The sequence below is a fragment of the Haemaphysalis longicornis genome, unplaced genomic scaffold (genome assembly GCF_048455015.1).
Source record: "Haemaphysalis longicornis isolate Haplotype H1 unplaced genomic scaffold, Haemaphysalis longicornis Haplotype H1 scaffold_7, whole genome shotgun sequence".
In the NCBI taxonomy this organism is placed as follows: Eukaryota; Metazoa; Arthropoda; class Arachnida; order Ixodida; family Ixodidae; genus Haemaphysalis; species Haemaphysalis longicornis.
In genome coordinates, this window is record NW_027526422.1 from 135,760,790 (window position 1) to 135,904,968 (window position 144,179).

Here is a 144,179-nt window from a genome sequence, read left to right on the forward strand (position 1 = left end):
AAATGCTCTTTCTATATTTAGGCAAAATGTAGCGGAAGTAAACTGGGATTTTATTGTGGAGGGAAATAATCCTGAAATAGCGTACGACAAGTTAATAAATGTTCTGAAGACAATCTACAAAGCAAGTTTTCCATTCAAAGTTTTGAAGAAGAACCACCGAACTCGGAAGCCATGGATCACACAAGAACTGCTTACTAAGATTAGCTTGAAAAACACTTTGTATCACAAGTTTATCAAGACTAAAGATGTGAATGACTTGCGTATCTTTAAGAATACCCGTAATCACCTGAACAAGGAACTTAAAAAAGCTAGAGCAGATTATTATGCAAATCAGTTTGTTGCGTGCCAGGGTCGCACTGATTTAACGTGGAAAAAGCTAAACAATCTTCTAGGAAAGCAAAGTTGTGAAAAAGAACTTTCCGCACTCGTACTGAACGGGGAAGCCATATCCGGACAGGAACTTGCCAATGAGTTTAATCGCCACTTTGTAAGCGTTTTTAGTGAAGCCAAACTTTTCAATGACCTCCGAAACATTACTTCGATTGAAGATACTCTATTTCTTAGCCCTGTTGATGAAGCCGAGGTGATGGGCACATTCAAAACGCTAAACAACACGACATCTTGTGACATTGATTGATTCCAAGTCAAACCAATTAACTTTATTTTTGACATAATTTCGCTGTACATAACACACATTCTCAACAAATGTATCACTAATGCAGTGTTTCCTCGTGGTATGCAACTTGCGCGTGTATCAGTAATTTATAAAAAGGGTGACAGAAATCATTTGGGAAATTACAGGCCAATATCTATACTACCAATATTTTCAAAGTTGTTTGAAAAAGTTATTCATAAGCGCTTCGTGAACTTTGAATCTAAGCATTCCCTAATTAGCGATTCGCAGTTTGGTTTCAGAAAACACTGTTCGACAGAGCTTGCGTTACTGGAACAAAAAGAACACATTCTAAAGAAGCTTGACAAAAACAAAATTGTTATTGGCATCTATGTCGACTTTACGAAGGCTTTTGACCACATAAACCATGAATTGTTGCTACGCAAGTTAGATCGCTGCAGATTTCGTGGACATGCTCTGAATTTGTAAAATCTTATTTTGAATTCCGTAGGCATGCAGTTATTGTAAACGGATTGTTATCCGATACGCGGCCTGTTCAGTGTGGCGTCCCACAAGGCAGTATTTCGGGCCCGTTTCTTTTTAACATGTTTATCAATGATATTGTGCATGCTATACCCTTCGCAAAAATAGTATGTTACGCAGACGACACGAGCATATTTCTAGCTGGAGAGAATATAGGTGAATTGACAGAACAAGCAAATGACGCACTAGACAAACGTGATAACTGGACACGAAAGAACTCATTACAGAAAAATAGTTCAAAAACGAAAGTCGTTATCTTTAGAGGAAAAAACAAGAAAATCACATTAACAAGAGATATATTTTTTCAGCGTACTCCCCTTGAAATAGTGCCATCGATTAAAACATTAGGCGTTATGATAAACCAAAAACTGTCCTGGGACGACCATGTAACCTATCTTGGTAGCAAACTGTCTCAGGTAATAGGCATTGTTTACAGAAACCGCGAGATGCTGCCGCTGAACGTGATGATCCTAATCTACCAGTCTTTATTTTATTCTCACCTAAACAACTCTCACTTAGTTTGGGGCACTACGACACAAGAAAACTTACACAAATCGCATGTCCTGCAAAAGAGCTTCTTATGCGCAATGGAAAACCTTCCTCGGTGGTACACAACAACCGAACTTTTTGCCAAGCACAAAATTGTGCCTGTAACTAAATTATATGACTATCGTCTTTGTCATTCCTGCAAGCGTGAAATTAAATATAGTACATTTCTACTTCGTAAGATTGCTTTGCTAGAGCCGCGAAAACATATAAGCAGAACAAGAAATACAGATATATATAACGTTCAAACATACCGAACCAGTTATGGCACGCAAACCCTGGAAAACAAGCTTCCGCGACTGCTCAATAGCTTCGCATCTAAAAACACAGCCCTTGAGAGATTCACAAATAGAGAGTTTTCATTTTTTCTTTCATAATCTATGTTATCTCTTTGTTTACTTCCTTTGTGTACTTCCTTTGAATATGTGTACTTTGAAAAAGTGTACTTTCCAAAAGTGTAGTTCCTTTACTGCCTTCTGTTCTTTTTTTTTAAATACAAACCATTGCAGCTTTTTATTCCTAACTTTTTGTTCCACTATGCATCTTCTTTTTTCATGTTTTTTTCTTTTCTTTTTCTTTTACTTTTCCGTAGTAGCTTGTAACAAGGCTTACAAATGTTATCCCAGTGTTCCTTTGTATTGGTGTTATGTACATTTGGTTGTATTTTTTTTCTCATCTTGATCCTTACTGTTCGCCAAGTTAGGGGTCAGAAGCTTCAGTCAAGCTGTTTTTTGGAGCGTTTACTGGAGCTTTCTTTTGAGCTTTTGCAGCTTTTACTGCGGGCCCCTGTCATCATGTAATGATGATGAAATAAACGTATTATTATTATTATTATTATTATTATTATTATTATTATTATTATTAGTATTGTGCCAAGATGGCGCCCAGCACAGATGTCTGCGTGCTGTGCTCCGCTGTTTTTTACGGCAGACAGGAGAATTTTCGATGCACATCGTGCAAAAAACGTGCGCACTCCAAATGTATTCAGCTGCCCGACATGGAGCTGCAAGCTGTGAAGACTGGTGAGAGGCCCTTCCAGTGTAATCTGTGCCTGTGTTCGGCGTCGGAGGTGGTGAGTAGGCCTAGTGACGATTCCGTACACGAGAGCCTGCCGGCCACGCAGCCACCCGATCCTCAGAACAGCGCTCTTCGACCAGGCGACCTTGGAGGGGACGCGACCGACATCCGCGAAATGCTGCTCCACGCTCTCGAGGGCCTTTCATTCCTGACGGACGAGGTGGCAAAGCTACGAGAGGCCAACGACCGCCTGAGCAGGGAGAACGCGCGTGCTTTCGCCCAGCAGTCAGGGATAATTGCTTCTCTGCGGGCGGAGGTTCGCAGCCTTCGAGGGGAGCGGCTCCCGCGGTTACCGCGGGCCGGTCCCTTGCCTCCCGAGCGGCCTGCCCCCCCTTCGACACCTGAGCTCAACGTGACGATGGCGACCCCTTCCCCGCAGCGAGTGGACCTTTCATCCTTTGCCACTGTTGCGGCGAAGATAAACGCAGCGTCCACGCTTTCAGCGAACGAGCAGCTGACCCCAGCCCCTTCCGAGGCTTGCCTTTTGTTAAATGATGCATCCGATCCGGCAAGCCACCTTCCAACGACTCGGCCCAGTCAAACAAACGCAGAGGGAGTGCAGTGTGTGTGGGTGCTTCAGATGCGTGTAGCATCTCCGTCGTTCGTCCATCTAAGCGTCCGAGACACATCTTCGTGTCTAAACTGTCACCGTCCACCACATCAGCCCAACTGACGGAGCATCTTTCGACGGTACATGTCATACCTCTGGCTTGTCAGCGGCTCAAGACTAAGTACAGTTCATATTCTTCCTTCTGCGTTACGGTCGATGAGGACTCCTTCGAGCGTTTGAGCGATCCTTTGTTCTGGCCGAAGGGCTGCCTTTTCAAACCTTTCCGCGGAAAGCTGCATGCCGAAATGTTCTGTTCCACTGATGTCCCACACGATGAAAAAAACTAACAATAGGGTGGACATTTACTATCAAAATGCGCGCGGCCTTCGCACTAAAGCGTCCGAATTTTTTGCTAATGTACTTTCCTCAAATTTTCCAATTGTTGTAATTTCTGAATCCTGGCTCTGTAGCGACATTAGCTCAAATGATTATTTCCCTCCAAATTACCAAGTTTTCCGCAAAGATAGGAATTTTACTGGGGCTAAACAAAAGGGAGGGGGCGTATTAGTTGCGGTCGATTGTGGTCTTCAGTGTAAGAGGCGACAAGACCTTGAGGGCGACAATGAGTGTGTCTGGCTGGACATCCGTCTGACTGGGGGCGAGAGGCTCTTAATAGGGGCGTTTTATATTCCCCCCGATGTTCCTATTTCTTCGTTCAATGAGCTACTTACTTCTGTAGAAGAAGTTTGCGCTTCACACCAAAATCACCAGTTTATCATTCTGGGGGATTTCAATGCACCTGGTGTACAATGGGACAGTCTAACTAACCATCATTACAATTATTACGTACAGCAAAAATCTCGCATTGTTTTAGACTTCCTAGATTTCACATCCATGACACAACTGAATAACATCAAAAACTGCTCCGAAAATATCTTAGACCTCTGCTTCTCAAACATTCAGAACGCGCGAGTATCAATGGTGGATATCTCTCTTGTCAAACCCGACAAGCTTCATCCTCCATTTTCAGTTTCGGCTCCCGTTTCGATTCGGCATTGTGGTACCTCACTAAAGTATAATGAACTCTCTCCCTTCTGTTATGCACGTGGGGATTACATTGGCTTGTATAGCTTTTTTTCTTCGTTTGATTGGTCGGAAATTCAAGAACTCCCTGATTGCAATGCACAGGTCGAACGGTTCACCGAAATTGTCAAAAGCGGTATGGACCAATTTATTCCCAAGTATAAACCAAACCACTCCAAGCACCCACATTGGTTTTCGAAAGAACTTCGTACGACTCTTAAATTAAAAGACCGCTGCCACAGAAAGTATAAGAAAACCGGGAGTGACGAATGGAAACAGAACTTCTGCTCTTACCGTAAATTATGTAAAAACCTTTATGAGCGGGACCAGCGCTCCTATCTCGATTCTGTAGAGAGTAGTGCGAATTCTCAGCCTGAAACATTTTGGAGATACATCCGGTCCCGTAAGAACAACTCACATGATCTTATCAATCTTGTAGATTCCTCTGGGGAAGAAGTTCATAATGTCGCCAACCACTTTGCTCAGCACTTCAGTGCCACATGCGGCCAGCGTGACGTCTCTGAAATGAACATATTGTTAAATCGCGTGCAGGGCTCTAGCTTAGTGCTTTTGGACGAGCAGTTGGTTTTGGAGAGCCTAAAGCGCATGAAACCGTCATTGTCGTGCGGAGCTGACGGAATACCTCCAGCTATTCTCAAAACATACGGCAGCATTTTTGTACCTGTTTTGACGGTGATATTTAACCAGTGTCTAAAAACAAACGTGTTTCCTCTCGCGTGGAAAATTTCTCGAGTGCGTCCTATTTTCAAGTCAGGCTCGAAATCGGATGGAACAAACTACAGAGCAATTTCTCTCCTTTGTGCTTGTTCCAAGCTGTTTGAGACAGCGCTGTACAAATTACTGTCAAGTTCTGTAGAGAATCTTCTTGTAAGTAAACAGCACGGCTTTATATCAGGAAGGTCGACAACGACTAATCTCTCCTGCTTCATGGAGCAGGCCTCGGCAGCCATTTCTGAGAGGGGCCAGCTCGACGTTGTCTACTGTGATCTGAGCAAAGCATTTGACGTTGTTTGCCACACGCTGTTACTTAAAAAGCTTTTACAGGTAGGAATTGATACACCACTCGTGGCATTGTTGGGTAGTTATCTAGATAACCGGTTCAGTTTCGTTAGCGTTAACGGGCAGACGTCTGCTCTGTACAGATCAACAAGCGGTGTGCCTCAAGGCTCCGTGTTGGGGCCTCTCTTGTTCTCCATTTTTGTTAATGATGTGTCAGCCGCAATTAAGATGTCTTCTTTCCTTCTTTACGCTGACGACATTAAAATATTCAGACGGATTGAGTCCATTAATGACTGCATTGCCCTGGAGCAAGATATATCCTCATTTTCCAAGTGGTGCTCAGACAATAGATTAAATCTTAACTCTACAAAAACAAAGGTCATGTCTTATAGCAGGAAAACGAACCGCACTTTATTTTGCTACAGTATTAACGGCGGTTACTTGTCTAGAGTTGAAGAGATCAGAGACCTCGGCGTGCTTTTCGACAGTGCCTTAACTTTCTCACCTCATGTCACTCAACTTACTAGGCGGGCGCTACGCTCTCTTGGGGCTGTTTGCAGGTTTTCTCGAGAATTCCGGTTTCCTTCTTCATTCCTAAAACTATTCAGAACGCTTTGTATTCCGCAACTAGAATATGCTTCTGTCGTTTGGAATGGAACCTGTAGTTCCAACTGTCAACGTATAGAGCGTGTACAAACCAAATTTGCATCAATATTTAGGCATCGTTTTCCTTCGGAGCCTATCCCTATAACGGTTTCTCTAAGTTCCCGGCGGACCCACTCAGACCTTCTTTTCATGTACAAATTGCTTCATGGTATTATTTTATGCCCGGAACTACTTGAATCAATCAGTTTTCGCGTTCCACAAAAAGCTACAAGGCTCGCCCACCCTTTTAAAGCAGCTGGAGCTCTCAGCACACGTTCTCCTCTTCAAAGGATGCAGCATCTGCATAATGTTCACTCCGAGAAGCTCGATATCTTTCAGCGTCCTCTTCGGGAGTTTTTGGCCGGGTTGTCAGCTCTGACACACTAGGTTCATCTTGGCAGTGCTCTTTTTCTTCACTTATCGTCCTGACGTGTGCATTGACTTCACCGAGCTTGTTCTTGTTCCTGTTATTCGTGTATTGTGCTGATACTGCGACTGTAATTATCGTAGAATTTTTCTTTTTCTGCCACTTTTATCATTAAAAGTTGCCATATTCACTTCATGCGTCCATTTGAAACTGAAAATGTACGCTTCCCGAATCTTGTAAAAACTTTCTTCTTTTCACTCACCCTTCCGTATAGTTACGCTTATTGTAAGATGTCTTCTTGCAATTGACCAGACATTACAGTTTCTATTGATTGTGTAATGTTGCCTAAAATTACACTATGGTATTTTTATTCTTCTTTGAAGTTGTATCTTCTTCATATTTTTTGCTCGCTCACTGTTCTTTTGCCAGCTGTTGATGCATTTCATTGCTGTCTTATACCTTTTCTGTGCGCCAGCATGACTTGATTGTGTAAACTCGGTTGGATTGCACTATTTTATTACTAATCTTCTTTGCCGTTTTTTGTAAGTCTTTCTGTCTTTTTTTCTCATTTTTTTTTTTGCTCACTGAGTGTTTATTAGCAAATTGTTGATGTACTACAGTGCTGCATTTTACCCTCTGAGTGCTCCAGCACGAAGGCCTCCGCTGTTCCTGGGCACTATAATAAACATTGATTGATTGATTGATTGATTGATTAGGCAGTCGGCGGCGAAAGTTTTGCCAGATACTGACGCCTTCTACTCCAACAGATTATTCCCGCTGGCTTCGCTGTCCGATCGAGCTCCTGCTTATCACGCTGACCGGGTGACCTGCTGACGCCTGCAACACTTCGGGGCTTCTTCGCTGGCGATTTTTCGTGACTGCTCTTCGGCGGACCATACCTTTCTGCTCCGTTTGGCGGCACTTCGGCGCAGCGGTTGGAAACCTGGACCATGTGACCGGCGTTAAAAGGGGGCGGATTTCTTCGGTGCCTCGCAGTCGGCGGCGAAAGTTTTGCCAGATACTGACGCCTTCTACTCCAACAGATTATTCCCGCTGGCTTCGCTGTCCGATCGAGCTCCTGCTTATCACGCTGACCGGGTGACCTGCTGACGCCTGCAACACTTCGGGGCTTCTTCGCTGGCGATTTTTCGTGACTGCTCTTCGGCGGACCATACCTTTCTGCTCCGTTTGGCGGCACTTCGGCGCAGCGGCACTGGTCGGCGACTTTGGCTAGTTTCGGTTTCCGAAATTGTGGCGATCCTAGCGGCACGGTGCTGCGGCGTGGCCCTTCCCTTTCCCTCGGCGTTTCTTTCTTTCCACGCCGTCAACGCTTCCTTGCCTCCTCACGCATGCGCAACAGCTCACCGGCGTCAATATTTTTTTTTCTTTCTCTCGGCGCGCACGGCGGGCCAGTTTGGTGCGTGCGTGAGCGAGCCGGCGTGCGAAGGGTTGCGCGGGTTGCCTAAACGCCTCCATGGGCTGAAAGTTTCGCTGCATTATAACATACATTCGAATGTATTCTAAATATAAGGTAGCGGAGGAAGGAGCGTTACCACTCCGGCGCAGCTCTGTGGTGCAGCAACACAGGGCGGTAAAGTTCGGCCAAGTTTCTCGCCTTCTCCAAAGACGACAGGTAAGCAAATTAGCTTTGTACAAGTTATAGTGAATTCCTTAAAAGCCGACCGATCGCACTCTTCTGTTTTCAAATTAATTCGCGCATGTAACGCAAAGTTAATGAGACATGTCACTCGTCTTGGAGTGGAAAGTAATGTGCAAATATATCCCAGCTGTGCAAGTACGCAAAGTTTTGGTAGAAGTAAACGCGTCTTTGTCACGCACACTCTTGCTTGCTAGATCAATTTGTGGTGGCATTGCCGTCTTTTGATTGCCTTAGTAACTGCTGGAATGTCGATTCAGTATACTTATCAAGGTATTTTTTTGTTGTTTCGTGCAGCAGGTATGAATGTAGGTTTGGGCTCCAAGTCGAGGACGGTTTGTGACTTCATTGGACGTTTCGTCCGGTGACTCTCCTCAATCCATCCAATGTCATCACGACGCACCGGCTCACAAAGAAGGCAAGCTCAACTGTACGCGCTTCTTGCCTTTCACGGCGTACCTACTACCACAGCGATTGGTGGCGTGGAGGTGCTGTGCCCTAAGCATTTTTTTCCTCCGCCGTCTTGCTCCAAAACGTATATTTGCGGCGAAACTACTGCCAAGCGTTGCTTCAGTGCTCCGAAAAATCTGACGTAACACCGCGGTGTTCAATGCAAGTCGATTTTCACATAAAGCAGTGGAAGGCCGAACCGAAATACATGCGTTGTCTGCAGCCGCCATTGCAAGCGTTTCGCTAATTAAAAATAAATAAATAAAACCAAGTAGCATTGCCGGATTTGCTGTTCAATCTAAACTGCGCGCCCGCGCCTTGTCATCTTATCGCGAGTGGGTTTGGTGTTTCATCGTTCTGAAGTTAGAATGGTCATGCCGTATCGGACAGGATGAGATAAGAGGCGCTGCTCAGACACGAGCTAGAGGGTAGCTTGTAACAACCTGGCCGATATCTGCGGCTTACAATATAGAAAAGCTTTTATTTCTGGGTGTCTTCTCCCCCCGCCTTCCCTCCCACCCGCGGTAAGCAGACTGTTCATTCACGCGCCATTAAAAGAAAAGATGGGTGCGTTCGATTTGCGTTCTGTGTTCTACGACGTGCACATGGTTGCGCATTGTTTTTGTGCGTAGATATAATCCAGCAATGAGTGTCTACAGTGCGGTCATTGTGTTGCAACAGTTTTTTATGGCTGCATTTTGTTGGTGTGAACATGATTTCTCCAAAGTGTATGCAGGTGAATGGGCTGTTCAACGATTTCTTTCAGGGTTTGCGTTTGTCTCACCCGAAAGGCAGGGCTTGAAGCATACCTGCGCGTGCTTTCGTTTAATATACAGGCTCCCAATTATTGTGTCTCTGAACTGAAACGAATTTTTTTAATGTCTAAGGAACATTCCTGTCTCGAGGTGAGCCCAAGAAATAAGTATACACTGAGTGGAACTTTCAAGTTCTTTTCTTCTCCCGCCGAGGTGTGCGCGAAAAAAAAAAATCTGTGTAGGGACTAGAACTTTCGGAGTTCTTCTTCGTAATCAAGTATTGTGTAGCTAAATGTGTATTCATGGCTGTAACTTTTGCGCAACTTTAGACGGAGACAGATACAAAAAGGGACACGAAGACCTGTATCTGTCTCCGTCTAAAGTTGCGCAAAAGTTACAGCCATGAATTCAGAATACTAACTAGCCCGCCTAACCGTGTTATTGTAAATGTGTATGTAGCACGTTTTTTTCCCTATTGTACAATATTGTTTGCCTAAATTTGCATATGACATATTTTTGCTTAGTGTTATAGTGTGTACAAAAAATGTATGTGAAATATACGATTGTAGTACATGTGTTTTCATGACTTCGAATCAAAGACGTCCTTATATAAATGTTTAATAAACGCAAAGCAAAAAGAAAGTTTGTGTAACGCTCCAATTAATATCGCCACAAAGACAACAATTCACACCAGAAAACATACTATCACCTACATGTTTTCTTTGTTCAATTATTAAACACGTTACTTCACACATAACAAACGACGGGCAGCGGCCATTTGGAGACATCGCCGCCGCTCGTCCAACTTTCGCGTCTAGTGCCATTGCCGAGCGGCCCATGAGGCAGCGACCGGCGGCAGGCGCGAAAGTTGGGCCAGCGTCGGTTTCAGGGGCCGGCGCGCGGCAGCCCGGCCTGGCTGCAGCGGGAAAAATGACGTCAGCAGCGTCCGCGACGTCACCAACCTCCTTTCTCCCCTCGCCACTCGTTGCCATGACGATAAGTGCAACGTTTTTCAGACGCCACGTACTACTAGGGGAGGATTTGGCGCTGTTGTTGCGAATTACGCGGGACCACGGTGGATGCTAAAGAGGCCGCCCCGTGGCAGCGGTTGGAAACCTGGACCATGTGACCGGCGTTAAAAGGGGGCGGATTTCTTCGGTGCCTCGCAGTCGGCGGCGAAAGTTTTGCCAGATACTGACGCCTTCTACTCCAACAGGTACTCACTGTTCTTTGTTAACTTGGCATCTTTCTGCTTGATGTTTGCCGCTGACTGCACTGGTATTGCATAACTGTGAAGTTGTCTTTCACAATGACAGAACCTGCCAGTTGTATTGTGTGTCAAGTGCCGGTGCCGGGTGATGGCAGATTTATGAAGTGTTCCGAATGTGGCCACTGTTATCATATCGGTCAAACCTGCTCCGGCATTGCTGCTAACACTTTTACAACCATGGGACAAGCAAAAAGGAATGCGTGGGTGTGCAAGACTTGCCGCACCAGTAAGAAGCGTCAGGGGGCGGCCTCTCAGTCTGACATTTCTCAGGTTGACGAGTGTCCTGTCCCTGAGGCTGACTTGCTTACCGAACTTCGCGAGATTAGAAAGAGTCTGCAGTCCCTACCAGCGCTGCATGACAAAGTAGATTCTCTGCTCTCTCTCAAAGCGGAACTCGCAGGGTTGTCTGGGCACGTTCAGGAATTGCAGGAGTCGGTGGATTTCACGTCGAAGCAGTATGATACTGTACTAGGTCAAGCAAAAGCTAACCAGCTGAAAATTTCGAAAGGCGAAGAAGAACTGAATGGTTTGAAAAAGACTGTGTTCGAGCAAGCCATTCACATTCAGCGACTGCAAGAAGAGGTCAATGACAGCGAACAGTATAACCGTAGAGCAAACCTTGAGATTCATGGACTGCCGCTTGAACCAGATGAAGATTTGCGAGAAAAAATTTCAGAACTAGCAGTCGCACTAAAGCTACAAAGCTTCTCCACCACTGACGTGGTGGCAGTTCACAGACTTTCTGCTAAGCGTGAAACGACTCCAGTAGTTCTGGTGCAGTTCGCGTCAGTTTCGATCAAGGAGACTTGGTTTGCCTCACGTGGTAAACTGCGACCGTTGCACCAGTCGGGGGCGTTGCCAAAACTGTTCTTTAACGAAAATTTGACTAAGTTCAACCGCGATCTCTACTGGCGCACTAGAATGGCAACAAAAGACAAAGGCTATCTTTTTTCTTGGACGAAAGCAGGCAAAATCTACGCGAAAAAAAATGAAGACTCTCCCCTCATCCGAGTAAGCAAACTGTCCGACATTACTAAGATACAATAAATTGCATGGCTCCTGTTTCGCAAGAGTTTGCGAATTTCAGCTCTTTTAGAGATGACTTGGGTAACAGCAATTTCGGACGGGATCTTACCATCGTGAACATTAATATCCGTAGTCTGCGCAAATATTGGGATGAATTCAAATGTATCGCTGAAGCTGCCACTGGATACGTCGATGTGTTCGTTATCACAGAAATAAACATTCCGGAGTCTTCAATTCATTTGTTCACCTTGCCGAATTACCAATCTTGCGTTGTAACACGACCAAACCGCCGTGGCGGGGGTATTGCTATTTTTGTCCGCGACCATTTTGAGGTATCGTACATTGATGCTACTTTCACGCACGCGGAATCCGTTACTATTAAAGTGGCATATGGTGTTGTTTCTTTGGTACTTTTCGCAATTTACCGTCCTCCTTCATACAGCGTCGCAAGGTTTTTGCTTGAATTAGAAGAAAATTTTAAGAGTTTCGGCACAGCGGATCAGTTATGTTTGGTCGGTGACCTAAACATAAATATACTGCGTACTGGCCAGCATATTGTTGCTGATTATCTATCGTTGCTGTCTTCCCACGGTCTTGAGAGCACTATTAATGTTCCCACACGTGAAGAAGTGGTTTGCAATAAGCTAGTAGCATTATGCTTGGACCATATCTTTATCAGGGCCGAAAGTTTTTCTCTTGCCTCCTACGTCATCACTAAGAAGTTGGCTGACCATTATTTTGTGGCGTGCCGCATTTCAGCGAACCAGAGTTTAACTATGGGGCGTAAACAGGAAGGTATTGATGATTCTAAAATTCGTTTTTCTTTTGTCAACAAAAAACAGTTTGATGGTCTGGTGTCTGGTTTCGATTGGTCAACCTTAATGTTGAACGGCTCCCCTGGTACCGCATACGAACGTTTATGTCAGAAGTTGAAGGAATTTGAGCACTCCAGCACGGTTTTTGTGTCGAAAAAACGCCGTAAGGATTGCTGTTGGATAGATTCTGAGATAATTCAGGCTATCTCGTACAGAGATTGGTTGTGGAAGCGTGTGAAACGTTCACCCGAAGACCATGCCTTACGTTTACACCATAAAACTGCGCGAAACAGAGTCGTCGCCCTTTTACGGGCAGCCAAGCGCCGATATTTTTTCAATCAATTCAATCAACACTCAAAGAATCCCAGAAAGACGTGGTCTCTTGTGAACAGTTTACGCGGCAAGGAACGTAGTAACTATTCAGTTTTTCAATCCTTCCGTGAAGATCCCGTAGAGGTCGCAGATGCGTTCAATCGTGCTTTTAGAAACGTTCCTCAATGTTCCGCTCTTGTGGACGGGCCATGCACGCTTAAGGAATCTTTGCCTTCGTCAGCATTTTTGCCGCGGTTATCAAAGTCTGACCTGAAATCTATCGTCTTCAGCTTTCGTTCGAATAAACCTGCCGGTTGCGACGGAATGTCGATTGATACGCTTCGTAGGAATTTTGAGGCTCTATCGGGGGTTGTCCTTTTCATACTAAACGGATTTATCGATGGTTCAGACATTCCTTCACCTTTAAAAACCGCCATTGTCCGGCCTCTTTACAAAGCCGGGCCCAAAAATAATGTTAATTCATATAGGCCCATATCCATACTGCCAATCCTTTCCCAAATATTAGAAAAATTCTTATTGATGACGATGTCTTCCTTCCTTGAAAAATTTTCGGTCATTTCGCCTAGGCAGTTTGGTTTTGTAGCTGGTCGAGGAACCATGACACTGCTGGAAGAATTTGCAGACGAATTATACTCCGCCTTTGACTCTAATCTTTTTGCATGTGTTTTATTTTTAGATGTAGCTAAAGCGTTCGACTCTGTTTGCCACAAAATATTGTTACAAAAACTACAACTATTAGGTTTCCGGGGGCCATTTTATGATCTTTTGAATCAATATCTTAGTGGTCGGTATCAGGTCGTAACTACAGATAACAACCTAGAATTTAGCAGTCCTCTTCCTTTACTAACTGGTGTGCCACAGGGATCAATTTTATCTCCTCTGCTTTTCAATATCTACATGAATGATTTTCCGTCCGTAATTTATAAATGCAAGGTGTTCCAGTACGCCGATGACACCGTACTACTTGCTAAACATCTTAATTATGGAACAGCGATAAGATTTCTACAAAGTGACATAAGTAATGCTGTAGGTTGGTTTTCACAAAACAGAATTACTATAAATGCCAATAAAACTAAATTGATCTGCTTCCGGAACCCTTTAAAAACTACTTTGAGTAATATTCCTGTGTACTTGCATTGTCATACTCACCCTTGCAATTGTAACCCTGTTGAATACGTTGAATATGTAAAATACCTGGGAATTCTTTTTGACTGTGCATTATCATGGCAACATCATTTAGCGTTTGTTTGTGACAAACTTCGTAAAGTGGCTTGTGTGCTGTTTAATATGAAAACTTTTGTACCCATGCATATAAAAAAAAGTGTAGCTCATGCACTCGCATACAGTGTGTTAAGGTATGGGATCACTGTTTTCGCTAGCTGTTCCTTACGGTGGAAAACGCGAGTTGATGCTATACTAAAAAACATACTAAAATCTATAGCCTACGGTTGTCCCATGTATAACTCTACCGACATTTTCAAACATTTGTGTTTGCCCTCATTTGATGCTGTCTTTATTAGGACGGTCGTTACTAATCATTTTTGGGTTTCTGATTTTAAGGTAGAACATAAGTCTGTTCGAGTTGTACGAAATCACCCTCGTTTTGTTGTCCCTCGTTCTCGTACTCGATACGGTATGGCACAAAGATGTGTATATGTCCCAAAAATGTTTAATGAATTGCCAGATTATATTTTTGATGCATCCTCTAAAATGAAACTTAAGAAAGCGTTGAATGGGTATGCTGTATAATCTACTTAAAACTTTTGATGTCAATATTGAACCTATCAAGTGTTTTTCGTGTATACATGCTTATGTGTATCTGATGCGTTCCTTCTGAGTTTTCGGCGACTACATGTACCACTTTGCTTTTCATTTGTTTCGCTTCGTCGACTTGCCGGGCCCAGTCCCTCAAGCCAAATCGGCTTTGACGGGCCCGCTACTCTGTATTGTCACAACCAAGGGCAATAAAGTATTATTATTATTATTATTATTATTAATATTATTATTATTATTATTATTATTAAGTACTGCGCCGTGCATTTTTGTTTAGCTTTCTACCGCGCTCACGCAATGCTCTACGGAGCATGTGAGGTACTGCGAAATAAATAAAAAAATAAAAATAAAACATCAGCATCAAAATTACGCAGAAATAAGACTTGTGCATGTGGCATTGAAACGAGAGCACCAGACACCATCTTCCCTGCATGTATGCTTGTCCCGACTGTAAATCAGTGGCATTTCGATTTTTAACAACCCCGAATGTGTTTGAAGCGACCGCGTAGGGAGGTCGACTTTGTGCTGCGAATCGGGGCGGGACCGGTTCGCCGATCTGGTTTAATTTTCCACATTTGGCACATGGCTGGATGCATCTTTGTGGTTTCTGAAAAACCAACTTTTTGGCTTTATGAAAACCGCACCGCTTCAGGCACGTACAATCATGCCCGACATCCGATTCAGGGGTACGTGATGGCGTTGTAATAGTTCCTTCCCTGTGCAGTCTAATTTGCATAAAACGTGCCGAGACATTGACAAAGAAAGAAATGTGAGTGCAGCCTGTAACAGGTTATTTCAGTCGTCGTCCTCCTTTGCACCTGCACAGCTGTTTCGAAATAGCCTATGCATTACGAGAACAATGAGAAGGTGGAATGAAAACCAGTTACCTGCTTCTGTCATCTTGCACATTTTGGCATATTTACATTTGTAAACAGTAACTTGTACTATAATGGACAAATCAGACTAAAAAATATTAACGTTCGTTGAAAAACATACGGTTTTAGCAATACCAAGGTCGCCGTGCATCGTCACGACGTCCTTGGTCGCTGGCAGCTTTGCACGTAACATCGCGCGATACCTACTTGCCATTCAGACCGCAATGCTAAAGCGATTCTTTCTTTCATTTACATGCACTCACGCCTTTCAATTTCTTGTTTCTTTTTTTCTCCAAGGGCTCAGACAATACTTGGCGAAGCTACGAGTGGTTTGCTATAAAAGCTGTCTAGAACTGCAGAGAAAGCAGCAGTTGGACGATTAGCAGCTGAAAGAAACCATGGTAAGTACAGGCTGCTATAGGCTTTACGAAAGAACCAGTCTATAGCGAAGCTGTGTTATAGCTGTGTTACAACTACTGGCTACATCTATAAAAACGATTTCTAATGAATTTAAAACCGGATTCTACGTCGCAGTGCTAATAGAGCTTCATCAGTTCGGTTGAACAATGTATTGCTTCGGATCATCTTACTTCCGCGAATAGAGAGAATGGAGGACCGACCACGCTCACAAGTGAAGTGTGCTGGCTGTAGAAGTGCTCTGAAGGCAGACGAAAACACGTTTTTTAAGAAACGCTGGCCGAGTAATGATATGGTTGTTTTTTTAATACGCATATTGTAGCCTTAGAGTGCAAGGAAGGCGCCGACCTACCAAACCTTGCCTAGGCCTTGAAAAAGTGCTAACCTACTTACCGGAAGAATGTGTCCAGAAAAGAGAGCATGAACTGACCGTAAGCTGTCACTAGAAAGTTACGAAGCTGGTTGTCGATATCTAAATCACTGAAGTTTAATTTTGAAAGATACAACTCCAGCGCCGACTACTTACTGTGCAGATTCGTGCCTGCGTTGTCCTCGCTCTGGCCACCAGCGCCTTTGCTGGTTACACCGGTTTCGCCGGCTACGGTGGCCACGGCCTCGCCGGCTACAGCCTTGGCGGCTATGGAGTCGGGGGCTACGGCCTCGGCTATGGTGGCTACGGCCTGTCCCACTACGGCCTCGCCCACGGTGTCGGCTACTCTGGCCTCGGCCTGGGCTACAGCTACGCCCCCGCCGCCAGCTACGCCATCGCTGCCCCAGCTGTTGCCAAGACCGTGTCCACCTACCACGCCCCAGCTGTGGCCACCGTCGCTCACGCTGCCCCAGTTGCCACTTATGCCGCTGCTCCAGTGGCCACTTATGCCGCTGCCCCGGCTGTGACCCGCGTCGCCACCTACCAAGCCGCTCCAGCCGTCAGCGTTGTCCGATCTGCTGTCCCAGCTGTGGCCACCGTCGCTCACGCTGCCCCAGTCGCCACTTACGCCGCTGCCCCAGCTGTGACCCGTGTCGCCACCTACCAAGCCGCTCCAACCGTGAGCGTTGTCCGCTCTGCCGCTCCAGCCGTGACCACTGTCGCCCACGCCGCCCCAGTCGCTAGCTACGGTGTCGGCTACGGCCTTGGTAGCTACGGCGGTTACGGCAGCTATGGCCTGTCCCACTACGGTCTTGCCCACGGCGTCGGTTACTCTGGTCTTGGCCTCGGCTACAGCTATGCCCCAGCCGCCAGCTACGCCGTCGCTGCCCCAGCTGTTACCAAGACCGTGTCCACCTACCACGCTGCTCCAGCCGTGGCCACCGTCGCTCACGCTGCCCCAGTCGCCACCTACGCTGCTGCCCCAGCCATCGCCACCACCGCCGTCCACCACGCTCCAGCTGTTGCCACCGTCGCCCATGCTGCCCCAGTTGTTGCTTCCTACGGTGTTGCCCATGCCGCCCCAGCTGTCTCCTATGGCGTTTCCCACGCTGCCCCAGTCTACGGCTACGGTGTCAGCGGTCTCGGATACGGTGTCGGCCACTACGGCTTCGGTCACGGCCTCGGCTCCTACGGCCTGAACTATGGCTACGGCCTTGGCTCTCCCTTCGACTACACCACCCTTCTCCGCAAGAAGAAGTGTGAGTACTTAAGGAGGATTTTGTTGATCTCGTCGGAATTACTTGTATGCTTAGAGGTTTTATCAGCATAGATGCTCTTTTCAGGTGCATTAAGTATGTTTTGTAAACCATATTAAAAATAGTTACACGACTTCGGACCGACAAAACTTTCGAGGCTGTCATTTCGAATACAGCAGGTGGCAGGGAGTTTTTGTTATACAATATTGAGTCAAGGCATAATTACGTACGCTTGTTGAAGCATACGCGTACAGGAACAATTAGACTACTGTCCAGCTTTCGGTTGCGGGGCATTGAAGATAGCTGTAGCCTGTGGCCTATATAGCATGAGGAGATCTCACAATTTTGTGAACCGTAGGATGTTATTCGTGAATACCTGTTTGACCCAAACTTTTTCGCGGCCTAACAGATGATTGAACAATCTGCACTCATAAGCCCCCTGCCGATACGTTACCAATGCCCGACGTTTTCGCACAGATGAAATTACAGATGAGATATAACGGTAATACAGTTTATATACCCAGCACTAATCCTTATTTCTCATGGTTTTCTTTTTCAGAAACACCTCTTTGAAGAGTATCTACAGCAAATTGTTGAATATAGTCCCAAATTCTGGAGCGTCATGCTTCGTCACACTGCCATCACGAAGGCTCAATAGAGGTCGTGTAATAAAGGAGGAGAATTGTGATCGCACTGTTGTCTCCCTTGTGGTCTTTTTTTGCGACCGTTGTTTTGTTGCCATGTAAAGAACCGTTTTTATTTTGTTCACAAGGAAGCTCTTTCATGCTTGGGCAGTTACATCGCTATTGTTTGTGCTTCTTTGGAAGTTGTTTTTCATGACAGGCTTTCCTCAGAACAAGAAAGTTATGTCGGAAATTAGTTTTAAAGCAAAGCATTTTACCTCTACCCCCAAGGGTTCTTTCGCGACCGTTGGTGTCACCAGAAAACTCCAGCGAACAAATAAAAGAATTTACTGGCACCGCCGGGAATCGAACCTGGAAATGATAGACTAACAAAGCGAGAGCCCGTTGTCTTATCGATTTAGCTATGAACCCACGCGAAGACGGGGAAGACAGGTGGTGTACTCACCAAGCAGATCTAAGGGTTTACCCCATGCGTTCTCGCAGAACGCCACGTGAAAGCGTCAAGCGACCACTCACGCTCGTTTAGCGGCCCTGTGCACACCTTTCTCATGTGCCAAGAGTTACAAAATTAAACGAAGCTCACACCAATTCATGGCATCTCACTTCTAGTACACCAATGTGCTAACGCCTGTGGCCTCCAGTGTTCACGTAAAAATCACAGATCCTTGTCGTCCGCCCTCACGCCAAATCAAGGAATACATTCAAATACCCCTTGATGGCCAGGCCATCACTCCAAGCCCCAGCATCAAGATACTGGGCCTACATCTCGAGGCTAACACCAAGAGTGACGTCTCCTTGCATCGCCTCAAAAACAGTAATAATCAAATCATACACATGATCAGGCGAGTTGCCACCAAGAAGCGAGGCCTAAAGGAATCCGGTACCTTTCGATTAATTGAAGCTTTTGTCCTCTCGAGAATCACTTACGTCAACCCCCTGTCTTCTTCTCGACACGGAAGACATAGAGATGCTTTATATAATGATTAGAAAGGCGGGCGAGTAGGCCATTGGTCTTCTCATGATTGCGTCCACACAGAGGCTGCTTAGCACGGGGCTCCACAACACGGTGGAGGAGCTGATAGAAGGCCATCTTTCTAACCAGAAGGTCCGACTCAGAACTGCGGTGGGTAACCGCATGCTTCACCAGATTGGCTGGGCAGCCCAGAATGTCACTCCGGTTGAAGTACTCCCCGACTCTTGGCGACTAAAACTAAAGATGCTCCCTTTGCTTAGAAATATGAACCCCTCACATGACGAGGGTCACCGAAACGCACGGGCTCAAGCGCTAAACACCCCCCCTCCCCTGCTGGGGATCATGCAGTTATCTACACAGACGCCTCCAAACATCGAGGGCAGCAATACGCCATCAGCGTGGCTACCTCCAGAACCAACCTTCTTGCGTGTACCTCGCTTAGGACCCAAGAAATGATGGAAGCAGAAGAGGCAGCCATCACCTTGGCTCTCACTCAACCAGGGGTTCGGAGGGTCGTCACCGATTTCCAGCAAGCCTACTGGAATTACCAGTCGGGTTGGGTGTCCTAACCTGCACTGCGCGTGCTAAAAAACCACTCCCCAAACGGTTCCATTCAGCTCCTCTGGACACCCCCTCACGCTTCAATGGAGGGCAACAAATATACCCACCCAACAAGCCTGCGCTTTTACCTCCCGTGCTATGGAGCTGCACGAGGACAGTCACCCGCTTGTCACGTTCAGGGAGATAACCCAGCATTTTCGCCTCCTGAGACAGACCGTACCTTCGCCTTACCCTGACCTTTCAAGAGAACAACGAACTACCCTACGGCTCATAAAATCGGGGCTCCTTCCTAAAGCCTACGCGTCTTCACTTAATGCATCCAAATCGCTACGACGCTGAATGTAAATTTTGCCCAGAAGTAGGAACACTCCGCCCCGTAATCGGGGTGCGCGACTTTAGCCCTGAGCACCCTCCTCTCTTTCCGTCAACTACCCAACAAGAGCAATGGAAGATGCTGCTGTCCAGGCCCTCTCTACCTACCCAGCTTCAGCGGGTGGACAGAACAGAGGCCACGCGGACTGCATATGGGCCCCGCAGAAGAAGGAATCACTCACCAGGGATGCACTCTGGGCCGTTCAGAAATCTGAACAGAAGTATTTCTTCCTCCTCCTCCTCCTTCTGTGCCGCAAATCTCGTCGCCTCCGTCCGCGGCGCAGAGACGGAGAAGTCAGATCGTCTAACACCGGGTTGGACCTTACTTTAATTTTATAAAAAAAGTTTCCACTCTTGGCCCTTGTGGTTTCCCGCCCATGCGTGGAATGAGGTATCGGAACTCGCCACCAACCACAACGAGACGGCGAACGCAGTCGCGCGAGGATTAGCTGGCCGCGCGGCAGCAGTTGAATCGTCTGCAGAGTGGTGGACCGAGACGAAAGACAGGTACGATACCTTTCAGGGTATCACCAAATATTATAGGAATTGTAGGAGGGTGCTGGCACCGCCTAACCCCGACCTAAGCAGGGAGGATGCATCCACGTTCAGACAGCTGCAGACGAATTCACTGATGACCCCGGTCGTCATGAAGCACATACAGCCAGAACTCTATACGGACGACACGTGCGTGTTATGTAACAATGCTAGGGCCTCGACCGCCCACTTACTCTGGGACTGTGAAGTGCGACCTAACGAGGCGGCAACCAGGACAGACCTACAACCGTGGATCCAAGAAGCAGTGCGCAGTTGTGACAAGGACACCCAACTATCAGCCGTCCAGCAGGTCCTGGCGGCCCTCGAAAAGCAGCACCGGAGCGAAAGCTGCGGGGCGACGCCCTCCCTTATGGGGCAGCGGCGTCCAACCCCGTAGGGAGTAACGACGATGTGGTCCGAGTAGGGGTGACGTCGGGATCGACGAGTGGCTACGTCCGGGCGCAGTGTACACTCTGTGTCTGTTGCAGGCACTCAACAAAGTCTTTCTTCCTTCCTTCCTTCCTTGTGCTACACCAATACAACCCATCCAAACACCGTTCATGCATCATGCATTGATTTAACCTTACTAAGAATACCTCTTTGAAGTAATAAATGGTGTGGTTAAGTGCATTTCAATTCTGTCTGGTTTTACTATTTGTAGAGCGATGTGAGGGAATTTAAATGACGTCGCATGGGTAATCGTTATGGGTGCCGTTTACAGCTTTGCTTTCCAACCACATTCACAGGGAGGATTGGCGCGATTTTGTTTTGTTTTCGGGCGCACATTAGGCTCAATTAACGCGTATCTATCCACGCATTCGCAGGGTGGGACAACCTTCTAGCCAAACATTTTAATTGCGCAAGAGTTTGCACGCTCCAATATACATATACATGAGTCTTTTATAAGCAGACGGTCAGCGTGATTGAAAAGTGTCTCGTTGGACTTTTTACGCGGTGTTTTGCAAAGTTTTTAAAGAAGGTGCAAACTTATTCTCTGAGGGAAAAGTTTTCCAGGCAATATAGCTAAGATAGACTCAAGCCAGCACCTCCATATGTTGAACGGCAAATCCGCTGTGCTGAGAGTAAGACCATCTCCTCTTAGCACTGACTGCACTTTTGCATTGGATGCCTAAGGAAAGTCTCAGACCCGAATTAGGGGCGGAGGGCTCTCCAGAACTTCTCCTCTTCCTTACAAAGTACAAAGTACCCGTAACCAACTCTGGCTGCATGCATAAGCTTTTTTTTTCGGGTATTAAGGCGAGAACCTCACCTGCCCCATTTTCCAAAAGAACGCTATTGTTTTTGTTGTGTGTTAAAGTACATGGCTCCTGCTGTAAAGGGTAAATGTCGAAAAAACACAGGTGCGATCTTCTTGGATCTGTAACAGGGTGCGATGTTTCATTCTGGGTATTTTACAAATACCACCCATCCTGCGCGGCACAAAGCTGGAAATCAAGATAGTGATAGGCTGCACACTGCCTAACGCAATCTAAAACATACTGAACCACTGTTATCTACAGAAACATGGGCACAGATATTGATTTATATTTTGAAAAATCCCCAGGTATTAATTTCCATTTCAACGAGGAGGACGCGGGGGAGAGGGCGCACCTGTGGCCGACGGTTGAATGAGTCAAGGATATAAGGCGCGTGCGTAACCTTCCATTCTGTGTCGGCTTTGTGGCGCAGTCAATAAAGAAAAAAAAAAGCTTTGTGGCGCAGTCTGTAGAGCACCATGTACCTTGCGTTCCGCCCGCAGAGACGTGGGATCGAAACCTGGCGCCGGTAAGTATTTTTTTATATAGTGTAGGGGGAGCGATGCGGACTACGGACGCCAACGAGGGTGACATTGTGAGTTACTGAAATGCTCTGCATTTAAAAACGCTGGCATTTTTCTCAGCCGCTTCCCTTTCATTTTTTCGTGACGTAGCATTGCGTCACAAAATAGGAGCGGGGCCCGGGTGCGGTCTAAGCGCTTTCCCGCTGGCCGCGGTAGCTTTTACGTCTGCAAGCCACGGCCGACGCCGACAACGTGTGTCTGCCCGAGCGGGCTGGCTTGGAGTGTTATTACTTCCCTGCGCCGGGACGAGAAATGCTTTTCACTGGTCCAGCGGCCGGTGTGCCAGTTTACACCGTACACACGACCGCGAGGATCACGCCTACCGCGAGCGAAGTCTCGGCAAACGTCGTTTCAAGTATCGTGCAAGCGCGACTGCCTGGTTCTGCGTCGCTCAAGCGGGAGCCTTCATATCACCTCGCCTGCAGCGATCACGTCCATCTCACATTCTGTTACCTCCCGCGACGTGCCAACCTTCCGTGTAATACATACGTGCTTTTTGCAGCGGTATCGAGTACTCGTCGTGGCCGAGGCTCCGATAGGCCGAATTCTTTGCATTTGTGCCCTAACGTTCCATGGTCGAAAAGTTTCGAACCGGGTGCAGGCCAGCTTTATACCATCCTATAGCACCATGCGGGCGCGGAGAACGTATTGCAAGCCAAGTCGGGTCACTTAAGAATTAATAACGACTCTGACCGAGTAGCATTACAGACAGACGTAAATAAAATTTTTTAATGGTGTGACAGGTGGCTTATGTCCCTGAACATCTCAAAATGCAAGCATATTTGCTTCACGCGCAAGCGTCAACCAATCGGTACACAGTACTGCTTGAACGGCTCCCAATTATCAGAAACAAGCGAAGCAAAATACCTGGGTGTCACGTTTTCCGCCGATCTGACATGGAATCGTCACGTTCAAAGCATCACTTTAAAAGCACGACGAGTACTAAATTTCATTAAACGGAACTTTAAGCACGTCAAGAGAACACTTTACCTAAGCAACGTTCGCCCGATTCTGGAATACGCATCCGTTGTGTGGGACCCGCACACACAAATTCTTGTCAATAGCTTAGAAACGATACAGAAACGTGCAGCCCGATTCATAACCGGCATTTACTCATTTCCAAGCAGTGTCACAGAAATAAAACGGCAGATATGTTTGGAAGATCTTTCACTGCGCCGTGTTGTTTCCCGCCTCTCTTTCCTTCGAGATGCCGTCTTCAATCGCACACCACTAAACAAAGAGACTTATCTACAATCACCAACATACATATCCGGGCGCCGCGACCACTTACGTAAGATAAAAGAAATGTGCGCGCGCACAACCACATACCGAAACTCCTTTTTTCCCCGTACGATACGCGAATGGAACCAGCTGCCTCCTGAACTAATCGAAGTTGCTTCTGATGTGACGTTCCCCACTGTCCTTGAAGAATATATTTATGGATAAAAACGTACTCACCATTTGAAACTTTCTTTGATATTTACGCTTTGCAATGTTAGCCAGCGTGCTGTGTAAATGAATGTATCTTGTTACCTGGCCGATACTTGTTTTTAGTGCTGTCTCATGTGCTCCCTCAGAATGTACCACATGTGTGATTAGTATTGTACTCACGGTCTGCAGTGTGTGGCTTACTAACGCAAACCTTGTATGTTTTCTTACAATTGTTTTTTTTTTCTTTCTTCAACCTCTCAAAGAGTGCGCAATGTACTATTTTATGTCGATTATTGGTACCCCCTACTATAATGCCCAACGGACGAAGTAGGTATGAAATAAATAAATAAATAAATAAATAAATAAATAAATAAATAAATATGCAGTGCCTCTTGTTTCTCTTGCCGCTTCCTATTGGAGATATTGCTTGAAGAAGCTCGGGCGTTCACCGTGGTGTTTATTCACTTGGCTAACTGCCCACCATTGCTTATCCAAAACGAAACTGAAAGCAATTATTGCCGACTCTGAAGCATGAGGGAAACAGCCTGTCTCGGAATGTAGATGAGCTTTAGTCTGTATTTTTAAAACGATCACCTCACAGAAATTTTTAATTTACATGTATTTCACGTGCTCAACCACGTCAGAACTGTTCATTTGAGTAATATATTTAGAGATGCTTCTGCAATAAGGTCTCGCCATTCACAACGTTTGTGACGTCACAAACTGTAGTACCCAACATTGTATTATGCGTCGTCGCATGTTTTTCCGTTTCTGGGGTTTTCTGTTTATATTTAGACCCTCCGCGGTGGCTCAGTGGCTAAGGCGTTGCGCTGCTGAGCACGAGGTCGCGGGTTCGCTTCCCGGCCGCGGAGGCCGCTTTTCTGATGGAGGCGAAAAGCAAAAACGCCCGTGTGTACGAGATTTCGGCGCACGATAAAGATCCCCAGGTGGTCAAAACTAATCCGGAGCCCTCCACTACGGCGCGCCTCATCGCTTGCGTTGCGTCGGCGCGTTAAACCCTACAATCAATCAATCAAAATCAGTTTATATTTAGATTCTCGGCACCGTAGTCTACCGATACAGGCAAACTTGTTTCCGCTCCGTAGTGTTTCTTTAATAGGAATCGCCGTAAGCATAATTAAATGTCCAGATGAGTTTTTTTTTTGCATATAATAATCGGTGGCGCGACTAAAATAACTTTTTAAACAGCGCCGACAACGGGAAAAAGCAAGGGAACCGCGGAAAACAGGCGCACACGAGCAATGTATTATGCTGTATTGCGAAACTAATGAAGGGAAATATATATATTCGTGCCACAATAAAGCGTGCTCAATTGTTCATCAGCCCCTGTGTTCTGTGGCGGCCGTGCTCTGTCCCGTTGCAGGCGCTCCTTTTCACAGAAGTACCATGCACCAGATGGTACTTAGCCCAACCCTTGTAAAGTTATTTTTGTTATTCGCATTTTTGCCCTGGACATCCCAATTTTGCAAAAATGCGCTATAGAAAGCAAGCGCGGAAGGCACGTTGTGAAAGTGGCGAATAGGGAAAAGGAATACCAGTCACAGACAGTAAAAATTTCACCTTGCGGAGAAAATCCGACTCTAAATATTCCAGGAGGAGGAAAATGAGGTTCACCAGAAGAAATGCTCAGTAGTAGAAGACATACTTAGGACAGGTACTCATACGCTTGCCGCAACGCCTCCCCCCCCCCCACACACGCGTGACGAAAGCCTTGTCAATCAACGTTTTGAGTGGAACCGACTGGTAAGGGTACCGCACAACTCTTTTTTTGTAGAAACCTGCATGTTAGTTTTGAAGATCAGATTATTATGAAATAAAAAGTGCGAACATTTGCGAACTTCTAATCAGCTGTAACCGCGAAAGCACAAATACCTAGCTGAACTCCTGAGACGCCTTCTTTTGCCTCGCGTTTTTGAAGGGTATTGCTGTCTTCCCGCTCGCGATGCTCTGCTTTGCGATCTGCCTTACGCTTTTTAATGGCTTCTGTCTCCTACGTGTCCCGCCGATACCCGTTCATGCCGGCTTGCAACGGTCGATTTAACGACAATGATTGATCTCGCTGACGTTCCTCTCCCTTTATCCGCTGTATATTTATAGGCACGAGAACGTTTTACCACTGCCGAGATTAAGCAGACGCTTCGGAACACCTCCGATGCTGCCGCGTTTTTTTTTTATGTACGCCGTATGCATGTTCTTGCCCTCAATGGGCCGTTCCAAGCCTCAATGCTGATTCTTTTCCCGTTTCTTTTCTAACGGCTGTTGAAAGGAGTGGCGGTCGTTGTACGTGCATAAAAACGAGAGAACTATACAGAAAACTAAGCAGGCCAGCTCTCACGACGGACGTTCGCGTAATTCTGAAGGGACCGGCCTGCCCAGCCGGCTGCACCACAAATATCAGCACTAGTTTGTTAGTGTGCAGCGTTCCCTCTGCGGGATGCGTAACCAGTCTAGATTGAGCCAGACGTAACTCCAAAATTCACAGAGTAGCCCTGCTTTAGCGACAACAGAGGCTGCAAGGTGTCTGTTAAATCCTGTTTGTTAATATTCCAATGCACACGTCAAACAGAAGACCGTTGGTTTTGCTCAGCAATCGAATGGCAATTGCAGGCATGCCTGGTGATCAATCGCTAGTTATATCCAATTGCGGGCAGTGCGAGACTCTGCGGTCCCTTGGGCATTACCAAAATGCGCAAAGCAGCGTGGTGCCCACCGTGCCCACCTACGGTCACGTTACCTCCACTCCGGCCTCCACCCCCAGCGGCTATGCAGCCTCTCTGGTTATCCACTCTCGTATAGGATGAACAGGCATTGAAGCGTTGTGGAAGTGTAACTGGAACCCCATTTTAAATCAACGCCTTCTCAGAATTATTCTCTATGCTGTTTCGTACGTAAGTGTTCTTGCAACTTTTATCCCTAGAACACGCAGCGACTGCAACCTCTCTTCCCCCTTACAAAAATGGATTTTGAGTTTCAATTCAGTTCCAGTTGAGTTTTTATTGAGTCAACAGAAACCTAATTCAAACTGAGTTGGCTATTGAGATGTGTTAGTAGAAACTCAAAAGGATTTGTATTGAGAAAACGCAATACAAAAGCAATTGGCACCAGTCTATTGAAACTCTTTGGAGAACCAATTGACACAACTCATCAGGCTGAAACATACACTTTGAAGGACTATTTTTTTCAGCGCTGCCCACTGTGTCTGCTGAATTAAGACTACTAGGTTACATTTATGTTTTTTTTATTATACATTGACATTTCTATTGAGTGCAGTCAACAAAAAGTCAACAAGGTTTCAATGGACAAAACTCAACAGAATATCAAATGACTTCGTTTAATTGAAACTCAATAGAGTTTCTACAGACAAAAATCAAGTAAAATTGAGAGTCGAGCTAGTTGGTGCTACGTTGTTGAAATATATATCAGTGTCCTTTTTTGTCCATGTTTTATCGTTCGAGCTTAATTTTCAAAGCTGATAAAACTCCTTAGGTCAGTAGCATTTACCAGCAGCATCTTCGCCCAAATAATAATTATACCTGCTAAGTGGGGAAATCAATTATATTGGACAATTTTTGACTGCATTTCCTCAAATACTGCCGCAACATGCTTTGCACAAAACAATGTAAGAAATAAACATTGACAAAACTCTAGTGACTCATCTCTTCTGGCACGTGACTCCCGCGGAATCGTTTCCTTGCTATAGCAGCGGATTTTCTTCTTTATACCTTAGCACCAGGGCCGTAGCCAGAGGGGGGGGTTTGGGCGTTCGAAACCCTCCCGAAACCTTTTCCAGGCAGCGCGTGAGCAATACTTACTGTTGCTTTTGGCATAACTACCCCCTTCCCAAAACCCCATCCGAAAAAAAATTTCTGGCTACGGCCCTGCTTAGCACGCATTGACATAATGAGTGAGCAATCTCCACTACTGCTGCTAAGCTTCCGCTTTAGCGGCAGTGGACATATTCGAAGTCAGTCTTCCGGGACAGTTGGAGGGGAATCATGAAGCATGCATATCTCGGCCGGGAAAAAACTGAAAGGCGGGAAGGGGGGGGGGGGGGGGAGGCTACACATCTCGGGTCCCAGTTCTGGGGACAAAAAAAAAGTCGTCACTCCCCCTACCTCTTTTCACACATACAATGCTCTGATACCTTGTCTTCCGGGAAGGGAGGCGGGGAGGAGGTACATTTAAAACGCGATTCAATCTGCTACATCTACAAAAGGCATATGTGACATCGCATCCTAGTGCGATGATTCAATGTTTTTCTGTGGAGGCACGATACTAACAGCGCTGTTTTGCAGAAATGAATACTTATCTCACAAACCCAAACGCACAAGAATATTCCAGTGACGAAATTGTGCCTATAAATACTCAGAAAAAAAACAGCAAAACTTTGATGTAAATCCCGAAACGTCGAAAAAAGAACAATTAAATTTTTGTACACAGCGAACTTTTAAAACAAGCGTTCAAATCAAGCGAACGCAGGCTTCGCCTCATCGTCGTTCATTACTCATTACTCCAGTTATCACTTCATTACTCCAGTTATCACTCGCGCACCCCGCCGTGGTCTGAGCCCAAGGACGCGAGTTCTATTCCCCGTCATACATAACTTTCCTTGAGGATACTGGGAACTGTCTATGATAACAACAGTAGAACAGCAATGTGGAATGCAGAGAATCCCACAAGGAGCAAACGCGCATCTACGCTCTATTAAAACAGGTGAAAACAGTTCTTTCACTGCAAAAGAACTCCGTACGCCAGTCCAAGGCGCCGCCGCTCACACGAACTGAACGAACGAACAAACGAAGAAAAAAAAATGAAGAAAGACAAACTGAAGCGCTGATTAACCACTCATCTTTACTGCACAGGGTCACAAAAAGAAAGAACGAGCCTGACACTGCTTCACGCCACTACAAAAAAAAAAAAGGAGAAACCGAACAAATTAGTGGGCTGGCGTGTCGCTTGTTACACTCCGAACCGCTCTCTCGCTAACGATGTCAACACGTCCGCGGACTACGTTTCTCAAACACAAGCGCCTCGCAAATATCCTGCGCCCGCAAGCAGATCAAGAACTTTGAAGCTGCTTTCAAAGATTGGACTTTCCAGAATTCTTCCGTCCTCTCTCCTGCTGCAGTTCGCCGAAGCGGGCGCCCGGACACAAAAGACGTGCCATCCACCTCCACACCCGGCGATAACCAGTTCTTTTGGTTCCTGTGGCACCCTCCTACGCTAAGCTAAAGTGACCGCGCTGTCACGAATGTCTAGTACGCGGCGTTGCCACTGCCGCCAGTGGCGCTGACAGCCAACATTGCGAGTTCGAGCTGTCGAGGTGTGCGGACGTACAGAGCGCGGCGGAGGCATCGACGACGAAAACGGATAAGTGTTTCAAATTTATTATTCCTTTTTTAGAGTGACCATGTTTTAGAGAGAGATGTAGGTTAGACTAGTTGAAAGGGGCGGTAGTTAGCGTAGGGAAGTGACCGAACCAGAGGTGTCGCGCGGTTGTTCCACGTGGCGGTTTGTAAGCGTTGGTAATTCGTGAAAGAAGAATTGATGCTGTAGGAGAGAATCGCACGTTGCGGCTTACTTTTAGATTGGAAGGGCGCGCGCGAGAACGCGGCACTGAAGTAAGCCAGAGTTGGGCACGCCTTGGACGGACAGTACCATGCCTCAGAGGAAGAAGCCGGGTGTGATGTGCACGGGATGCGAGCACGAATACCCGCTCGAGGAGACGAGATTCGAGTCGGTCGAGGACGCGGAAGGACAGGACTTCATGTGCAGAGTGTGTGTGCTAGCGTCGCGCCTCGACCGGCTCGAGGAAGAAAAGGAGCAGCTCAGAGTTCAGGTAGGCGAGCTACAGGAGGAGTTGAAGGATGAAAAAGAGCAGAAGAAGGCACTCGAAGCGAGGTTGGCGCAAATGGAGGTCAAAATGGCGACGAAGGGTGACATCCAAACAAAGGATGAAGCAGGTCACCATGCAGATGCGTCGGCAGTGCTTGATCCCGAGAAGGGAAAGGAGGAGAACAAAGACGCCACGCCGGAAGACGATCCCGGACTGGCGCTGACTCAGCCGGTGCCGGAGCAGGTGGCCGCGCCGGGGGGCAGCCAGGAAAAGGAAGAAAGGCGCATGGTGATAGTGGCGGGGGACTCCAACATGCGGTACTCAGAAATGGAGATTAGAGGCCGGGTGAGAGAGGACGAGAGAGTGCAGGTTGGCGTGTTCCCGGGGCAGACGGTCAGGGTAGTGTTAGAAAAAGCAAAGGATAAAATGTGGGAAAATATGCAGGGGCAGAACCTAGTGATTATCGCAGGAGGAACCAATGACGTTCTGCAGGGAAGGGGTGCGGGAGTGCGCAAGCAGCTAGAAAAGGGGGTGAAGGAACTTCGGGAGCTGTGCCCACATGTGCAGGTCGTCGTGAGCACAGTACCAGAGATAATTGGGAGAGGGGTACATGTGGAAAGGGAAGTTGTGGCGGTAAACCGAGACATACGGGAGCTGGGCAAGGAGCTGAGTTTCGCTGCCGTAGACATCAACAGGGATGTCCGATGGATGGGCCGGCAAAGGGCGTTCCAGCGTGACGGAGTGCATTTCAGCGGGCAGGTGGGAGCAGCCATCGGAAGACGACACGCGGCGCGAACTGTGGCTTTTTTAGGGGGCCCACAGGCCTTTGCGAAGATGGCGTAGACAAATGCAAGGAGCAAAGGGAGATAGCGGGGCCGGTGCAGATCGGTGCAGACAAACGAAAGGGACGACGACGGCGTGTAAAGAAGAGAGGGGGAAAACTGAATATCGCGTACATAAACATGCAGGGTGGCAGGAAAAGAGAGAAGTGGATGGAGATTACTAAGCAGCTAGAAGAGGAAGATATCCAGGTATACGCTGTGACCGAGACGCACCTGAGGGACTTGGAGGAACCTCCGGTAATCGAAGAGTATGTATGGGAAGGTTGTAACAGGACGGCTGGATTGAGAAAAGGCGGAGGAGTAGGTATGCTGGTACGGCAGGAGACTAATTGGAAGAGAGTGAAAGAAGACTGTAAAGAACATGTGTGGATGAAAGGGATAGTGGAGGGTAGAGAGATGGCTTTAGGGGTGTCTTACCTGTGGACGGGTAAGGATAGCAAAGAACAAAACGAAAAACTGGTGGCGTGTCTGAAAAAGGACATCGAAGATTTGAAGCGTTCTGGGGAGGTACTATTGGTAGGGGACATGAACGCCCACATTGAAGATCTAGACGGGTACACCGACTTCAACGGAAATCTAATGCTAGATATGTGTGAGTACCAGAAGCTGATCATAGTAAATAGGGAACAAAAATGCGAGGGTCACATAACGTGGGAGTGTGGTAGGAGACAGTCGAGTATTGACTACTGCCTTATTTCAGAGGGACTTTATGAATGGTTGGATGGCATGACCATAGATGAGGAAGGGGGCCACAGTCTGGGCAGTGACCACAAGCGCATAAACCTGAGTTTTGGGAAACTGGGGGGCGAAAAAACGGGTCGACCGGAGCAGCGCACAAAGTTAAACAGCAAACAAATTGCGGATATAGCCAAAAGCATTGAGGCTGACATAGAAAGAAATCCTGGAGAAGAGTGGGAATATGACAGGCTCATCAAGACTATGCAGGAAAAAATAGTCAAGGCAGAGGGGTCCAACCGATGGAGAGGAAAAAAAACACCCAAAAGCTGGTGGAACAAAGAAATAAAGGCGGCGATAGAGAGGCGTAAACAGGCGTCTAGAGAGCACAGGCAGGCCAAGAGGATGGGGAGACATCAGGAGGAGGTGGACCTAAAATGGGAGCAGTATAAGCAAATGAAACAGGAAGTGCAGCAATTAGTGCAGGCGAAAATAAAGGGGGACAGCGAGCGATGGGTAACGCAAATACGAGGAAGGGGTAGAGACGCGCCGAGAAGGTTTTGGAACCATGTGCAGGCATTAGGGAAACGTACGAGTCCCAAGGCGGTACTATAGAAAACGAGCAGGGACAGATGCTCAAGGGAGAGGAAGCATTAGCATACCTGCACAAAATCATCACGGAGAAGTTCGGTAAGGTGGATGAAGAGGCCCCGCAGCGACACAGAGATGTCGCGGCGGGTAGGCCGAAAGGTCTGGAGATAGATGGGGACAAGCTGAAATGGAAAAGAGCAGAGGAAAAGGTCCCCAAGAATACCGCGGCAGGCACGGATGGGATACCGATGGAGTTGATTAACCAGTTAGGACCAAAGAGCAAGGAAAAGCTACTGCAAGCCATCAGAACAAGGATAGAAGAAAAGGCAATACCAGCCGCGTGGCAAATGAGCAGGATGAACTTAGTGTACAAGGGCAAAGGAGTCAGGACAAACCCAAGCTCGTATAGGCCAGTAACCGTCACGTCAGTGCTGTACAGGTTAGCAATGCAGGCAGTGAAGTTCGAACTAGAGCAGTGGGTGGAAGAAAATAGGATATTAGGGGAGCTTCAAAATGGGTTTCGAAAGGACAGAAGACTAGACGACAACTTATTCGTGGTAAGCCAATGCATAGAGGTGGCGAAAATGCAAAACCGACCTTTGTGGTTAGCCTTTCTGGACATTAAAGCGGCTTATGATAATGTAGACAGGGAGCGGCTTTGGAGTATCCTGGAGGACGAGGGAGTTGGGGCAGAATTCATTAGCTTACTCAGGGAGCTATACCGGGAGAACCAAGTGCAAATAGTGTGGGAGGGGGTAACATACAATAGGCCTGTATACACCTACAAGGGTCTGAAACAAGGATGTCCTCTCTCTCCGCTGCTGTTCATGATCTACATGACGGGGTTAGAAAGGAAGCTAGAAGTCAGCACGATGGGGTTCGACTTATCCTACATGAAAAACGGGCAGGTGGTGGAACAACGGGTTCCGGGACTAATGTATGCAGACGACATACTGTTGATGGAGGACAACCGGATAAGTATGCAGGGCTTGATGGATATATGCGGTGAAGAAGCGACGCACCTAGGGCTATCCTTTAGCAGAGAAAAATCGGGGATCATGGTCTTTAATGACGGCGAGGAGCACAAAACAGTATCAGTGCAGCAAGTAGAAATACCATTGGTGAAAGAGTATAAATATTTAGGAGTATGGCTGAACAACAGCGAAGATTACACGCAGGCGCATGAGGATCACCTTAAGACGAAAGGAAGACGGAACGCGGCTATAATGAAGCATAGAGCCCTCTGGGGATACAGCAAATACGAGGTGGTAAGGGGAGTCTGGAAAGGGGTCATGGTACCAGGATTAACTTTCGCTAATTCGGTTCTGTGCATGAAGTCAGAGACCCAAGCGGGCCTGGAAGTAAATCAGAGGGCGGTAGGCAGATTGGCCCTAGGAGCCCACAGTAAAACTACAAATGAAGCGGTACAAGGGGATATGGGCTGGTCGTCTTTCGAGGCGAGGGAGGCGCAGAGCAAGATAAAGTTTGAGGAGCGACTTCGTGACATGGAGGACGAAAGATGGGCCGCGAGGGTGTTTAAGTACCTGTATTTGAGGAGCGTGGACACGCGGTGGAGACGGAGGACCAGACAGCTGACCAAGCGGTACGGAAAGTCGGTAGGGGAAAGCGGGGTTTACACAACAGTTAAAAAGCAGGTAAAGGCAGCAGAGACGACGAAGTGGGCAGAGAGAATGGAAGCGAAAAAAACCCTGGAGACTTATAGGACAGAGAAACGGGAAATTAAGAAGGAGGGATTCTATGGCAATACGAGAGGCAGTGCGTTGCTCTTCGAGGCACGGGCAGGGTGCCTGAGAACCCGGGCATACACGGGTAGCTACAGGCAGCAGGATGAAACGTGTGCATGCTGCGGCAGTGGTCGAGAAACTATAGAACATATTGTCAGGAGCTGCACAGAGATACGGCCACCGTGGGGTGAGGGGGAAACGACGCTGGCGGAGGCTTTGGGATTTGGGGCGAGGGGGAACCTCAACTTCAAGGCCATAGAGGTGGCGAAGAGGCGACTGGAGTGGTGGTGGAGGAAAAGCAGGGAAGGGATGGGTACGCAGGTTGAGTAATCATGCGGACGAGAATTTAGAACAGCGAGGGGAGAAAAAAAGGGGGTGGGGGCGAGGAGTTTAAAACAGAAAGGAGGGAGAAATGGGAGGGAGGAAGCAAATCTATAGGTTAACCTGGGAGTAGGGCATGTAAACGTAATAAAACAGGCAAGTCGATTGCTGACAACCGACGCCCCGATTCAAAGGGAAAGCCACTAATCATCATCATCATCATCAGCGACCTCGGCGGTGTTCGGTTATCTGCAATATAATATTATTACTGCTGCTAGAGGGGGTGGTAATATTTCTATAAAAACTTATTGTAAATATTAACATAGGACTCACAAGCTGCCGTAGGTTTTTTTGATATCTCGTGACAATGTTTTCACGCTCAGTTTTCACAAGAATGCGTAGCTGTGGCATAGCCATCGCAAACCGACTTCAAACCAAGCCAATGTCGCTTGGTCGCAATCCCGGATGTGCGGGGTCCGGCGTGGTGCGTTCGTGCGGTCGTTCTCGCTGTTCTGTGCAAATTTATAGCTTTCCTCGTGTTGTTGGCGATTTATGTGCCGTGTGCGAATCTTTTCAACCAGCATCGAAGGTCAGACATTGCAGTGCAGCTGGCGATACATCGAATTTATTGAAGGAAAAGCCATCGTATGCGCTCTTCTACCGCCGGTGAACATCCTTTGTGTGTCGTGTTGTGTTTGTGCGCTGTGATCGTACGGTGAAGAAGCTTGCGAAGTGAGGTGTTACCATCCCTGTTAGCCACGCTTTGGAATCCGTCAATTTCACCACGCTGGGAGCCCCGCTGGGAGCGACGTTGTTATAAGGTAAGTTCATTCTTTCCGAGCGCTCCTGTACATTTCATCATGACTAGCGTTGTGCAGACCTACCTCAATGGCTATACTCACAACTTGGTTATTTGTCGCTATATAAACAGTGTTTTTATGCATGCCGTCTCGAGATCAACCTAAAGGGTACGATTTCACTTCAGCTTTTCAAAAATACTGTACCTAAGTGTAACAAATTGAAGGGGGTATTGTACCACCACACATTTTGACATCAATCGGTAGGTTTACTGTCTTCCGCGCTGCTGTATTGCTTTCGCATGTAGTATATTTGTATGTATCTTAAGCTAAAGGTCTAACAAAACCTTTGAAGGCAAGTGACGAATGAATAAAATTCTAGACGCAGTGCTGCTACACAACGGAGCAGCAGCCCTGTATTGCCTGATATGAAGTGTCCTAAAAAAAGAAAGAACACCATGATTAAGGTAAATAAAATGTTTGACGAACGAAGTTAACGAAAATGAAAAAAAATGAAGGAGGTCGAATCGAACAAGTGCCTGTCGGATCAATAACAGACGCACGAATACTGCGCTATGCAAACACACCTGACAGCGCTAGGCTGAGAGGCAGATCTACCAGTCACAAACAGTATAGTGTGTGCAAACAGTTAGGAGACATGGCGGTAAAATATACTTACAAGCTAAAGTGCTGGCTGCTGGCAATATATTTGCTTCCTAATTTGAACGATTGTTTGGAGAAAGAGCGTTCCCTGAGTGCAGAGCAGTGACTCAGGTGACAAACGTGGCCTAAAACGTACTTCATTCCAAAATTCATTTATTGCTTTTGGGAAATAGAGACTGTGTATCCGCAGAAGCTAGGGTTTGAACCCAAAGCATCTTTACACAAGTCTGATGCATTACCTTGACACCCTAAAGGCAAGCAGACACTTTGGTTTTAAAACCAATGAAGAAAAAAATGTGCTGCGTAAGGAGTAGTTGGAAACAGACTGCACACTGTTATATATTAGTCTTTTACCACAAAGTGCCAATTCTCTCCACGTATCTTTCTGGGAATTTCTCATTTGCAAATTTTTGTCTCAGGTGCTAGGCAGTTTGCGCTAGAACAGGTACAGGCGTCAAACTTTCAAACTGATGAATACCGGTTTTGACTAAGCACTTGCTCGACTTGCTAGCATAAATTGAAATTTGCCATTGCTTATAATCACAACCATCTGATTGCCTTTCTCGGAGCAGTTTTGAATAAGTTGGGCTGAATGTGGTGTGAGTAATAGCAACATCACTGAATAACATTTTGGCTGAACGTGGCGTCAGACGTGCCACTGACTGATGCTACACCGGCATTGCGCGAGGGCTTAGTCGATCTGTTATGACAAATGTTCTGCCTCTAGGAATTACCCAAATGATTGGTCGGCACGGTATCACTGTACTGTTTGAGTGCTGCTGCTGTATAGAAAATCTCGCCAAGCAAAGGGAAAAAAAAGCTTTTATATTTTTTCTCATTTACAGCAACTGTGCTGTTTTTTCCTCTCACCAAACAAAACTGTTTCGTGTTCTCGTTGTGTGTAAACTGGCATCACGACCTTGTTATACTGGGACACTCCTCTGGCATTGTTACGATTAAGGCAAAAATGTGGATATACCCATATCTCATATGATCCCTTCAAGCTGCTGCTTAGTGCTACTTGTTTGTTATACGTACTGCAAGGCACACACCATACTTCAGCGTTACAAGAGTGTGAAAGACTGCGAAATTCAACTTATATTTTTTTCTGTCACGTTCTTTCTGGCAAGTTTTTTTTTTCTTTCACTGTTCATGTAATTTTTTTCCACTAGTCGGTAAGCACAAAGTATTATGCGCTCATTCATTCATAAAGCCATTTGCAATTATTGCCTGCTGTAGTAACTTTAGTTTACAGTACCATCTGACACTAGTTTTTTTTTAATCAAGGCTACAATTTTGTAAACCAGCTCATGCAAGTTGACAGTTATCTAATTTTCTTTTGACACATCCAGCATTGAAATTTCAAAAAACAAAATCCACAGGTTGACAGGTATGCTTTTGGACAGGTTTGGTAGTGGCTCACCCAGTCTTGATAGTCCTAAGCGGATTTCTTTTGGGCCTCAAAGATGTGGAAGACACGATAACTAGCCCATGCGGGTGATTTTGTGGCTCCCTGCGGACATAGTCATTCCTCTAGATTTCAGGTGCTTTAATGCGGAAGGCATTCAAGTAAAGGCGTTCCACTCCCTACCCATTGTAGAATTAATTGATGTGGTTAGCTTGCCTTGATGCACTAAAACCTGAAACAAGCTTATACATTTGTTGAACTGCTGTCTCCTTGCCTTGCTTTCCGAAAATACAAACCATCTAACATATAAAATAGCAAGCTACTTAGACCAGCATGCTTAATAAGAAGGGACGGAATCATTTCGTACTATACAGGTGGAAACAAACAAGTCTGTTTCTTATTGTATTTTGCAGGCTACACAGTCAAGTAGCCAAGTGGACCCTGCAAGGCTCCAGTCCTCCCGTGCTGCTTTCGTGAGCAATAAAGCAAGCGTTGCCATGAAACACCTCACTATTTCACCTGCTCAATGCACACCTTGATTTTTTGCATTATTGAAGCAGACTCACTATATATTTAGTACAGTCAACTGAACTTTACGAGGCAATTGGTGAAATAACTTGATAAAAGACTAAAATGAAATCAAACGTGCTGTCTTGAATATGCTCAATAGGTTTTCATTTAACATTTCTCAACAGGAACTCAACAGGAGAATCAATAGATAGTCAACACAGACTCAACTGGAACTCTACCGACTTTTCTCAATAAACTTTCAATTGATACATCACAACAGGAACTCAACAGGAAAAGTGTATTGAGAGTCAACTGAAAGTGAATTGGAAATCAACAGACATGTTGGCTATAGTCAATAGACTTTCAATTGAAACAGAGCGTCAGCTTCAATTGAAACACGGCGACCAATTTTCAACGAGAACTCAATACAAAATTTCTATTCAAAGTCAATTGACTCTCAACACATTGTACTGAGTAGAGTCAATTGACTTTCGATTCAATCTCAATAACCATTTTTGTAAGGGCCGTCGCCATCGGCCCCGTGACTTACACAAAATACAGCAAAATCGAGACAACCTTCCAGCCTGAATCCCTTTCATCTATTGTTCGCACCTTTTTAAATACGATAATCTTTGTTGGCTACTGAAACGCCGGAATTTTGGTCTGTCTGCCTGTCTATGTCTGTCTGTCGGTCTGTCTGTCTGTGACTCGATTCAGCCACCCGGTCAAAGTGAAACTTACATTGCGCAATAGCGTTATATACTCACTTCCAAATCTACCCGTCTAATACCGGTGTCATTGTTCATACTTGCCAGCATTGTTGAACAATAATAAAACATTGCGTAAATATAAGGCAGAAAATCAATGCATAAGTGATAATTACAGTGCTCCTTCATTAAAAAATTCATGAATGATTGGTTTTTGCGACAACAAATGAACTCCTACATCAACGGGACAAGACCGCCTCCTGCTGTTTTCGTTTTTTTTTTCTATAGTTGTATTCTTGGGTTTTCGAAAATTTCGTTGAACCAATTAGCATGTCTATTTTCGCAATTATAACAATTGCTAGAATAATTCTCCTAATTTAACACGTTTGCGCACATGTATTATACGGCCCTAGTTGCAAGGGTACTCGGTGAAAAATGCTACGAATTAAAATGTTTTGCTTTGCTACGATCGGATTACACCGCTGTATATTCCTCCTAATACGCATAATGATGCATCACAAACTGATCACGTTTATTTTTTTTCTTTCGTAATCATAAATATACAAATAAAATGCGTTCATCTGACGCTTCCTGGTGTATCTTTGCACATGTTTGTTTATGCGCGAGTATCATGGGCTTTTTCGGGCACTAACATTGAACTACTCCCCATGCAACGTCATGTTGTGCACTAGTAGTGTTATCATTATTTCCGTTGGGATTTTCCAGCCAGTTGGTGTTGTTATAGCCTATGTCACTCTCATGAAGAGGTTACGGCGTTTTAAATCTGGGTACTCAAGAAAGTATTATAATGAGGTGTTCATCGTCAGTATAGATCGCAGTCGTTTTGAACTGATCTGGACATTTTCCGCGTGCACTAAACCTTGTTTTTACCTTTGAAGTGCGTAAAAGACCTCCAAGTTGGTAGTACTTAAACGAAAGCTGGCAACAAAATATTTGAAGCGAATACTAGGAGAGTGTTCCCACAGTTCTGTGGATACAGATATCGAACAAGTTACAATGTAGTGCGCTCATACATCTTCGCAAAAAAATACTACCTATGCCGCATTCCAAACGGTAACCACTGAAATGTCTTGTGCATGCTGTGCGATCACATTTATTTGACAATCTAACCTACTCACTTTAAATTGTGGTAAACTGGTTACCTCATCGCGTAAAACTGGTTCAATTACGGCTAAAAATATGCGCCGGGTGGACAGCAACACAGATTATACGTATTTGGTTTGGAATTAAGATCAAACAGTCTTAGTTATAATTTTCATGTGAAGGCGTTGTATGTGCCCTTGGAGTGCACTGGAAGCCCCTCAATGTACGCGTGTAAAACAAGGATGAATCGTGCGTGTAAAATGAGGACGTGCGTGTAAAATGAGGATGAATCCTGCGCGTTCATTAAAATTAATAATCTGACAATCCACTCAGGTACAGGCGGGGACTTAATATTGCGGACCGGGCGAGCGCGTGGCAAAAGTCACCGATGCGCACTCTGGAGGCCGGGCGCATGCGCGTCCTTTTTTACTCGCAGCCACGCTGATTTTCTCGCTTCCTGCAGCGGTGCTGCGATGGTCCCTGAAGCACTGCAGAGCGACGCCTTTCTAGCATTCCCTACAACCCGATGGAACATTTGCGGCCTAATGTGACAATTGCGCCAGATTTGGCGCAAGTGCTTCACGCGTCCTGATAAGTAGTTATGCGGGATATTTTTTTTAATTAATTTTTTGCGCTTTATCGTTTCTACAAGATGAGATCAGCGGCTTGCAAACGGCGTCGCGGATCGAAGCATGCACGAAGAACGACACGGTGAGGCGCAATCGGCAACGAAATGCCAGCCAGACGAACCGCGAAACTTTATTAGCTTCAAAAATAAAAACAACATCCATCAACAAGCAGAAGATCGAAGCTAGTGGCTTGCGAAGTGGCCGTTTGCAGCAATTGCTTGCTGTACGCGTCGTGACATTTATAGGGAGAGAGGTGTAACAAGTGCAGTGCGTGCCTTCAAAGCCACCCATCGTCTTGTATTGGTTCCAACAGGTCGTCAACAGTTGTAGCGCCCAGGCACCGCCTAGAAAGCGCCTGTTTCATGAAACCTTAGATATTTTCTATTGGGTTTTAGTCCGCTCCGCATGGAGGCCAATGGAGCTGGCGCACGACGTGCTGTTCCAAGAGCGCGCACACTTTTCGCGATGGGTGCACGAGGCTTCGATCATGCTGCAAAATATAACACCTGTCGTTGCATGGGCCGTCTAATACCGAGGGCAGGAAAGTGCCCATAATAATGTCAAACTATTGCGAGTCCGTGAAGCTCCCATCTTCTCGCACAAGTGGGCGGAGTCCAGCCTTCATGATGGCGCCCCACACGCTCACAGCACAGCGCCCGCTCCAAAGGATAGTCTGTGTAGCCCGGAAGATACCTGTTTCCAAGAAAAAAAAGGGCACAGTAAAGAAGGAAAATTCAGTGCCCTCCCACTGTGGAGGGGAACAACCAGCGATGCTCTAGATTTATTGGCGTAGTATATTTAAAGTGAGAGCAGACAGGCATTCCTTAATATTAATTTTACCTTAAATTAAGCCGTAGTAAAAAGTAGCTACAATTCCGCGCAATTTTCTCGGTAAAATTTGCCACAACTTCCATGCAATTTTTTCGCGATACGCAGGTTATATGGAGAGCTACAGAGCATTTCTCAGAAAGTTGGCTTTGCTGCACGAGTGACTTTGGTCGCCGCGACTTTGTTCTACACAGCTTGTCGACGTAGGCAGCTTTGTTCAGAAACTCGCCTGTAAATTCTCCACTGTAAAAATAAACAAGTTTATCGTCAACAATTTCGTACAATAAATAAGAATTTTTATGCAGGTAACTGTTTTAGGTCGAACGTTGAAACTATACGCCAGTGAACGATCAAATTTTTCAATATCGCGGGAAGGAGCCCTTCGGGCTCTAAGCCTGGACTGTGAGAAATGTTTACCGTAAAGTATAGGTCTTTAATGAAGTAGGGACTATGACAGAACATCGATATGTCAACTAAACAGGGGCCACTCATTGTTTCACACGATGATAACTACCAGATGGCGCCAAATGATGCAGGACTAGCATGTAATACTCAATCAATCAATCAATCAATCAATCAAGAGCTTTATTATCACAAGACAGGAAAAAGGTTTACAGACTATTTGGACCGATAGCCAGGAGGCTAGTTTCCGATCCAATACAAAAATACACATACAAATGAGTCGCAGGTATCCACCAAGTTTCGAAGATAAAGAAAATGAACAAATAGGCAAAGAATAAATGAAACACAAAACAGTATAAACATCCACCATAATCACAATCGCATCATTAAACTACATTCTGTTTATCCAACTAAAACATCTTGCAAGACAATTTGAAGTTCCTCGCAGTTTTCACCTGAATAGGTACATCGTTCCACACTTTGGCACCGTAGAATTCAATAAGCCTTTCGCCATAAACGTTATGACACATTGGCAAGTTGAAGTTGGCGTTGGATGCTTGCCTAGTGCTCCGAACAGGGATAGAAAAACGTGCTAAGGGTACAGGAAAATTATGGTTTATAATGGTGTTTACTAAAAGAGATATTTTGTATTCCCGAATAGTTGAAAAAGAAAGTACACGAAATTCCTTAAAAATTGTATTGACAGGACGGTTGAATGCAGAAAATGATATTATTCTTAGTGCTCGTCGTTGTAATCGATATAACGGCGTAAAGTATGTTTCATAGGTAAGCCCCACGCTTCCGTACAATAAATAATGTGGCACTGAAATAAAGTGAAGTATAAAGATCGTAACATACTACATGGGAAGAAAGACCGCGCTTTGGTTAACGTGAAACAACTAAACGCAAGTTTTTTACACACCTTTTGTATTTGTTCTTTCCAATGTAGGTGTGAATCAAAGACAACACCCAGATATTTGAAGGAAGTTACATTCTCAATTGGTTTGTCGTTTATATACACACTAAAAGTACTATTATCAATTACTTTTCTCCTCGAGTGAAAGATGACACATTTAGTTTTGTCGGTGTTTATGGTTAACTTACTTTTCAAAAACCATGAGTAGATACTGTCCATTTCAGCTAGTATGGTATCTTGCATTTCAGATAGAGAATCACCGCAAAATATAATTGCGGTGTCATCCGCATACATTAGTATTTTGGAGTTCTGTATTGCGAGTGGTAGATCATTTACATACAAGGAAAATAAAATAGGACCTAAAACTGATACTTGCGGAACACCACATGTTAAGTCACTGTATGAAGAATGGTGATTATCGATTACCACTTTCTGTTTTCTAGATGAAAGATAGCTCGCAAAGAATTTAAGGGAGTTGCCAATTATACCATATTTTTCCAGTTTATTTATTAGAATTGAATGATTAACCGAGTCAAAAGCTTTCTTAATGTCCAAAAACACTCCTATTGCCAACTGATTTTTGTGAAGAGCGCTGTTTATAACTTGAGCAAGTGTTACAACGGCCGAGGAAGTAGTCCTGTTGGGAACAAACCCATGCTGCTGCGGGCAAATTACGTGATTTTCCTGGAGATATTTTTTAAGCTGTATAGATATTAATTTCTCGAAAATGGTATTAATTACGCTTAACACAGATATTGGTCTGTAACTATTTGGATTGTTCGGATCTCCAGTCTTATAAAGTGGAACAACTCGTGCAATTTTAAGTACATTTGGATAAGAACCGGAGTTAATTGCATGATTAATTATATGATGAAGGGGAACCGACAGAATGTCAATGTTTTGTTTCACTACTTTCGCTTGTATTGCGTCATAACCGACAGCTTTATTCTCCGATAGCTGGTTTACGATATTTATTATATCTCCCTGCGTTACTGTATTAATATTGAAAACATTATTGGTCATTGGAAAATCTTCAGCTTCGTCTGCGATAGGTCCGTTGCTATCAATTTTACCTATGTTGGTGAAATAGGTATTGAAATAATTACAGACATCAGTAGAGGGGTTGTCGGGTGCAACAGTATCTTTCCGGCTCGTTCCGATAACATCATTTACAATTCTCCAGACCTTCCTATTATCACCCCCTTGACGAGCGATAAGATCTGTGTAATATTGTTTTTTTGACTTCCTCATCATTGCGACTTACTTATTCCGGTAATACTTAAATTGACTATGGTAGTAGTCATTTGTTTTATTATTCTTCCATCTTCGGTAATATGAATCCTTTTTTTTGAGCACGTCAAGTATAGCAGTACTCAACCAAGGACAAATTGCTTGTTGGTAATTATGTCGGGAACACTGACGCGTTGATTGTTCAATTGCCCTTGTAATGGTTTGCACAAAGGTTTAACATTCTATATGTACGTCCTCATCATACATGTCTTCAAAAGAGACAGAATTCAGTAACGTTCTTACGAGATCATAATCTACTCGAGTTTTCTGTTTCACGGGAACATCAGACACGGAATTCTGGTATTTTTGGGGCAAAAACACAAACGTTGGGCAATGGTCAGCGATAGCAACATCCCATACACCAGCAGATACATTCATATCAATGTTGCATAGTATGTGATCAATTAAAGTGGCCGAGTTATTGGTTATTCGTGTAGGTTCTGCGATAACATTTTGGACGTGAAATGAAGGTAGCAAATATGTATAATCGGGGCAATCATCCTTTGACAAATCAATATTAAAATCACCACAAATAATTAAAGAATCATTCGATGTTGTAGTAGATAACAAAATACTTTCCATGGCCGAAATGAAATCGCTTTTGCTTGAGTTTGGAGGACGGCAGATAACACCGACAGTGATACCGCCTTTGATGCGAACAAAAAGGGATTCAATTGCATCTTTAGTAAACGTGCATTCGTTGAGATAGTAGCTATCTACATTCCGTCTTAGAAACAGCGCTACGCCCCCTCCACGTGCCGAACATTTTCTAGGTTGGGAATGCATATAGTAACCGGGAATTTCTGCTGTCTCGCCCTCTCTAAGCCAAGTTTCCGTAACCGCGATTATATCGAAGCTGAACGTAAATTTAGACACATAAGCAATTAAAGTGTCCAAATTCTTTCGTATGCTACGTACGTTACAGTGCAAAACGGTCAGATAACCATGCTCAAGTCGCATATGTTCAATTTGAGCTGTGGTGTAAGCCATATTCCGACTTTCACTTCGTATCAGTTGAATGGTTCTTATACCACTTGAGCAAGATCATCCATGAATGAAATGTGAACGGCCCTGGAGTTATCCGTTCTGCGCATCAGGATTTTTCAATGTGCCACCCACGTGAACTTCCAATTTTTATCGCGTTTCGCCTTCAGAGCACACCCTAGAAGAACCTTTTTTGCAGGACAGAGATGCTCATTTATATATATTGGTTCTGTTCCAGGGAGACCCAAGTTGGATGTGTTCAACCGTAATTTTTTTGCTTCCTTTAGTATTTTGTCCCTTGCTGCACGTGATGTAAATTTGACAATGATGTTGGATTTAGTTTTATCTTTGGTAGGCACACGATGAACAACATCAATATCCGATTCTTTGACCGGAACCTTGAGACAGGCGGAGATGGCTGTAGTTGTGGCCAGAAGATCCTCATTCTGAACTTCCGGTATTCCCTTTATCTCCAGGTTTTCCCGGCGGCTGTATTGCTGCAGATCAATGAGCTCCTTCTTCGTTTCGTTCAGCTCTTTCATGAGGCGGCTGGTTTCTATCCTCACCGCCTGCTGTTCTGCCCTAGCATCAGCAAGTTCTTTCCTGACGTCTGTAATTTCGGTTTTGAATTCCTCAAACATCTTGTTGATGAAATCCATGCCTTTTTTCACAGCGCCAAGTTCAGTTTCAAAAACCTTAGTAAGATCTGCTTTTAATTCGCCCTGACTTTTTTGAAACTTCTCAGCCATGTCCGCGAGTGCCTTACAAAGCTCTTTAATCGTGGAGGGTTGTCTGTCGCCCATTTCTAGCACACACTTGGAGCAGTCCAGTAGCCAATGTATAACTTAATGGCTGCGATAGCCTTTGCACGTACCTGCGAAAAAAATGCAGTGGTTTTAGTAGCGATTCCGCCCAGCGGCTGCCTGGACTGCTCCGATGTGATGGCCCTTCCTGGTCAGCAAGCCCTTATGTAGCCGTTCATGCCGTGACGTCCGTGTCTCTCTGGCTGCGCAGGCGCTGTCGTCGCTCGGATGCCGATTTCTCTGCTGCCGGCACGTTTGCGATGCTACGATGAAGGGGCCATGACTGTTCAAAGGCTGTGCCGCTGAAGATTCCGGCTGCGAAAAAAATGCAGTGGTTTTAGTAGCGATTCCGCCCAGCGGCTGCCTGGACTGCTCCGATGTGATCATGTGACTCCAGTCGGCTCCCCTTTTTACTATTATTTGGAATGGCTTTAGATCCACCAGTCTGAGGCGCACTGAACGCTAAATGTTATTTGGACCGTTCGAGGAATAAACAGGTAATATTCAGGAAACTGTGCTAAGAATGTCCCTTTACTTGATTGCTTCGCATCAAAATTATTGATTGATTCGGGACAAACAATTACTTTGGAGGGTTGTACACAAGGAACGTTCAGAGTTGTAAAGTTGTCAAAAAGAGAGGTAGTGTGGTATCATTATGGGTAAATTACGGCATTCTTGTAGGCAAAGCGCAATGCAGACACACAGGACGAGACAAGAGATGGGATGAGGACGAGCGCTCGTCCTCGTCCCATCTCTTGTCTCGTCCTGTGTGTCTGCCTAGCGCTGTGCCTACAAGAATGCATCACCAACAGTCCAAACTTTACACTCTCGTCAAATGCCGGCAGTCTTTAATAACAGCAGTTTACAATAATCATGGTACCAATGAATTACGCCATTCGACGACAAATGGTTTGACGACAAATGGAATACGACGTTCGAGGTGCTGTAATGATGACAAATGGTGTACGTACGAGTATTGAGGCACAGTTCGAGGCGAAATGTTGATTCATTGAAATGGCATCAGCACCACACCGATCTGGGATGGCGACAATCAAGAAGATGAAGTTGGGTTTTCAGTAACACCAAAGGGTTATTCATATCTTGGTGAAAGACCTACCCACCGCGGAGTCCCCGCCAGTTCTTTTTAAGCAATGAAGCTCAATAGAAGTGCAGATATGGCCCCAGGAAAGATGCAGGTGCAATGAGAATAATTGTTAGCGCAAATATGATGTTTTTATCCGTCAGTATAATAATAGTAATTTCATCAGCTCAAAGAGCCATGGTATTTTTAACAGCGGAGCAGTTCTAGCTTTGTCCTTGACTTTCGTCTCTGCTGGTATGGTGTCACGCTCTTTGTGGAAATGGTTTCTCCGCCCCGGCAAAACCGGTTCCAAGTGTAAAAAAAAAACAAAGAACAAACAGTTCGTAACGCGTCCAATGTTTCATACAAGAGGGCCTATATTGTGCCTAGAAATGTCTTCACAGAAATGCATTTATCTACATAGGTGACACCGACTTTAGGAAAAAAAAAGGTGTAAGCTTGGTCTACGTAACCTTGGTCTTCGTAAGCTTGGGTCTTCGCAACCTTGCCTGTTGCGAAGTAAATCATGGCAATCTACGTAGCAAGAAAACAGCGCTAACTGTTCTGTTACCGGAAGTATTGTGAAAGAAAATATGACAAATAACCGCTAAGACGACTGTACTATTACGATGAGTTTCATTTACTCGTCATAATGAGTTCTCAGTGAAGTTGTAAACGTTACAGAATTACTGTCTGCTGACAGCACATGGCCATCTACGCAGGGAGTGTAGTTCAAAACAGAGGATGTAAGTGTTGTTTTACCAAAACTATCCGGAAAAAATAATACGACAATTAGCCCCTAAGATGAATGTCGCATAAAGCGAAATAAAGACGCCGAAGCTAGATGAAATCTTCGTAATGACTACTGACAGTTCCGCTTTTTCGCCACATTTTACCCCGGCTGGAACTGGGTTTACTCATGTAACTTCACGCATCTCCTTGTACCCAAAATAACACGTAACGAAGATGGAACAATTACACCGATTATAGGTGGTGTTATAAGTGGCGTAAGCGTTATTGCTACAACTGGAGAAAAACAATTATTAACCAAAGTGCGTACTGCCTTGTAGCGATTAAATTAGGCCTTCATACCTGCACTTCACAGGCCGCCAGACATGTCGCTGCTCATCCCAGCGGGAGCTGGAGGTTGATCCATCGGTATAGATGACGTCGCCCCAGTGTTGCACCGAGCACTGTACAGCAGCACGGGCGAAGGGAAATCTGGCCCCACTGTCTTGGGGAGCCGTGCTTCACCGAAGGTTCTGTCAAGTAACAGGCACGCACGTTCCACTTGTCATTGGCATGGCTCACGAACAGGCAGTAAAGTTTCCTCTGGCTGCGAAAAAGCAACAATATTACTGCAGGAGTTTGTTTGAATTTGTTTTGTTGCTATAAAATCAAAGCTCCAGAAAGATTTATTTGTCAGTAATTATTTAGAAGCTTCATGCAAGATGATCAAGAAAACGCTGTTATCAGTTTTTGTTGATTTTGGCTTCGAGACAAAAAATAAGCCATGTGGCTAACCAAGCCACGTGGCCGAGGAACGTCGCTAGCTGCAAAAGCGCCGCCTATGCAGCCCGCGATTGCTGTGCCAGATTCCCTCTAGTGTATATTAGTATGAAACTCTATGAAAATCAGCGTGGCTGCGACTAAAAAAGGACGCGCGTGCGCGGCGCGCCTGTCTTGACAACAGGTGCCAGGCCTCTAGAGTTTGTATCGGTGGCTTCTGCCACGCGCTCGCGTGTTCCGGAATATTAGGTACCCGCCTACACGTTCCTCACGCGCTCTGGAGGATTGTACAGGTGGATACAAAATACAACGGACCAATATAGCGGCGCGCGAAACTATCGGCGCGACACCATCAAACCAAGAGCCTGTTGTTGAGAGACGCGCATTCGGGTCCTTCGCTAGTCATTGCACATGAATTTTCTAGATCTTTGCTGCAGCGAAATAATAATCCACCAACTAGCGCCCGAAGCGCCTCATGCGGCCGGACGAGCAAGCGGCGCAATTTCCGGCAGCGGGCGCCATGCGCCGCGGCAGTAGTACCATGTGGCTCCTTATATGTTCGTCAGGCGCCCCTTTAATGCGTTTATAAGTATTATTTGCCGTTTACTCCAGAGCGCCAACCCTGTACCTACACAAAAATGCACATTTTGCGCGAGCGAATAACATTACCAGGTCAATGAAAATTTTTAAATACAGAAAATGACAGGTAATAAGAACTACTGGAAGCAACAAAAATGACCTCACAAAGTTAAAAATGTCCCTCTTAGCCCCGACATCACAACACAGCACAAAAATAAAATGCCCTCAAAAAACAAAAAAAAAACCAGGAATAACAAAAATGATAAAAATACATTAACCAGCAACACCTGCGTGTGCAGGAGAATGCGTGCCTGACGAAATTACTGCGTTCAATCGTTGAAATGGTATAAATGCACATACGTCGTCGAAGGAAACATAGACTGAACACGAATAAAAGCGACTCAAGAATGCTTGGCATTAGCCGCCTGCTCGGCCTGTACCGACAGGAAACTGTCCAGTTACACACGAAGCTTTGTTGCCAAATTGCTGCAGTGCTAGTAATACCGTGCTCCTGGGGCACACATTATCTCAGAGCTGAACGCGATTCATGACTAGAGACCTGGATTTAGGCACATGCCTACTTTGTTCTTTGCTTTCCCAGCGCACATCTTTGATATACGAGCATTAATTATAGGTTAACAAACGCTTTAATGTTGTTTTATAGTCCCTATAAATGCATATTTCGGCATTTTGTTCTTAAGCTTGTATATGCCTTTTTTTTCAAAATGGCCACCTATATGAACACTATTTAACCTTATGTTTCAATTTACAGTGCAATTTGAGATCGCCATTTATGTCACCTGGCAACAGTGACTGTTCTAAACTCTATGATGTGCAACCTGGTCCCGTAGTTCATCCAACACTCGGAAATGAAGAACGGAAAGCAATCAGAGGAAAGAAAATTAAAAGAATGTGACGTGCATGCTGGTTTTGTTTTGTTTGTTATGTACTTTTTATGGCTCATGAAAGTAGAAGTTGCCCTTCTCCATTTCACAGAAACCATCGTCACACGCTTGGGGATGATGGATACTAGCCCATTATTAACTGGTACTTTTCGGACATCAAGGCTGCGACAAATGGCTTTCCTGGTTAAGAGAGTTCTGCACTCAGAGAGGCTCAAGCTGTCCTCTCTGTGGATAGCCTCCTAGGAGACCTAGAATTCTTGCGCTCCAACTCCACGTTTCTCGTAAACACTGCAAACAAACTTAAAGGTTGACAAGAAACTCTAAATATGCGCAAAGCCTCCACGCACAGCAAAGAAGAACCGTCAATTCTGAAAGATAAAAAAAAACAGAAAAGGGGCATGCGCGCGCGAGCACTCTAGGAACCCTGTGTCGGATAAGTCGTCGAATGTTCCTATGTACAACTGTGCTCCAATAACCCACGTTGAGCGTTCCTTCATAGCTTACTAGCTCACACTCAGTAACAACAGGCGCAAATTTGAATCAAAAAATCTGGATATGGTGGTAGTTTTCTATTCTTTGACCAATTTTCAGTGATTCCTACACTTTAACAAATTTTTTTAAGTACTTAGAGTCTTATGCTTGTTTCTAGAAGCGTACGCAAATCCAACTCTATTTTAACATAATGGTAGAAGAATCAAATCCTCCTTTGTTAGCTATTAATGTCTGTATTGATGAGCCGAGTACGAAACATCACTGCGAGCAGTATTTCCTCGGGCCTTTAAATCCACACTGCCGACGGGATTTAGAACAAGGTGTTACACCAAAAATCTGTTTCGCTGCTACGCACCTTTTAAAAAAATTTGTTAAAATGTGGTGAAGTGTATTCAACAGTGTTCGAACGTGCCTGTAAAATTTGATTAATATTATTGTGCAGGAGGAAATGGCCAGAGTTGCACGTAAAAGGCCTCAGGTAACACGGTTAGTTTCGTTGCTCTAGCATTTATTATTTATGTTTATTTTTGTTGTGTCGTAATTAATTGCTTTATGCAAACAAAGTATCGCTTTTTTATTCAGTATTCTCAGATTAGAACTAATATTTTTTATGCCTGTTTCACTACATGCGACACTCGAGCACGAAATAGTGGTCGTCGAATACAAACGTGAGTGGTGGGCTCATTGAGTACGGCCAATTCACCGTCATTAGTCTGGTAGTTTTATGGGACAGTTGAACGGTTATGACCAACTGTTGGTTCTATTGTGCCATTAATAACCAATAGCACTTCTTGTTTTTCCGTTCGTAGATACAGGTTCGCACGTCCTCGTTTGTAATTATTTGATTTGTGTAAAGCTTAATGGTGACTATATTTAGGCGACTTCAGGACTACTACGTTGTTTTGCCTCCCTGTTTAGGTGACTAAAACGTGCATTATTAATGCTTAAAAACCAGGCCTTTAGCAATGACACCGTACAAACTGTACGCATTACACGGCTTCGGCCCATGCTGCAGGCTCCTGGCTGCTGCATATAATTGTGCCACTCTTTCGGCGCGCGACACGTCACCGGGTCTCTCATTCTAAACAAGGCGCTGTCGCTGAAATTGAAAAAAAACTGGCATGCAGTGACTGACTAGCAAAGGACGCGCATGCGCAAAAACCACTCTCGATAGCAGGGGCTGGGCCGGAATATGTCGCGCCAATACTTTTCCTGGACCGCTAGCGTAGGCCGATTTATTTTGCGGCCACCTTTGTACCAACAAATTTGTACACGGAATAGATGATAAAGGTGTATGGTTTAATTGTACAGCTCTGCTACGAACTGGTCGCTCAGAGAATATGTTTCAGTATTGTAAGCGTCAAAATTCGGCGCATCCGCACTTCCAAAAACGGAGGAACAAACGCAAGACTGAATGCCGGAGAAAAGAACTAAATTATTATAAACAAGACACAGAAAGCACTGGCCGACAACAAAATTTATTCCTTCGAATCGCCAACAAGGTGGATGGTTGCAAATGGCTTTCCCTTTACAAAGTCAAACGGTAAGCGCGAAATAATAACCGCAGTATTGCTTTGTACAACCAACAGGACGACAATGTCCTGTTACTGATATATGTGGCGCGTATTCGGTGGCCAATGTTGGGTTCAGCATGTCGGAGCCTGACGTGTGGGAGGGAGCCTTGGTGCAACAAGACGTAAGACCTTTATTGCGATCCATTTCGAATTAAAAAAAAAAACGTATAAACTCTACTTGAGATTCTGCCAGTGATTGTCACGGCAACAAAGCCCAGCTTTTGAGTATTTTGACTACCGAGGACATTTTACTGCAGATGGCCGAAACCGACAACGTCGGACACGGGGAAAGGCGCCAAATAATGGGTCACGAAAAAGAAAAAAACAATTAAAAACAAGGTCTTCGGGCACTTGACTTTTAAAGTATTCTTTCTGTAACCGCGCTGTAGCACGTTTATTATGTGAAATTTTATCACCAAGTAGACAAAGCGACTTCATTCAAAATGGGCGTTCCCAACGGTGATTGCGTTTTCACTGAGAAAAATGAACCCCCACAAGATTACTTCATTCAAAGAGGCACGCCACCATTGGCGGGGGCATTTATTGCTGCGTATAAATAAAGAGCACGCAGTAAAACAGGTTGCTCCTAAATGCGTTCTGACGAAACGGCCAGGCGAATGGAGTTTACAACTGAATGGATTTGCTTTTTATATAAAAGTTGATTGGTCGTCAGCCACGGAGTACTTTTCCAGTTTTGTCAACGCTTACAAAAGTTCACCTAAAAGCTTGAACTTTAGGCAGAACAAAGAGAATACGTACGTACGCACCGAGGTGCCGTGCCATAATTACCCAAATATTGAATGCGAAATATATACACAAACAGCCCGTATTCCGAAGTACAAGCTAGAACTACACATGAAAGGCAAGACAGAGAGAAGAAATTGATTTTAAGCCTGCAAATGGCGCTGACTACAGCTCGGAGTCTATGAATGTTAAAAGCCTGAGAACGAGAGGAGGAGAATGGGAGGAAATAACGTATCCATGCCTTGCACCTATGGAAGACGCACACGCTCAAGCAGCACAAGCAGACAGTAGCCGGCTGGTACGGCTTGTTACCAATTATTTAAACCAACCCGGGAACATCTCCGGCGGGTACCGGACGCCGCCTCCGCGAATCGTGCTACGTTTACAATATTCCTTCCCTTTCATTGATATATCTGAATTTAGGCGACTTACGCGTAAGAAGGGATTAAGCATAGAGCGTAGAAGGAGACAAAGACAAAAAATGCACGAGTAACTGATATCAGGGATACGTGCGCTCTACTTCAGAGCCGTATACTAGAACCAGTTTTGTAGGCGCGGGGATGTACCGTTACCCACCGGACGTGAGGTTGTCGCGGCTGTTTCCTCTGTATGTTCTCATGCTAGAATAGATGCTCATCAGTTCGGATAGCACGTCCCGCGGACTTGCGACACCACTAATATGCGTCAAAGTGTCGAGGTCGTAGGGGACATCCGCTTCTTTCTAGGCAGGCTGAAGATTTCCTCCAGACATTCTTTGCTGCAGTTTTTATGCAGCTTAAGTGTGCGGCGCAACCAGCACCGTTAACGGCAATTACAAATTTTGAAATTTTGAACCTACGTGCTGCCTCTCTCCGCTCTCTCTCGTAAGTTCTTTTCATTGGCTCAGACACCACCACAGCCCTGCCACATACGACCAGTCTTGTATAAAAAGGGACCCGCACCATAGCGAAGTCAGCAGTTGGACTATCAGCAGCTGAAGAAACCATGGTAAGCAGCTTCTTGCAGCCTTCCCGAAGAGTTCAGATTTTACTAACCGTTCCATAAAGTCTGCGCAAAATGCCGCCCATAAACAGCAATTATTAGTACGAACACTGTTAAGAGTAGGGTCGACATTTCCTGAGATTATAATTTGTACAAGTGCTAACCGGTTATTTCTTTGCAGACACTGTCTCGTGCCTTACTCATAATATGAAAACAATGGGACTAGAACTTTCCCTGCCGCTATAAAATAACAGCAGGAATGAAGACAGCTGTTCTAGAACAGAAAAGTAAGAAAGCAACAAATGAAATTATACGTAACATTATCGCGCTAGTCGCAAACCGATCCTGTCCTCATTGATCTACGAGTACAATGTTTCATTTTTTAAGCTATGCTGGGCTGGGTTAATTTTAAGAATATGGGAAACTGAACATAAACACGCGCAGTTTGACTACTCTGGCTTGCAAATCGGAAGCGCACACTCGTAAACTACAGAATAGCGAGTCCCACGATAATACCATTTCTCGCCGATTTCAGATCCGTGCCTGCATCGTACTCGCTTTGGCCACCAGCGCCTTCGCTGGCTACACCGGATTTGGTGGTTACGGCGTCGGCTACGGCCTTGGCTCCACTGGGCTCGGCTACGGCCTTGGCTCCACTGGCCTCGGCTACGGCCTGTCCCACTATGGCCTTGCCAATGGCGTCGGATACTCTGGTCTGGGCCTCGGCTACAGCTATGCCCCAGCTACTAGCTACGCTGTTGCTGCCCCAGCTGTCACTAAGACCGTGTCCACCTACCAGGCTGCTCCAGCCGTGACGACCGTCCACCACGCCCCAGCCGTGGCCACCGTCGCTCACGCTGCCCCAGTCACCACCTATGCTGCTGCCCCAGTCGCCGCCTATGCCGCTGCCCCAGCCGTGACCCGGGTCACCAGCTACCAGTCTGCCCCAGTCGCTGCCGCTGTTGCTGCCCCAGTCGCCACCTACGCTGCCGCTCCAGCCGTGACCCGTGTCACCAGCTACCAGTCTGCCCCAGTGGCTACCGCTGTTGCCGCCCCAGTCGCCACCTACGCTTCCGCTCCCGCCGTGACCCGTGTCACCAGCTACCAGGCTGCCCCAGTGGCTACCGCTGTTGCTGCCCCAGTCACCACCTACTCTGCCGCCCCCGCTGTGACCCGTGTCACCAGCTACCAGTCTGCTCCAGTCGCTACCGCTGTTGCTGCCCCAGTCGCTACCTACGCCGCCGCCCCAGCCGTGACCCGCGTTACCACCTACCAGTCTGCTCCAGTCGCTACCGCTGTGTCTGCCCCAGTTGCCACTGCTGTGTCTGCCCCAGTCGCCACTTACGCCGCCGCTCCAGCCGTGACCCGCGTCACCACCTACCAGTCTGCTCCAGTCGCTACCGCTGTCGCCGCCCCAGTCGCCACCGTCCACGCTGCCCCAGCTGTGGAAACCACCACCGTCCACCACGCCCCAGCTGTGGCCACCGTTGCCCAGGCTACTCCAGTCATTGCCTCCTACGGTGTTGCCCACGCTGCTCCAGTCGTTGCTTCCTACGACATCGCCCACGCTGCCCCAGCCTACGGCTACGGTGTCAGCACCCTCGGCTACGGTGCTGGCCACTACGGTTTCGGTCACGGTCTCGGAGCGTACGGCCTGAACTACGGCTACGGTCTTGGCTCTCCCTTCGACTACACCACCCTCCTCCGCAAGAAGAAGTGTAAGTACTGGTGACACTGCTGTTCTAGATTGCAGTTAAGTAGAGCTAAAGGAAACAAATACGAGGTAGCTGACACTGTCGGTAGACTTGCCCAGTTATATTTGCCAACGCGGTTTTCTGATAGACGGGGTGCTAGAAAGAAACACGGTATCGCCACAAACAATTGCTTACTGGTAGCAAAAAGATTATTTAGGTCTTCGAAAAGAGATCAAGAGGTACCTTGGGTGTTAGAAAATCCGTAACCTCAATCATTCGATAAAAATACACTGCGCGTTTAATATTTGTCATATCTCTGTTGAATACACCATTCAACTCGTCATGATACATTAACTAAAATGTTACGTTTCCTAAACGCGGCTATGGGATTATTTGAATTCTTGTCGAGAGGGAGAGGTATAATTTGCTAAATTCATTTTTAAGAAATAGAGGTACCTTTATTCATAGCAGGGCAAGCCTCTCTTTCGTCTGCACAACCTCCTGGTTTTCTTACTCGGACCTGTATTATAGAAGCACTTGAATTAAAGAACTTGTCAGTGGAAAACTATTTAGCCAGCATACCCTAATTCACTAAATTTGCACTAAGAAAAATTGCCGTCTTCAGGATTGTGTCATGCATATTCATTGTACGCACTATGCTCAGAAATGTTTTCGGCCACTGCAAAAACAGCACTGGCCCCCTAACATTATTTCCTGCAATAATCGTGCTCATGGAATATACTTCAAACATAAGGTAATGATGATGAGTCAGCCCCAAGTTCACCATCTAGTGGCACATCTTCACACTAAGTCGAAGTACCGTAATACTCATATGACTAAATGCTAATTCATTACCCACAGGGAAAAGCAACTATGTCATCTGTTCTAAAGGCGTGTGCACACATAATATAAATCGCACAAGGCTGATGATTAAAAGATCTTTTTTCTTTTTCAGAAATTCCTTGCCCTGGAAGTGGAGCTGCAATCAGCACCTATTAGGAATTTTAACAAATTTAGGCTGCCTGTCTTTCTTTTTTTTATCACCACTGCTACATGAACATTATGATGCAATAAAACAAATAATTTTGATTTCAATTTTGGCGTTTGTTTGCAAATTCTGTCTGCTGCTCATATTCTGCCCTACATGCCAAAATACATCGTTCTGTTGTGATGTTTTAAAGGCAGAAGCATAAAAGGTTTGACATTCAATTTGTATTTCAAATGGACCAAAATATGTCGAAATGCTTTGAGTGGATCTCACAGAAGAGAAAAATTATTTCTGTAGACTTTGAGGGTGCCGTCTGGATGTTTCGCGCAATAGCAACAGAAAGTATAGGGATGTCTCTTGAGTTTGATTGCACTCATGGTGGCCACAGATAAAGGAAACATTACTCAGTGATACCTTTGTGGCGTTGCAGTAGTCACTTTGGCTTCGTAATACTACGTGAACAGCCGTCACGCGTTTGCACCGTTGACCGAAAAACGCATCCTCTCCACATCAGCGAAACAAACAGTTTGGCGTGATACTCTGGGTGAAAAGATTTCCCCCAACTTTATGGCATGATTCTTCCATCCGGACCAGCACAAAGTCCCATGCCTTCGTATTTTCATATAAATCTGCTTGTTTCACTCTAGGAGAAAGTCTCCGTAGCCATTATTTCTTTGACGCCAGGAAGCCAACCAGAATGTGGCACTATGCAAAGCTTGGTAGCCTTGAAACTGGCAGCTGCAGTGAATTCAACCCATAAACAGAATTTATAGTCTTGCGCGTTCGGCGAGGCCATCCAGTCCACAAGAATAACTCAACCGCACAATACCCAAAAGAGCTAAACACAGTGGCGTAAATCATAACATAACTCACAGAGAATATATTTTTACCTATTTCACCATCATGAGAGAAAGCTGAGTTGACCCTGTAATGTTTAGACCTTCGCTTGACGCCATTTCGGCCACAGAATACAGGCCAATTAAAAAACCTGTTAGGACACTCTCACAGAATCATCCCGAGCAGGAAGATTATAATTTGTCAAAGTACGTCTTATCTGTTTCTGAGGTCTTATTGGACAGAGAATTGACAACAGGATTTACCATATCAAAAGGACTCTATACACCACACAGCAATGCGAGGCACATCTGCATTTATTAGGTGTTGCTTTTAACAGAAAAAACAGGCATGTTAATTCGTTCAGATTGAAAGTAATGCGAAGTGCTTCTGGTACGAGTGAGGAAGAATGCTCCTTCTCTTTCTACGTCGCCAATGCTGCTATTCCCGTCAAGGAAACGAGTACTAGCAATTTATTCAGGAGCTCGACAGGAAGCATCCACCCACCCTAAATGGCCATTGTGATGAGGTACACGACAGAGTGGTGAAAGCTTTAGAGATCATTTAGCAGAGCGGAGACAATCACCCTCTGGGGGTATGTGCCCTCAAAGTGTCGCCTCAAAGTGAACCAGGAAAATAGCGGGGGCGATAATGTGACGTCGGAGGAAGAGGACGAGGACATCGTGGCTGGTGACAATGCAGGGGTGTTCGTAGCAGCAATATTTCCTAGGGCTACCCGCAAGGTGCGGTAGCCGTCATCTAACGAGGCCGTCGTTAAGGACGCCCGTAGTCCGAGCCGGGCTGGAGTGCCAGCCATTGGTCGACCGCGCCTTAAATCGCCGGCTTCGACTGGGCAGCCTTGGCGTCGTCGACCGTGCATTATATCGCCGGCTTCGACTGTGTGATGTCGTGTTCCCTCTGTGCCGATCTACCGAGAGCCGCCGAGTACCGAAACTAGCCAATGCCTCAGCCGTGAGTGGGCCCTACGAAGTGCGACGCTTAATCTGTAACGGCCAGGTTTCTAGACTGCGAACTGTTAATCTTTCGTCGCCGTAGCCCGAACTTTGTATCTTTAGGAGAGAGTTTTGTATCTCGTTCTGCTCGTCCCTGCAATTTCGTACTTCTTAACTCGTCCGGATAAATGTTCGTGCCCGTCATCATAAAGATCTCAAGCGCCTGTCTCGTTTGTGCGACGCAAATTCCGAGGTCTTAACCACCAATACCATCACAACTGGCTTCCGCAACAGGACCTCTTCTCTACCATCTCGAAGAGGGGAAAGGCTAGATTTCGGGATAAACGGAGGCGATTCGAGGCATGGACATTAAGAGGCTCATGACAGTCCGAAGACGAACATGACTGTCTACTAATATCTTGTAGACTGTGACTTTAACGAGCGAAAGAGACTCGCAAGTTTGACCTTATCGATATAGGAATTGAAGAATTGGAAAGCCTTGTTTCTGAAGGAATGAAAGCAGGACTGAAGAGAATAGAAATGCGGAGGTGGTTGGATAATGAGCGTGCGAAGTTCAAAGCAGAGCGGGAGGCAGAGTATGAAGCTGAAAAGGAAGCACAGGAAAAGGAGAACAGAATGCTAAGGCAGCAGTTAGCAGCTCTCGAGAAGTTCAGAAGGGGAAGAGCAGTTGAACTAGCTTTAGTTACGGACGCAACGGTTTATATTAAGGTGGAGGAAACTTCCGCCGCAAGAAGTCCAGCTCACTTCCCTACAGCAGATATGCCGGTGCATGCATCTCGTGGAGGCTTCATGAATCGTCTTGAATAAGATGTTAAATTACTTAATAATGACGAAGGCCAATCTCGTTCGGAGGAACAAACCTTGATACCTCAGTCGAGCAGAACATCAACTCAAACCGTTGAAGGTAACCTTCAGCAAAGCAGCTTGCAGCTCATTGACGGCCTATTACCGCCAAAGATCAAGGTGAGTGAAGCCGGAGCTACGGGCACCTATATCACCCAAAAGAGCGATACATCGCTTTCCACTGTTCCCAACAAATATGGAGCTTCGACGATTGGGTTCTCCGATCTGCAATTCAAGCACCCACGGAGAAAGCCCGGACCTTCGGTAAAGGCGGGCAAAAAGCGGCAAGGTGAGCGCAAGTTCGAGAAGATGCATTTTTTTATTATAGGGATGGCGAACCGGAAGGCCCTTCAGACGAACAGGAGCTACAGACGTCTGAGGAGGAAGATTTCTTTAACGTGCTTGTTCAAGCGGAGGCGGCTGCAGTTTAAACCAAGTAATAAGACGCTGCGCAAGATTCGCTCCGCGTGGCTACAGTCACAGGAGTGGCCAAGACAGGTCAGCTTCCCAACTGGACAACCGACCTTTTTTATGCACCAGACGAGTCCTTCCTACTCCCGTATCCATATGGCGAGAACGGGTCTGAAAGACTCCAAGAACTGGTCTGGACTACAGCGACTTCTTGATGCCCAGAAGGGTGCCAGAGGACACTGCATGAGCAAGAGGACTGACTGGGTTTCGATGAGACCACACCGTCTCAAGCTTCACGGCCAGCCCTGTTGGAAATACAGGGAAAAAAAGATTAGCTTCATCACTGGATCCTTTTGCCGCTGTTTAGACTAAACGCGACGTGTTATTTCATTTTTGGGCTAACGGAAATGAGGACTCGGTTGTTGAACTGTGCTTTTAGGACATTGCCTTCTGGGCCATATTCAGAAAGAGTTTGTGACAGTTCGTTTTGCGCGTGCCCATGGATTTTCCTCATCGTGTGTGTTTTTTTATGAAAGTGTGTTGTGTATCCCCAACAACTTTCTTAAGTGGGGAGGAGCATTGTGATGAGGTACAGGACAGAATGGTGAAAGCTTTAGAGATCATTTAGCAGAGCGGAGACAATCACCCTCTGGGGCTATGTGCCGTCAAAGTTTCGCCTCAAAGTGAACCAGAAAATAGCGGGGGCGATAATGTGACGTCGGAAAAGGAAGATGAGGAAGAGGAGATCGTGGGTGCCGACGAAGCAGGGGGGGGGGGTGTTCGAAAGAGCGATGATTCGGAGAGCTATCCGCAAGGTGCGGTAGCTGTCGTCTACCGAGGCCGTCGTTAAGGACGCCCGGAGACCGAGCCAGGCTGCAGTGCCAGCAGTTCGTCGACCGCGCATTATATCGCGGGCTTCGACTGAGCAGCATTGTGTACCTCGTGACCACATCCAAGAAGTCGCCGACAACAGGGAAATATCAGCACCGACTGCATCGACAGTGCCAACGCACGTGAGACATTTGATTCCTTACCGGTTCCTGTTGGAAGTGAACTTAAGCGTGGTAGTTTTCTTCCCCATTAGAACTCTGTGTGTTCAGGATTGACTTAAGTGTCGCAGTATGGTAGTGACTGTACCTTCATATCGTCAGCTAGTTTCACCCAGATACATGTTCGTCTTCGTCTTTTTCGCCGGTCTCAAGCGCCTGTCTCGTTTGTGCGACGCGAATCCCGAGGTCTTAGCCACCAATACCATCACCGCCATTATCTAAACATGCTATGGTCAAACCCGGCTATAACGAACCCGGATAGAGCGAATTATGCTATATATCAAACAAAAAAATTTCAGTTACGGAAATACATGGGAAACATATTCCTTATAACGAAGTTCACATCCGATATATCGAACTCTGCGCGTCCAAAATGGCCGCCGAAATGCACGGTCTCGGAGCGGTGATTGAGATGCGGATTGGCCGCGACCACAAAGCAAGAGTTGCTACTGAGACATTGCACCTTGCACGGACGACGTGACGCCAGGCACATTCCGTAACTGTTTCCGACGCGCGGGACTGACGACGGAACCCGCTCAGTCAGCGAGTCCGGACCAATACAGCAGCATCGGTGAACTGCGGGAATAGCTCCCCCATGTTCCCGATGATGTCTCGAGTGAAAGCCGTCCGACGCTTATAATGAAGCGCTTTCGGGAGTCGATGTGCTCCGCCAATGCTTCTTAGATTTTGGAGGACGCGGACTCGAACTGGTGTAACAATGTTTCGTGTAGAGAATTCTATGCTAGTTGAAGCCGCCAAAACGAAAGGGAAAACAAAAATCACAGCTTTTTTCTTTGCAAAGTAGGCAGTTCAGGCGGAAAGTAGCTTTATTACTTGCAATAAATGGATTATTTTGGGTATGGTACTGGCTACTTTAATGCGTTTGTTTCTGCATGCGGGGATGGTGGAGTTGGGGAGGGCGACAAGAGGGGGGGGAGCTCCCGCGGATTGCGAACTTGTAACAATAAGTTCGTTATAGGCGGGTTCGGCTATATCGAATTATTGGATATATCGAACTAATCCCGGTACATATTGCAACTCGCTATAAACGGGTTTGACTGTAGTTTTGTGTGCACGGTGGTATCGAATTGGTTGGTTGCCACGGTGTATATTTACGAAGAGAGCGGCAACACGCGCAACGGATATAGGTGCACCGTGTGAGCTGTAATCGAAGTTTATCGCTAAGGCACAATGGCGAAAAAAAAATCTGGAGTGTGTTGGCCCGATTTCGCAGATTTGTCTCAGAACATAGAGCCCCCGATATATCCAATGACAGCCACCTGGTTGCACCCATTGCCTACGCCACCTCATCAGCGCAGCCGTTTGAGGGAGTGGTAGCTTGCGGAAATGTCTGTTTTTAAAATACAAATGAAGACCCCCCCTCCCTCAGTGTTTATTAAAACATCCAATCGAAGTTATTGCCGCCGCTCAAGCCGACAGCGGGAACGGTGTCTTTTTCTTTATATTTTGTTGTGGTGTGTATGGCGCTGAGCGCCGCAGGGGGAGGGGGGGGGGGTAGACTCCTCCTGTTCTTGCCGCCTCTTACAAGGGCATTTTAAACGTGGTTTTACTGCTTTAAAAAATCTTATCCCTGGTAAATTTATTCCAAATCGCTTCAATGCGCGTTGCTGCCGTCATATTCCGTCTCTAATATGCCCAAAATTTTTTTGGGCTGAACATTGTTGTAATAAGTAAATCATAAAACAGATTTATACACTGAAAAGTGTCGAATATATGTGCCTTGTGTTCACGCTCTTTCTTACAGAAGAAATGTTCCTGCGAGGGTAGTTGAAACAGGTATTTCGAGAACAGTACGATACTCGAAAGGGTACCGCATAAAATTGGCGCTGGAAACCTGTCCAGAATCAACAACATATAGCGTCCGGTATCAAAAAAAAATTCTCGTCTTGCTCTAAAATGCGTCCCCATAGAACATAGCCATACCTAACATCATGGTCGTCCTAAATTCCATAAATTGTCCCATCACTTGTCATACGTGTCATCCCAAATAATGTTGGGAGGTTATATCGGGTGAATCGAAATTACCTGTTTGATGACTTTGTGATTCAACGAATAATTTTCTGTGATAATGACAGTAAAACTTTGCAAGCTGATCTTACGCGATCAGTGTATGGCTAATGATACAACGCCACTCTAAAAGAAACCATATGTCCTTCACTGATCGCGCCTGCAGAATTCATCTCCCCTACGTGCTTTATAACGTTGCCATTGACGTCGTTACTACTGAGAGAGTCGAGGACTCGTGAAGGAGAGCGGTTTATTCCGAGAGCCGAGGACCCAGGAACACCCCGTCAGGAAGCGGTGATGGTGATGCTAGAAGCCGAGATGATGAAGATGAAGCGATGACGATAGGGTATCCTATCGGAGCACGGCGATTGTCCCAGCACAGTAGATTGTCCCAGGACTGTAGATACTGCTGGTGCTCACACTACTAATAAATATCTGGGAATTTATTAGAACCTGCCCTGCAATGGCATTATTACATAAAACACCCCTTGACCTCTGCTAGTCGGTCTTGCATTTTTTTATGGGTAACCCTAAACATGCTCATCATAACATTCGCAATATTGCATTTACTACCCTAAGACGTTCTAAAATAAATATGCATCAGCCATTTCGGATCCCCATCAAGCATGCATCATAAATTATACTATATCGCAGTGCAAACCCGTGCAGGTGGCTTCATATATTCAGACTACTCACGTCATTCTGTCGCCAGAGGCCTGAAACATCGCACCTAACTACCTGATCTATCTCATCGCCGCCAACTCTGCCGCCTATCACTGTTCCAAAAACTTTATCGCCATGTTTCACTTCACGATGATTTTTCTGATCATTTGCCGTCATTTATCCACACGCCATGACCATCCCTACAAAGTTAAATGCATAAGTTGTCACTTATCTACTCTTCCCCGTCTTTCATTCCATGTACAATAGTCGAATGCAATATTGTACTGTCATACATCACCTCTCAAAAAGTCAACACCAAATTTCACCAAATCGAACCTGCTGACATTTATTACTTTGCTCTAATTTTTTCTGTTCAAAATGAGCTCTAATTTTTTCCCCTGTGTTTTCTATTTCTTGTTGTGCGGATAGAATTTAAACCATTTTTTATACTCTTGTCTTGTTCTGACAGTTTCTAACAACTGAATTTTGATTTGCCATACTTTTGAACCGTATACCGTGTGTACTGATTTCCTTTCTGGTTTGAACATTTATGTTTTCTTTTATTTCTTTCCCCGTATTCTTTATTGCGCGAATGCAATACGTGTGCGCTTTGCATATTTAACCCCCCCTTTGTAATACCGTTTCACGGGGTCTTTTAGGGGTCGTGTGCATGAATGAATAAATAAATAAAAGATATTTGTAGAAGGCTCAAACCGAATGCCCCGGTGACCGTGAAACCCAGCATCCAAGATGGTGCGTGGGATGTCTTAGGTGTTGTAGCAAAGAGAGAGCGTGGTAATCCGTGACTGTAAAAAGGTCCGGCCGAAAACGTAAGCACGGAATGTCGTCACAACCCATCCTAATGCAAGACACTCACGCTCTGTGATAGAATATTTGAGCTCAGCGAGAGAGTAGGCGGCTGGCGTACGCCATCAGGCGGTCGTCGCCATTCTGGCAGTGAACTAAGACCGCACCTTTTCCCGGACCGCTGGCGTCAGTACAAAGTTCGGTTTGGGGCGGAAACGTCGAAGTGAGCTGGTATAGACGTTGTATAGAACTTGTCAAAGAGCGCAGAGAAGACCTGAGCTTCTAGAGACTCCCAAGAAAATGAAACGTCCATCTTGAGAACAATTAGGAGCCAGGCGAAGGGCGCGAAGTTTTGTACGAAGCCGCGAAAGTGGGGTCAGAGTTATATGATGCTTTTGATATCTTTTAGAGATTGCTGGAGTAAAAACTATTCGGCTGTGTGTATTTTAGCTGGATCGCGTTGAACATCCTGACAATCCTCACCATTACCTATAATGTCAAGTTTACGTTGTCCGCATTTGCGCTTGGAGCAATTTTACTCAAGTTTTCCGAGGCGAAGTTCAGAAAGAATAGTAGGCAGACGTTGCAGGTGAGATTTAAAGGTAGAGTAGAAATAGTATCGTCGTCTAGGGAACGCAGGCATGTCGACCACTAAGGTAATGGAGGAGGGTTTCTATCAATCTTTCAGATGTGGCAGGTGCATTGTAGATTCCCAAGGGCATTACGTTAAACGGGTATAGTCCATCAGGTAAAATAAAGGCTGTTTCTTTGAGGTCCAGTTCATCAACTGCAATTTTTCAATATCCGGGACGCAGGGAGATGGAAGAAAAGTATTTTGCAGCGAGCAGAGAATCCGGGGCACCGTCAATGGGAAACACAGGGTACACGTCTTTTTTGTTATCTTATTCACTTGACCGTAAAAATAAGCGCATGATGTCAACGTGTTGCCTTTCTTCTTTACTAGTACCACTGAAGACGACTTTGGTCCAGAAGAGCGCTCGATGATGTCGTTACCCAGCATCTGCCAACATGTCACGGGGAAAAAGCCAAACTTTACGATATATTTACACTATTTACGATTGAAAATATAGGTTAGCAGGAGTTGTGCACGCTGCCAAGAGCGTTCTTAGTCTTCCTATCGAGTGTATTTCCATAGAACATAGCCATAGATGTCATCTTGCTTGTCTTATTAAATTCGTTAAATTGGCCCATCGCAACAAACTTCGCATCCACACAACACGTACAATAGGCGGCCAGAATTCCAGATTAGTATTTAGCACGCACCTGGTTACCCACCCGCAGGAAACAGTTTTGCAACATTAAGAATGTGTCCGATTATCTGAAAGGAACCACGAATACAAAATACAACGCGGTGCGGTTTGAAACAAACTAAAATTTCGTGACTCTGTCTACTGCATTCAAGCCCCTTAGTCATTTTAATGCAAAAGAAAGTAGCATAATGCTCGAGCTTATTTAAAAATATAGCGTGGCTAAGTTGATCTAACGCCTTCAAGAAATCTACGAGAAATAATGTTACCAGGACATTCTCAATTGCCTGCAAAATAATTTCTTTTTGGGATCGAAGCACAGATTATATTGACAGACGTTCTTAAATTTGAACTGTGAAGTAGTTATTATTTGGTGCTTAGTTGTTGTTTGGTGGCTCGTGATTCGCGCCTCTACTGTTCAATTAAAAAACTTCTTGAGTGCGGTGTGGAGCAGTGCGGTGTAGACGTAGGCAGGAGTTAATAGGACACGCGCAGGTCGGGCGTAAGAGTTTTGAATTAGGACGTGTATTTACAGGGCATTACGTCAATATTGGAACACTGAGCTATCCACAGCGCGGTTCGCGCTTAAACTTTACACGGAGGACGCATTTCGTGCTCTTTTTTGTTAGACAACGGGAGCAACGATGGTACTTACCTGTTTATTCTGAAAATAAATGAAAACAATTTTGCCCATACGAAAATGGCGGCCAATTTGTATGTACCACCTAGTGCAAGCCGATCTTGGAACGAAGGTGCCACCTGGGGTATGGAGAGCGAAACGAACGATGGGGATTAGCGATCCTTTCAAGGATGAAAGGAGCCAAATAGGGTAACACACGATCCAAAAATGTAAAAGCAGGTTTTCTGATCGTCCGCTACGCCATTTATCTCCTTCCGTTGTAGGAAGGAGCCAAATGAAATAGAAGACGATCAGAAAACATGAAAGCAGGTGAGGAAACAAATCCAACGTTTACTGGCAACGATGAACCGTTGGGATATCTTATGATTAGTATCCGCTGTTATGCAATAATTTGTGATAATCGTAAAATAGGGACAAAATAGACTTGCTGATCGTCGTGTTACTTCATTTAGTTCCTTCTTACGGTGGATAGCCGTCGTCCGTTTCCCGCTGCATACCCGAGGTGGCGCCGTCATTTCAAAATCAGCCTGCACTAGCTCGCACGCCCAAATCGGCTGTCGTTTTCTCATAGGCGAAAATAGTTTTTATTTATGTTCAGGCAAAAGAAGTACTTACCGTCATTTTTCCCGGTGTCACAGAGAATAGACCTTAAAATTCGACCTTTGTTGGAAGTGTGAGCGCGAACAGAGCGGCGGTTCGCTTAGGAAAAAATTTAGTGTTCCAATTATCGTCGTAAACCCTGCAGAATGTTCCGTAAATTGTAGGTGAAATTATGGGTTGCCACATGTGATGCCCCTTGTGAATGCATCTTGCACCATGCGGAAATGTCTTCATCTTTAGGACCGCTTGATTGTGGGCAGATTATTCGGATCAAGTGCGTCAACCATATGACAACGAGGATGAGTTACGGGAAAATGTGGGTAACTGAATGAACAGATACCTAAGTGCTTAAAACAGAAAAGCAACGTGGTAATCAAAATTAATCTTTTTATTGCAGGGCCATTTGTTCGCAGCCGTGACAGTAGTGCACACAAAACTAATTCGCTTATTTTCGTTGAAGTTGTTGTTGACTTGCAGAATAGTTATCCGGTGGATGGAGCAAACATTTCTGAAAAACATAAAATGAATAATATATTAGTATTATGTGCAGTTAGAGTTATATCTCACAATCTTGCAAGAAACATTCTTGTAGCTTACGCGTGCGGGGCCATGAGAATTTCATGCGATTGAGTACACCAAGGCAACCTTATTAATTTTCCCCCACCCGGACTATCTTTTTGAGATTTGAAATCTTTGTTCAATTTTTTTTAATAATGAATGCTTCCCAAATAGTGCTAAACTTCGTGCTAAAAGTAATGCCAGGCATCTTTCAAAACAAAATAAAGAAGTTTTGTCCTTCTAATAGTACAAACATTAATGCGAAATACGGGGTTAACTTCGTCAAAAATGCAGAACCATCATACGAAAAAAATAACCGGTGTATGGCCCTTATATGGACAATGACATGTATAACGAAAATTCCCTCAAGGATCGGTTGTATGCTCCACAAATTGTTCAGGAAAGCTCCAGTGTACAAATTTAGGTATAGTGTTTGAAGAAAATTGCGCGTATTTCTATCAGGGAAATCGAACTCTGGGTCTCCGGGATCGGACACAATTACTAAAAATAATTGCTGCCAAAGCTTAATTACTATTTGGCGTTTTTAACTTGTTTAACTCCTATTATTAGAAAAGTGTGTTACAGATATCCACTGAAGCCTCAATAAGAAATGCCAGCATGCTTATGTCAGCAATGCCAGCACGAAGTAGCACCTGGGTAAGCAGCAAAGGGCCGTCTGGCTAAATCTGCTTTATGATTATAAATTCTAGCGTGGATAAGTATCTCATGGCGTGGAATGGAGATAGTTGGTTTTTTAATCGAAACTTTGCTGGCGGTAACTGGACCACGGACAGAGGACTAAGGATTGTACTAACGAGTTGAGCGCATCACTCGTTCGTGCAATTCTTAGTCCTCCGTCCTTCGTTAAGCATTGCGCCAGCAAGGTTTTATGTATCTCATCCTTGCAAGAATAGAAGAAAAAGATGATAAAGAAAAATTGCGATGATGATTAGGCTCGAAAAATTGGCATTCGTTACATCAATATTTTCAGCTGCCGTGGTATGCTTTTCGTAATGCACAGAAACGCTCGTAAGAATTGTGAACTCTGGTGAGGAAAAATTGTGTGCCGCGTAATAGGCATCTTCGAAAATAAATTATATCGAGAATTTCAGGGGCTGAATTTCAACGTCGTGCTCAAAAGTAATTCTAACTATAAATGAAGCAGTCGTAAATATAAAACCCGATATCAAGGCTCCCTAGAAGTAATAACAGTCCAGTGTTGTGCGACTCTAACGTTTGCCTTGTTCTATCGTGTAATCACTTTTTCTGATACTTCAACCCAAAGGTACCATGGGAACATGTGGAAAGAACTTACACTTCCTCTTGCGCAGGAGGGTGGCGTAGTCGAAGGGAGAGCCAAGGCCGTAGCCGTAGTTCAGGCCGTAAGCACCGAGACCGTGGCCGAAACCATAGTGGCCAACACCATATCCGAGGGTGTTGACACCGTAGCCGTAAGCTGGGGCAGCGTATGCGAAGTTGTATGAGGCAACGAGTGGAGCAGAGTTGGCGACACCATAGGAGGCAACGAGTGGGGCAGCCTGGGCAACGGTGGCCACAGCAGGGGCGTGCTGGAGAGTGGTGGTGGCGACGGCTGGGGCAGCGACCGCGGCAGTGAGAGGGGAAGCATGGGCGACTGTGGCCACAGCTGGGGCGTGGTGAACCGTGGTGGTCGCGACGGCAGGTGCAGCGACCGAAGCAGTGACCGGGGCAGCGTGGGCGACGGTGGCCACACCTGTGCTGTGGTGGACGGTAGTAGTGGTGACGGCAGGGGCAGCGACCGCGGTAGCGACTGGGGTTGCCGGGGCGACTGCGGCCACAGCTGGGGCATGGTGGATGGTGGTAGTGGCAACCGCTGGGGCACCGTGAACCGTTGCGACAGCAGGGCCAGCAGCGTAAGATGCAACTGGTGCAGCGTGGTAGCTGGTGACACCGGTCACCGCTGGTGCAGCGGCATATGTGGCAACGGGAGCAGCGGCGTACGTGGTAAGAGGGGCAGCCTGAGCGACGGTGGCCACGGCTGGAGCAGCCTGGTACGTGGACACGGTCTTGGTGACAGCTGGGGCAGCGACAGCGTAACTAGCGGCTGGGGCATAGCCATAACCGAGGCCGAGACCAGAGTATGCGACGCCGTGGCCTAGTCCGTAGTTGGATAGGCCATAGCCACCGTAGCTGAGGCCGCCGTAGCCAAGGTCATAGCCGAGGCCGTAGCCAGCCACACCGATGGAGGTTGCGAAGGCGCTACTGGCCAGTGCAAGGATAATGCAGGAACGAATCTGAAATTTGAGAGGAAACAGTGTGGTTTTATGTGGTTTATTTCAGCAGTTTATCTTGTTTATTTGTATTCTGATGTATAGCGAAAGTACTGGGTCTATTCCTGCTTACGCATTATTGGTTCTGTTCCTGGAGCGAAGAAGAATTATAAGAAGGGTAGATAATATGTTGACTGCGAAAACAATAGAGATCTGTTACGCGCAGCCTGGCAGTAAATTAAAACATTTTCTGCATTTGTGGGATATTTTAGAGAGAAAGGCAATTTGTTATCCATGATTGCGGCTATTCTATTTTTTCGCGTTCTTAAATACCAAATCTCAAGCCTGCATTGTAACGTTGATATTAATGTCAGCAGTAATATGTTTCAGCGATTTCTTGGTTTCGTCGTTTTCATCTTACAAATCGTAAGCCGTACACAAGGCGCCAAAATAAATTATGAACCCCTTCACTTTCCAGCTCTTAATGCCAACGAAAATTACCTCTCCTGCGCAAAAACTCATAATACGCCACTAACCTGTCATGGTCACCACGGCATGCAGAATGTATACACCAATACTAAAATCCAAGTTTTCTTGAAGGCTATAAGAGAGCTGCTTACCATGGTGTTCTCAGCTGCTGATGGTCCAACTGCTGACTTCGTTGCCCCTTAGCTCTCTTTTATACAAACCTGCTCGTTTACTGCTGTGTACTGGTGGTTGAGGCAACCAAAGAAACCCCAAAACAGAGGGAGAAAGAGCAGCAAATCTTTGAAATTTAAAACTTAGTAAGAAATGTAGATAAAACGATGCCTCTGCAAGCACTGGCCGCTGCCGCAGAAATGACAGCAGAAGTTCAGCATGAAGAAATTTTATAGCTGACCAAGACACTAAGAATGTATGTCCACCGCGACTACATGTTGATGTGGGCTCTCGCATATTTTCCAACCGAGCGGTATTTCCAAACACGTCTGTTTAGAACTGGTTGAACAGTAGACTAGGCTTGCAGGCGAATGAGCGCAAAACAGCACGTCCTTTCACCAGCAGTTTGTAAGCGCTCGTAACGAACTGGTTTAAGCGCAGAATTCTACAAAAACGAGCAAAGATTTATATGGATTCAGGTACTCTTGCCTTCTTGTCTGCACTTTTTACGTCTATTCCTGACGAAACATTTGCCATAGACTCCGGTATGAGGACATCTTAAGGAAAGGATACTGATATTGGAAACGCATCACGATTCCTTAAGGCGCATGAAATTGGGCTCGTTAGGTGTGCTCGCAAGTGTCGAAGTTTTATTAACTCGCAACAGTGGTAGGCCAGACTTCAGCTCCCGACGACGTGGCACGCCCTGAATGGTGCAAGCCGGGATACTTCTTTATGCACTCTATTTGTCTCTTCGCCCGCTTTTAAAGGGATCCTGGAACACAATCAATAAGCGCTTTCCCTCTTTCCTCCAGGTCTGGAATCAATGCGAAAGCTATAGTTATCGCCAGCATGCAACGGCGCTGCGTGATTTGCTCGTCGCACCAGATATGCCTTCCATTCCGGTTTTGTTTTTGTGACTTTTTGTTTAAGTTTCTATCGAAAACCGTTCATTGCTGCAAATGAAGGAAGACCGGCCAACAGCTCTTTACATGGCCTTAGTGACGTAATTAGGGCCGTCGAACAATGTCAAGAGCGGGAAAGAGAAAAAAATATTTTGCGCGAGTTTGCAAGTTATCTGATCGGCTAGAGCAGTAACTTTTGGCTGTTTCACTTTGCCACCCCCTAATCTAAGTACTGGGTGTATTGGGTGACAATGATCTGGAAGCGTTTACGATTTCAGAAAAAGTTGAGAAAAGTGTTACAGGGTCCCTATAAAATGCTTGGTCTCATGGCAACCGGTTTCATAGGTTTTACGCTTTAGTAGGTACCATGCAGCCTCAATGGCGGGCTTTGTCCCCTCCTCATTGCGTTCACGCCCGCCACAGCGGTGACTGGCGCAACCAGCTACAAGGCTACGTGAGCTGTTCTAGCCGTTGTTGCTCCAGGCACCTCAAACAACACTGTCCAGGCATGGCTCGTGTAGCCACCTAACAAGATTGCCTGGTCACTACTGCTGTCGCCTAACTCAAATGCAGACGGTAAATCGTTATTTTACCCCTTCCAAGTGCACATAGACTTGTGTCCTAATCCTAGTTTCTTGCGCAGTTACCTACGTTGGGCCCCTTAGTTAATGCATGAACCTCTCTTGAAGGTGGAAGCGCTCGCACAAGAGACAAAAGGTAGAAAGCAGAGACGACACGGCACTATCCCGGCTTTCTACCTTTTCTACGCTTTTGTACCTTTTGTTCCTGTTGTGCGAGCGCTTCCACCTTCAAGATGAACAGCTGCCAACTAGCCCAATTGTCCGTTCTACCATAGTACGGATCTATCTTCTCTGCAGGCTGAGAGACCTGCATGTGACAATTATGAATTTTATTTTTTTTGGCCCATTTGACATCACTATCGCCTTTTCTATTAGACAGTGCCCCTCTTAATTACAAAATTTAACTCTGGTCATTCGCATGTACCACGCGGGTTTGACAACACCCCCAGTGCCTTGCCCTTCCAAGTCAACTAGACCGATGTCTCTTGCACCACTACCAAAAGAGCCGCCACCATCACCTATCCCCTGCCCTGTCTGTCAGCACCTGCGACGCTCGACTACGGCATAGACTCCACACCCAAACATACATCGACCCTCGCACCCATCATTCCATACATCCAACTACATTTACTTACGGCTTCTCAACGTGCCGTACTCCCAGTATGCCCTAACATCTCGTGCAGGCGTGCCCCTACCTACCGGATCTCCTGGCTTCGGGAGTGCGGGCTGACCAGGTGCTGGTTCGAGAATCGGGAAGGTCTCATCTCACCTTGTAGAGCCGCAGCGCTTGCCCACGGCTAAGAACATTCTACCTACTATTTCCTGCGACAAAGTGTATATCGAACCCTGCCGGTGAAGCCGCTTACTCGTCGCCGCTTCGGCGTTGCTTTTCGCCACAACCGACCCCTTTTTCACAACTGTTTATTGAAGCGTCTTGCATGTTTTAGCACCCGCACATAAGTGGTTGGCGAATTTTCCGAGGACTTGCGGGGAGTGGAGGGAAAAGGGGGGGGCGTGCACGTGAAGCGATATGTTTAATTCTCTCACTGATAAAATGTCCGTTGTGCTGGCGGCAGGGTTCCACGTGGACGGAAAACAGGCGAATGTGAACTTTATGTTGCCTCCACTGGTCGAGCGGGTTCGGTTGTGTGTTACACCGACCATGAGATGCTTACTACGCGAGACCTAAACAGGCAGCCCCATGTTTGTTCGCTAGAATTAAGTTCGACTACTTCCAAGTTTCGGTAAGCTAAATGGCTAGGACGTATGCTCAAAACCAAACTACAGACTAACGTGGTATGTTTCGTTCCCTCCGTCGACTGCATCCAGCTTGGCAGGTCATGCATCTTCCCAGAAGGGAAGGGCACTAATTTTGTTACTTCATATTTGTAGCCTCAAAAAAATTTCTAGAACAAAAAAAAAGCAAAAGGAAGTTCATCTCTGTGAAGGTGATATAACGGGATATGCAGATGATAGCAGCGAAAGTCAAAATAAAGGAGATGGAGCTGTCTTAACGACGGAAACAGCAATCTGAGGTGACCGGGGGTATTAGAAACGCCGGCGTTTGGAACAATCAAGAAGGCGGTTGGAATGAAGACAGATGAGATGTATAAACTCAAGGATCTTCAGGTTCTAGATTACAGAAATATGTTTGCAGTTGCCAGCCGATAATCACAGCGATAACACGAACGAAAACGTACCAAGAAACACCATAGAAAAATATGTGGGGGACTGGCACATTGCGAATTATTACTATATACCAAGCCCTTGCTGCAATTAGCCAATGAGGCTATTGTTTAAGGTAACTAACAAGTGCGGTTTCTCAGTTTCCAACTCTTTTTTTTTCTGGGGAAAAATGATTTGATTTTTGATTTGATTGTAGGGTTGAACGCGCCGATGCAACGCAGGTGATTAGGCGCGCCGTAGTGGAGGGCTCCGGATTAATTTTGAACTCCTGGGGATCTTTAAAGGAGCCATGAAGATGAAACACAAGTTTGGTTCATTCGAAATATTATCTCGTTAGAATCATACTGACACCACTTTTAACGTAAACTTCGAATAAATAAGCTACATAATTAGGAAAAACGGGAACGGTCATGCGACCCACCAGCTCATTTCCCGCAACAGAACCTATAATGTCACATGAGCTAAGCTCTGCGATTGGCGGAGGCTGGCAGAAGCAGACGCAAATTAGGTAGAGCTTACAAACTAGACGAACGAGCGATTTGCGCTTAAATTTAGGGCACATTCTTTACAAAGCAATAAGAATGATGGGACAAACAGTGGAAGTTACGAAAGCACATGTAAACATAGAAGTACTGATCCGTTCTGCTGTTCGTACTGCGCACAGCATGCTTGGTTTAGCTGCACAGCACTAGGGGGCTTGGGGTTGTCTCAGACGACACTGGCCGATTGACGCAAGCAACGGTGTCTTACGTGACCCCATTTGTCGAGCGAGCACTGTTTCAGGGAACGAATATTTTCTCCCAGAACAAAAACAAGCCAGGTTTAAATGCGGGCAAAAACAAAGCAAACGCTTGCCACGGTATGGTGGCGCCATCTAGGTTACGGAACGTAAAGAAACGCGGGAACAAACCAACACCGCTGTACAGGGTGGAGACAACCTTTGAACGGTCCCGTGCCGCCGCAATTGGGCCAACGGGCTCAACGCGTTATTCTTTTCGTTTCCCACGAGACCTAGCAACGCGAAACAGACAATATGATTCAAACTTCTTCAGTAAACCGCGTTGCGGCGATAATTTTAGCGCGGTTTTGACACAATGACTTGCTTCGGCGGCGAGCGAGCCACCGAAATGGGCGGCGCCAGCGTATACGTGTCTCTACCCTGTACGGCGGATGCGTGAATGAAGGTACTCTAGGCTGCAGAGCGGTCGGTTCCTGTGATGTCATTTGGGACCACGAAAACGCTCGATTGAGCGGGAAAATCAAAATGTTAACCTAAATTGTTTAATTTCTCAGTGAATAAAGCACCGTTTGTATCCGGACAAGCGCTGGGGGCACTATAAAACACGAAATCTTTCAAATAAAACCAACTTGCATTTTCTCTTCATGGCTCCTTTAACGTGCGCCGAAATATCGTACGCACGAGGGTTTTTGCTTTACGCCTCCATCAGAAAAGCGGCCGGCGGGCCCGGGAATGGGACCTGCGAGAGTGGAAAAAAAGTTGTACCACTTGTTGATTATATGTTCAGGTACAGTCTACTTACATTATTTCAAACTTCAAGGAACCTCGAGAGTATCTTCGAACAAATAGAAGTTCTCATATATATTACTTTAGGCAAGGAGACAGCACACCTTATGATTGAAAGGGATGTAAAGCACATTTTTGAGCTTCTTAAATCATTTAAGAACTACATGAATCAAACGTATTGCAGGGTACAAGCCCCCAGCTTGTTTATTAGCCATCTACTGCTGATCAGTCCTTTGAAAACTTGAAAGCATGTGCCTCTGTAACAAGACTCCTCCTCCACCTCATCATCATCATCATCATCATCATCACCAGCCTATCCACGTCCACGGCAGTGCAAAGGCCTCTCCCATTAATTTGCAATTGTCTCGGTCCTCTGCTATCTGCGACCTAAATTCCCCGCAAACTTCTTGATGTCCTTTGCCCATCCAAATTTCTGCCGCGACCTGCCACGCTCGCCGCCTCTAGGGATCCACTCTGTTACCATTAATGACCAACGGTTACCTTGCCTTCGCTTTGCATTCGCTCCCCCACACCAATTTCTTAATTTCTACTAATATGTCCTTAACACGCCTTTGTTTCTTGACCCACTCAGCCCTCTTCTTGTCACCTAACGTTACACCTATCATCTTCCGTTCTATTGCTCTCTGAGTCGTCCTCAATTTAAGTTGAATCCTCTTAGTGAGCCTCCAAGTTTCTGCCCGGTAGGTGAGTATTGGTAAGATGCAGCTGTCATGTACATTCTTTTTCAAAGACAATGGTAGGCTGCCATTCATTATGTGAGAATGCCTGCCGAATGCACTCCACCCCCTTCTTTTCATTCTAATCATCTCTGCCTCACGGTGGGGATACGGTGTCACAACTTGGCCTAAGTAGGAATATTCGTTTATATATAACTTCCACTGTCTCGCCCCCTATATAAAATCACTGTGCCTTCCCGTGTTTATTTATCATTACTTGATTGGTCATTGTCAACGAATCGAGTCACGTCAGACATGAGTGTTTCGAAAATGACCGAACCCAGAATGCGGTCTTCTCTCCATACTGAGAGTATGCAAGAATGTTGTTCTAGAGTAAGCATTTCTTTGATTCGTAACGTTTGTTTACCACCAAAGTATGTCTTTTTAGTAAGTCTAGTTGTGGTTTCATTTACATTTTATGACTATTATAGTGATATATGGAACATTTTTGTGTGGTGGTAGTAAAGCAGCAGATATTTTCCGTTGTAGATGAGTGAAAAGTATGAATCAACATAATGACCGCGTTCCAAATATGTGGCCTTCAAATACAGTGAATAAATAAAAGCAGGTAAAAAATTTTGAATTTTATTTGAATAAACAGGAAGTACCAATTATAAGTTTCTACTGTACTGCACCTTGAAAACGTTGCCTATTAATATTGCTTCTTTTACAGTAACAACTTCCTTCTAGCTTCTAAGAACTTTCTACGAACTCCTCCTGCAGTACAAGTGTCCACAACATAGGTGCTTAAACAGCCTGTCCCCACGTTTTAACGAGCAGCGCATCGATGTTTGCAAGGCATGTTTCCAGTTCTGTGAAACGAATAGAGATCAGTGCCAGTACTGCATTGACATACATGTGTTGCAAGGTATTAGTGAGAGCAATAGGTAAGGGAGCTCGGTACCTCTAAAACCACTGACACAAATTTTTTGCATTTTCCTTTTTTTGTTGTTGTTGAGATAAGTAGCTAACGACGTATTTATCTCGTGCAAAAACATCATTTGCTTCAGGCCGCGACGGTTGTTTAATTAAAGGCATGTTTAATTCCGCCAGTCGCAGTTTAGGTTTCAGCGGGTGCCGCGAAAGGCTGGATTTGGTATAAACAAAGCTGCCGTCGTGACTGTCGGACGGATATCACAGAACAGAGCTGCGTGGCACCGTCGATTCCGTCTCGGCGGCACTTTCTGCTAATGCCCATACGTACTGATCTCGTCAACCGCTTAATTAAAAAGCGACCGTGTGCGTGATACAGGCTCAGGGAGTGCAAATTGCGGCAGCGGCTAGAGAACGACGCGTGACGCTCGAGACAGTGGATGGGGAGACGCGCGCAAGGAGCAGCCCGACGGTCTGCCTACAGGTCCACCTACAGATGTGTTAGGCTGCGGCGGATATTCGATTGCCGCTCTCGTAAGCGGTGCCGAATACGATGTTTCATTCGATTCGCCATCGCATCATCAACTTTTTGCCCGTATGTGCTGCCTTGTTTGGGACTTGAGTCTCACTTCGTGCAGCGGTAACAAGCTTATCGCTCGAGCTACCTGCGCCGGCCTGCGCCTGCCTGCGCCTGCCTGCGCCTGAAGGCGCTGGATGAAGCGCTGGAGTAGTTCCTGAAGGCGCTGGATTGGCTCGTATCCACTCAGACTTGGTGTGAGCTGCGAGGATATATGGAGTAGATCCCGACGGGTTGTGATATGCAACAACATTGTTTCAATTACGGAAGGCGAACAAGACAGGAGGGGAAACTGCGCTGCCCAGCGCGGCCAGATAACGCCACAAGCGCTTGGCCAAGGTTGAGCCAGTGGCATCTGTCGCGAGAAAAGAAAATGCGGGGACGCCGCGTTCGACATTTCACTGCGGAGCGCAGGAATGAATTGTGGGAGCTGTCGGTTCATCCATTAGGTTCCGCTACCCTCCCCTTTGCCGTCGCGGCTCCGAAGCTTTGAAATCCGCCTTTCATTGTGACAATATCTGGTCGCTCGCCCACTATTGCCCCATTTACCCCCTTATATATATATATTCTTCGATAAATTGATCATCGCGCGTTGTCTGGTGGCGCACGCGCTGACATTTGGTTGGTGCGATTAATTTTCAGTTCTGGCTATACCAAATGCATGGATGCAAAAGGGGCGCTCCAAATTTTCGTGGAGGGAAATGTATGCAAAAGAGGTACATCCGCACGAAGTGCCTTTAAACCCCCGGCCTCGTGATGACGTACCAATGCACTTGTTAAAAAAATAAGCGCTTGCTGTTTCTGTTGCTGCGGCCAGAAAAGGGAAGAGTAGATAATATTGTTCAATTAGGCGCCTTGATTTTGTGTCTAGCGTTCCGTCCACACGGAACAATAATAAGCGCGAAAGCTCCGTCCAGGCGACGACCGGCTTTAAGGGTTGAACACATCAACAGAAAAGGACGCGTTATCTTAGGCGTCTTCGCCCAGAGAACCCATTTGCTGCCCTATCCAACGGCCATGCAATCTGCTAGATATTTGCCGCGCCGCATCGGATACCAGATCGCTCGGACGGACATGTGTCTACAGCTTTATAGACAGCGACCTGCCCATCGCAGCCGGTGATAATGTGAACCAGCGCGCCAAAGAATTACTGTGTAGGGACAGCACTCTCCGTCAGATTGGGCAAAGTTTAATCCCCAAACTCACCAGCTTCGCTTTCCTCGCGGTGGGGCCTGCGACTGCTCGCACAATTGATTGGTTGTAGGGTTTAACGCGCGGACGCAAAGTAACGACATGAGGCGCGCCGTGGTGGAGAGTCCGGATTATTTTGACCACCTGGGGATCTCTAACGTGCGCGGAAATCTCGTACACACGGGTGTTTTTGCTTTTGGCCTCCATCAGAAAAACGGCCACCGCGGCGGGGAATAGAACCCGCGTCCTCGTGATCAGCCAGCTCGCGTAAAATTAGCGTTCATACCAATGTATGGTGGTTGTAACAATCACTACCTAACAACCGACCAGAAACGAGAATCCAATTTTGAGTGTGGAATCGTTCGTTAGCTATGGAAGCGCCAACGTACACAAGCAAACCCCACTGCTACCATATCCACCTACTCGACGGGCGTTCCTTATTATTTTCGAGCATTTCGATTATTTAAACATGCAGAAATTTTGTCGATTTTCGCTTTACATCGAGGAGCTTTCTTTCGAACGTGAAGCCCGTCTAATCCAGTGCAAACGTTCACAGGGAAGGCTCTAATTTGTATGAACACCCCCACAAGGCCATTATGTGCGTGGAAGCACCGTGAGTCTTGCAGAAACAAAACGTTTTCCTAAAGAAGGGAGTACGAATCGACACAAATTTTTCAGCGGCTGCGGCGTTTTTCCCTTAAATGGCGCGCTACGTTTGTAGGAGCACCGTGGAGGTGGCTTACAAGCTCAACAAATGGCCAACTTGGGAATTGCAGCCGTCTCAGGTCAATGCCTGTGGTGAGAACCACAGTGATCTTCGGGATATCTTTTTGAGCCACTGCCCTCGTACCGAAGCGGTCGGAACCTGCTGAAAACAAATCGACTTTACCTAGCACCAGCCAGGCTAGCCCAGCTGTACGCAACAAAAACCATCGTGTACAATGTATTCACTGAAAGTGCGATGCAAACATTTTGCAGGATATTTGAGCATCTTCTTTCGCAAAAGCATTTGCTTTTTTGGCTATGTGTGTCGCCGCAACTCCTGCCTCAGTCGACTATAACTCAACAAAACTATTGCTAACGCAGCCCTCACACCCCACATCATGAGAAAATGGATTCACCCGGCAAAATCTCCACCTCCTTACTGCCCCTACTGTCAAACGTTAGTGTTCGCCACCCTCAACCACTTAATCTGGCACTGCGCCGCATTTTCTTTGTACCGCCCAATACTCGTCAACGCTTTGCCACGTGATTCCTCTCAAGACGAGCACCCCTTCGAAGACGCTAATTTTCTCTCAGCCCTCGGGGTGTTCGGCCTAGAGAGTGGTCTCTCGAGACTAGTGTAAACCGGTGCCTACCCCGGTCGTAAAAGTTGACTTGACTGCACTCAGATGATCCCAGTAACCCTAGCCTGGCTCTGCTGACGGCAGTGATCTCTTCTAAATCGTTCAAGGACCCACCATTTGTGCTACTCGGCTACTCCGCTCTGCCTCTTACCCCTCCTCCCTTATTATGGCCGTATGGCCTTCCCTTCTAAATAAAAGATTACAACAACAACAACAACTGACGCACGTAATTTTTATTTTTTTTATATTCGTGCTATGCGTTGTAAACCAATGAGAATTGATAGCACCCAGTGTTTTTCTCCTGTTTTTTTTCTTCTGTTGACTAACTATATGAAACAGCGCACGTAGAGAGCTTGTTTCCGTTCATTTTTTTCTGTTGAATTTTATGCTGAAACACGCTGAACATTTTTTAGCGTTTCATTTCTTCGTATGTACACGTGCTATCCAACGCCTGGAACGCCATAGAACGCGTTACCAAGGGGTTGGGAACTTTGGACAGTTGTGTGCCGGCGACATCTGGGTGCTTCACGTTCAGTGGACGCCGGCCAGGTGCACGCTTTCGCCAGCCTAGCTAAGTTACGATTATGCTTTAAAAAAACCTTTACTTGAGCACACCGTCGAGACCACATAAGGTTAGCACTTCCCCGCAGGGGAATCAGCTATGACTGCACACAAAGAATGAAGCGAAATACAAAAAATTCTGCGGAAATTCAGAGACGTATCTACTAATACATAGCATGGTTATGCCGCTCGTCTTGAGTGAGTTTTTTACTGCCAAAGTTTTTGGTTTGTTTACATCCTTTCCGACCAAATATATTTATTTACGCTGTTATAAATATAATTATTGGAACATTCCCTAAATCTGTTTTATTTTGGAAATGCCATGTCTTATACGTTTTGCCTTTTTCCGTAATTTATTAATAGTTTTTTTGTTTTTTGTAGTTTTTCAGGATTTCGTCCGACTAATTATATCCATTTACGTTATTATACCTATTACATTTGGAACTTTCCCGAAATCTGCAATATTGTGGCAATCAGGGCGTTACACGGTTCGCCAGTTTCGGTAATTATTGTATATTTTTCTCATTTTACTATTTTTTTTTTCAAATTTTGTTCGACTAATTATATCCACTTATGCTATTACAAAGACTGTAAGTGAAACTTTTGCGAAATCTGCATTATTGGGGAAATGCCATTATGTGTAGGTTTTACAATTTTCTGTTTTTTGTAATAGTTTTAATATTTTTGAGTTTTACAAAATTTAATTCGACCAATTGTCTCCATTTACGTTAGTAGAACGATTACCTTAGAAACTTTCGCGAAATATCCATTATTGCCGAAATGAAGGGCGTTAGACGGTTCGATACTTTCGGTAATGATCTTATACATTTCTTATTTCTTATTTTTTACAATTTCGTCCCACCAATTATCTGTTATTATAAGGATTACAAAAGGAACTTTCCCGAAATCTGCATTATTGTGGAAATGCGGACATTGCAGGGCTGGCCAGTTTCCGTAATTATTTTATATTTTTCCTAATTTTTTTAGTTTTTCAAATTTCGCTTCACCAATTACTTCTATGTACGCTATTATAATGATTACAGATGTAACTATTGCTAAATCTGCATTATTGTGGAAATGCTGGGTGTTACATCTTTTGCCATTTTCCCTAAGTTTTGTATTTTTATATTTTTCACCTTTTCAAAATTTTGTGCTGCCAGTTATTGCCATTTACGCCATTATAGCGATTAAGGGTGGAACTTCCGCGATATTAGCATTTTTGTGGCAATTTAGGGCGTTACATAGTCCTGGCTGTGGGGTACTCGGCAAAGAAGGCTGCGCATTAACTACGAGGATGGCCAGCCGAGCAAACGGGTATAATACTGAGAAGTGGGAATTAAATGCAGCGCCCGCCGGTGAGTGGCTCCGGAAAACAGTAAAAAAAATCCCAGCAATAACAAAATCCGCACGTGGAATGGGCGTGCATAGGCAGTTCGTTATCTATAAAATGCCGGTCGCGATCCAGACGGAATCCAAATGAGAGCTGAGGTGTGTAGAGTTCCGTCCAGACGAAAAGGACAACCAGCTTATGAAACGGCAATCTGCAGTCCTGTGATTTGATGTAGAGGTCACGACTCGGCCTTACGGACGTTACAGTAGCGTGTTCAAACTTGCTTTTTTCGTGGCTGTGGCTTTCTATTTCTGTTTGTAATGCCTGCACTTCCGTACTGCTTCACATTTCATGTGGTGAGAGCTGTCGGTCTTGATTTTTACCCAACTGGCCACTCCCACCACCACTCAGTAAGCCAAGGCGGACGTAGCCATCGCCAGTACTACGTACGATAATCCCTAATTACTAATAGGGATTAATAAATACCAGTGATTCTTCCTAGTGAGTGAGCTCTTTGGCCGGTTGGGTATGTGCCAATAAGGACTGCTCTCGCTGCGAATTGTGAAGCAGGCGTAATCAAGGTTGTGTCTTGGAGTTCCGTTTGGGGGAGTTGGAGTTAGTCCGACCATCTGTAATTATAGTAGTAGTGATTAATAAGGAACAATGACTGTGGCTAGTCAGAGAGCGGAAGCGGTTCGGCCGGTTGGGTAAAAATCAAGAAAGACTGCTCTGAACGCGAGTTACATTTTCTCTGGACGAAACATTAGTAACAGGTGCCGTTACTCCGGCGCGCCTGAAGCTGCTTAATTGCGGGGCTGCAGGCGCTGCGAAGCAGCACCAGCGGGTTTCAGCGGCGGCGACAGCACAGACAATCGGTGGCAGTAGATTTCAGCGCAAAAAGGGCGCTGAAAACGCTGACGTTTCTGATAGGGGTGTCATAACCTTAGCTCAAATTCTAACTCGTCCACAAATTGTTCGTTGGCAGTATCCAGACTATTCGAAATTTTCAAACACTTTGCACACATCGCTAAAACTACTCAGGTAAAAAAGTGTATATTTGGGCGTGTTTGTAAAGCTGATGACGCAAAATTTATTAAGCAGGTTTAATGAGGAACTGTTACTAAAGCGAATTGTTCCTTGAAATATATAGCAATGCAGGAAAAGCCTGGTACTCATAAGGGACAATAATAAAAACAGGGTGATTCGTAGCTTTGGTGTTTTTTTTTTACGAATAACCCTGAGGTGCTTCATAAAGATACATGTCGGTACTATGTATGTTATAAACTAGTGGTGCCAAACTTCTGAAAATGTGCTCCTGGTGTATCTGCAAGCATATGTGCATGTATTGCACGACGTTTGTTTATAATCATTAGCCAAGTTGTCACCTAAGCATCTTTGGCTTAAGGATGTGTTATCACAACTTTCGCGTACTATCGAAGTAAGGAATGAAGTGCATCTCATCTGCCTGATATAATGAAATGTGGTTTCACTAAAGCTTAAATTCATGCCCGCAATTTAGTAAGAGAACTATCTTGCATGTTTCATGCTCGTTTCACACACGGCACAAAGTTGATGGGAACATTATATTTAGTCATGCCTCTTCATAAGCCGTAAGGCTTATGAGTGACAGCTTAAGTGACGAGTATCGAACATACGGATGCATATGTATTGAGAGAACATTTTCAAGCTTTGTGGCACCGTAATGTGAAGAATTATAAAAGTAACTTCTATTTGAGTAGCCTTATTGTAATGTTTGCATAGCAGTAATATTGGCCGGCTATTTATTCAAGGGACGTATACAAAACGCACCCCTGGCTTTTGGAGTTCAGAATGCGCGATGTAGAGCGCGATCGCACATATCGTCTTACGCATTGCTCGTTGGCGGCGCCGGAAAGGCGTCACCGGGGGCTCGCTACGGAGGCGTCTGCGAAATCGGGCGCGGCACTTCACATAACACCTCCTAGGTGTGTGGCCTAGGGCGGTGGTCCATGTCACCTGTATAAAGGTATACATGGTCAAAGTAACCTATAACTAAGTAGCTATTACGTGTTTACGCATATAAAATACTGGTCTATGGGTTACTTTTGTACCCTGTAAATTATAGGTTACAAAAGTTCGAAAATGTGCACCTCTACCAGGGTTAAAAGGCACATAAAGAGTGGAAACATGTTGCCCTTAATCGATGGATTACGGGGACGAGAACCTATATACACCATTCTGCCAACTAGAAGTTGATTATTAAGGCAGAATACGCCAAAGACGTGAAAACAGGGCAAGAGGCCCGCACACTTTTATAACGCCACAAACATTGTGAACATGAACATGGAGAAACACGTATAAATGTGTTCCTTAAATAAGCAGTTCGTAAATGGTAGAGCAAATAAAATAATTGTATATAAAAACTTCCCAAGAGTTGATCTGATTTAAATAAAACCCAGACTTCAGCTCTCATACTTTGGAAGAGAGGCTGTTTTCCTCACGTTTCAGAGTCGGCCATCAGGCTTTCAGTTTCGCTTTGAAGAAAATTGGTGCGCAATTAGAGAATTCAATAAATTACGACGGTGAGTGCCCGAGCAACTTCTCTTCACTAGAAGAGGCAGACGGAACAAGATGCACTGCCGGTGGATTTCGACCCGCCTGACATTCCAATCTCTCAATCTCCGCACCCGGAGCAGGAGAAGGAGGAGAAACACTTTATTTAAAATTTTGTTATCGGTCAAGCTCGCGCAGTTCGGGCATAATCGCCCCTGATATGAACTTACTGCGAGTGATTAGCTTACCGACCCGCCCTTGCGCTTTACCGTTCGCCTCGAGCCTGCGAGACGCCGCGGTTGATATTTGAAACGGCGCTTGTTGCTTCAAAAGAGGCTTCGCTAGCAAACGGCACGATAGGGTCTTGGAAGCCTGAGCAGGTGGGTGCACCGGCCGGTCGACCATCCAAAAGCGTTTCTCATTCCAGCGGTGAAAAAATGGTGAAGTCCAAGCCAGCCTCCTTGGCCAGAGAAATGTTGCGTAGTCGGTCATGGCTTGGAGACGCTAAAAGCTACCGATGAAAGCGTTTACGCTTTAGACCACACCGGTGCTTCGCTCCTATTTTGTGACGCAATGGCAACGTCACAAAAAAAAACGAAGTGGAAGCGGCTGAGAGAAACGCCAGCTTGTTTACTCAGAAAATAACGCATCGTTGCTCGTCTAACAAAAGCCGAGAGAGCTTCGAAACGTATGATCTTCCAGTTACAACGAGTTTTCATTCAGCCTTTATTGCCTCTTTAACGAACTTAGACTGTAGGGAGCGTTTTGGACCTTCAGTGGCATGTGCGCGGCTGTGTCGCGTTCATTTCCTTTATTTTATTGGCGAAGCCCCTCAGGGGCTGGGGCTGTTTGCGTCTCCTGTCGTCGTCGTCGTGTTCGTAATCGTTTTATGATGTAGTCACGGTACTAAAACACCGGGACACTCGTTTAGCCTCACGCTCGAGAGCTTCTTGCTTGAAAGACAAGAGACCTTTGCAGCAGATCTGTTTACCTCTACCTCCCAACGGTTTCATCTCCCTTGGATAAAACGCAAGGGCGCCAAGAATACATTTATACTTGCATGTTTCGCCCCTCCCAAGGTTTCACGTTAAGTTAAGGGAAACGGCCCGGATTTTTTTTTTGGTGTTGTAATGCATAGGGCTCAAGGGCAGAAGTTTTCGTCATTAATCTGCGGGCACAGCGTGTCTGAAGGGAAATAAAAAAGAACACATCGTTCCGACAGGGGTGACGTCGGTAAGGTTGTTTACAATGTCGCTACGCACGGGCCTCTGGCGCTTCGGCCGATGTGGCGATGTCGATTTGGTTGGGACTCATGCACGGTTTGCGTTTCTCGGCTTCTTTGGCACGGCTCGCATATTTTTCTAACAAACTGGGTGCGAAAAATACTCCTCGGCGGACATCTGACACCAGAACACTCCTTGCAGAACATCGACTCGAAAAACCCAAAAGGCACATGTAAGACAAAAAAAAGGTATTTTTAGGCGCTAAGAAGCTCACACCGGACCATATATTCAAAATAGGCACTAAAAAGCTCATATCGCCAAAATACGCCATTGTAGGCACAATAAACTATTGCTTCACATGCTTTCCTCCCCTTAGTTCATGCTTATATATTAAATACGATTGATACGGACTCAAGTGTAAAATAAGTATTTTGCTTAGAGTTCCGGTCTGTAATTGCAATTATTGCATAGCTTCGTCTTATATGGACACCTCGGTAATGTGGCTTTATTCTTTAGAAAAAGCATTGTGAGCATCACTAGTCAGTACATCCGTCTTCGATGCTGACCGCCTATAGCGGGTCATACCCGAAAGGATGTTCGCCGCAAAGAGGTCAAAACCTCATACGGATCTGATATTTTTCAGGAAGGTGGATGCAGGGGAAAAAATGTTGGCTTTAAAAACTGGGAAAATTGGGTACCGTAGGAATCGAACCAAGGCTTCAGGAGTACCGTGCTTGCACTCCACCTCGATGCTGTGGCGGCTTGGTGTAGTTGGCTCTAAAAGCTTGCGTGGCACATGCACCCTTGGACACGTGATGACCCAGCCAATGGGGACGACGCGCCCGTGGCGGCCTGCGAGGATACCAACTCTTCGCCAGTCGCAGTCAAGGTGAATTATAATTGTGTATTACTTGTGGGAATTGTGACTCCAGCCTGTCCGAAAAAGCATCGCGCAGTCTCTTGGGATGGACGATTGATTGATGATTGATTGTTGTGTTTAAAATTTTGCACCTGTGCTATGAGGCGCTGTAGTGGAGAGCTCCGGATTAATTTTGCCCATTCGGGGATCTTTCAACGTTCGGAAATCTCGTGTCACGTACGTTTTTGCTTTTCGCATCCGTCAGAAAAGCCTCCGCCGCGGCCGTGAATCGAACCCGCGTCCTTCTGCTATGCACCACAACGTCTTAGACATTGAGCCCCCGAGGCGGGCTGGATTAATTACGACCACCTTAGGATCTACACGGCCAGCCAAAATCTTGAGATGCAAGGGCTTGTTCATCACGTGTACGGACAAATTATGTAGCAGAGCAACGCTATCGACAAGGTAAATATTACAAGGTCCTGCGCAATCGGCTGAGAACGCAAGAAGAACTGTCAAAAAAGGAAGTAAGTCAAACAAAAAAAAACGACGGAAACAGAATACAGCAGCATTTATTGATCTATTCAGAGAACAAGTTAGCACCCTGCAAAGTCCGCTGCTCAGAGGCTTTTCCTGGTACGACGTCTGTGCCACACTTCCTCATCTTTGTAAGGTTCACGTGACACACCCCTGTTACTGTAAGCGGGGAGGGGGGGGGGTTGTGTTTCATCACCTTAATGTGAGAGGATGAATGAACTTATAGAGAAGGTGGATGACCGCCTTTGCCTGTAGATATGTCCATCATTATTACAGGGTAAAAGAAGCACGAACTTTGCTATACGCTTGCATAGAGCGTGGACATTCAGAGGCGTGGGTACTGGCCCTTAAGGCCGTTAAGAGCCGTCCCGCTGTACCAGCGGGACGACTCTTAAACCTCCTCTAGGCTATAGACTTTAACACATATCATTGATTGATTGGTTGTGGGGTTTAAACGCGCCGACCCTTCACATTTAGCACGTATCAGCCAACAAGGTATCATTGAAACTCTGGAAAGTAACCGGCCGTTATTCCATTAGTAAACAAAACAAATACTACGAAGGAAAAATTGGTTGGAATCAACAAATCGCGCGCCCTGAATAAGCACTCACAGGCGTTGGGCCCGAACTTAAGATTTCGTAGAAAAAGTGATGCGCCCTCACAATTCTTCTCCTCTCTTTTTCGCTTCCTTTTTACTAGTTGTTTTTACCAGCAGAGGTTTCCGGTTTACCAGCATATCAGTACGCGCCATGGCCCTTCGAATACTAACTGTCGAGATTTATAACCTCGCTGAAGCCACATGAGCTCATTAAAGAATTGCGAAAACAAAATTCACCCTTTTTGGTCTCCAACCTTTGTATCCCCTCTCCCCCTCGTCTTGCTGCAGAGCAGGCAAGATAACAATCCGAAGAAATAAACGCATTCAAGCTGCACAATCAATCAATCAATCAATCAATCAATCAATCAATCAATCAATCAATCAATCAATCAATCAATCAATCAATCAATCAATCAATCAAATAATCAATCAATCAATCTTTATTTCAACAACATGTGCATTTGGGACCCTGAACAAAAAGTCCCCAAACGGCTTGACAGGGTCCACTTCCCCGTGTACAAGTCATAAGCATGCACATACTTTAACACATTCAAAGTTACAATACATGGATATTAAAAACACAAATACCATCGCAAGAAGATATGCGTACGCACAGCAACAAACTATAACAAAAAAACACGAAGCAAAGCGTAACCGAAGTTGTCTAATATAAGGCAAAAAGGAGAAGAAAAAAGGTAAATTACGTCAAGCATATAGGTATGCAATCAGTAGACAAGAAGTGGGTGGCAATTGAACAGCAAGGTAAAAAATAAAATAATAAAAGGCACTGATTTTTCAAACATAGACTATTCGAAACAGCTTGTTTAGATAAAAGGGAAGAAGGTGACGTAGCATTTGTGTGCCGTAGTTCGTGCGGGCCCGCAGTATTTCCCAGCCTGCAAAAGTACGGAAGTTAAGCTGGTACTAGGGATACGCCTGTATGCTGGTAAAGGGGACAACAACTGATGAAACTTTTGTAGTGGCGTTATCCTCACCTACTACCAGCGCCACTATCAGCATTACAAACGGGTTCCTACTATTATCATCGGCCGTGCGAAGCTTGGCGTGTCGATGGCGCGAAGCGCCACACAATGATCTAACACGGCCGTGTGCCCCGGCGGTCTTAGCCGATCCGCGTTCAGGTCGGGATTACGTATCCTCAATAAATGTAGGCACGCCAAACGTACCGGCTCACGACGAGTAGTGCGAGTGGTGATCACCATGTGCCGCATGAAAATTAACCTTTAAAATTCCCGGCATCAATATCACCATTCGTTAATCAAGCATAAATGAAGAAAAATGGTGCTGACCTTGCCGTGGCAGCAGTGCACGTCGGTCCCTCATATGTCGCCTATTAATAATGACAAAGCAGTTCTAGCCCAACTCACAAACAACCGCTTTTACGCTTCGTTTTGATAGGGAGACGTGGGTAGAGATGAATTTACAGCGAGACCAAGAATGTATTAATTACTCGTAATTAATACATTCAAACGTTGACGAGACCTAGCTGGTGTAATATTATGTCCGTCACAACCATAGTGAATGAAGTAACGTTTATATGGCACTGGCAATTTGTCTTCAAAAAGAAGCGAAGACACATCTATTGCTTAAACACGGTTCTTGGCATGATTTGGGGAATTGGGAAAGTTTAGTTCCACAGGTGGCGATATAAAGTTTGGTTAACGAATATTTCATTTATTTGTCAGCTGTCTCAGATGCAGTTATGCAATTCTCATGAAGCTTAATCGGTAAGCTAGGTAACCAAACAGGGGGAAAGTGAAAGATGCGAATAACGCATAAATATTTCGGAATACTTTTTTGAGTAAACGTATTTTTACTTCATGAAGCAGCAAGAATGACACCGTTCGATACACGCCTAATTATATCTCAGCATTTGTATCTATGAGATGACCAGTGAGCTGCAATACTACGTTTTAGTGATGATGTGAAGTTTTGTTTTATTGGTCATCAAGCAAAGCTATAAAAGAACAGGCGTACCTCTTCGTTGCAAAATTCCATGTCATGCCCGTGTGTGCCCCTGCGTGTTTCCAGGGATGACGAAAAAGCAGTTCCGGTGCAAAAGTGCACAGCAGTCACCATCATTCTGCGTTTCGATACGAGGCGCAGACTGTATCAGGTACGAGCCGTTCTACACCCCTTGGCGGTCGGCTCTTTTCTCGTGTTTTGCTGGTTTGTTGGTTTTCGGTGTGAAGCTTCAGGTGCGCAGCTTGTTTGCAGTGCGTGGTTGACTGCCTTCAGTGCTGCACTGACGTGTGCGCAGGTTGTTTTATTGCGAGCCTTAGCATAAATATCAGTGTAGTGTCATGGTCATAGTCATGGTCATGGTCAGTGTAGTGTCATGGTCATAGTCATGGTCATGGTCATGTAGTGTCATAGTGTCTTACAGCGATAAACAGCAAAAAAATCAAATTTTTGGGAATAAATTTAAGCACCAAAGCTACATGAAGCACATTTCGAGCACAACGCACAGAATGTCAGTACTAGCTTCAAAGAACCCTTTACTTAAAAGTGAGCTCCGTGGTGTTCCTCTGCCCCGCATATCTGCCGCATTTCATTGTTCTTTTACATAAGCACCCAACCCACGCAAGAGCCGCCTTACGCCGCTAGAAAAGCCGAGCCTCATAATTGAAAATTTCTTACTCAACAAATCGCGCCTCAATGTACTGCAGGAATTCTAGACACGTCATTCATTTGCAATCTACCTGTTTACTTTCCCTGTGATGTTCAAACAAGGGTGACGGCAAAACCCTAGCTCAGCATTCGGCTGCAGCTTTCGCTCTACATCATTGAATGTGTATTTCCCTTACGAGTTATGACTTGCATATGGCTGGGTGGCAATTTTTTATAGCGAAGCTATCTACGCCTCGCTGATGGCGGCGTAGCTTCGCCAAAACGCACTACAGGAAAGCCCCCTTAAGGCAATGGGTTTTCTTGAAGGCACATTAAGCTCGTGATGGTGTTCCGAAAAACAAAGCGCTTCAAGAAAAAATAATTTTCTTGTGGTCACGATATAACTTCGCTTCCTCACGTTATGAAACCGGTGGCCATTCAACTGCGCCGTCATCGCATTCTGGGCGCTCAGAATTTCTTCGGGTTCTTAGCGTGGGCGTCGGCTTTGGACCTTGGATTTAGAATATGGCAGTTTGTGTTTTGGACTTTAGGAAAGTGTATTTCGGACGTTGATTTTAGTGTTTTTGCATGGAGAAATCTGCCACCAATTTCTTACACTTTAGATTTTGGTAAACCTAAAGAACAAGCAGTGTTGCGTAAAGGGTATTCAACAATCGACCATATTCACACAATCAGTGAGGCGGTAGAGAATTGTGTGGAGTATACTGAACACTTTTATATAGCCTTCATAGACTATTACAAAGCGTTTGAATCCGTCGAAACTTCGGCAGTCATTCAGGAATTACGGAACCAGGGTGAAGACGAGCATTATGGAAGAATACTAGAGGATATTTACAATGGGTCCACAGCTCCCATCATCCTCCATAAGGAGAGCTGTAAAATACCTATAAGGAAGGGCGTCGGACAAGGAGACACAATCTCTCCAATGTTGTCCACAGTACGTTTACAAGTGTTCATAACATTGAATTGGGAACCGGTGAGAGTAAGGGTTAAGGGAGAATACCTTAGTAACCTCAGATTTGCTGATGACGTTGCCTTGCTAAGTAACTCGGGGGACGAATTGCAAAGAATGCTTACCGCACTGGACAAACAGAGCAGAGCCATGTGCCTGAAAATTAATATGCAGAAAACTAAAGTAATCATCAATAACCTCGGTACAGCACAGCTGTTTTAGATAGGTGGCTAGGCAGTGGAACTGGTAAGCGACTATAACTACTTAGGCCAAGTTGTGACCCCGGATTCCAACCAAGAGGCAGAGATCATGGAAGGGTAAGAATTGGTTAAAGTGCATTCGGCGAGCATTCTCAGATTATGAATGGCAGTCTACCATTGTCCCTGATGAAGAAATGGTGTGACAGCTGCTTCTTACCGGTACTCACCTACAGGGCAGAAACTTGGAGGCTCACTAAGAGGGTTTCACTTAAATTGGGGATGACTCACCGAGTAATGGAACGGAAAATGATAGGTGTAACATTGGGGGATAAGAAGAGAGCGGAGTGGGTCAGGGAACAAACGCGTGTTAAGGACATATTACTAGAAATTAAGAAGAAGAAATGGACGTGGGAAGGGAATGTAATGCGAAGGCAAGATAACCGTTTGTCATTAAGGGTAACAGAGTGGATTCCTAAAGAGGGAAAGCGTGGAAGGGTGCGGCAGAAAGTTAGAGGGGAGATGAGATCAAGACGTTTGCGGGGATAAATTGGTCACAGTTAGCACAGGATCGGGATAATTGGTGAATAATGGGAGTAGCCTTTTCCCTGCAGTGGGCATAGATAGGCTGGTGATGATGGTGATGATGATGACGACGACGACGACGATGACGACGATGTGATTTTTATGCATGAAGAAAGCTTCGCGTAGGTATAAAGAGAGCGAGAAAGAGACAGACAAACTGTATTCTGAGGAAGCTTTTATGGTGCCGTGGTGGGCGGCGGCTTTAGTCTGGAGCAAGATAAGTAAATCATCAGACGTTTTGTTTATCCGGTATAAGGCCTGCATTCTGGGTGGCAGAAAAAACTTTACGATGCATATCGAATAGAAAATCGTCATGACCGCCTTGGAAATAGTTTTTCTCATCTCGTTCAAGGTTTTATTATGAATCCATGCGTCATTTCCTTTCCCTGGCTCAGAATTCAGCCGTGCCCATCGGCAGCTTTTTTGGCTAGCAACGGTTGAAGTCATTTTTGTCGTCACTTCGTTAAGCCGACAGACCTTTTTGTGACTACACTTTTACACTTTGCGCGCAGTAGCGAGCGCTTCGCATTCCCATCGTAGACATATATGAGGAAGGTTGACCCCTTTTGGAACCAGTTTTTCTCACAAAGGTTAACAAAACTCAATAAGGGCATCTAGCGTTTTTAATGTGTGGCTGGCTGGCAACCTGAATGGTTTTAGGCTACACTTAATGCACAAGAAGAATACCTTACCATAGGTGAGTACCTGCGTTTGTAGCGGAAAACAACGCCAGGGATCATTCGACACTGTTATTATGAATGCCTGATCACTTCCGCAGGACAAGCCGAACATATTTGGTGCACTCCTGTGAGTGTCCAAGGCAGCGTTCCAGCAATGAGAAATCATTCTGAACGGCATAAGCGACGCAATGCGATGGTCGTGTCTGTGAAACCGAACAACAGTGGTATGACATTTACAAAACTGCAGCAACATTCAGCTTGCAAATTTCACTACCAGTGTTGCTCTGATAACTCAGTTATAAAAATACGTCCTCCATATTAACGAAACATTGAGCTCTGACATAGTGCTAAACATTCATTGTAATACCTAGCGCTCCGCCGTATATATCACCCAAAAAATGAAGGAAGCTAACTCTAATGTGTAAGACCTGAAGGTAGCGAATCCGTACACAACATTCACGACCATAACGACAGTTTAATATACGATTGCAGCCGGTTCCCCTCTTCGCTGCCGAATGGACTTCTACTCCATCATTGTTGCTATAAGTGCGAGGTGCTTTCATTGTTTTTTTTTAAGTGATAATCATTGGACATAACCTTGGACAGGCGTATGCTATGACGTGTCTTTTTCGGTCCAACCAACTGTCTCTACGATTACGGCGAACGCTGGACTCTTTCTCGTTCCGAACATGTGTTTCCACTGTTGCGACGAACGATCGAGTTTTTGTTTTGGTCAATCTTGGCCAGCATCCCTAACTGGGTATGCTTGGCTTGAAAAATAAGCGTCGGGTACACTGCGCGGTCACCGTAAGACATGCACACATGAGCGCTCGGCATTTTTTTGGTTTTTAATTGCAGTGCGGTTGCCACAATCTTGGACAATCTGGCTTGACGAACGCGCGCAGAGACCGCTGGGCGGTCGTCGCGCGGCAGGCAATGACGAGCGCTCAGCATCTTTTGGTTGTTAAATACCGCGTGGTCGCCGCAATCCTCGCCAATCTCCTTTAGTGGGTTTGCTTGGCTTGACACACGTGCGCAGGGGACGCTGGGCAGTCGTAGCGAGGCAGGCACACACGAGGGCTAGGCATTTTCTTGGTTTTGTTAACTGCTGGGCCCTCGCCGTTAGGCCCGCGCTCTCAAGCGTGCTCTCTACGATTTCTTGGTAGTTTTAACTGCCGACACGAAAAATTATAATTTGTAAACAGCTTCGCTATTAAAATCGCCAACGTCCAATCATCGAACAAGATACGAACCTTTAGACCTTCCCTTCTCTTTTTATAATGTTTTTTTGTCTGATTTGTTGGCCTTCTATGAAATGCGTGTTTTTCGTGTATGCCGGCTACCCTGTGGACATACAGGCATAACGTCAGAGCCCCAAGTGCAATCAAATAACGGGGTAATGCGAGCGTCACGAACAAGGGCCGTGCACCCACAACACGCACAGCAGCTTCCCTTTAGCCGTGCATTTTCTATTTATTATTCAACGCTCCAGTAAGGCGCGTACACACAACAAAATTGGCTGCGCTTGTGCTCGCATAGCTGCCAATGTCTTCTCCAGGAGACAGCCTTCTGCCGTTCCTGCTATGTAATTGCCCTCGTTCCCTGCACCGCTCACCTCTCACTCTGTCCCCTCCTGCCTAGGTCCACCCATTGAGGTTCTCGGAGCTAGCACTGAGCGCGAGGTCCGGGCGGCAACTGTATTTGTATTTCGTGGTTCAAAGATTTTATAAACACGTTCATTTTTTAATTTGTTGTCGCCAAATCGATTACACATCTACTTCAAACAAATAACAGTGCAACCACCACCTATGCATTGATGTTCTTCGTCAACCAGGCCTAATAGTATCCTTTGTTGAACATTCATTACAAGTATGGAACATTTTTGAGATCTATTAGATTGAAAATGTTTTCCTGTATAAACGGCTCAATCAATAATGACTTCCAAGTTACGTCCAGGCTGCAGAGTAGAGGAACAAACAGTCAGACAGACAGACAGACAGACAGACAGACAGACAGACAGACAGACAGACAGACAGACAGACAGACAGACAGACAGACAGACAGACAGACAGACAGACAGACAGACAGACAGACAGACAGACAAACGGACGGACAATTTTGGCTCCTGAGTAGCCCAAAAAAGGCTATCATCTTTAAAGAATGGGTCTAATTTGGCACCCGGACTTAACAATATTAAGGCAAAGCGCATACTGATTGAGCCACGTGTTTTCTTTGTCGGGAATGACCACCAAAACATTTCCCGCAATTCTTCACGATTTTCCGCAACACACAATTTAAACCTCTTAGGACCCTAGTGGAACCAGTATATGAAGGCCATATTTTACATACGGGAAGTTCTCACTCCTACGATAGCTGATAAGAAAGACATTGTAGAACATTTCGGAAATTTTCTCTAATCATCCTGGAAAGGGTGCTGCTCTTAGAGTAACGCCGGTAACGCTCTTTTTTGGGACTCAGGGGGCCGATGTCTGAACTAGGCGTGAGCCGGAAGGCTGAGGTTGGGGCGAGATTACTTCATAGAGCCCAGGGTTGCTTTCTACACATTGAAAGCGTTCGCACCAAGCTTCCCTCACACGCAAGCGAAGCCTTCTAGCGCATTCGCACCGCAAAACGGTGTATGGGGAAGCAGGGGAACCTTTTAAATACGTTAGGCAGGTGCATGACTAAACTGATTTATTTTGAACCCGTACCGGTCGCGCTATTGTCACTGGTTTATATTAGCTGCGAAGAACACGAGTACGCTTTCACGGTGAAAGGCACCGTAACAAATTGTGGTGTTTTATTTGTATCCTCAGCCAAACAATGACACCAAGCTCAAAGCTCTTTTTTATGTACCTGATGTCCTTTTCCCTCCGGCTCCTGCTCCCAGTCGCGATCATCTTCTCAGAAACCTATGTGACATAAAATCGTGTAATGGTCACCCACTATATTTGGCGTTATTGAACCCTCCTGGAGGTATCTGAAGGGACAGTGTCGAATTGATAACACAGGTGCACACTGCAGTTATTGCAAATGTCTTCTTGAATACACGCTACGCATAAATGGCCCTATAAATAGCCAATAGATAAAAATGCTGTGGAACAGCGTCTCTTTCCCGGCTTCTGAGACACTCATCGTCCCGCTTGTGGGGAGGGAAAAACGGCATTGTTGCTCTGGAATCCATTGTTATGGCTCCTCATCTTAATAGGAGGAGCGGAGTGAAGTTCGGGAGAAGTAGGATTACTCTTTTTTGGGTGCGGGTCCACATCATGTGAAGCAATGTTGTGTTCAAAAAGGAGTGATCCTTTTGAATGAGGCGTGAGCCACAGCTCTTAGACACTCGGAAGCAAAGGAATAGGGCCCGTTGAGGTTAAACAGTTCTTAATTCTTGTAATATGCCAGAAAGCGTTGCACAAACGCTTGCAAGTGTCCAGTTTAAACTCTCGTTGAAGTCCGGAGGTGCCCTGGAATTCTTCTTCTGAGTAACAGTAAGATTTCTGGAGAGAACAGGATGCTTTTACGTTAGAAGCCAATTTGGGCGAACGCCTCATCCTGGTTTATGACGTATCACTGCACACGGTTTGCATACGTTCTGCTGGGGCGCAGGGTGTCCACTTGCCCATCGTGACAAATAGGCCGTGTCACATTTAGAAAGAATGCGTGCAGCAGAAAGCCAGAAGCTTCTCCGTCTAACGACGGCGCTGATTGCAACGTGAAGCTTTCTTTCACACAAAAATCAAGAGGCAATGTGCAACAGTCCAAACCTCTGCAATCAAAGACAGCGTCAAGGGCGACATTGCAAACTTCCTGCGACTCAAGTGGTTGCAAGTGAATTCCTTACAGGAAAGCCTAGCGAATCGTCGTCGTTAGACCATCGTCGTCGTCGTCCAAAATCCAGATTGCCAAAGTCCAACGCCAAAGTTTTCGTCAACTCTGTCAAAGTTCAAAGCCAAAGCCCGCGCAACGAACCCAAAGGAAATGCTGACCGACCCGGATGCTCTGATGGTACAATGGGGTAGACGTCGGCTTCATAACGAGGAGGGGGAGGGATAACCAAGTTCAAGCCCTGCCACAGGAAGCGTATGTTCGTGCGTCATCATCACCATATTCCCCCATTGTTAAAAGTTCGCTTTTCTTCTGTGCATTTTGGTTCCGACGCAAGCATTGTAGAATGGTGATCCTTAGTGAAAAAGGTTCTTGCCCGACACAAAAGGGACGTTTACAGAAGACACTCCGCTCGTGAGTTCTGTCAGTATATTAAGTGCTGCACACGGCAGGAACGCGAAAGCATAACCCTTCAGGATGGTGACACGCTGGTGCTGATGCGAGAGGCGTATGTGAACTTTTCGCACGTCGTTTTTCTTCTATCAGTCTCTGTCTCCGGACAGTGTAAGTGAACTGGGTGTCCAGTTTTACAGAAATATTGCAAATTCCCAACATTACCGGGAGTTATCTCGTGTCTACTATATGCAGGCTCCTTTCATAACTCGGTGGGTCGCGGCAGCATTGCTTGCTTCATCATGACGGGTTTTTGTGTTCTCTTTGCACGTTTGCTCTGTCACATCAAGCGCCTGGCACTTCTTGAGCAAGCGTTTTCCCGAGACAGGAAAGAAGGCGCTATCTTCCCTTTGCAGAAGTTCGGCAGGGCCAAAATCCCCGGAAACTTTGTGCCAATCACCCTATTGTCGCCCCCCATTCAGATTCTTCTAAAAATTCATGGATCGATACCTATCAGCAGCAATGCGTTCCTTAATCTATTCTCACCAGCACGGCTTCGCGCACGGAGGGTCAGTAAAATGAACTCTCGCCTGTTTTCTAAACGAAATCGGCCCTCCAGGGCTCTCTCGGCCACAGGTTAATACAGTATATTAGATGCAGAGCATCTGATTCACTCGCCTTGTCCCTCCGGCATCGTCGTCGTCGTCGTCGTCGTCGGCGTTGTCCACCCCTCCCCCATTCTCCTCGCCGCGCCAGCTGCGCTCTCCGCCGCTCACCCCCTCTCCTCTCCGATAGCGAACACTCTCCCGCGAGGGGCATTGGATTGGATTGGATTGGATTGGATTGGATTGGATTGGCTTGGCTTGGCTTGGCTTGGCTTGGATTTGGATTGGATTGGATTAAAGTGGATTGTGTTGGATTGTGTTGCGTCATAGCCGCGGCACACGCGCTTGGGCCGGCGCATGTGCAGTACTCTCTCTTCCGCGGTTTCCTCTCCTTCGGGCGCGCTGCGCATATAACCGGTGTTCCGTTCTCCGGCGAAGCAACATCCACGCTTGGCTCAAACACCTAGAGTCCACGCCGCTTTACAAGTACGCCAACGTCAGCATCGACTGGGACCGGCTTACGCAGTCCCCTCAACGTTATGCGCGCTATAAAACGTGGTCCCTTCGCCGCTCCGCCTATGAGTCGCATCTACACAGGGGTTCCCGCGAGGAGGTGGAGGTTTGTTTAGACTGGAGCATGGCTTGCGGCGCTGTTATTTATGATTTACTATTTCTGAAAGTGTCCGCGTGCGCTATAACCCGCGAGTGCCGCGATAAGCTGGGCAGTTACATAAACGGCAGTTGTAATCATGTTTGTTATGAAGGCGTTACATCCCGGCCTTTCGCGATGGTTTCGAAGGCGCCCCAACGGTCGACACTCAGCCTTCTTTTGCTTAACATTTTTATTTAAGACATCCAACCCGTTAATAGACCCTGTTCGATCTCTCATTGTGTCGAAGATACAAAGCTCTAGGGCGCGGTTCCTCCACCGAACGATCGCGTTCTGCTGCAAAATGACATCAACGCAGTTTCGCCTTGGTGCGACAACAACTATTTGAACCTAAATCTCTCGAAAGCCACCGTGATATCATCTACTTGCAAGACTTCTTCAGTCATTTTTACGTACTTTCTGATCAGTGAACCCGTCAAACGCGCCATGTAGCTGGGGATTGGGTGTTATGATGGACGTAATACTCTTTAACTGGCTTGTGAAATGCCTGTCTCCGTAGGCTTGGCGTATTTTCCGGCCTACCTGGGAAGTCACCGATCATGCTTCATCTCACTCTACCGCGCACTAATTATACCTAAGCTTGACTTCTCCGGTACTAGTCGGAAGTGTTTGAGCCCTTCGTCGTCCGTTCGACTAAAAAGGATTCTCAGGCGCTTCACAGAAACCCTACATCGTTGTTACTCACTACTGAGCCATTATGAGCATGGGTTGTTTCTGACGCTTCTGAGTCTAGATGAGCTATCTATTAAGCGCTCCAGGCGTGACCTGATTTTAAAGCAAAGCTTTCTAGCTCTACCAGGCAGCGGTTCTTTCGTGGCGTGCGTGACAACTAACTCCAAACGCGCCGGAGGCGGCGGCGGGAAAACTGATGGGGGGGCGGAGGGTTTCGCTACCGGAGCACAATAGAGATGGCGCAGCGAATTTACCCAGCGGTCCACGCGCGGAAGGGCCTCTTCGCCGGCGGCGGCGTCGGCGGCACAGCTTTGCTTTCTGGTTTAGCGACGGTTGTTTTGCGCCTGTTTTGGGGCAGCTTCGCGTCGATTGCGCCGTGCCTTCGCACGGCTTGTTTAACTTGTTCGATCGCACCTCCAGGGTAACCCATACCAAACGGAACTAAGTGGTCGTACGGCAAACATGCGTTAAATATTCGTTTGCCAGGAGGGAAAACAAAATGTAGCGACCACATACAGATATCTCGCTGCGAAATAATCGCTACATTTTGCGCACAGCTTGCAACGAATGGGACTCCGTTTTCTAAATTGGTGATTACCAATTCGGTTGTGTTTTAAGAGGTATTACAAAAGGCGAAAGTAGCAACTGGTTCTGATAAATATGGATCACAAAAATTCCCTCAGCATTCTCGTAATTATAAAACTTTCTATAATAATTAGTTTAAATCAGAATAAATGGGAATCACTCAGCTCACATGCCGAATTTTTTCGGTGTCTGCGCTTCTGTCGCGCGGTGGTGTAGTCCCAAGCTAGCATATGAGGAGGCCTAGGTTCGGCTGCCTCACCCTTCGAAAGACGTTGCTCTCCGTTTTCTTTCTCCCGACTGACGGCCGGGCTACAGCGGCGGCATCCGCCGCCATAGCCCGGCCGTGGCCGACGCGGCTGCTGCGTTCGGGATATTACCCGCTCGAATTACAGGTAACGTCTTGCAGAATCCCTGGTTTCACTCGTTGTAGAGCCACGTGTGTGAATTCCAGTGACGGCTCTTGGGCAATTGTTGTTGGTGCCGTGTAAAGATTTGCTTTGCAACTACCTTCATAGCGTGGATTGGAGCCAATTTTTTTCCATCTTACTCTATTCATTCCAATTTTGACTACTCGTGCCTGGTGAGCTCTGTCCACCTCGATTTCCAAGCAGACCACTGCGCGCGCATGGATGCTTCCATGTTCACAGAAAAGTGAGCCTGGCACAAGCTAGCCCGTGCCAACATGCGTTTAACAGTCCACTTTCATCTTCTATTGACATGCTTTCGAATGACATGGTCCTGTGTAAGCACTCGTTGAAAAATAACATATTTTGAATACGCAAGGTTTGAGGAGGTCGCACCTGCTCTTTTCCTGGTGCTTTTATGCTTCGTCACTAAAGGTACTCTTTGCTTGTGCTGGTGGGGGTTCACCAATGCATACTTACACACGACCACCCAGCTCTTGTGGTGCAGAAAGTGTTTTTGCCTTCAGTGATTGTACGTAACTTTTGCATATTTCTACGGATTTACTTTTACCCAATTTTGATTTATCACCCTTCCTTATATGTGTTTGTTTGTATGCCTTATATTCCTCGTGTACCCAGTGTATCAGCCGAGAAGTGTCAGCACTGATGGTGATCATTTCCAACATGTAAACCAGTGAGGCTGAGCAAGCTTCCCTTCAATAAAATACCCTTAGGAGGAAACATTGCATCGATCTCACGAATGTCAGAACAAGTTTGCATCACTATACGCACAGATGAAATAGGCAAGCTTGAAATGCTTACAAGGAGAAACAAGCACTTATTAATGCGCAACCCCATGGCAATAATGGGTGCCGTTGTGTGTGAATTCATTCCTACAGCAAATTTTGTAGTCTCTTCCCGCCCAACAAGGCGTTAACAAAACGAGTCCTGCGCATTTTACTTCCGGGAGGGTTGATGTCATGAGAAAGATGAAGGCTGAAATTCAAATGGAGAACGGCAACTTGACTTCACCGCGGGATTGCTGGACCGGTGATCCGCTGCAAACTAGACATGCAAGTGCGTGAACGCCGCCAAAGCGATGGCAGTGCGAACGTACACACGACCCCCGCGGGGCGCACAGCATGACATTATAAGTGCAGAACACTTTAGGGGCTCGCTATGACGTCCTAGCTCGCTCGCTGAACCAAAGTAGAGCTACACTGCGTTCCGTCCTAGTTCCTGTCGACGCAGCGTAATCCTGAGGCGTCGAAAGCCAAGCGGTTCATATAGTCATAGGCGTTCGAAACTCGCGAACCGCTGGCGCTTGTCACACATCTCCCCCTTGTTTAGCGCAAAGAAACCCGTAAGTACATTTGAGGTAAAACATACGTAATTAACTGGCAGCGCCCGCGTTCCTCTAATTAGGGACGCTCGTTGGGTTGGTTGCTCCGATAGTAAGTGAAAAAAAGTGGTAGTATAAGCCGGCACGTCCGGGAAGAAAAGCAAGCACTAAAACAACAGAACTCCCGCTGGCGCAGCTTCACGCACGGGGTGCGCAAGCACTGGCAAGGCGGGAAATGTGAATTCCATTGAGTGGTACCAGTAAGCAGACAATGGCGCTACAGCCCATTACTGCGAAGCACGGCTCTCAACTTCCGACAGCTTTCCCGTTGAGTGGAACGCCGTTAATTTTGAGAAACCTCTTGTTTTTTATGCGCATCCAAGGACTGTCGACAATGCTCGCATTATCCACAACGTACCCTTCTCCATTCCGTTTATCCGACTGACTATCCAGCCACCTGCAACTACTGCTCAGCGCTCGGTATCCTATACCATCAGGTGTGGAGTACCAAAATAGACCGGACATACAACCAATCCCCAAACCCTCCATAGAACAGTAACGGCACGGTTGACCAGCAAGGACCGTACGTTCAAGCTGGACCTGGTGCAAAAAGCCCGCGCAGCCAGCCGCAGCCAGGGGATCCCGGACTAGGTATCCGGTCCACCGGGCGGGTGCCCTAACAACTGCACCTGTTGTTGTTAATAAAGATTGTTTTCATTATTAATTCAACCCAATCTACTCAAAATGCATATCCAAGTGAGTAGTCAAAACGTGTAGAAGGTAAAAATGTAGAAGAAAAGGGTAACAAACCCATGTAAAAGGTAAAAACTGATGAGCTTGTGTTGAACGTCGCGTTTATGGTGCCAATGCTGACAGCAAATGACTAATCTACTAAATGCACATTGAAGTATTCTGACGTATCAGCTTGTGGGTGAGATGAACTTTTGAACAGTGTTGGACTTTGATCGTGGCTCTCTGCCATCAGCACGCGCACATCGTGACGTTGTTTTCCAACGCCTGCAGCTATAGAACACCTCGCGATGCAGGTAAAACGGACGTTTTTTTTTCTCACACATGGTAAATACGTTTAACGCTACCACACCACCTCTGCTCAGAAATTGTTACGTACTTTCAGCAAGACCGATACACCTGCTCGACGGAAATTGTGGAGAGCATGTTTGCCAGACTTTCATACAAGGTCGACTCAACCTTCGTAGTAAAAAGCCTAACGCATCATGGACAGACCTTAAAGGGTTGGGTGACACGATTTGTCTACCCCTGGAAGGAGAGGTATATTTACCAGATGCTCAATTTGGGGCCCTTTTAAAGCGAAGCTTTAGTGTTCTGACTGATTCCATTGTATGGCACGAAGTCGCGGGTTCGATTTCCGGCCGCGGCTGTCGCTTTTCTGATGGAGGCGAAAAGCAAAAACGCCCGTGTGTACGAAATTTCGACGCACGTTAAAGATCCCCAGGTGGTCAAAATTAATCCGGAGCCCACCACTACGGCGCGCCTCGTCGCCTGCGTTGCGTCGGCGCGTTAAACCTTAGAATCAATCAGTTCCCTTGTATGCCAACACGCCCTGCAGGAAAGGCAACTTTTTCTGGCGGTGGTGGGAAATGATTGCAGGTGAAGTGAAAGAGAAAAATGATTCCCGTCGTCGGAATCAAACCTCTGTCCCTCGCGTTATGAAGCTGGAGTCTATGGAATTGCTCTATTTAAACATGGTTGAAGCGAACGCCAAGAAGCAGGTACCGATCGGTTCCGTACACGCCGAACGCAGATGTTGTGGCTTTGGAATGAGTACCCTAGAGTTGTGGGCATTCTACAAAAGGTGTGCGTACCTCTAGAGTGGTGCGTACTCGCAGTGTGGGATCCGCCAACAGAAAGCTTCGCGTTCAAACATCGTCGTCGTTAGATGGAGTAGTGCATGATTTTTGGAAATTGTTTGCTCTTGGCAAGGCTATATTTTATTCTGGTCTCTTGGAAGCATTCCCAAAAATTTTGTTCTGGCGTCAACTGAGAAAAAGCCGGAGAAAACCTTTCTTTCTGGGGTTGTACTATCACACCGGCAACGTACAATCAAGAAACCCTAGCAAATAAGAGACATCCCACTGTTTAAAGTATACAACCAACGTGCTAATCAAAATTTCTTTCTTTTATTGCAGGATACTTTTCTTGTAGCCGTGACGGTATGGCCAATAAAAATCGACCACTTTTTATTGTCAAAGTTTTTATTGACTTGCAGAATATTTACCCGGTGGAGGGTGCAGTTATTTCTGAAAACAGAGAAGGAAGAATATAATATTATTATGGGCGGTTAGAGTTGCATCACACAATAATGCGAAAACAAAAATACCTGTGTAATCCTAGAACACTTTAAGTACAAAAGTGATAAACTTCACGTAAAAAAGTAAAGTCAGGCATTTTGCAGGAAACAATGAAAAGGTTTTTCTGCTAAGCTTCAAAATGCTATGCGAAAATAAGTTAACTTAATCAAAACACACAGGTGTCATGTCCAAAGATGGTACACAAAAGAGCTGGAGGATAAGATAAGACATGACCGCGGATTGAGCATAGTGTAGACATCGTCTCGCAAAAAGACATCAAGGAATATTTTATTCTAGTCAAATTTCTTGGGAAAGCTCCCTTGAATAAATCAGGCTATAGAGTTAAAGATAATTCGGTGTACCTATATCTATGAAAACGAACCTGGGGCCTTCCGGTCACGACACAACAAATCACCCTGACCTGTACCAACGCTGTATTACTAGGTGAAGAAAGGTTGCCGTGATGAAATTGTTTTACCCTTATTTTAGAAAAGTGTTTTAGAGATATATACTGATGCCATTTTGGTAATTTCAGACTGCCTGTTACAAGAGTAGAAATTGGGCGAGTAACAAACATCCTTCTTGTTAAATCTCTTTTTTGCCTACAGATTCAAGCGAGGGTACGTGCCAGGTCATACAAAGAATAAAAAAGGAAATGTGATAATGTAAATTACGATGGTAATTATTAGCTAACAATTTTGCAATCGCTCCATGGAAGTATGCTTAGCTGTGCTCCTAATTGTTTCGTAATATTAGAGAAACCCTTCATTGCTTGTAACTCCGGTACAGTCAAACTATGCCGTGCCGAAAAGGCGTGTTTCAAAATAACCGATACTGATTTTTGCGTGAGCTGAGTTTTAACAGCCCGCTCGACAGCAATTGTGAGAAAACAATGCCATAAATAATAAACCTGTCATTAAAGTTACCGATCTGAAGGCTGCTTGTGAGAATCAAAGGCCATTGTTGTGGACATCTAACCTCTGCTTTGGTTTACTCTGTAATCCTTTTTTTCGATACTTCAACCCAAAGGTACTTTGGGAACAAGTGAAGAGTACTTACACTTCTTCTTGCGCAGAAGGGTGGCGTAGTTGAAGGGAGAGCCAAGGCCATAGCCGTAGTTCAGACCGTAAGCGCCGAGGCCGTAGCCGAAACCATATTGGCCAACACCATATCCGAGAGTGTTAACACCATAGCCGTAAGCTGGGGCAGCGTATGCGAGGTTGTATGAGGCAACGAGTGGAGCAGAGTTTGCGACACCATAGGAGGCAACGAGAGGGGCAGCCTGGGCAACGGTGGCGACAGCAGGGGCCTGGTGGAGAGTGGTGGTGGTGACGGCTGGGGCAGCGACCGCGGAAGTGAGAGGGGCAGCGTGAGCGACGGTGGCCACAGCTGGGGCGTGGTGAACCGTGGTGGTTGCGACAGCAGGAGCGGCGACCGCGGCTGTCACCGGGGCAGCGTGGGCGAGGGTGGCCACATCTGCGGTGTGGTGTACGGTGGTGGTGGAGACGGCAGGGGCAGCGACAGCGGTAGCGACTGGAGTTGCCTGGGCGACTGCGGCCACAGCTGGAGCGTGGTGGACGGTGGTGGTAGCAACCGCCGGGGCACCGTGAACCGTTGCGACAGCAGGGCCAGCAGCGTAAGATGCAACTGGTGCAGCGTGGTAGCTGGTGACACCGGTCACCGCTGGTGCAGCGGCATAGGTGGCAACTGGAGCAGCGGCGTACGTGGTAAGAGGGGCAGCCTGAGCAACGGTGGTCACGGCTGGAGCAGCCTGGTAGGTGGAGACGGTCTTGGCGACAGCTGGGGCAGCGACAGCGTAACTAGCGGCTGGGGCATAGCCATAACCGAGGCCGAGACCAGAGTATGCGACGCCGTGTCCTAGTCCGTAGTTGGACAGGCCATAGCCACCGTAGCTGAGGCCGCCGTACCCAAGGTCATAGCCTAGGCCGTAGCCAGCCACACCGATGGAGGTTGCGAAGGCACTACTGGCCAGTGCAAGGACAATGCAAGAACGAATCTGAAATTTAAGAGGAAACAGTGCGTTCTTTATTGTTTATTTCAGCAGTTAGCTTATTTATTTGTCTTCTGATATACTAGCGAAAATACTGAGTGTATTCCTGCTTACACAGTATATTTTGTGTTTGTGTAGCAAAGCAGAAATATAAGAAGGGTAGAAAAAATGTGCACTGGTATAGAAATACAGATCTGCTAGGTGTTGCATGGCAGTAAATTACAACATTTTCTGCCTTTGTGGGATATTTTGGAGAGTAAGACAATTTGGTATCCAAGATTGCGAGTATTCTTTTTTGTTCGCGTTTTAAAATACCTGATCGAAAGCCTGCATTTTAACTGTCATAATAATGTAAGCAGTGATATTTTCAGCGTCGTTGTTTTGAGGTTACAAAACTTAAGCCGAACACAAGACCCCACAATAAATTGCGTAACCTTTCATTATGCAGCTTCTAATGCCAACGAAAGTTACCTCTTCTGCTCGCAAAGTCACAATACGCTACTTTCCTGTCATAGTCACCACGGCATGCAGAAGTCACACAAATTAGAAAAATCTAATTTTTCTTGAAGGCTATGAGAGAGCTGCTTACCATGGTGTCCTCAGCTGCTGATGGTCCAACTGCTGACTTCGTTTCCCCGTTTGCTCCCTTTTATACAAACCTGCTCGTTTACTGCTGTGCACTGGTGGCTGAGGCAACCAAAGAAACCCAAAAACAGAAGGAGAAAGAGCATCAAATCATTGAAATTCCAAATCTTTAAGAAATGACGATAAAACGACGCCTCTGCAGGCACTCGCCGATGCCGCCGAAATGAAAGCAGAAGCACAGCATGAAGAAATTTTATACCTGACCAATACTCTAAGGGATGTATTTCCACAGCGACTAGATGTTGATGTCGCCTCTCGCACGTTTTCCAACTGAGCGGTATTTCCAAACGCGTCTGATCAGAATTGGTTGAACGGTAGACTAGGCTTGCAGGCGGATGAGCGTAAAACAGCACGTGTTTTTGCCAGCGGTTTGTAAGCGCTCGTAACGAACTGGTTTAAGAGCGAATTTCTAGAAAAAACGAGCAAAGATTTATATAGATTCAGATACTCTTGCCTCTTTGTCGCACTTTTTACGTCTATTCCGGACGAAAAATTTGCCACAGACTCCGGTACGAGGACATTTTAAGGAAAGGATACTGATATTCTAAACGCATCACGATTCGTTAAGGCGTATGAAATTGGGGCTCGGTAGGTATGCTCGTCAGTGTCGGAAGTTTTTTAGCTCGCAACACTGTTAGCCAGACTTCAGCTCCCAATGACTTGGCACGCCCTGAATTGTGTAAGCCAGGACACTTCTTTACGTGCTCTATTTGTGCTTTCGCTCGCTTTTTAAATTGACCCTGGAACACAATCAATAAGCGTTTTCCCCATTTCCTTCGCTTCTGGAACCTCTGCGAAAGCTACAGTTATCGCCAGCACGGAACGGCGCTGGGTTATTTGCTCGTCGCACCAGATATGTCTTCCATTCTTGCTTTGTTTTTGTGGCTGTTTTTAGTTTCTATCGAAAAGCGTTCATTGCTGCAACTGTAGGGAGACCGCCCTACAGCCCTTTACATGGCCTTAGTGACGTAATTAGAGCCGTCGTACAACGTCAAGAGCGTGAAAGAGAGAAAAATGTTTTGCGCGTGTTTACAAGTTATCTGATCGGCCTAGAGCAGTAATTTTTCTGTTGCACTTTGCAACCCCCTAATCTAGGTATTGGGTGTGTTGAGTGACAACGTTGTGGAAGCGTTTAAGATTTCAAAAAAAGTTGAGAAAAGCTTTACAGGGTCCATTTAAATTCTTGGTCTTATCACGCTTTAGTAGGTACCATGCAGCTTTAATGGCGAACTTTGTCCCCACACCATTGTGTTCACGCCCGCCACAGCGGTGACCGGCGCAACCAACAACAAAGCTACGACAGCTATTCTCGCCGTTGTTGCTCAAGGCACCTCAAGCTACGCTGTCCAGGCATGGCTTGTGTAGACACCTAACAAGATTCCCTGGTCACTACTGCTGTCACCTAACTCAAATGTAGACGGTAAATCGTGACTTATACCCCTTCCAAGTGCCCATACACTTGTTTCCTAATCATGGTTTCTTGCACAGTTTCTTACGTTGGGCCGCTTTGTTCATGCACGAATCTATCTTCTCTGCACGCTAAGACACCTGCTTGTGACAATTATGAATTTTATTTTTTTCTTCCCCATATGAAATCACTATCACCTTTTCGATTAGACAGTGCCCCTTTTAATTACAAAATTTAACTCTGGGCATTTCCACATACCAGAGAGTATTCGACAACACCCCCGGTGCCTTGACCTTCCAAGTCAACTAGACCGATGTCCCGCCCCAATATCATCATAGCCGCCACCATGACCTATCCCCTACCCTGTCTCGAAGCACCAGCGACGCCCGACTATGGCATAGACTCCAAAGCCAAACATACATCGACCCTCGCATCCATCATTCCATGCATCCCACTACAGCTCCTTACGGCTTCTCAACGTGTCGTACTCCCAGTATGCCCTACCATCTCGTGCACCTTGCTTCGCAAGTGCGGGCTGACCAGCGGCTAGTTCGAGAATCGGGAAGGTTTAATCTCCACTGGTAGAATCTCAGCGTTTGCCCACGGCTCTCCGAACTAAGAACATTCTACCAACGTGTTGCTACGACGAAGTCTATATCGAACCCCTTGGTGAAGCCGTTTACTCGTCGCCGCTTCGGCGTTGCTTTTTGCCACCACTGACCCCTTTTCACAATTGTTGATTGCGGTGTCCTTCATGTTTTAGAACCCGCACATAAGTGGTTGCAGATTTTTGCGTGCACTTGCGGGAAGTGGAGGCTCTAGGGGGGGGGGGGGTGCGTGCACGCGAAGCGATAGGTTTCATTCGCTCAGTGATAAGATGTCCGTTGTGCTGACGGGAGAGTTACACGTGGACGGCAAACAGGCGAATTTGAGATTTCTGGTGTCTTCACTGGTGGAGTGGGTTCGCTTGTGTGTTATACCGACAATAAGATGCTTACGACGCGAGGCCTAAACAGAACCCCATGTTTGTTCCCTAGAATTAGGTTCCAGTCCTTCCGAGTTTCATTCAGTTCAATGGCTAGGACGTATGCTCAAAAGAAAACTACAAACAAACGTGGTTTGTTTCGTGCCCTCCGTGGAATGCATCCACCTTGGCAGGTCATCCCTCTTCCCAGAATGGAAGGGCACTAATTTTGTAACTTCATAATTTGTAACCTAAAATAATTTTATAGAACAAAAATAAAACAAACTAAAAAGGCATGCAACTGTGTAAAGGTGATTGACCGGGCTATACAGATGATAGCAGTGAAATTCAAAATGAAGGACACTAAGTTGTCTTAACGACGGAAACGGAAACCCCAAACTGAGGTGCCCGGGGATATTAGACACGCAGGCGTTTGAAACAATCAAGAAGGCAGTTGGAATGAAGACAGATGAGACATATAAACTTGAGGATCTTTAGGTTTTAGATTACGGCAATCTGTTTGCAGTTGACAGCCGAAAATCACAGGAACAACACAAACGAGAACGTAGCGTAGCCAAGAAACACGATATAAAAAGATGTGCGGGACTTGCGCAATGCGAATTAATACCATATACCGAGCTCTTGCTGCAAATAGTCAATGAGGGTATTGTTTAAGGTAACTAACCAGTGCGGTTGCTCAGTTTCTAACTTTTTTAGTGGAAAAAATGGCTTACTTTTTTATTTGATCTTTAACGTGCGCCGAAATATTGTACACACGGGTGTTTTCGCTTTTCGCCTCCATCAGAAAAGCGACCGCCGCTGCCGGAATCGAACCTGCAACAGTGGAAAAAAAAGTTGTACTCGTTGATTATGTCTTTAGGTACAGTCTGCTTACATTATTTCAAACTTCAAGGGACCTCGTGGGTACGTTCAAACAATCAGAAGTCCTCATATATATTACTTTAGGCAAGAAGACAGCACACGTTATGATTGGACATAGATGTAAATCATTTTTGAGCATTTTAAAGCATTTAAGCACGACATGAATCAAACGGAGCACAGTTGACAAGCCAGCAGATTGTTGATTGGCCACCCACTGCTGGTGAGACCTGAAACCAGGTGCCTCTGTAACAAGATTGATCATCATCATCATCATTATCATCATCATCATCATCATCATCGTCATCACCATTATCACCATCAGCCTATATATGCACGATGAGGCAACGAAATCCTGGCGCCTCCGCCGCCAAGGATGGGATCGTTCGCTGCTCGAGAGCAAAAGGACCTACCTGCGATAGGAGAGGCGAGCCAGCGAAAAATGCGGCTGTGCGGAAGCGGCTAACACAAACTCATGACGTGTATGGATGTTGTTTATTTGGTCCCCATCCAGGGAATGTCGATTGCGCGAGGTACTTTGCTAGATGCTCGGTTGCATTAAGCACATTTTAAAAACGATTTTAAATATGTTCTAGGCTGTATTTTCCGCTGATACTTTGCAGATAATGTATGTGTGTTCACCCCAATATATCTCCGAAGTTATCTCGTCTTCAAAATTTTGCGTCAGTACTCCTTGAATGGTTTGCCCATAGAATAAAAGAAATGGTCCACTTTTTTAATCTTCCTTGTACGTTTCTTGAGTATGTTGACCATGAAGAGTTCAATAATGATATAATAAGTGTTCATTACCCGGAAAGCTTGTATGATATCATAAATCAAATGTGAGCAATCATGTTTAGTAGGCAGGTAATAAGAGTAAGTAAACTGTTAAAGGTTTCATTTTGCATACCTAAATATATGAGACTGCTGTTTCCTTGAACAAGAAGGCTACCGTATGCTTGGCGTACTCTTGTAGCCTTTTCCTTCTCTGCCATCATAAATTCTACAATATTCATATATTTCATGCTGCATGCACTGCATGCTACACTTGACAGCAGTTTCAGCCCTATGTTGTAAATGTTGTGTTATGCTATACAATACCCACCACATATCTTTTAAACTATGTGGGCATTGTTACTTTGTTGTAACATATATTCAGCAGGGTGATTTTGTGAACAAGGACCTAATTCTTATTCAAACATTCAGAACCTTTTACTAAGCAGGAAAATTGCATTTTACCCACTCAGATGCGTCCCTTTCCAGTTTTCTGCCTTTTCGTGTTAACAGTGCACTGTCGGATCTGTAGTTCTTGAGGGCGCAGGATTGGCTCGAAACCACTCAGACTTAGTGTAATCTCCGAGGATATATGGAGTAGATCCCGACGTTACTTTGTGTGGTGATTGCCATATGCAATAACTTTGTTTAAATCACGGAACGCGAACAAGACAGGAGGGGAAGCGCCGCTGCCTGGTGCGGCTAACGCCACATGCGCTTGGCCAAGGTTGAGCCAGTGGCATCGGCCGCGAGAGAAGAAAATGCGCGGCCGCTGCGCTCGACATTTTACTGCGAAGCGCAGAAGTGAACTGTGGCAGCTATAGGTTCGTCCATTGGGTTCCGCTGCCCCACCCTTTGCCGTCGTGGCTCCGAAGCTTTAAAGTCCGCTTTTTATTGTGACAATATCTGGTCGCTCGCCCACGCTTGCCCCGTTTACCCCATTATATAAATATCCTTCTATAAATTGATCATTGCGCGTTGTCTGGCGGCGCACACGCTGTTATTTGGTTGCAGCGATTAATTTTCAGTTCTAGCTATACTTAATGCATGGATGCAAAAGGGGCCCTGCAATTTTGCATAGAGGGAAAAGCATGCAAAAGAGGTATATCCGCACGAAGTGCCTATAAGCCCCCGGCCTCGTGATAACGTAACAATGCTCTTGTTAAAGTAATATGCGCTTGATGTTTCTGTTTCTGTGGCCACAAACGAGAAGAGTAGATAATACTGATCAGTTAGGCGCCTTGATTTTGTGTCTAGTGTTGCGTCCACACGGAAGAATAACAAGAGCTAAAGCCCCGTCCAGGCCATGACCGGTTTTAAGGGTTGAACACATAAGCGGAAATTGACGCGTCCCCGCAGGCGTCTTCGCTCTGGAAACCCGTTTTCCTGCCGTATCCAACAGCCATCCAAACTGCTAAATATTTGCCGCGTCGCATCGGAAACCCCATTGCTCGGACGGACATGTGTCTCTACCGCTTTATGGAGGGGTTCGGGTTGACCAGCAAGGACGCTACGTTCCAGCTTGACCTGGTGCGAAGGGACCGCGCAGCCAGCCGCAGCCAGGCGATCCCGGACTAGGGATCCCCTCTACGAGACGGGTGCCCTAACAACTGCAACTGTCGTTGTCAATAAAGATTTGTTTCATTCATTCATTCTACCACTTTATAGATAGCGACCTTCCCATCGAAGCCGGCGATAATGGGAGCCAGTGCGCTAAAGAATTACCGTGAAGGGACGGCACGCTCGGTCAGATTGGGCTAAGTTTAATCCCCAAACTCACCAGCTTCGCTTTGCTCACAGTGGGGCCTGCGACTGCTCGCATAATTGATTTATTGCAGGGTTTAACGCGCCGACACAACGCAGGCGGTGAAGCGCGCCGTAGTGGAGTGTTCCGGATTAATTTTTACAACGTGGGGATGCTTAAGGTGCGCCGAAATCTTGTCCACACGGGCATTTTTGCTTTTCGCCTCCATGAGAAAAACGGCCGCCGCGGCAGGGAATAGAATCCACGTCCTCGTGCTCAGCATGCTCGCATAAAAATTAGCTTTCATACCAATCTATGCCCGTTGTAACAAGCAATACCTAAATTACATACCAGAAATGAGAATCCACGGTTAAGTCTGGAACCATTTGTTAACTATGCAAACGTCAACGTACACAAGAAAACCACACTGCTACCATATCCGCCTGCTCTACTGGCGTTCTTTATCATTTACGAGCATTTTCACTTATTTAAATATGCAGAAACTTTGTCGATTATCGCTTTACGTCGAGGAACTTTCTTTGGACGTGAAGCCTGTGCAAACATTCGCAGGGAAGGGTCTAATTTGTATTTACCCCCCAACAGGGCCATTCGGTCCGTGGAAGCGCCGTGATTCTTGCAGAAAAAAAACAACGTTTTCCTGAAGAACGCAGTACTAATCGACGCAACGTTTTTAGCGGCTGCGGCGTTTTTCCCATAAATGGCGCGTTACGTTTGTAGGAGCACCATGGAGCCAGCTTACAAGCTCAACAAATGGCAAACTTGGGAATGGCAGGAATCCCAGGTTAATGCCTGCCGTAAGAACCCCAGTTATCTTCACGATATCTTTTTGAGCCACTGCGCAGTCGCACCGAAGCGGTCGGAACCTGATGAAAACAAACCGGCTTTACCTAGCGCCAGCCCGACTAGCCCAGCTTCACGCAACAAACACCATCGTGTACGATATATTCACTGAAAGTGCGATGCAAACATATTGCAGGATATTTCCACATCTTTTTTCGCAAAAGCATTTGCTTTTTTGGCTATCTGTGTCGCCGCAACTCCTGCCTTACTGGACTATATCCTAAAACCTCGGCTTCAGACTAACTGCAGCTGTAAGGAAGAACGTGGCACAAAGCTTATATTAGAAACTGCACTTTGTGTAAGTACACCTGGACCATGCGGCCTTCCAGGTCCTCTAGGTTTTTTCCTGGCCAGTAACTGATACTTCTTGCTTGAATGAATTGCCCTCATCAATTCTTCATTTTTGCTGAAGTGTTTGTAGTGTGTAGTTCTTAAAAAACACTATTTCTATTGGGGCGTTTGTGCCTGGCAAGCACGTGTCGTACACGACGATTATTTTTATATTGTTGCGAGGCACGTCACTTGCTTCGAAGCGCTCAAGGACGTCTATCCACCGTTCCTGAAAAGGATGTGCTGAATAGCTTGTTTGTGCATCGTTACTTCAGGAAGACAGCTCAGACGTTGTATTGAGCAAAAAACACACAACATAGACGCTGTGCTGTGTGTTTCTCGCTTAATTGCGTCGTCTGCGCTGCTTTCTTGAAGTTCCTCTAACTATTTATTGCGGCTCTTTCATTCCTCAAGCTTTTCCATTGTGACACAGGGCAATTGACACCCGTCTTCAGTACCTTTCACCGAAGGCAGTACTAAACGCCCTCGCACAAGCAGGTTGCCTGAATAGCGGGACCACAGCTGCAAAACCGGGACATATCCCACCTAAATCTGGACGTCTGGTCACTTTCGCCAGCTAGGCAAGTTATAATTCCGCGTTAAAAAAACCGTTATTTGAGCACACCTTCGAGACCATGAAGGTGGGCACTTCCAACAGTGTGATTCAGCAAAGACTGCGCCCAACGAATTAAGAGAAGGACAAAATACCCATAACAGCAGGCCGAGCAGACGTGTAAACAGGAGAGAAATTGGAAATAAATGCAGCGCCAGCCGGTGCAGTGGCGCCGGAAAGAAGTAATAAAAAAAGCAATAACACACTCGGCACGTGGAATTGGTGTGGATGGGCATGTCGCTATCTATAAAATGCCGGTCGTGGTCCAGACGGAATGCAAATGAGAGCTTAGCATTCCGTACAGGCGGAACCGACGTAAAGTGTGGAGGGTTCCGTCCAGACGAAAGGAAAGCCTGCTGATTATACGCCATTTGCAGTCATGGCATTAGGTGTAGAGGTTACGACTCGGCTATACGGATGTTACAGTGCACAGTTCAAGCTGGCTGTTTTTGTGGCTGTGGCTTTCTATTGCTGTTTCTAATAGCTGTTGTTCCATACCACTTCACAGTTCATGCGGTGAGATCACTCGGCCTTGACTTTTTACCCAACCGGCCTTACCGGTGGCTCTCACTAAAACCAGAGTCCCTTAATACCGTTGAAGGCGGACGTAGTTATCGCCAGACTTACGTCCGATTATCTGTAAATATTACTAATGATTGATAAATAACTGATTGCGGCTAGTCAGTGGCCGGAAGCGGTTTGGCTGGTTAGGTGTTTGTCCAGAAAGACTCCTCTCGCTGCGGGTTGCGAAGCGGGCGTGATCGAGGTAGAAGCTTGGAGTTCCATTTGAGGGGGCGGAGTTAGTCTGATCATCTGTAATTATACTAATAATGCTTAGAAAGGAACAGTGACTCTGACTAGTAAATGAGCTGAAGCTGTTCGGCCGGTTGAGTAAAAATCTAGAAAGGCCCCTCTCGCCGCAAGTCACGTTTCCTCTAGGATGGAGGTTTAGTAACTTGTGCCATTCCGTCTCGACGGAACGCTGGACACACTTTGTAATAACGCAATTTTCCGAAGTTTCTGCCGGCAAACTTTTTCTTTGATTCACCGCTCAGCACGCATGCCGTGTGCACACTGCAGTGACAGCACAGTGGGGGCCAGCGTATCGCCCACCAGCGAGACTTCAACTGCAGAACACGAAGTGCTGTTTACAAGTGAGGTTTGAGTTCCAGCACCACATTTTCGCGCATTTAGGCCACTCCCGTGTGCGTGAAGCTGCTTAACAGAGGGGCTATAGCGCTTCGAAGCAGCACCAGCGGGTTTAACGGCGCCTGAGCACAAACCATCGCGGGCGGTGGATTCCAGCGCAAACACTGGCGCTGCAATACGCTGACTTTCTCAATAGAAATGTGATACATTCAGCTCTTCTTCTAACTCATCCGCAAAATCTTCGGTGGCATTAAACAAACAATTAAAAATTTCGAAATACTTTGCATACATCGGTACAACAACAGAGGTAGAACATCTGTACATGTGGCCATTTAATATTGTCACGAAGAGAAGGAGGAGGAAAACTTTATTAAGAAAGGATGGCCCGAAGCCGCAGGGGAAGGGGGAGGGCAGGAAGGACGCTAGTAATGTCCAGCCATCGACGCCGCACAGACAAAGCTCCAGAGTGCTGCCAAGGTGTCCTTGACACGCCAAGAGGGCCTAAATCCACTCTTCGTAGGAGTGAACCCACGCCGGGCGGTGTTGGGCGCGAAGCACGGCAAGGCCCGGGCAAGACCAGACGAGGTGCGGAAGGTCAGGCTTTGTTGTGCCATGGCATGCGTAGCAGAGCACATTGGGGTCCAAGAGAGAAGGGGAGGAACTGGGAGCTGATCCGGTCTGTGGAGGTCCTGCGAGGTCTACAGAATGGGAGTTTCCCGCCATTGTTGACGTCGGAGAACCTGCCTGCGGTATGGTGTTGCCGTGTTGGGATTCATTGCCCGAAGGGTCAAAGTGAGTGTGCCGTCCTCGCCACCGTGCGACGATGTCAGCGGTTATGGCGAAGCCACAACGGGCCCGGTTGAGAAAAACCTGGGCGCCGCGAGATAATCCAGGAGGCAGAGGATGCGGGTTCTGGGGTACTGATGACTGGAGGTGAAGGCGCCGGGCATGTCGGCGACGCTGGCGCTCCTCGTCAGGATCGAAGTGGGCTCCGCTGGCTATGGTCTCCCCGGGCTGACGGCGGTACGACGAAGATGCCTCGCTCGCCAGCCTGTGGGCGCTTTCATTACCGGGATGCCCCCCATGGCTAGGGATCCACCGTACTGTTACGGGCGTGTGGAAGGTGTTGTGCAGAGAGCTGCATGATTGTTTAATGCAGTATGCTGCAGAGTGTTTCCGTGGAATTCCTATAAGGGAACGTAAGGCCTCGGCACAGTCCGTGAAAATGTGCACGCGGTGGTACGCGCGCTGATTGCATGCCTGCAAAACGGAACGTGCTAGGCGTAGGCCTTGTTCAATAGCGCGCAGCTCAAGGATGGTGGTGTCCGGAATGGAGTCGACGATGTAGGCTGTAACGCTGCGTTCATTGCTGTCTGCCGCTACAGCTGCAAGTGCCACAGCAGCCGTGCGAGGTTGCCAGGAGGCGTCCACGTACACACGTAATGTTCGCGGATCCGCAGCGTCGGTGGCTGCGGTGGTCTGCACCAGTGTGGCACGTTGCGCCGCATAAATAGCCCGAGCAGTTTTCCGGGGTGCTGGTCGCCGTTCTGTGATCAACACATCCTCCCATGGGCGAACGTGTGGAGGGATGGGCGGCTCATCTAGTAGTCGCTCACCGTCGTGACGTAGCAGGCGGCGTCCCTGCAGTGTCAAGTGGCGACGGTCGTTTGCGCCTGCTATGCGCGCCGAGAGGGTATCCCCAAGCGTGGGCAAACCAGCATAACGGTACAGCTCTTCGACGCGAGTGTGACGGGGCAGGCCAGTAATAGCCCGCAGCGCCTCCCGATACAAGACCTCTAGCTGGTGAAGTTGGTACTTCGTGAGATCGTAACACATGGCGCCGTAGACCGCTCTAGATACCAGCACTGCCTGTACTAGGCGTCGAGCGATATCTTGCGAAGCACCACCGAAAGTGCCAGAGATGCGACGTATTATGTGTTGGAGACGTCGCCACAATGGTTTGAGCTGTCTCAGCCACTCTTGAGCTCCCCCGTTTTCATGAAACGGAACACCTAGTATGCGGATCCAACCATCTGGAGCTGGCTGGATGGGTTGCCCTGCGATAGTTAAACGAATGCGCTCACGATTAGTGGCTTTGCCGCGCACAGCTAAGTAATTTGTTTTTGTTGCTGACACCTCCATGCCAGTGGGTATGAGCAGGGCCGTGAATGTGTCCAAAGCATGTTGCAGGCGCTGTACGGCGGCATCAGTCGTAGGATGATCGTTGGCCTCCGTCCAGATGGTCACGTCGTCAGCGTAAGCCGTGACATGAACCCCTGTGACGGCAGCAACACCCTTGACTAGCTTTGCCATTACGATATTGAATAATATCGGGGACATTATGGCGCCTTGTGGTACCCCGCAGCTGTTCTTGAAATGGTGGGTATTCACACGTCCCGAGCGTATTTCAAACGTCCTGTCGGCCAGGAAGGCTCGCACGAAATTCCTCATCCTTTTACCCGGGTAAGCTTCGCAGAGGGCTTGTAGTACCGCGTGGTGGGAGACGGTGTCGAAAGCCTTGCGAAGGTCTACAGCCACCAAGATGTGTGGCTTATGATGTCGTGTACGCCGGAGTACCCGCCGAAGGAGGTGGATGCTGTCATGCGTTGCGAGATTGCTTCTGAATCCAGTCTGCGCGGGGTGGAAAAAGAAAGCCTCTTCTTCCAAGTAGTGGATTAGTCGGGTAGCGGCCATTCGTTCAAGTAATTTGCACAGTGTCGACGTCAGGGAGATGGGCCGTAGATTTGACATCGTGGATGGATCTTTTCCAGCCTTAGGAATGGGTGTGACTACTGCGTGCTTGAGAGATTCTGGCAGATGTCCTGAGGCCCAAATGTAATTCAACAGTTCCAGTATGTCGCATCTAGTTTGTTCATCTAGATTTCGCAGCATTGACCAAGTCACGCCATCTTTGCCAGGCACACTGCGCACGTTGACTTGCTCCAGGGCAGTTATAAGTTCAGTAATAGTGAAGGGCGCCTCAAGGGGATCGTTTTCGTCTACCGGCTCCGAAAAGTAAATGTTCGGGGGTGGCGTAGACGATGGCTGCGGGAAGAACGTCCTTGCAGCTTCTCGTTCGAAAGCCTCATGAGTGGCCCCGGTGCGCAGAAGCACAGCCGGGACTGTAGCCTGCGCGCTCGTGCCACCAGTGATGGCCCGAAACGTTCCCCACAACTTTCGAGCTCCGGTTCGGTGAGAGAACGAAGCGCAATGCTCCTCCCAGCGGTTCCTCGCAAGTTGCCTCGTGTGACGCCGAATGCGGGCATTGTGTTGGCGTATTCGCACGAGATCTGAATAAGTGCGGCCTCCAGCACAGTAGCGCTCTTGTAAAGTGTCGCGAATCCGCCACAAGTTAATGAGGTGGTGGTCTGGAGGTGGTGTGTCAAGCCCGGTCTGTAAAGTTTGAGTAGCTCCTTTAGCTGCCTCAACAATGCGGCTAACAAGGGCATGCGTTGGAGTATCGCCTGGCTCGTGGAATACGAAGAGGACGAAGTTGTGTGCGTGGCGTGTGGCTTCGCTTGGTGCTGTGATGGACGCCATCATGTAAATATATCGCTTCACATTCAACCATTGTTCCTGTCATTCATCGTGCCGCCACGTAACATTTTGGTGGACCGTGCGGGGTACACCCAATACCGACACAAAAGCTTTGCCCACCTCTGCTCCTGATGCGTTTTCCGGAGGGTTCCTGGATTGCGTCGGCTTTCCCCAGCCCCGGAGCTTCATGGACACGTCCACCTCCCCAGTCCCATGTCCCCAGCCGACGAGCCGCCGCGACCAGCCAAAAAGAAACCCGCCGTGACCAGAACTGACGACGATTCCGCTTCCCCGCCCAGTACAACGACGCATCTCCAAGGGCCTTCGGTGCTTCAGCTGCATTGGCGTGGGTCGTGGTGCATCGAGCTCATCCTCTTCATCCGTGGCGGCATACACTTCCTCACTGTTTATAATCATCTCATTTCTCATTTCGCGTAGTCGTCCATCTACTGCGCCCTCGACCGGGACGGTCGACGCATCGACGAGGGGGCCATGTCACGAAGAGATGACGAAGAGGACGAAGTTGTGTGCGTGGTGCGTGGCTTCGCTTGGTGCTGTGATGGACGCCATCATGAAAATATATCGCTTGACATTCAACCATTGTTCCTGTCATTCGTCGTGCCACCACGTAACATTTTGGTCAAAAATGTAGCCGTGGATAAAACAAGGGGGGAACTTTTAATTACTCAGCACACGGAGTAACAAAATGGCGACCCAGCTGAAACAAGAGCACCGGCAAAAGACCTTCGTCCTTCTCTTCGTCCAGTCCAGTCTCGCGCTAGCGGGATTGACCGCTTCGCCACTGTAACAATAGACACCGCTACACTACCCCGCTCTTCTGCGAGCATCGTCCCGATGCCGTTGTATATTACGAGGCGAGAATGGCTTCGGATCCGGAGGGCGACGATGCGGCGGCTCACTGTCAAGTACATAGAGCCGTCAGCGAAGAGGTCAGCTTCCACACTGGCCTTGGCTTGCGGGGCGGGCGGGGCGCCGTTATGAGCAGGAACAGTCTCTGTCGTAATAGGCTTCATTCGTACGACGTGCATGACCTCGGTAGTTGACCTGCGCCGTGAGGAGTGCGCCCTACTATCCGGTATGACTTCATAGTTGACGTCACTCATCCGACGCAGCACCTTGTAGGGCCCGAAGTACCGGCGAAGCAGTTTTTCCGATCGGCCCCTCTGACGTACTGGCATCCACACCCACACCGCGTCTCCGGGGTTGTAGAACACAGTACGTCGGCGCTGATTATAATGGCTTGCGTCAACACGCTGCTGATTTTCTATTCGTTGTCGTGCCAGCTGTCGAGCTTCTTCCTCCTTGTGTGCGAAGTCGTCGACATCACCATTGTATTCGTCCTCTTGAACAGATAGCATACAATCTAGTGTCGTGGTGACCTTGCGCCCGTAAACCAATTGGGAGTCATTCCTGTCGCTTCTTGAACTGCCGCGTTGTAGGCGAATGTTACGTAAGCTAAATTGTCATCCCACGTTTTGTGTTCGACGTCGACATACAAGAAAGCATGTCGGCGAGGGTTCTATTCAATCTCTCGGTCAAGCCGTTGGTCTGCGGGTGGTATGCTGTCGTTCACCTATGGGTGGTCTGGGTGAACCTTATGATAGACTGCATGGTATTAGCTGTAAAGGCTGTCCCTCTATCTGTTATTACGACCTGCGGGGCCCGGTGCCGTAAAACGACGCTGTTCATAAAGAACTCCGCAACCTCAGCCGACGTTGCCCGCACTACAGACGCTGTCTCTGCATAGCGCGTAAGGTAGTCTGTCGCTACCAATATCCATCTGTTTCCCTTTGTTGACGTCGGAAATGGGCCAAGAAGGTCCATACCGATTTGCTGGAATGGTGCTGTAGTCGGTTTTATCGGCTGAAGAAGCCCTGCCGGTTTCAAAAGTGGAGTCTTCCTTCTTTGGCACTCACGGCAGCTCCTGACGTACTGCTGGACCGTTTGCAAAAGTTTCCGCCAGAAGTACTTTTGCCGCATCCTGGATGCTGTACGGCTAACACCCAAATGGCCATCTGAAGGGTTGTCATGACAGGCATACAAGATTTCTGCACGCTTGACCGACAGCACAATGAGTAGAAACGCCTCCTTTGTGTTTCCAAAATTGCGTTTGTAAAGCACGCTGTTACGGAGCCTGGAGGAGGCGATGTTGCGGATAAAAGCTGGCGGTATGCGAACTTCATGACCTTCCAGATGCTTGATAATGAGTAGCAGATCTGGGTCAGCTCGTTGCAGTTGGGCCATTTCAGACGTGCCGACGGCTCCAAGAAACGGTATGTCCTCCTCTATTTCTTGGCCTGGTGAGTCGACAGGCGCTCGGAACAAGCAGTCGGCATCGTTATGGATGCGTCCGGACTTGTAGACGACCTTCATGTCGTACTCCTGCAGCCGAAGGCTCCATCTAGCAAGGCGCCCAGATGGGTCCTTTAAGTTTGCCAGCCAGCACAACGAGTGGTGGTCACTGACGAGCGTAAACGACCTGCCGTAGAGGTATGGCCGGAACTTGCTGATGGCCCAGACTGCGGCGAGGCACTCTTTCTCGGTTGTGGAGTAATTGGCCTCCGCTCTGGAGAGTGTGCGACTTGCTTACGGTAGTACTCTTTCAGCACCGTCCTGCCACTGCACGAGAACCGCGCGGAGACCGACATTACTGGCGTCTGTGTGTACTTCGGTATCTGCATGTTCGTCAAAATGAGCAAGAACCGGAGCTGTTTCTAGCCAGTTTCTCAGGTCTTTGAAAGCGACTTCTTGCTCTTCTTGCCACACAAATGGTTCATCGTCTTTTGTGAAGCGTGTCAAGGGTTCTGCGATGTCCGAAAAATTCTCAACAAAGCGCCTGTAATAAGCAGAGTCCCAAGAAACGTCGATGAGCTTTTTTGTCAGCTGGTTTCGGGAAGCCTGCTACAGCCGCCGTCTTCTCAGGGTTTGGGGCCATTCCTTCAGCGCTGATAACGTGGCCAAGAAAACGCAGCTGTTTGTACCCAAAGTGGCACTTTTCCGGCTTTATAGTTAAACCAGCCGAACCAATAGCCTCCAGGACCAGCCGTAGTCTATATAGGTGTTCTTCGAAGGATGCGGAGAAAACAACGACATCGGCGAGGTACACCAGACATGACTGCCATTTTAACCCGGCTAAGACAGTATCCATCATTTGCTGGAATGTCGCGGGTGCTGAGCAAAGGCCGAACGAGAGCACTTTAAATTCATACAGTCCGTCAGGTGTGACGAACGCCGTTTTCTCCCGGTCTCGCTCATCGACCTCAATCTGCCAGTATCCGCTTTTGAGGTCTAATGACGAGAAATACCTTGCGTCGCGCAGCCGATCCAGTGCGTCGTGTACGCTCGGAAGAGGGTGCACGTCTTGCTTTGTCACGCTGTTTAGCTTCCCGTAATCCACACAGAAGCGCAGGGTCTTGTCCTTTTCTACCAGCAGCACAGAAGACGCCCACGGGCTTTTCGACGGCTGAATTACGTTGTCTTGGAGCATTTTCGTTATTGGCTCCAGATGGGTTCCCTTTGTAGGACACGTGATATGGGTGCTGGTAAACGGGATTTGTGGTTTCGTCCACGATGATCCGATGTTTCGCTACGGGTGTTTGTTATTGGCTCCAGATGGGTTCCCTTTCTTTGTAGGACACGTGATATGGGTGCTGGTAAACGGGATTTGTGGTTTCGTCCACGATGATCCGATGTTTCGCTACGGGTGTTTGTCGGACCTATGACGACGTGGAGAAACAATCGTAGAAGTTCACCAGATCTGTCAGCTGCTGCTTGTGGGTCGGTGGCAAATCTGGACAGATGTGCACTAACTCCAAAACGGCCTTGAGATCCGAAGCTTCAGGTCCTTCTGTCTCCACGGTGCACAGATCTGCCAACTGATTGAACTGATGCAGGGAAGCAATGGCAGTTCCTTTTGCAACGTGTCGGACCTCGTTTCCGAAGTTTGTCAGAAGGACGTGTGCGCAACCATCACGCAAGTGTACAAGGCCTCTTGCTACGCAAATGTTTTTCCCAACAGCAAATTGGTGTTCCCTTCGGCTAGGCGCTCACAGTTTTCAGATCCGTCTCTCCTTACGAAGACCACGACAGTGCTTTGCGGCGGTACAGTGACATCGTCGTCATCCACCCGGAGGGCACAGACTTCTGCAGGTTCATTCGTGGCGATTGCGCCCCTCGTCGATAACGTCACTGTGGATGACTGCAGGTCGATGACAGCTTCGTTCGCTCGCAGGAAGTCCATAACCAGTATGACATCTTTTGAACATTGTGGAAGTACAAGGAATTCGCCGACGTAACAGTAGCCCGGCATGCCAACCATAGCTGTGCAGCGGCCTGTTGGAGCAATCAGTTGCCCTCCCGCTGTGCGAACGTGAGGCCCTGTCCACTGCGTCAGGCTGCTGCTAATGACTGAGTAGTCCGCCCCTGTATCAATAAGCGCAGTAACGTCGCAGTCGTCGATCTTCACAGCCATGTCAGAGGCGGCTGCTTGTTCAGAACTGGCCGGCGGTGTCTGTTCAGCGGAATGTCATCGAGAGCAGGTTGGAGGATCTTCGCTGGAAGTCCGTTCAGCGACCGCACCTCCAGAGGTCGCTGATCTTAGTTTTCCCATCGCGGGCTGAGCGCGCGACGCCCACGTGAGCTGGGTAGGCGATGAGGGCTTGGAGACCGGTAACGGAACGACGACGCTGATTCGACGTCCTGACGGTTGGAGACAGGGGAAGATTGCCGTCTGGAGAGGTACTCTGATTTCGGTCGGGCGCTCGCCGTTCCTGGGGCATGGAGCATCGGGATGAAAACCGCGAAGGCCGGCACGTCGATACGGGCACACTCTGCAGAGATGGCCGGCCTCTCCACAGTGGTAACACAGTGGAGTGCGATCCGGTGCACGCCATACATCCGTCTTGTGAAGTGTGCCCTGGTACGCAAGTTGAGGGCGCCGGAATCCAGGCTGACGGGGACCAACGGCACCATTTACGTGCGCATAAAACGGGGTGCACACGGGAGGGCGTCACTCGCAGCAGCACACGCGCTGGGTTGTTGCAGAGCTTGAGCGCATGTAGTGGAGTAGAGTGGAGGCGGCTGCAGATTCAGTTCCATGGGTTCTCGTACAGCTTGCCTTACTTCCTCTCTATCCACTTGAGCGAGACAGGCACACGCTGGCGAAGACGTAGGCACTTGGGACATACGGATTTCTTCCCACACAACAGAACGAATTAGCTCCCGTAGGGCATCTTGGCTAGTGGCCAATGCAGCAGTCAGCACATCCGCTAGTGTTCAGCTGAAATTGTGGTCATACTGTCTGGCGCGCTGCTCCAGTGTCCTCTCCATTGCCGTGGCTTCTGCCATAAATTCTGCGACGGTGTGCGGAGGGTGGAGTACAAGACCGGCAAAGAGCTCCTATTTCACACCTCGCATGAGGTGTCGCAGCTTCTTGTCTTCAGCGATTGTAGGGTCGGCGCGTGTGAAAAGGCTACCGCCTTTTGTCCTCGCAGTACGTGGCCACGCTCTAATTGGGGCGCTGACTTCTGGTGTGTAGCGCAGCTTCCGCCTTTTCCCTGCGGTCGCCTCTTGCATTGGCAGCCAGAAACCTACTGCGAAATTCGTCCCAGGTTGGGAATTCCCCTTCGTGGTTCTCAAACCACGTCCTCGCGTGGTGGTCGAGCGAGAAATACACTTGTCGATGTTTCAGCACTGCACCCCATACATTAAAGCTCGCGACGCGCTCATAGAGGTCAAGCCAGTTCTCAGCGTGCTCAAAGACATCGCCGTTAAATATTGGCGGCGTTCGCGGCTGATGGATCATGAACTGACCTGGGACAGCATAGTCGGTCTGCGTCGTAGTTGAGGTCATGATGTGTGTTCTCGCTGCCCTGGTTGTCGCTGGCAGCAGTCCAAATTCGGGTGAAACGCCTTGGAGTCGACGACTGGTGCGTTGGTGAACAAGAGTCAGCTCCGTGGGAGGCGCTTCGTCTCCAGCAACGCTATCTTCTTGACGCATACGGAGTCACAGCTCGTGAATAAAACAACGGGGGAACTTTTATTACTCAGCACACGGAGAGTCAAAATGGCGACCCACCTGGAGCAAGAGACCTTCGTTCTTCTCTTCGTCCAGTCAAGTCTCCTGCTACCATTAGCGGGATTGACCACGTCGCCACTGTACAATAGACACCGCTACAATATGAAGGGTAATCAAGATATATTACTAAAGCGAATTCTGCCTTGAAATCCATAGCAAAGTAGGAAAAGCCGGATGCTCATTAAGGGACAATAATAAGTAGCGTGATTCGCAGTTTTGTTGCGATTTTAGAATAACCCTCATGTGTTTCATAAGGGAAAATGAGGATACTATGTTTGTTATAAAGTAGTAGTTATACATTTTAGAAAACGTGCTCCGGTTATATCTGCAACATATGAGCATGTATCACTCGACCTTCTTGTCAAAAAGCATCTTTGGCTGAGGTTTACCTTATCACGGCTTTGTCGTCCTATGTAAGCTTTTGTCGTCCTATGTAAGTGCATCACATACGGCTTATCTAATGAAATGTAGCTTCACTAAAGCTTGAATTCATGCCTGCCATTTACTAAAATAAGTATCATGCATGTTTCATGCTCGTTTCACCCACGGCACAAAGGGGATGTAAGCATCAAACTTAGTCATGCCTGTTCATAAGCCGTAAACACTGCGCATATTCACGAAGTTTATTTAGTGATAGCTTTGGTAACGATTATAGAACAGGTCATGTGATGTATATACCTATGGATGAATATGTATTGATTGATTGATGGTTTTAGCGCGCCGACGCAACGCAGGCGATGAGGCACGCCGTAGTGGAGGGCTACCTGTTAATTTTGACCACCTGGGGGTCTTTAACGTGCGCCGAAATCTCGTGCACACGGGCGTTCTTGCTTCTCGCCCCCATCAGAAAAGCAGCCCGCGCGGCCGGGAATCCAACCCGCGACCTGCATATGTATTAAGAGAACATATTCAAGCTTTCTGGCATGACAATTTTAGGAATTATAAAATTAACTTCTGTTTTAGTAGCCCAGTTCTAATGTTCGCACCACAGTAGCAGTGGCCGGCGGTTTATTCACGAGACGTATACAAAACACACCCCAGGCTTTTCGAGTTCAGAATGCACACTGGAGATGGCGGTCGCACATACGGTCTTATAATGACGCACTGCTTGTTTACTTCGCCATTTGGCGCCACCAGGGGCTCGGTACGGTGGCGTCTGTGAAATCGCGCGCGGTACGCCACATAACAGCTCCCAGATGTGTAGGGCACTGGTATATCTCACATATATAAAGGTATACATGCAAAGTAACCCCTACGTGCATACATATATAAAATTACTGGTCTATGGGTTGCTTTTGTACATTAAAAGTATAGGTTACAAAAATTCGAAAACGTGCACCTGTATTAAGCGTTGAAGGAACCCTAAACGGTGGAAACAAGTTGCCCTGAATCGATTGATTACGGTTCCTAGAGCCTATATACACCATTCTTGCCACCAGCAGTATTTAATAATTCAGAAGCGCCAGAAATGTGAAAAGAGGGGAAGGCGCCCCGTACGTTTTGGCAGCTGTGGTTTGTGACGTCACAAAAGTTGGGTACGGCGGGAGCTCATTGCAGAAACACCTATATACGTTTTTCTGAAATAAGCAGTTCCTACATGGTTGAGCACGTGAAATAAACGTAAATGAAAGCTTTCGGTGAGCTCACCGCATGTAAACAACAGAGACTACAGATTTCATACACTGCGAGGCCGGCGGCTTCCCTCACTAATATTCAGCCAGCCATCGTGATTTCAGTACTCTTTTCGAGACGCATTGGTGCGCAATTATCAAATCCAATAACCTACGACGGTGAGCGCCGGAGCTTCTGCAAGCGATATACCCTGCAGTAACCAGCTAGCAGCTAACGTCCTTTCATTCGAAGCGGCAAAAGGAACAAGATGCTCTGCAGGTGGTGAAGTGACCCACCTGACCTTACAATCTACCGTTCTCCGCACGCGGAGGAGAAGGAGGCACAGTAGGAGGAGTAACGCTTTATTAAAATTTTGCTATCGGTCAAGCTCACCCTGTTCGGGCATAATCGCCCCTGACATGAACTTACAGCGAGTGAATAGCTGATAGATCCGCCCTTGTGCTTTTCCGTTCGCCTCGAGCCACCGGGAGGCCGGACGCTGCGGTTGATATTCGAAACAACGCTTGTTGCTTCAAAAGAGGCTTTTGTCGAACTTTAAACGAGCATCTCGAGCGACAAAAGCTCTATTGTCTTTCCTGCGAAGTACAGGTTTTGATCAGACTCTTTAAACAGGACTCTCTTAATGAGCAAGTCATCTTCATCACAGTCATTATCATCATCTGTTCATTGATTTTATTTTTTCATACATCAGGTGTAGCAAGCTAGGCGCCTTGGCCAGGCTAACCTCACCAGTATCATTAGAGACTATTCTCTCTCTCCCTCTCTCTCTCTCTCCCTCTCTCTCTCAAAAGAGGCTTCGCTAGCGGACGGCACGATATGGTCTGGGACGCCGGAGCAAGCGGGTGCACAGGCCGCTCGACATTTATAAAGCGTTTCTGATTCCATCGGTGAAAAAGGGTAACAGTCCAAGCCATCATCCTTGGCCAGAGAAACGTTGCCGCAGTCGATCATGGCTTGGAGACTGCAAAAGCTTCCGATGGCAGTGTTTACGCTGAAGACCGCACCGGGGCTTCACTCGTGTTTTGTGACGCAATGGAAATGTCACGAAAAAATTAAAGCGAAGCGGGTGAGAGAAATGCCAGCTTTATATACTCAGGAAATAACGCTTCGTTGCTCATCTAACAAAAGCCGAGAGAGCTTCGAAACGTATGATCCCTCAGTTACAACACGATTTCCTTCAGCCTTTAGTGTCCCTTTACGATCTTAGTGTGTACGAAGCGTCTAGGCCCTTGAGTGGCATGTGCGCGGCTGTGCTGCGTTCAGTTTGTTCATTTTAGGGGCTGGGGCTGTTGGCGTCTCCTGTCGTCGTCATCGTCATCGTCATCGTAATTGTCGTATTATCTATTCACGGTTCTAAAACACCGGGTGCTCGTTTGCGCATCGCGCTGGAGCACTTCGTAACGACTACTAAAAAAACACCGCGACAATGCTTCTTCGAACGCTGACCTGACGGTCGCACCTCCGCTAAGCTCTGGCGTTCTTTCCTTCTACAACCGTCACTGCATACCTCGGCAACTATACAAGCACGGCCACCGACGCCGAAACACGCAGGGACCCTCCAGTCCAAGTTTCAGCCTCCGGTGAGCGCCCCGTTTTTTATGAACCTCACGCCAAACATCGACCACACCAGCACGGCCAGGTAGGCCTAACTGGCGCTTCGGCGAATCCGAGCGCCGTGGCAACCTCAGCTTGCCACAGGGTTGCTCACCCAGCCCACCCACCGCAAGCATCCATCTCCTCCGAGATCGGTTTCGCTGGCAAACCGTATACCGTAAACCGTATACGTAAACCGTATACCGTAAACCGCTGGCAAACCGCAAGCAGGCTTCAGGCCTCGTGGAGGAGGTGAGGGGAGAGGGGCGGGCTCACGGCTTGATGTCGCGCGGCCTGTGCTGCTAGTGAGTGCAGTGCATCTTGGCGTTCGGTAGACCTTGTCTCGTTGTGCTTCAAGTTTTGTCGATGGTGGATTCTGACCGTGGTGCTTGGATGGCGATGGCGAGACTGGGATCTGGAACAGTCGTTGTCCGGTGTTTGCGAAGCAGGAGATGACTGGTTGTGTGTTCTGTGGGTAGCGAGTCTACGGCGATAGGCTTTCTGGGTGACGTTGGCGTCGGGTTCAAGTTTCTCGGGGCACTCTATCCAGGTGCTGGGATGAAAGCCTTCGCAGTAGCGGAAGGTGCCGTAGCAATCATGCTCATGCTCAATCCTGTCTCCAACCCATTTTCTAACTGGCACTAGGCCAACTGTCTCCCCTCCTTGACTCTATCCCCCACCTCTTCTACTCCATCTATGCCGAAGATATTTCACTCTAGTCCTCCCATGGTAGCTCAGCCCATCTCAATGCCCAAAATCGACTCACTAAAATTATGTGTCCAACGTTTGACTACCCCGGTAGTTCCTACCCTACAGTTCGAAATATATGCTCTCATATTGAGCAAATGATTCATCTCATGCACCGCGTCACAAATCGGTGGTCTGGCTTACACGAACAACACCTCAACCGTATTATAGATGCTTTCACCGTGTCCCGTATACTGTACACAGTGCAATACCTGCATTCTACGCCCACCCAACTAACCAAATTAGAGGCAGCTCTCCGTAAGCTCTACTGCATAGCCATCGGCGTGCCCCACTACGCTCCTACTAACAATCTCATCGAGACCGGCACATAGAGCGCTGTCGAAGAACGCATTCAGATACACAAACAAGCCCAACTTCAGCGCCTCCAGACATCTCACCAGGCTCCGGCCCTCTTGAGGACGATGACCTACCCTACAGCGTCGTTTCCTCCAATCCCCACAACTCCATCTCCGTGGGCCACGTTCCCTGGTATTCGCATAGAACCCCAACCCTAAGAATATGAACCCCTCCAGGCATCCCACCCGCCGCTTTCTACGCTGTAAAGCCATCACCAAGCGTGTCTGCTTCTTAGAAAAGCAGGGATCGGCGTAATATTTTACAGACGCCAGTCATTTTCCCTCTACGCGAAAAAACCGCAGCCTTTTTACGCCACCCGTTGCTGGATCTCGCACAAACGCCTTTTTTCTGCTCGCCCGATGCCACCTCCATAAAAGAGCACTCCTTCGCTCTTGCCATAGAGCATGCTGCTCTCACAAACTCCACCGAACACCCCGCTTATATCATTACAGACTCGCAATCCGCCATCCGAAATTACTTTCGCTATACCGTCAACCCCTTCCCTTCTATTCTAGTGACTGACACTCCCAACAGACATCCTTCTCACCTCTTTGTCCTGGTATGTGTACCTGGCCACGCTAACATGGACGGCAACACAAGAGTACACGCGCTTTCCCGAGATCTATCTCCGTGTCTGCTCTGGCCGACTTCATACCATTCTCCTTCAACTCGTCTTCACGATCGCGTGACCCGTATATTCACTTTACGTTCCTATCACCTCGCCCTTCAAGTATACCCTTCTCCAGACCCACGCCTCACTCGCACCCAGGCCGTTATTTTCTGCCGGGCTAACACCCGCTCCCTCCCATTTCATCTCATTCTACATCACATACGTAAGTGCTCCGCTCCTTAATCTGCCCTTCTCGCGGGCATACCCCTCTATCCCCCACTCCTACTGGGAATGCCACCCCCCGAAGCTTCCCCCTCCCTCTCCCGCATCACCTCATAGGACACTTGGCTGGCTCCCCCGCCCGGAACAGACGTTCGGGTTGTCCAGGATACTTTCTCTGCCTTCATATCCAGAAGATCTCCAAAAACATCCTGGATTACTGTAAAGACAGTGACGCCCCAGCCTCCATCTTTTAGTTGACCCGTTGACTGGGAAATAAATGTTTTCTCTCTCTATCTCTCTCTCGCGCTAGGAGCTTCTTGCTTCAAATACAAGGGACTTTTACTGAAAAACTTAATACCGCTACCTCCCAACGGTTTCATCTCCCTTCGATAAAACGCCAAGGCGCCAGGAATACATTTATACATTGCATGCTTCGCACCTCCCCATTTTTCACGTTAGTGGAAATGGCCCGGGTATTCTTGTTTTGCCTTTGCAATGGATAGGGCACATGGGCAAAAATTTGAATAGGGCACATGGGCAAAAAACAGAACCGATTCTGTGGACAGGGGTGATGTCGCTAAGGTTGGTTGCGATGTCGCTGCGTGCTGGCCCGTGGCGGCTCGGACGATACGGTGTGGTGTAGGAGGCGGTGGCTCGGGCACAGTTGTCGTTTATCGGCTTGTGTGGCATAGCTCGCGAATCTTTCTTGCAAACAGGGTGCGACACATACCCCGTTTCGGGCTTCTGAAACCAGAACAACCATTGCATAATATCGACTTGAAAAGTCAAAAAGCATATGTAGCCCAAAAAGGCATTTTTAGGCGCTAAAAAGGCCATATAGGGCCATATATTGAAAATAGGCGGTAAAAAACCTAATAGTTGAACTCTACACTTATTGGCACAATAAACTATTACTTAAAATGCTCCTCTTCCCTTAGTTCATTTTTATATGATAAATAGGCTAGGTACAGACTCGAGGAAAAATACTTATTGCATAGTTCAGTCCTCTATGGCTAACTTAGTTACTTTTTTAGTCTTCTGCAAAAGCATTATAAGCTTCATCATTCGGTACATCCGGGTTCGTTGTTGACCGTCTATAACGGTTGATACCCGAAAGGATGTTTGCGGCAGCGATGGAAAAACCTCGACCGGACCGGATAATTTTCAAGAAGGTGGTTGCAAGTAAAAACAATTATTGGCTTTAAAAATTGGTCAAATTGGGTACGGGTGGCAATAGAACAAATGCTTCAGAATACCGCCCCTGCACTCCACCACGACGCTGTGGCAGCTTGGCGGTGTTGACTGTTTAAAATCTCCCCTGGTGTATGCCGCTTCGGGCACGTGAAGGCCCAGCCATTGAGGAGGATGTGCCCGTTGTGGCCTGCGAGGATACCAAGTGCTCGCTAGCCACGGTCAAGGTGAAATATAAATGTTATGCGCGTGAATTGTCACGCCAGCTTTTCCGAAAAAGCATCGCGCACTCCCTTGGAATGGAATATTTATTGTTGGGTTTAAAGCACTGAACTGGCACCAGTGCTGTGAAGCGCGCTGTAGTAAAGGGCTCTGGATCAATTTTTTTTTTCTTGGGGTGTGGGGGGGTGGGGGGGGTTTAACGCGAGGTAGCTGCACCTGGACGCGCAGTAGTGGTGGGTTACGGATTAAGTTTGCCACCTGAAGATCTGTCAACGTGCACCGAAATCTCGTCACACGGGCGTTTTTGCTTTTCGCCTCCATCAGAAAAGCATCCACCGCTGCCGGGAATCGAGCCCGCGTCCTTGGGTTCAGCACAAGAGCGCCATAGCCACTGAACCACAGCGGGGGTTGGAATAATTTAGACTACCTAAGGATCTCTACCGCCCGCAAAAATTTTTAGACGCAAGCGCTTTCAAATCTACGATCAAATTATATAACAGCGAAACGCTGTCGACTCGCAAATATACCAACGAGTCTCAAGCGCAGTACACTAAGAACACAAGAAATACAGTCAACAGAGGGAGTAAGTCAAAGAAAAAAGGACACGGAAACAGAATGCAGCATCATTTATTGGCCCATTAAGAAAGCAAGCAGGCGTCCTCCAAAGTCCGCTGTTCAGCGTCCTTTGGACGTTCGGCGTCGGTGCCACACCTCCTCAGCTTTGTAAGCATCAGGTGACACGCCAATGTTACTCTAGGCTGGGGGATAGTGTTTCGTCATCTGAATGGGAGAGGAAGAATGAACGTAGTGAGAAGGTGAATGACCGTCTTTTTCTGTAGATATGTCCATCAAAGACAATGCAAGGACATATGGCAGTGTCGAAGAAACGCGCCACTTGTCTGCCACGCGTTCATATTGGGCGGGGACACTCAGAGGCATGGGTATTGGCGTTTTACCAGCGGGACGGCTCTTAAAGCTCCTATTGGCTACAGGCTTTAGCATGTATGAGCCAACAGCCTATCATTAAATCTCTGAAAAATAACCTGCAGCAATTCATAAACTTTCGCTTTCGAACTTTATGAGGGTGGATTTCGGGCTTTGATTTTGCTCTGTTTGCATGGAGAAAGCTTCATGTATGTAGAAAGAGAGAGAGAGAGACTTTCTTTCAGGCAACCTCTGTTGCGGGGACGTGGTGGCCGCTGGCTTTAGTGCTGTGCGAGACGAGGGAATCATCACATGGTTTTATTTTTCTTTATACGGCCTCCATTTTCGTTGGCAACAAATTACGGTGCGTATCGAACAGCAAATTGGTGGGTCCACTTTGAAAATATTTTCCCAGATCTCATTCAATGTATAGTTCTGGCTTCATGTGTCATTTTTCACTGGTCCAAATTTCGGCCGTGCCCGTCGGCGGACTTCCTTGCCTAACAACGGTATAAACTCCATTGTCGTCACCGCGTTCACCAAACGAATGTTTTTGTGACTATACTTTACGCGAAGTAGGGAGCGCTTCGCGTTTCTCACGTGGACGTGAGTTCGCCGACAGAAATCGAAGGTTTACTCCTTTTAGAGCCTATTCTGCTTGCAAAAATTTTTAAATCTTAAAAGGGGCATTCCGCATTTTCCTGTAAGTGGATGGCTTGCTGATTTCAAGGCGTTTGAGCAGCAACGACCCCGCGAGAAGAAAGCGCTGCCATAGGTGACTACCACTTCAGTAGCCGCAAACTACGCCAGGCATCTTTCGACACTGCATTATCATGAATGCCTGGTCGCGCACCGCATGACATGCTGAACATTTCGGGTGCGGTCCTGCGAGTGTGGGGTGCCATATAGTGATAAATTATTCTGAACTGCATAAACGTTGCAAAGTGATGGTGGTGCCTATGAACCCGAATAACAATCGTATGAACATTACAAAAGTACACCAACCTTTGTTTTACAAATTGCGCTGCCAGTGTTTCTCTAATAATTGATTTATAAAAGAATCATTCATAGTATTGCCTAGCCTTCCGCCGTATATACTGTATCACCCTGAAATTCCGAATTTTCAATCATGGAAAGAGGTACGAATCATACAACCTTCCCTTCACTTTTTTAATGTTTTTTTTTCATTTCTTCAAACTACGAAATTGGAGATGTTTCTTTACGTCCGCTCCTCTGCAACGATAGAGACATAATGTCACGACACTAAGCGCAGCCAAATAACGGGGTAATGCGAGTGTCGCGCACTAGGGCCGTGCAGTCACAACACGCACCGCCGCTTCCCTTGAGCCCCGTATTCTCCATTTATAATCCAACGCTCTAGCAAGGCCCGTACACACAACAAAATAGGCCGGGCATCTGCTCGTGTAGCTGCAAATGTCCTCTAAAGAAGATATCCTTCATCCGTTCCTGCCACGTAACTGTCTTTGTTCTCGTCACCGCCTACCTCTCCCGCTGTTCCCCTGTTTCCTCGGTCCGCCCATTGGAGGCTCTTGGAGTTGAACGTTCCGAGTTCGCACTGCTGCGCCCAAGCCTGAGCGTGAGGTCCGGGCGGCCACCTTATTTGTGTGTCGTGGTTAAAAGATTTCGTAAACGCGTTTCTTTTATTCGCTGTCGCAAATACGAGCGCACATCTATTTTAATTAAAATAACACTACAAACACCAGCTATGTATTGACGTTCTTCGTCAAATAGGCATAATAGTATGTTTTGTTGAACATTCATTACGAGTGTGGAATATCTACCGAGATTTATTAGATTGAAAATGTTTTCCCATAAAAACACCTCCTTCATTAATGAGTTTCTACTTGTGTCTGGGCTGCTGAGTCGAGAAAAAGACAGACAGACAGACAGACGGACAGACAGACAGACAGACAGACAGACAGACAGACAGACAGACAGACAGACAGACAGACAGACAGACAATTTTCGCTCTTGTGTGGCCCAAGGGAGACTGTCCTGTTTAAACAATTCGTCTAATTTGACACCCCGGATTATACAATGACAAGGTAAAGATCCCACTGATTGACTGACATGTGTCCTCTTCCGGGAATGACCGACAGGAGATATCCCGCAATGGTTGAGGTTTCTCTGCAACATCTATAATTTGAACCTCTTAGAAACCTAGTGAAAGCAATATATGTAGGCTACATTTTACATTCGAGTAGTTCTCACTCCCAAGACAGCGCGATAAGAAAGACGTCGGAGAAGATTTCGGAAGTTTTCTCTAACCATCCTGAAAAGGCCGCTGCCCTTAGAGTAAGGCTCTTTCTTAACCTTCTGGTGGCCGATGGCTGAAGTAAACGTGACCCGGTAAGCTAGGGTGGAGGCGAGATCACTTCATCGAGTCCACGGTTTGTTTCTAGACTGAAAGCATTCGCCGCATGGTTCTTCCCAGCGCAAGCGAAGCCTGCTAGCGCCTTCACACCTTAAAACGGTGTACGGGGAAACAGAGGCACATAGATCAGCGTGTCAGTTAACTGATTTATCTTGAACTCGTACCGGTCGCGCTATTGTCATAGATTTATATTAGCTGCGAAGGACACGAGTATGCTTTCACGGTGAAAGGCACAATAACAAAGTGTGGTATTTAATTTTTCTCCGCAGTCAAATATTTACACCATAGTCAAAGCTCTTTCTTGTGTACCTGGTGTCCTCTTCCCTCCAGCTCCTGCTGCGAGTCGCCGTCCAGGGTCTAAGAATCCTATTTTATAGGGATTTGGGGAATGGTCACCAAATATATTTGGAGCTATTTCAACCTCATGGATGTATTTCAAGGAGCAGAGTCGTAGTGATAGCGCAGTTGCACACCGCAATTATTTCAGATGTCTTCGTCAATGCACGCTATGCGTTCCAGAACACCTTAAGCTACCCCATAAATGGGCATTGGATCAAAAATGCTCGGGAACAGCGTCTCTTGCACTGCTTGCGTGTCACTCATCACCACCCTTTTGGGGAGCAGAAACACGTCATAGTTATTCTGGACTCCAGGCTTGTGGTTCCTCATCTTAATAGGAGGAGCGGAATGAAGTTTGGGGGAAGCAGGATGGCTGTTTTTTGGTGCGGGTCTACATAAAGTGCAGCAATGTAGTGATCAGAAAAGAGAGCTCTCGTTCGATGAGGCATGAGCCATAGCCCTTAGTCACTCGGCAGCAAAAGAATACGGGCTGTTGAGGTGAAACAGTTCCCCATCCTCCTCATGGGCTACAAAGCATGCCACATACGCTTGTAAGTGTAGAGGTCGATTATTAACGTCGTTCTGCATTCTACTAAGCAACAAATACGACGTCACACAAAACCTAAAGTTCTCAGCGGCATTCAATTGGACAATACTGCTGTGCAGTTCCCACTCTCGTGAAGTCTGCAGAAATGAGTGGAATTCTTCTGTGTTACACTGGGATTTATGGAGAGAACCGGATTCATTTACAGTGAAAGCGAACCTGGGGGAACGTCTCCCCCAGGTTTTTGATGCAGCACTACACACCGCTTGCGTACATTGTGCTCCTGAGGAGGATGTGTCATTGTGTCCCTACGCGCTTTCTGGCTACCGTGACATTTAGATAGAATGCGAGACGCAGGAAACCAGAAGCCCCTTCGTTCTACGACGGCGATGATTGAAACGCGAAGCTTTCTTGAGCGCAAAAATCAAAGGCGAAGTGCCAAAGTAAAAGCCGCTGCAATCAAAGACAAACGTCAACGATGAAAGTGCGAACTGCCTCCGAGTCCAACGACTGCTTTCGAATTTCTTGCAAGAAAGCTGAGCGAATCGTCATCGTTAGACCATCGTAGTCGTCGTCCGAAATCCAAACTGCAGAAGTCCAACGGCAAAGTCCAGTTATACTCCGCCAAAGTTCAACGCCAACGCCCGCGCAACGAACCCAAAGGAAATGGTGACCGACCCAGATGAACTGATGGCGCAATCGGGTACACGTCGACATCATAACGGGAGGGGGGGGGGGACCCAGGTTGAAGTCCTACCACGGGAGGCATTTTAAATGCAGAGCAGTAGTCCGCATCGCTCGCAAGTGCGCCCTCTCGGCGCGATCGTGGCGTGATAAAGGCGGGTGTCGGCGAGGCTGGAACGCACTCATCGCCGCGCTCTCTCGTCAGCCCCGCTCCTCCTCGCCTACTCTCCGCTCGCATCGCGCGCATTCTCCGCGGTCGGTTCGCGCCCAACAGGTGGGGGCGCGCGCGTCGCGGGATCAACAACATCTGTGGCGTGATCGTGACGTCAGCATCGTGCGCGCGTGGCGCGATCCTGGCGTGATAAAGGCGGGTGTCGGCGAGGCTGGAACGCACTCATCGCCGCGCTCTCTCGTCAGCAGTTGCCACAAGTGCAACAACATTAACGTAACGCAAACTACTTAACGTCGTGCGCCCCCGGAAATGCTCTGCATTTGATCGTGCCCCTCGCGAGGGGGATGTTTCTTTAAACTTTTTTTTGTGTGTCATCATCATGATCATTATCATGTTCCATCCCATTGTTCAAAATACGCTTTTCTTTTGTGCGTTTCGGTTACGACGCAAGGTTCAAGGAATGGCGATCTTTATCAAAAAGCGTCTTGCCCGTGACAAAAATACCTTTACCGACTACACTCCGCTCGTTAGTGATAGCGGTATACTAAGTTTCACACACGTCACGGACGCGAAAACAAATCATTCAGGATGGTGACACGTCTGTGTCTGACCCGACAGGCATATGTGAACGTTTCGCATGTCATTTTTCTTCGCCATGCTCGCCGTCTTCCGACAGCGGCAGCGAACTGGGTCTCCGCCCTCATGGGCCAGAAACGCGAATCCCTAATATAATCGAGAATGATTTTATATCCGCTACCTGCAGGCTCCCCTCAAAACAATCGGTAGGTTTCGACAGCTTCGCGTGCTTTATCGTGAAGGGTTTTATGCTGTCTTAGCACGTTCGCTCTGTCACATAACCGCCTGTCACTTCTTGAGCAAGATGTTCCAACAGACCGAAAATTAGACGGCATCTTCAGTTTGCAGAGATTCGGAGCAGCCACAATCCCCGGCAACAACATGCTAATCTCCCCATTGCCATCTTTTCCAAATCTTATAAAGGGGCATGCACCGATGCCTTTCAGCAGCAATGCGCTCATTAATCTATTCTAACCAACACGGCTTCATGCCCGGAAGGTCAGTAAAACCAACTCTCGCCTGTATTCTAAACGACATCGGCCCTCCAGTGCTCTCTCGCCAACAGGTTGATACACTATATTTCGACTGCAGCAATGTCTACGACGGTATTAATAATGATTCACTTCTTTTCAAAGTGTCAGCATGTGGTTTAAACAGCGAGTGCTGCCAGTGACTGGGCAGTAACATAAAAGGGAGTTGTAATTATGTTTGTTTGAAGGCGTTACCTCCCGGCCTTTCGCATTTATTTCAGGGATACCTCAAGAGTCGACACTGAGACCTCTTATATTTAACGTTTTTTTTTATGGCACCCATTCCTTTATTAGTCCCTGTTCACTCACTCAGTATGTCGACTGTCAGTATACCGACAGTATGTCAGTATGTCGACACACTCCAGCGCGTGCACACTCCAGGGGATGATCGCGTTCCGCTGCAAAATGACATCAACGCAGTTTCGGCTTGGTGCGACAGCAACTATTTAAAGATTAATCTTTCAAAAACTATCGTGATATCGCACTGCCCAACTGCGAACGCGCCTTCAGAAGTCACTCCTCCACCAACTGCTAGCTTTGTCAGGCTTTGTACAAAAAGAACTTTGAGGGTGGCGGCTGTCCGTGGCTTCGAGACGGGTCGGATAACTTAAGCGAAGAGATTGCCAAAGCTCGTCACGATCACCCTACTGCGTGACACCTCATTTACAGCCGCGCACTAGTACGATCACGGGAAAACTACTACCGGTCTTATCTTCCCGAAGCAGTCCGTCGCTACACCAAAACGTGTCGAGAATGCCAGCGACGAAAAAAACCACCAAAGCGTCCTGCCGCGCTTCTACACCAGATCGAACCGCCGATGGCTCCGTTCCAACAAGTGGAGATGAACCTTCTGGGCCCTTTCTCAACGTCAAATGCAAGAAAACGCTAGGTCAGCGTCGCGACTGACCACTTGGCTAGGTACACCGAAACAAAGGTGCTTTTATCGGCTACCGCAACTGAGATAGCATCATTTTGTTTATCGCTACCGCAACTGAGATAGCATCATTTTGTTTATCGGAAACATAGTTCTACGATACGGCGCGCACGAGGTCATATTCACCGACCGCGGTTCTGTGTTCTGCTCCCAACTAACTGAAGATGTTCTACGCTTGAGCCACACCACCCATCTCAGAACTGCGGCGTATCATGCGCAGACAAATGGATTGACAGAGCACCTAAACAAAAACCATATAAGTCGCCGCGTACGAATAATCTCCTAAACAAGACAATTACAGATATGATGGCAATGTACGTCGATGTGGAGCATCGGACGGGAGTTGAAGTGTTACCGTCCGTGACCTTCGGATACAATACCGCCATCAGCGGCACAACAGAATTTTTGCCATTCCAACTAGTGCATGGCCAGCAAGTGACCACAATGATCGATGCTATGAAGCCACTTCTCCCTGATGACGACACTCACGAATGATGCCTATTCATTCCGCAACGTGCAGAGGAGGCCCGACAACGGGCCAGGTTCATAATAGAGGCTCACCAGCACAGAGACGCTGGCAATTTTAATCTCCGACAGCGGGACACGCACTTTAAAATACAGGCGATAAGCTTTGGGTATGGACACCTGTACGCCACCGCGGACTGAGTGACGAGCTTCTTAAACGCTGTTTGCGGCTGTATAAGGATAATGCCTCCTGTCGGGGACATCCACTACGAGGTACTCCTAGATGGAGATCATGTATTGGCCTGCCGGCCTCTAACCCGGACGCCGTTCGTGCTCTGCGCCTTTTCACCCTTAGAATTCAGGTATGGCTTCCCAGACGCGGCGGAATCACCACGATAATGCTGTCGTTTAACAGCATTGGGGAGATGCTGCTTTCTCCAAGAGAGGGGTAATGGCACAAGCCAGAACACAACTGCGAATGCGGCCTTCGGAAGTCACTTTTCCACCAGGTGCTAGCTATGTCGCAAACGAGTCTCTCCATCACCACCCTCAAGAGTTTATCATCAGTATCATACCCTCTACATTTACCATCAGCAGACGGGAAGAAGTCGTCGCACAGACTCTGCAAGCGCTTGTACGCTACCTTCAATTAGCGACCATTTTGTGCGTAAAACCATCATGGGTAACCATCAAACACTAAGGGGCAGCGTCTCATCTGTGACAGATCACTTGTAGGATTTCCCCTTTCATGTTTACACTTTCTGCTCGGTGAACTCGTAAAACGCGCTACTGTAGCGCGTGATTTGGGTGTAATGATGGATGTAAAACTACTTTTCAACCCGCATGTGAACTACCTGACCAGCTTCTGTTTCCGCACTATTGAGACGATTCTCAAGGCTACCAGAATATTCACCGATAATGCTTCGTCTAGATGTACCGCGCTCCAATTATACATAAGCTTGATTTTTAGAGTGCAGTTTGGAATTGTTTAGGCCCTTCATCGTCCATTCGACTAGAAAAGTTTTTGAAGCGCTTCACAAGAACCGTATATTGTCGTACTCGGTACCGAGCCATTATGGGCATGGCGGGTTTATGAAGCTTCTGAGTCAAGATGAGATATCTATTACGCGCTTCAGGCGTGACCACTGTTTTCTTTTTAACGGTATTCGTTCCAATTTTGACTGCCCGTGCCTGGTCAGCTTTGTCCGCTTCGAGTTCCCAGCATACCACTCTGCGCACGTGCTTAGTTTCATGTTGACAGAACAATGAGCCTGGCACCAGCTACCCCACGTCACCGTGCGTTTAGCAGCCTGTTGTCACCTTCTATTGGCAAGTTTTGAAATGACATGGTTCTATGGGAGCGCTTCTTCAAAAATAAGGTATTTTGAATACGCATGGTTTGGGAAGTGACACCGGCACTTGTCCCTCGGTTCTTATGCTTCTTCACAAAAAGCTCCACCTTGCTTTTGCTTGTAGGTGGTCCCCGATGCATACTCTGTACGTGCCAACTGAGCACTTGTTGCTCAGAAAATGGTTTTTCTTTCATTAATCACACTCTACTTTTGCATATATCTACACCTTTTTTACTCACTTTTGGTGTATCACCCTTCCTTGTATGTTGTCTGTTTGTATGCCTTATATTCTTCATGCACCCAGTGTATCGCCATCGAAGTGACAGCGCTGATGATGAAGACTTCAAATAAATAAATCAGTGATACCAAGAAGGCTTTGCTGCATTAACGAAGCTTTAGGATGAACCATTACATCCCAGAAATGAGAGAGCCATTTCGCATCCCTCGAGATACAGATGAAATAGGTTGGCTTGAAATGCCTTCAAGGAACTGGGAGGCTTACTAGACTGGGAGGCTTACTAAAAGGGTTCAACTTTCATTGAGGACGACTCAGTGAGCAATGGAACGGAAGATGATAGGTGTAACATGAAGCGACAAGAAGTGCGCGGAGTGGGCCAGGAAACAAACGCGTGTTAAGGACATACTAGTACAAATTAAGAAGATATAGGTATTGCCAGGGCATGGAATGCGAAAGCAAGATAACCATCGGTGATTAAGGGTAACACAGTGGATCCCTAGAAAAGGCAAGCTTGGCAGAGGGCGGCAGAAGCTCAGATGGGCGGATGAGATCAAGAAGTTTGCGGAGATAAATTGCTCGCATTTAGCACAGGACCGGGATAATTGGAGATCCATGGAAAAGGCCTCCACCCTGCTGTGGGCGTAGATAGGCTGGTGGTGACGATGATGACGATGATTAATGTGAAAGAAAATTACGCGTCTCTTGGCCGGAATCGAACCTGGGTCTGTGGCGTTATGAAGCCGCCGTCTATTCGATTGCTCCATTTTTACACGGTCGAACAGAACGCCAGGAAGCAGGCCCCAATTCACGCCGTACACCCCAAACCCAAACGTTAGCCCTCCAGAGTGCACACGCGAGAGTGTCTGTGGGTATTCTAGAGTAGTGGCGCGCATAGCGTTTCATACCAATATACACTAGAGGGAAATCTGGCGCCACTGTCTAGGGAAGCCACGCTTCAGCGAGCGTTCCCTCATGTACCGGCAAGGCACGTTCCACTTGTCCTTGGCATGGCTCACGAGCAGGCTGAAAAGTTGCCTCTGGCTGCAAGAATGCAACAATATTACTGCAGAAGATTAATCAAATTTGTTTTGTTATTATAAAATCAAAGCTACAGAAAGGTGGATTTGAGAGGTATTATTTAGAAGCTTCAGACAAGATGAACAAAACACAATATTACCCGTTTTGATTAATTTTGGCTTCAAGACAAAAAAGAAGCCATGTGGCTAACCAAGCCAAGGAGGCGAGGGACGTCGCTAGCTGCAACGGCGCTGCCTACGGCGGCCCTCGAATGCAGCGCCAGATTTCCCTCTAGTATATATTAGTGTGAAACTCTATGGTGTCGCGTACCTCCAGATTGCTGCGGGCTCTCAGTGTGGGATTGACCAACCAAGGAATCCATCCCGACCAATCTTCTCGTTCAACCATGCTCGTGGTCAGACGGAGGAGCATGATTTTTAGTTACTGATAGCCCCAGAGGCATTTTTCTTTAGCTCTCGAGAAGAGTATTTCTTTATTTCGGTCCGTTGGATGCATTTCCAAAGTTTTGGCCTGGCGTCAAACGAAAACAAGCAGGATAGAACCTTGAGCCGGAGCAAATAACCAACTGACATTCAAGTATTTGAAGCAGAAAACCAATGTTCTAATCAAAATTTCTTTCTTTTATTGCAGTATCATTTCCTTGTTGCCTTGACAGTAGGGCCAACAAAAACAGACCGCTCATTTTTGTTCAAAGTTTGTATGAATTACAGAATATTTATCCGGTGGAGGGAACGGATATTTCTGAAAAACAGAAAAGGGAGAACATATTATAATGTGCTGTTAGAGGTGCATTCCACAATTTTGAAAAACAGAAATACCTGCCCAATACTTGCACAATTTTAGCATAGAATTGCTTAAATACAGGCCGAGCCTAATGGCAGACACATTGCAAAAACCAATGAAACAGATTCTTCCTTCTAAGGGTCAAAATGCTATGGCAAAAGAAAGCGATAACTTGGCCGAAAATGTAGAGGCGTCATGTCCAAAAGATGGCATACAAAAGAGGTAGATGATGACAAAACATAGGGCCAGCGACTGAAGCATAGTGTAGGCAATGTTTCCAACAAAGGAATCAATGATTAAGCTGATTCTCATCAAATTTCTCAGAGTCGTTTCCTGACATAAATTTAGGTAGAGGTAACAATGTTTTGCTGCACTAGTATTCATGAAAAAAAGAACCTGGGGCCTCCAGGACGCGGCACAATAACCCATCCTAATCTGCAACACTGCTAGGTTACTAAGTGAGGAAAGATTGAAGGGATGAATGCGAATTACCCTTATTTTTAAAAAACTGCTATAGTGATATATACTGAAGCGTAAATGGTAATTTCAGAATGCTTCTTGCAGGAGTAGAACTTCGGCGACTACCGAAGAGCCTTCTTGATGAATCACTTTTTTGCCTATACATGAAGCGCGGGCATGTCTCAGTTCATATATATAATAAAACAGGGAAGATGATAAAGGGAAATTACGATGATAAAGTCGCCAAGAATTCTAAATGCGCGTCATACAAGTATTCTTAGGCGTCATCGTAGTTGTTTCGCAATGTACAAAAACCCTCATAAGACTTCTGAGCTACGGTACGGTCAAATCATGCCGGGCATAAAAAGCATATTAAAAAATGAACGATACTAACTTTTTCATTCAACGGCGTGCTCAACTGTAATTATCAGGACAAATAAAAGCAGCTGTAAATGTTACCTGCCATTGAGGTCGCCCATCTGAAGGCTGCTTAGTGAAAACTAAAAACCAATGTTGTGGGACTCGCCCATCTGAAGGCTGCTTAGTGAAAACTAAAAACCAATCTTGTGGGACTCTAACTGCTTTGGGCTACTTCATAATCCAACCCGGAGGGAACATGTGAAGAGAACTTACACTTCCTCTTGCGCAGGAGGGTGGCGTAGTCGAAGGGAGAGCCAAGCCCGTAGCCGTAGTTCAGGCCATAAGCGCCGAGACCGTGGCCGAAACCATAGTGGCCAATGCCATATCCGAGGGTGTTGACACCATATCCGTAAGCTGGGGCGGCGTATGCGAGGTTGTATGAGGCAATGAGTGGAGAAGAGTTGGCGACACCATAGGAGGCAACGAGTGGGGCAGCCTGGGAAACGGTGGCCACAGCAGGGGCGTGCTGGACAGTGGTAGTTGCGACGGCTGGGGCAGCGACCGCGGCAGTAAGTGGGGCAGCGTGGGCGACTGTGGCCACAGCTGGGGCGTGGTGAACCGTGGTGGTTGCGACTGCAGGTGCAGCGACCGCGGCAGTGAGCGGGGCAGCGTGGGCGATGGTGGACACATCTGCGGTGTGGTGGACGGTGGTAGTGGAGACGGCAGGGACAGAGACAGCGGTAGCGACTGGAGTTGCCTGGGCGACGGCGGCCACAGCTGGAGCGTGGTGGACGGTGGTGGTAGCAACTGCCGGTGCACCGTGAACCGTTGCGACAGCAGGGCCAGCAGCGTAAGATGCAACTGGTGCAGCGTGGTAGCTGGTGACACCGGTCACCGCTGGTGCAGCGGCATAGGTGGCAACGGGAGCAGCGGCGTACGTGGTAAGAGGGGCAGCCTGAGCAACGGTGGTCACGGCTGGAGCAGCTTGGTAGGTGGACACGGTCTTGGTGACAGCTGGGGCAGCCACGGCGTAGCCAGCGGCTGGGGCATAGCCATAACCGAGGCCGAGACCAGAGTATGCGACGCCGTTGCCTAGTCCGTAGTTGGATAGGCCATAGCCACCGTAGCTGAGGCCGCCGTAGCCAAGGTCATAGCCTAGGCCGTAGCCAGACACACCGATGGAGGTTGCGAAGGCGCTACTGGCCAGTGCAAGGATAATGCAGGAACGAATCTGAAATTTAAGAGGAAACAGTGCAGTCTCATGTTGTTTATTTCAGCGGTTTAGCTTTTTTTGTCTTCTGATCTACAAACGGAAATACTACGCCTATTCCTGTTTACATATTATTTCATGAGTTCCCGAAGCAAAGGAGAGTTATACTAAGGGTAGATAAAATGTCCACTCCGATCCCATTTCTACCCAAGAAAGATTAATAAAAAATGGCCCGAGTAACTAAATTTTCTGTATTTACCCCTTCCTAAAAATGATTCGACAAGTGAAAATGGAAAGCTCAGAGTATTTCACAGAAAAAACAAACTCACACATATGTGTGGGCTGGGCTTCTATTCGTATTATCTACGGGTAGTAAGAATACCATGAAAACGGCATCAGGCACAGATAAACTGAATTTTTACGTATTATAGGTTTCATATTGTTTGTAGGAGTACTTATATTATAAACAGGAATTTGTGAAAATAAATAATTATGAAGATTTAATATATATTTAATAATGATAATTGATATTATTATCACAAGTAATTACGGAACTAGTTCAAGGTTAAAGCAAAAAAGGTAATTACCAACTAGCCAGCACAAAACCGCGAATAAATGAGATACAAAGAAAGCAAGAAAAAAATATTTATCGCTAGCGTTGCAGTACACGAGCCCGCCACCCAGTACCGCCTGGCAAAATTTTCGTGGCGACGAAAGCGCAGCCCACACATGTGTAAGAGTGGATTTTTCAAGCGTAATGACGGAACGCACACGAAGGGAACGGGTGTATTTTTTAGCCGATCGTGTTTTTCCATGTCACGCTAGTCGCGTCTTACGCTTGTTATTCAGAAAATACGAGAATAGCGAGAATAAATATCAGTTTTCGTCTTGAAGGCGACTAGCGTGATCGCACTGACTGAGGCGCCGCTTTTAATGTGCGAATTCTCGCCCTCATGGTGGGTTAATGGGTGAACTACCGAAACCAATAAAGCCTCGGAAGCGTTCGCAGCGACTACCCAGGGCTGTGAAACCGAAACCGAAACAGGTGCCATTTTGCAAACGAATTTGAAGACTCGCACGTTTGCGTGGGCTGGGCCGTAAAAGGCTATAACCATACAGATCTGATAGGCGCTGATTGCGAGCAAATTAAAACAATTTCTGCCTTTGTGGAATGTTTCGGAGAAGCCAATTTCTTATTCATGATTGCGACTATTCTACTTTATTCCCGCTATGTGGCTCTCAATCACAATACTGCATTGTTGCTTGTATTTTCGTGTGAGCCGTTATTTATTCAGGGATTTCTTAGTTGCATGGTTTCCATATTGCACATATGAAGCCATACACAAATCCCCGCATTTAAATAAGTACTCTCCTTCAGTCTGCAACTGGTAATGTAAACCAAAGTTACCTCTTCCGCTCTAAAACCAATAATACGCTTCATGTCGTAGTCGCCAAGTCATGCACATTATTTAGAATAGATAATAAAATCGAAGTGTTCCTTGAAGGTTTTAGGAGAGCTGCTTACCATGGTGTCCTCGGCTGCTGATGGTCGAAGTGGTGACTTCGTAGCCCCATTAGCTCGCTTTTATACAAACCTGCTCACTACTACTGTGGACTGTTTGCTGAGGCAACAATGTTTCAAAAACGTAGAGAGGAGGA

The 144,179-nt window shown here is 46.8% G+C and overlaps 4 protein-coding genes and 1 long non-coding RNA gene across 7 annotated transcripts; 2 read left to right on the forward strand and 3 right to left on the reverse strand.

Moving 5' to 3' along the window:
• Positions 1–15,714: 15,714 nt before the first annotated feature.
• On the forward strand, positions 15,715–55,522 carry LOC144146554 (uncharacterized). Its single transcript, XM_077678497.1, has 5 exons — positions 15,715–15,799; positions 16,349–17,444; positions 52,684–52,739; positions 53,269–54,451; positions 55,383–55,522. Coding segments are annotated over exons 1-5 (2,340 nt in total). The 5' UTR covers positions 15,715–15,796; the 3' UTR covers positions 55,385–55,522.
• LOC144147052 (uncharacterized) lies at positions 34,302–37,205 on the forward strand. The gene is made up of 2 exons (XR_013317807.1): positions 34,302–34,648; positions 37,109–37,205. It is a non-coding gene; the product is annotated as an uncharacterized LOC144147052 (long non-coding RNA).
• LOC144147039 (uncharacterized) lies at positions 44,185–45,237 on the reverse strand. The gene has a single exon (XM_077679066.1). It carries the CDS (start codon positions 44,866–44,868, stop codon positions 44,185–44,187), a length of 684 nt encoding a protein of 227 aa, XP_077535192.1. The 5' UTR covers positions 44,869–45,237.
• Positions 55,523–65,899: 10,377 nt separating the features above from the next.
• On the reverse strand, positions 65,900–104,620 carry LOC144147031 (uncharacterized). Of its 3 annotated transcripts, none has more exons than XM_077679058.1 (3): positions 104,532–104,549; positions 67,406–68,363; positions 65,900–66,040 (listed from the first exon to the last, which is right to left on the reverse strand). In XM_077679058.1, coding segments are annotated over exons 1-3 (963 nt in total). In that variant the 5' UTR covers positions 104,535–104,549; the 3' UTR covers positions 65,900–66,038. The 3 variants fall into 3 exon arrangements, with proteins under 3 accessions (XP_077535184.1, XP_077535183.1, XP_077535185.1); XM_077679057.1 differs by lacking the exon at positions 104,532–104,549 and adding an exon at positions 68,960–69,116; XM_077679059.1 differs by lacking the exons at positions 65,900–66,040; positions 67,406–68,363 and adding exons at positions 101,742–101,880; positions 102,991–103,948 and having other exon boundaries at positions 104,532–104,620.
• A 35,687-nt stretch (positions 104,621–140,307) lies between these two features.
• On the reverse strand, positions 140,308–144,116 carry LOC144147032 (uncharacterized). The gene is made up of 3 exons (XM_077679060.1): positions 144,046–144,116; positions 141,584–142,541; positions 140,308–140,449 (listed from the first exon to the last, which is right to left on the reverse strand). Coding segments are annotated over exons 1-3 (963 nt in total). The 5' UTR covers positions 144,049–144,116; the 3' UTR covers positions 140,308–140,447.
• Between the last annotated feature and the right edge of the window lie 63 nt (positions 144,117–144,179).

Excerpts from the sequence above, each read along its gene's own strand:
- LOC144147039 (XM_077679066.1), bottom strand. The coding sequence starts at position 44,868 with ATGGGCGACAGACAACCCTCCACGATTAAAGAGCTTTGTAAGGCACTC.
- LOC144146554 (XM_077678497.1), top strand. Across the intron at positions 17,445-52,683 it reads CCTTCTCCGCAAGAAGAAGT|GGACCCGCACCATAGCGAAG; the intron begins GTGAGTACTTAA and ends TTGTATAAAAAG. Across the intron at positions 52,740-53,268 it reads CAGCAGCTGAAGAAACCATG|ATCCGTGCCTGCATCGTACT; the intron begins GTAAGCAGCTTC and ends CGCCGATTTCAG.